The following is a 118,615-nucleotide window of genomic DNA, read 5'->3' as shown; positions in this document are numbered from 1 at the left end:
TAAAATGACAAGGGTGCCCACATTTCTGCAGCTGCCTAATTTTGTCTAAAGAATTATTACACACACAAAGTGGGCACCCCAAGATCAAAACATCAAAAGAGTCAATGCCAGAAATAAGCAAATCTTTTATGGCCACATCCCACATACTGAGCTCTCCTGCTTATCCCACAAATGCATGTTCCATACAAATTTGGAAACATATAAAAAAGAAATTAACAGGCTTTCTAACAGAATAAGATTTATTGCCAAAAAACACAGATTTCCTTCCTTTTTGCAGTGTTTATCTCAAACGTTAAATACTTTCATTAATAACATTCTACAGTTTTTTAGTTACCAGATTCAGTACAAGTTTAAAACAGAGAAACGTGGTGTGAAACAGGTTCAAGATATCTTTGATTAATCAAAACAAATGTAAAAACCTTATAATATAATCAAATTTTTACACGTTGGACTTATTTTCAGTAAGTGAGTAATCAATGGCGATCTTTGAACAGCTGTAAAAGTATAAACCTTATTCATATTCCAAGATACACTGTTCATCTATTCCACCGATGATGTGCTGAAATCACATATACAGGTTTAACTCTAAACTCCTCCTTACTGTAGTCTTATCAGAAATAATTTATAGTTGTGATTACAGTATTGCATGTGGAATCGGGTCTAGCCAGTCAGGATTTAAAATGGCAATCATAAACCTTTGATAAAGCATCTGCTCACTTTTACTCCAGGGGCCTCATGTACTAAAGGTGCGTACGCCATATTTCATGCTCACGGTCAGATTTACTAAATGTGACTTGAACGTAAGAAAGTGTGTTTCCCTCATGGCATTTTTGTTTCGGGTGTCCGCATGAAATGTGTTTTTGTCATTTGGCGACACTTAGAGGCGATGCATTGAAATTACAATTATTAAGATATCCTTTATGCACACATTGTAGTAAGCCATTATTGGGTAAAATAAAGAAAATAATTAGACAATTTCATTGGCTTACTGAAAAAAAATGTTCCAACGTGTTTCCACTTAGCCTAGATTATATAAACATGCATAAAATGTTGCGCTGGAGTTGTTGGAGATGGCATTTTGGTTTTTTGGTGGCTTCTTTGTAAGCAACTCATTTAAAGCATTTAAATGAAAGCATTGATTATCCAGCTTAAAATAATACATTTAAAACAAGGGTAATTATTAGTTATAACGCTACGCGTGTTGCGAGACTTTTCTTTCTTGACTTGCATATTATACTCTAGCATATTATTATTATTATTATTATTATAACATTATACTCTGCGTAATTGAGGGAGGAGTCATGGCAGGTGTGATGTTTTCGTGCACTTGCGCTTGATTTCAAGTTGATTGTGATGTACTAACAGAAAGTGCGTGGGATCCTGCCTATGCACGGTTTGATAAATCCAGATTTTTCTGTGCATTTTAGTAGGAAGTCCACGCAAGTCTTTGTACATGAGGCCCCAGTTCTCTATTTATACTACCGGTCGAAAAAAATTAAACATCCTTATTGTTTAGTAGTGCAGTAGCACTGCTGTATGGCCCAGACAAGCTGCTTTTTAATTTTTTTCATCTTAGCAATGACTTTATTACTACTTTCCACCTGTCAGATCTCTAATTCTTCTCTAAACTGCTGAAACTAAGACTTAGTCTAAGGGTGTACTCACACTAGGCAATCCGAACCGTGCCCGGGCACGGTTACCTCCCAAAGCACGGTTCGTTTGGGTAGTGTGATCGCTCCGAACCGTACGCTGAACCGTGCCCGGGCCCGCTTGGAGAGGTGGGCCCGAGCACGGTTCACTTGGACCCGGGCACGGTACAGATGCAGTGTGAGCGCAAACCGTGCCCAGGCACGGATCAAGATGACGTCAGTGACACATTTTATTATTACTTGAGTTTTATGTTTCGCTCCTTTGGTCACTATTTATGTATATAGCAAGTACGTCTACCTTACTGATGAACATGAATTGTAGTCCGCGAGTAAAGCTGCAAATTTCTCCCTGGACGTCTGCTGCTTGTGTAAAAACCTTCTTACACATGCAGCACGATTAGCAGTAAATCGTTGTGTTGCACAATCAATGAATCTCTGGTTCAGTTGCGTATTTGCACGCCCAAAACGACTCCAGAGAAACAAAAACAACAGTACAATCCTGAACTGTTCTTCAAAACAAAAGTCGCCTGTTGATGACGAAAGCGTGCTCGAGCACGGATCGTTTAGCGCAGTGTGAGTGCAGGCCTGTGGGGGAGTGGGGAGGGGGCCGAACCGTGCTCCGGCACGATTCAACCCAACCGGGCCTAGTGTGAGTACACCCTAATGTTTAAGCTGAAAGCATTGACACATGGGTCAGAGAGTGCAGTAACACGATCTGTTCCAGCACTGCTTTACAAAGGCTTTGTATCTTTTTTTTTTTTTTTTCAAATCCATTTACAAAGCATGGTATATTTCCATTGCTAATTGCCAGATGTAAGCTGTTACAGATGTCCCAGGATTAGACATACAGTGTTGCCATGGAAACCTATGAAGTAAAAGGTCCACAACCCAATAATAGGCACAAAGTTGAGGCCAGAGAAGATTCCTGGCACATGGTAGTTTATATGCAGACTTATAATTTCTGGATTCTTAATTTTCTTAAACTGAAGATACACTTTGTTCTTAACATACTTTATACCTTTTAACTCTTTAATGTGCAGCATTGTCAAGCATCACCCAGTTGAGCCAGCAGAGGGTGCAGTGCATACATACAGGTAAAGAATTAGACCTAGTTGTTCACTTTTCATTTTTCAAAAGTCACTCTCACTTTGCCTACATTTCCCTTCAACAACAGTGATCAGAACTGTTGTTTTAGCTGTTTAAACTGATATTAATCAGTAAACTGATATATGTCAGTATACGAGCAGTTTTATATATTCAGCAGTAAAATTAGATAAATCCCAGCATTAACTACAATAACACTTATCCATGCCACTAAACACAGGTGCGCTTTTCAGAAATAAGGCACAGGTAATGGAATCACTGTCAGGTGAAATATATTACATTGATCTTATATAAGTGGCCCCTTTCAATGTGTCAGTACACTATGCAGCAAGTGAACAGATTTTGATGTTAAAAAAATGGAGTGTAAGAATCTGAGACATACTGACCAAACTGTGGTTTTCACAATGACAGAGTCAGAATATCTCCAGAACATCCGGTAGATATTCTGTGTTAGTGTGCAGTGGGTAATACTTATCAAAAGGAAATGTAGTCCATGGAAGGTCAGCTGCTGAACATGTAACTAACTGGCTATATTTAGCTCCTACTTCATAACTTTGTGAGACACAGCTCTGATTTTTAAATCGGTAAGTATTTAAAAAATCCTGTAGTGTGTACCAGGCAACAGATCTGCATTCTTCCAGATTTTAGCAGGTGCCTGATCAAAATTGTCAGTTCAGCAACAGCTAACAGTCTAAAGTCAGGACAGAAAAGCCAGTGGGAAAAAGTTAAACAATCACCACTGGGAGAATATGCCCCCAGGACTGAGGAGGAAGGACTTGATAGAAACTAGGAGAAGATAAACAACAAAGCTGTGCCTCTTGCAAAAACTGTCCCCTGTGTTGCTACCAAACCTAAACATGGTACTCTAAATTACATCAAATTGATGGTGGGACTCACCATGTCCTTTTCATGGATTCCTCTATTTTTCTGCTTTGGAAGCTCTTGTCTTTTTCATATTGTAACCCTCAAAGTTTGTGTGTAATTCCTGATAACTCCAAGTATCTTTTTCTGAGGGGTGGAAAAAAATAGTCGGGTTATAAAGTTGAAGAAGAACTCTGTTTATTTCACACCGTACGGGTCTGGACAGTAACTTTAGCAACAGCCAGCTAACACACTCTTTCTCCCTCTCCCTCCGTGTGTGTCTGCAGGTCTCGCTCTGAAGGTGCTTACACACTGCACGCGGTAGGTGCGGCGCGGTACGCTGACCCCCATAGGATTCAATAGTGTCTAGAGCGGTAGTGCGGTGCGTCGCTGCCGCGGAGCAGAGCGGGGCTGCGTCCAGAAACTTTTGTTACTCCTCCTCTCCTACTCCTCCTTTCCTACTCCTCCTCTCCTACCCCGGAAGAAGGTGGAGGAATCGAGGAGAGGAGAGGAGGAATGGAGGGAAGGAGCTGTAATTGGGGAAATGGGACAGCTGATCCCTTTTAGATAGGATGTTGACTACCGATGAACTGAGCCAATCACAACGCTCACTTTTAGCACATGCCGGATACTGCCCAGCCAATCACAGCTTCTGAATAAAGCTCCACATACAAAAATAAAAACGAGAGATCAATAAACACAATTCCAAATTCTAGAGATCAAGCTTCAAAGTGCAGCCTGATTAGCCATTGATGAAGGTTGCATATGTAAATATTAAATTATTTTAATAGTAAAATATGATTTCATTGAATGTAATAAAACAAATAACAAATCTTAATAAATATAATAATACATATTATATTTTCCATACATATAAATATTAGTCTCTAGTATGAATGAATGACATGTGAGCCGTTTTTGTAAAAAAAAGTGCTCAGGTGTCTCTGTATAGCTCTTTTTTAATGGACTGTTTTAGGCGTGTGTCCAAAATGACCGGATTCCAGCTTTAATCATGAATATTTATACATGCAAACAGCATGCAAATATCTCTCCTCTGATTGGCTAGGAGCACTGCGACGCCCCTCCACCGCTCTGCCGCTCACTGCCTCCCACCTCCTAACTGATGAGCGGTGATGTTGCGTCGCTTCAGCTCCGCCTCTGGGAGTTTCTCGAGCCAAGGTGGGCTGGTCTGTGAGTTTCTGCCTACGTAGGCAGAAAGATAATTCAAAATTCACCCGTTTTTCGGAGGGGGGGAGGGGGATTTCTTTGCTTAGCTCCTGCAGACAATGGGGGCTGCAAAACAGTTTAATGTGCAGGTGTACACATTCAACTCGGAGAGACCTACTGTATTCCACAAAAAACAAGAAAAATCGGATTTTCGCGGGAGGTGAGCTTTAAAACATTTTCCCTGTAAAATGCTTTTAATTTATTTAAAATGGTTATAAATGGAGTTGAAAATGATAAAAAAGATTTCATTGGTATGAAACATTTGATATGGTTCTGTATTGAGGACATACGATCATATTTCGGTATAAAAGAGACATTTATAAACTCTGTTTTTACTCAGTTGAACCCATTCATGTTGGACTCATTGCAAGTGCATATTCTACTCTATAGAGGTTATTTGGTTTGGCATCACAAACGTGTTTTTAGAGAGCTGTTAGGTCAGTCAGCAATTTCCCATGGTGAAAAAAAACGTGTAATTTGTGACCCTGTGTTGTCAATGTCATGAAGTGTGAAAATCCCAGCAACTGAAGGACTCGTGATTATAGCACAACCTGTAATGTAGTGTGAACAGCACAACAACCAGCAACACAAAAAGTCATGTAGTGTGAACCTGGCATAAATGAGTGGATGCAGCTCTCCTTTCCCTATGGCTCTGTGCAAAAGTTAACCACAATTAAGTGCAGCAAGTAACTGTAGAACCCCTGTGTTTTTTTATTGGAGTACTGTTGCAGTTCTATTCACTCCCCTGTCCAGGCTTCATTCCTGTCCCCTGCCCAGTCTCAGTTCCCTGTCCAGTCCTTGGTCTCGTTCCTTGTTTTTCCTGGCCCCTCTCTTCTGCCTGCCCTGGGGTTGACATTAATGACAGCAGTGAGCAGTGTGGGTGAATTCTAATTGGGTGAAAATCACCCGGTGTTAGCGTTCTAGGGTTGAATACAACTTCCAGACCAACTAGGTTACATTCCACAGACTGAGATGTTTATGTGCTTTCATGGGTACTTAGTAAGATGCAAAGGATTTAAGTCCTGATTTTTTTTTTTGCATTCAAATATGCTGTTATTTAGAGTTTTTTTTCCCCTCAGCTTGTTATACCTGACAGAGTGTGCAGGTCTGAAGTAAATTTGTTTCGATTACATTTCAATTTATCGTAGCTGACTACTATTGTAGTACTCAGGTCCAGTCTTTGTCTCGAGACAATATCATGTCTCGGAGGTATTGTTGACACCAGATGAATCTGATGCATCTGTCCGAAGTAAAATCTATTAGAAACTGAAACTCTATTTTAAATCAGCATTATTAACAGCTCACTGCTCTACTGCTTTCTTTTAAGGCCACCGGATGCACTGCAGAGCAGCGTTTAGCATCAGTTGACATAACATAAAAGCTGATTGTAGATGCAGTTTTCAAATTACAATAAACAACAAACTAAAACTAAACTCAACCTCTGTGCTTCTAAGCTTTAACTTTTATCTGATTTATATTCACAGATAAAGGCACAATAAACCACACACACTTCTATCTTCAGCAGCAAGTAATGAATTCATCTATTTTACTTTTTTGACTTTAAGATGTATATGTGCATGTCTTTTGTTTAACTGTTGGTTTGACCTCTATAACTTTCTGTCTGAAGGCCTTAGAGAGCTCTTTGGATCTGGCCATGATCATTCCCTCATCTCAACCATTAAGATCAAACCAGACAGTTTGTAAAACTCTGGGCCCTCTTTAACACATTTCCCTTTTTGTTTTATGTGTTTAGTTATATTACACATAATATCTCAACACTGTTAAAATAAAGATGAATTTCTTTATTTTAACATATATAAAAAAAACAAAGTTGTCCTAATACGTTTATGAGTGTTTTACTATTTTAAGCACACTTGTACAGTAAATGGTAAGATTAATGTAATGTAATGTTTAAGAGGTCTGTCACAATGTTTTTCAGCAACCTGCACACACGTCATGTGATTAACAAGAAAATGCGTATAAGGAAACACATACTGAGCATTCTACCTGCAGTCTAAATGGCACCTGGGGGTTGATAGTTGCATTCCAACTACTAACTGACCAGACCAGTTCTTCTCCTTTCATGTGCACCAAGTTGCTTTATCATTTTCTACATGAACTTAACAGTAGCATGCAAAAGTATTAATATCTCTTGAACAATTTTACCTTTTGTCACCTTACATTAACTTTTTAATTTTACTGAGGTTTTAAGTGATAGACCAAAACAAAGCAGAACAATATTGTGTAGATAAACGAAGTGGTTTTTAAAATGTTTATCAAATAAAAATCTGAAATGTATGACATGCAAAATAATTTATCCCCATTTATTCCAAAATCCCTAATTAAAATCAAGTGCAGTCAATTGCCTTCAGAAGTCACCTAATTACTTAATAGAGTCCATCTGTGTGTAATTTATTCTCAGTATGAAAACAGCTGTCCTGTGAAGGCCTCAATGGTTTGTTAGAAAACACTAGTCAACAAACAGCATCAATAAGACCAAGGAACTCTCCAGACAGGTCAGAGATAAAGTTGTTTTTAGATTAGATAACATTCATGTGTTAGAATGTCCTGACCTAAATTTCATTGAGCTTCTGGGGCAAGACATAAAAACTGCTGTTTAAAGACACTCTCCATCCAACCTGACTGAGCTTGAGCTATTTTGTAAATAAGTATGGGCAAAAATCTTGGTCTCTAGATGTGTAATGCTGGAGGCGACATACTCCAAAACACAGCTGTAATTGCAGCGAAAGGTAACTCTACTAAGTATTGATATAAATACTTTTGCACATCACCCTTTTCAGATTTTTATTGATTAAAATTGTGAAAATCATATAATGTAATGTGATTCATGTATACTTCATGTATAATTAAAAATTATGCGCTACTTTGTGATGGTCACTTATCACTTAAAATCTCAATAAAATACATAAAATACAATTTAAATATAGTTTGTAAGGTGACAAAATGTGGAATTTTTTTGCAAGCCACTGTATATATATAGAAATTGTATACGTATAGACGCCCCCAACAAAAACTTTAAAACCTTTGTCTTTATAAACATATTTAATCAAAAAGATATCTGAGCTGTATTTGAACAGGATTGAGAGATGACACTAACTAATCTAAACACATACAATTGTAGAAATCACTTTTTGAAAAGTTGTAAAATGTACTGAAATATAAAAATATAAATGTTTTGTGTCACGTACTTCTTTTCCTAGATTATGTCTAGCAATGTGTTAGTTGATTCAGATGAGTCATACTATATACTTTCTAAAGAATAGTTCAGATTGTCTTCTACAGGCAAACTATATTTCTGCACCTTTATTATAAAACTAGTGACTCCAGCACTTTGCACTGGGCAATTTGTGACAAACATTACAATAGAAGTAATGTGGTAAGAGTCGCGAACTCTGACGCTGATGAGAAACCGCATGAACTGGGATTCGAACTGGCGATCCTCAGATTATAAAGTCTTATATATTGGCAATTTTAAAGATCAAAGATCAATTTTCATGTTACACAGATCAAATATATCAATTTGTGAAACTATTGTAAGGGTGTTATGGTACAATATTCAGACACAGCCAGTCAGGGGTGGTTCCAGTAGCCTAACCTAAACACTGAGCTACACAATACCCAATACATACAAGTTCATGTGCTTTAATTCACATACCAGACCCCAATAAATGAAAAACTGTCTGCTAAAACAATTATTAATCCAAAAACACAACTGTATTCTCAGATTTTAGCATTTAAGGTTAGGTTGTATGTACCTTAAATAATTCTAAGGGATTAAACCATTAAGGGACTAGGAAACTATATACTTTAAGGAACATTTAAGGTTTTATGATAATTTCCTTTAAAGGAGAACTCTAAACAACACTAACTATTGTTGAATAGCCCACCACTGTTCTCCCGCAGCTTTCCAAGATCCAGCTATTTTGTTCCGTGTCCAATGTTCTTAATGCCTTGTTTTAAATGTGAGGGCTCTCCGGATTCTACCAATGAGGTTTAGAGCTACTTTGAGCTGGATAACAATGTAAAAAGCGATTTATCTGTAGTAAAGGTTAGTACACTTTATCATGTGTATATCAGTATACATCAGAGGTCAGACAAAATCAGGGTCTGTAAATACAAGAGTAAAACAAGCAGGGAAAACCATCAATACTCAGCAAAAAGTGTCAGAATTGAGATTGTATATATAGTAAGTGTAACAGGTGAATCAAGACTCAGGTGATTTCCTGAAAGTGCCATGTGCAGTATCATGTGATCATGAATGGGAGTGACGCAGTGTGTGGTGCATCGTGGGTGATGTAGTCCGGTGACTGGAGAAGCAGGTGGGGCTGAGTGCGGGAGAGACAGGAGCACCTTCTGCACCGGGCGTGACAATCTACCTGCTTTCACATCAGTATGGGTGTGCATGCAATTTTTACTTTCAGTTCTGTGTGTATTTAAAATTTGTTTCCTCTTACCTGCAGATTCATTTTTGACTCCATGGCCATGGAGAACACTGGGGAACCTCCATGCCTTGGTAAGAAATTGCTTTCAATATAATATACAATAATATAATATAATACATTAGTATATTCACTTTGTGATATGTAAAGGCTTTTGACATAATGCAGGACTGTACAGCCCAATTAAACTATGAATTGATACAAAATAAAATAATGACCACAATTTATAATAATTTTAAATACAAACCAAAAGCAGGTGTTTCGCTGGTTATGATTTGCTTTCACTAAAACACATAACAGGTTAATTTTAATTGTATTATGGTATCATATTAATTATCCATTAATCATGCGGTTTTATTTAACTGTGTGGGCAGTTTCTCAGACAGGGTTTAAGTCTGGTCATTGACTATTTTTGAATGGGGATTTTGAATTCCTTTCCATTGAAAATCCCCTTTTAAAAAGCTGTGAGGTGCCAGATTAGGCTTAATAGATTTAACAAAAAATCCTGTCAATTCTGTGATTGCTGTCTTGTTGCTGCCATAAAATGTTTTTTAAATTATAATTATTTGAATTTTTTTCAAATAATGGAGACGACATTGGAAGTGAGCTTTGTTTAATTGAGATTTAATGCTGTGCTACCTTACCCACACAGAAAATAATGTCTAGCTTTTCCTTGTGACACAGGTCCCAAACCACAAATTAGGAAAAATAACATAATAAAAGGTAAGTTTTATTACATTTATATTAAGAACAATGTAAATTGACTACTAAATATAGTAAGACAAGGTAAGCAAGGAGGAAGTGTAAATTTAAAGTTTTAAAATATCAGTGCTTATAAACTTTTGTTATAATGTGTTCAGTCTAACATGTGATATGATTTTGCTGTTAGTCACAATGTACATAGCGTCTACGCATTTTTTAAATTAAAGTGAAATTAAAGTTACTAAATTACTGGGCAATGTAACAAGGCTGTAACAGACCAAACCTGAGAAGAATGTGATCATGCAGGGCAAATTTATTATAAGGACCTCAGGCAAAAATATCAGGCAAACAAAACAAAAGCAGGCAAAAGTTCAGAAACCAAAATAGACTATAATACAAGAATAACACTCAGAAAAGTTGAAAAACAAGACCTTGCATTGATTTAACAGATGAGCAGACTTAAATACACTAACTAATGAGCAGATAAGAAACAGGTGTGCCTCAAAACTGAGGCAAGTGCGACCTCTCAAGACGGGGAGGGGTATTGCATGGGTCGCTCCTGACAAAGGCACATTCTTTGGTTAATCAAAAGATAAAAAAAATAAAAGAAACCATTGACGTGCCACTTTGCTTCATTATGATTGTAGCTATTAAAGAATTTGTCTTCTACATATTCTTACACAGTGCAGAGATCACAGTGTTCTCAGTCAGGACACAGAGACTCACACACAGGAAAATACATCTGAGAAAACATTCAACACATTCTACAAAAGTTTAGATTAAGGATTATTATATATTAAATAATATAATAAGATAATATAATTATTATTCTTTTAGAGTGTATGGATAGAGTAAAATTAAACGTAAAATTAGGCATGAAAAGTTGGGATGATTTTGTTCAGGACTGTAAGACACATTGAAGGGAAGTCAAGTGAAGAGTAAAAATAGTCAGTGGAGCAATATTACCTTCCACCAGGACTAACACATGGAATATGGAGCAACAATACAATAAAGACTACAGAAATGGCAAACATAGAATGTGGAAAATGAACTAGTAATTAAATACTACAATAAAAACACAGCAGATATTAGACATTTAAAAGACAGGACAGTGCAGTGATAAGGTGCAGAGATACAGTGTGTAAGATGCTATGACATATACAGCAGATATGTGCAATGTCAACTTATAACATACGTGAACACAGCAGTTACTGCAGTTGAAAATATACAGTACTTAAGTAGAAGACAGTGTTACAGGAGCAATTATTCCTGTTAGAAGGAGAGTAGGTAAAAACCAGGAGCATCAACAGAGATAACGTGAGAGAATACTGACCTACTTTTAACTCACTACAGCTCCTTTTTAAAAATCAAAGAGATGCTGATATGTGTAGAGCAAAAGCTGCTTAGAAAGGTTTTAAAATGTACAATTCAGTTATTTTTTAGCTGCTTATTTATTCACCTAAATGTAATTAACTATTATAATACTGTATATCTCTTACAACACTAGACCAGTTTATTATAGCTGCTCCTTTATTCACTCTATACATTATAAACTATTATAATACTGTATATCTCTTACAACAATAAACCAGTTTATTATAGCTGCTCCTTTATTCACTCTAAACATTATAAACTATTATAATACTGTATATCTCTTACAACACTAGACCAGTTTATTGTAGCTGCTCCTTTATTAACTCTAAACATTATAGACTATTATAATACTGTATATCTCTTACAACACTAGACCAGTTTATTATAGCTGCTCCTTTATTCACTCTAAACATTATAAATTATTATAAAACTGTATATCTCTTACAACACTAGAGCAGTTTATTATAACTGCTCCTTTATTCACTATAAACATTATAAACTATTATCTTACTATATTATATATAAGATGTAAATTTTAGCAGACTTTGATCATATTCTGATCAAGGGTTTACTTAGTAAAGTCCAAGTAAAAAACTGGATGTTCTTTATTGTTTTAGGAAACATCTTTAATAATAATAATAGTTATGACTTGGGGACTTTTATTATGAAGCCCAAAATGGCAGATTAGCCATAGTGGTGATGCTCACTGTTTTCCAATGTAAAAATAATCACTAATGTTCGATATTAGAATGATGTTTCTGTCCTGGCTAGATAAGGTGAGTTTTGATGTTGAATATGATTAGTGTCTGATGTCTGTACTTTAATTTGGTCTTCAGTTATTAAAGTCAGAACAACATGGTATCAGCAGTGTTGGGAGTAACGGCGTTAAAATAAACGGCGTTACTAACGCCGTTACTTTTATCAGTAACGAGTAATCTAACTAATTACTCTGACTGTAACTATAACGCCGTTACCATTTTCGACACTCCGTTACTGCACGTTACTTTAGCAGCTGAATGAACTTTTTTTTAACTTTGCGCATTCAGACAAAGAGCCCTATCATACACCCCGCACAAGGCGTGTAGCGTGGCGCTTTGCCACCCGTCAACAGTCTATTTTTAGGCCTTGCACGCGTCCTTAAAATAGCGTTGGACTTTGGAATATATTAACACCGATGGGCGTGGTGGTCTGGAAATGATGTGTGTTGAGGTAAATTTCTGGCGTGTTTTTATCTTGGCGGCGGAAAAAAGCTTAGCGCGTTTGCTCACCCTGCGCTCCAAAATACTCCATACCATCACATCTTTACCACATAAAAATAAACCACACCCAGAGCCTTCAGCAATCAACTATGAAAAAATATATATACTTAAAAATCTGCACTGTAACTATAAATTATTATTAGTTATATTTATTTCTGTCAGTTATAAGGATTTATATTTATGTTTAGTACACAGACTAAATAACTGTAACTAGGCATTCTGCTGTTTAAACATTTCAACAGATGCTTATTCTCACTCAAATGCTGGAGTTTTGAAATGGAAAATTAAAAGAGAAAATAACTTTGACTGAACATAAATTTATTTTAGTTAACTTTGCTATTATTTAACTGAATTTCACTTTTATATCTGAAAAACAAAGCACATTGTCAATCTGGCACGTGGTGCTGCCCGTCAATTATATAAAACTTAAAACATTTGAAATACACAGAAATATAACGCTATATGTTAGCATTCGTTTCTTATCACCAGGGCAAATTTATTAAAATATTAAATATATTAATTCATGAATTAAAATCTCGTCCAGCGCTCTGAAATGTCAGGCACGCAAAGTGGTGCTTGGCGCAGCGGCGCGGCATTGCGCGAGGAATAACCTCTGTCTTCTAAAAAAAGTTTTTATAAATAAGATCTGACAAGTATACTAAAATTAATGTTATTAAACTTACTAAAGCCAACAAATGTACTGTTAATTAATAAAGAGAAATCAGGCAAAATGCGCTGCGCCTCTCTCTCTCTCTCTCTTTCGCAGCGCGGAGCTGAATTCAGCGCGAGGCTATAAATAATTTACAACTCAGTTCAGTTAAATAAAAATAAGTAAGTGAGTTTTTTAATGGATTTAAATGAGTTTTTTTTAACGGATTGTTGTTTTTGTCCATTCTTTTGTTTTGTTTATATATACATTTATTTCTTTGAGTGTGGTTTGGTTTGTTTAATTTTTATCCCCAGACGTGTATTTGTTTTTTCCGTTTTTTTTTTTCAGTATTACATGTCTTAGTAATTTTCTTTGGTCATGTGGAGTTTTTCGTTTCTTATTTTTTTTATTCGTTAGACTATATTTTTGTCAACATTTTGGGTTTATTTTTGTTTGTTATTTTTCTAATAATAATAGTAATTACATCATTTATTTTCTTTATTTATTTATTTTTACAGGGCGAAGTAACGCAATAGTTACTTTTACTGGTAACTAGTTACTTTTATAGTGGAGTAACTCCGTTAGTAACGCAGTTACTTTTTTGGAGAAGTAACTAGTAACTATAACTAATTACTTTTTCAAAGTAACGTGCCCAACACTGGGTATCAGGTGGTCAAACAGAGCTTTTCTGTTTGCCCCAGTGTACTATTAATCAGCATAATCAGTAGTTATTTTTTTGCCATTAATGAATCAAAATGAACGCATTAATGTGACAGCTCTAATTTTTACGATGCCGTTTCAGGGCCAGTCTTAAAAGATAAACACTCAAGACTAAATGAGATTAAAATCAGATTATTACGTGAACAATACTGAAATATTACAAGAATAAAGTCATAATATTTTGAGAATAGAGTTGTAATATGACATGAATAAAGTCATAATATTACGAGATTAAAATCAGCGTAATAGTAAAGACGTAATATTATGAAAATAAAGTTATAATGGGAGCATCTACTCTGGCCCATATTCAATCTTGGCACTCTGAAGCACTTGCACATGTGAGTGTCACCACAGGGTTCAGGGCACTATTTGTTCTAGGCTGAAAATAAATGGTATATGTGGAATGAAATATTTGTACCTTGTTCAACAGAGAAATAATGATAGAAATCGTACAATGGTAAATTAGGATATTTAAATAAATCATAGGGATAAGGTTAATGTGTTGTTGTATTCATTGTACAATAATTTTTTTTTTCTTCATTGTCCAGTGTGTAAGAATCTAAGAATTGTCCTGCTGGGGAAGAACAGATCAGAGATCAGCAGGGTGGGGAACTTCATCCTGGGCGAAAATGCCTTTGATACTAAAGCTCCACCTCCATCAGTAGAGCAGCACAGTGAGAAAGCTGAAGGAACGGTGGAGGGAAGAAACATCACCCTCATTAACACGCCTTACCTGTTCCATCCTCAGCTCTCTGAAGAAGAGCTGAATCAGAGATTGAGAGAGTGTGCAGCTCTGTGTTCTCCTGGACCTCATGTTCTAGTGCTGATTCTACATCCAGGTGACTTTACAAAGCAAGATTGTGACAAAATTAGAAAAATATGGAACGCTTACAGCACAGTCTCCATGAAATACACTGTAGTGGTGACTACAGGCGAAGGCCATAGTTCAAGTGTCCTCTGGTCTCGATTCATTAATGGGAATAATTTGAAACAGTACAGATATGAAGACATATCTAAATTTGAAAAAGATCAAGTTTCTCAGCTTTTGAGGAGCATAGATGAGGTGGTTAGAGAGAATGGAGGAGATCACTTGACCTGCAAAATGAATGAATTAATGGCAGAGAGGGAGAAGCGCCCTGCATTATTGCGGAGAGGCCAAGCTCACTTCACCAAAACAGCAAAAATATCCAACGATGAAGATGCTGGAATGAAGAGCCAAAGGGACAACCCTAAACCAAAAGGTAAACTTTAAATGTCTCGTTTTTAAAAGCTTGAATGGAAGAAATCGGATTCTAGGAAACTGTCTAAATAAATGTTTATTGAAAAGGTGCAGAACTATACCAAATGTACTATTTCTAATGATCATTTTTTTTCTAATAAGAAAAAAAATAAAATGCAAAGTTATGCAAACAGGGATGTGCACCAGATAGATTGTGAAGAACTAATGTAATAAAATCTTGACACTCTTGTCTGTAAATAGCACAAATACATATACATTTTAGTGCATTCAAATTTTAATATTTCCCTAATTTTTACAGTATCTGAGTTGAGGATTGTTCTGCTGGGGAAGAGCAGCTCAAAGATCAGCACAGTGGGGAACTTCATCCTGGGCGAAGATGTATTTGATACCAAAGCTCCGCCTCCTTCAGTAGAGCAGCACAGTAAGAGAGCTGCAGGAATGGTGGAGGGAAGAAACATCACCCTCATCAACACGCCTCACCTGTTCGATCCTCAGCTCTCCCTGACTACACTGAATCAGAGAGTGAGAGAGTGCATTACTCTGTGTTCTCCTGGACCTCATGTTCTACTGCTGATTCTACATCCAGACAACTTCCCTGAGGCAGACAGACACAGACTGGATCACATCCTCCGCTCCCTGTCTAAAGACCCGAAAAAACACATGCTAGTAGTAACAACACAAAGGCGGCAGGCAGTCTTCAGTGAATATATAGTTGATGAGAACATCAAACAGATCATCACTGCATGCAACAAAAGGCATTTCAAGTTTAGCAGCGAGTGTAGCCGTTCTGATCTACTGAAAATGATTGAGATGATGGTTGAAGAGAACAGGGAAGGGCAGAGTAAACAGGAAGTTCCACCAACAAGAGAACTGCAACATCTCAAACAAAAACCCCAAAGAGTGTATGAACAGCCTGTGAGAGAGAAGAAAACTTCTTCACCTGCAACTGAACTTAAAAGCATTGAGAAATGTAAGTAGAGTTGTTTAAATGTGTGAAATTGTGTCAGAGTAGTGTCAGAGTAGTAGAGTTTGTTGTTGTTCTTCTTCTTTGTCTTCTTATTATTATTCATTATCATTGTTACTTCCAATAGTATCCCAATATAAGTACAAGCAGTATCAATGAACAAGCAGTAATAGTTGTTCACCCTCATATTACTACCCCATAAACAGCAGGATTACACAGTTGGTTCCAGCGACTAACACATGGTGGCAAAAACCCTTATGGTGAGTATTATATTTCATTTTATTCAAAAAACAACAATGCTCATTTTACTCAAACATATACCTATACATAGCAAAATCTGAAACTGATTCAGAAACTGAAGCAGTATTTTATTGTTTTCCACACACACATACAATATGTTGTCATTTAAAGAATTTATTTGCAGAAAATTAAAAATAATCAACATAATGAAAAATATACAGTGCTTTTAAACCTTAAGTATGCAAAGAAAACAAGTTCATATAAATTTAGAATCAACAATGCTAATGCCTTAAGAATTCAGAAATCAATATTTGGTGGAATTGCTCTGATTTTTAATCACAGCTTTCATGGATATTGGCATGTTCTCCACATGTCTTTCATATTGCTTTTTGAGTGACCTTATTCCACTGCTGGCACAAATATTCAATTGGAATGTCAGTCAGCAACCGCAGGATGTGAAGTGGGGTGAAGTGCATGGACAAAACAGTACAGAACAATCTCTTAGAGGTAGGAATCGCTAGAACAAAGACCTTTAATGAAAAGTAAAGAAGAGTCAGGCTGAAGTCTGCAAAAGACCATAAAAATTGTAGAGGACTGGAGTAAGATCATCTTCTCTGATGAGTCCAATTTTCAGCTTTTCTCAACACCTGGCTGGCTAATATTTAGATGGAGACCTGCAGAGGTGTACTTGCACCCACTGTGAAATTTGGTGCAGGATCGCTGCTGATCTGGGGATGCTTCAGCATGGCTGGAATTGGGCAGTTTTTCTTTGTGAATGATGCATGAATCAAGATGCATACAAGGTTTCCTGTGGGGACTGTTTTTCTCCATTCCACACAGCTAGATCAATTAAGATGTGGATGTGGATGAAAGACCACCAGATCAAGACATGTCATAGCCAGCACAATCTCGAGACCTGAACCCCATTGAAAACCTATGGAATGCAATAAAGAGGAAGATAGATGGTTACAAGCCATCAAACAAAGCTGGGGTGGGTTTCCCGAAAGCTTCGTAATGCTAAGAACTTCGTTAACTCGTACTTAAGATTGATCGTTAATTAACGTAACGTAAACTCGCTCACAGATTAACGAGTGCCCTGACCCAGTCGTTATTTTTAAGAGCTTCTTAAGGGGATCTCGACTTGCAGTTCAGCACCTTAAACACCAGGGACCACCAATTTTGAGGGAGAAAAAATATAATTTCCGTGGTTGAAGCAATTATATTATGTTACTATTAATTATAATCAATTCTATAATTATTATATTATATTATATTATTTCCCGTGTCTGCGGGTGCTCCGGTTTCCTCCCACAGTCCAAAGACTTCAGGCTAATTCGATGTCGGATAAAAATTGCCCCTTAGGTGTGAGTGTGTGAGTGGATGTGCCTGTGTGTCTGTCTGCCCTGCGGCGGATTGGCGGCCTGTCCAGGGTGTATCCTGCCTTCCGCCGATGCCGGCTGGTATAGACTCCAGCCACCCCCCGCGACCTTTAACGGATAAAGCGGTTGACGATGAGTGAGTAAGTGAGTGAATGAGTTATATTATATTATATTATATTATATTATAATGCCAACTCTGTCTGTGGCTTGTAGTCTAACTGGGCACATTGGAATTGACCAATCAAACCCACGAATAAATAATTAAAATCCAGTTTCCTGCAGATGATGTTCACGGTCTAAGCAAAGCTGCAAAGTCACCAAGTCTGTGGATTCTGTAATAGGCTTTTACTGTGGAATACACGCAAATATACACACTTCCAACCAGGGAATTACAGCACAACACAATATATTTCCATGATATTGGTAAAATTCCTGGTATTGTAGGTCTGGTGCAGGGGACGCCTGCGGTGTCTTTAATCACACCTACACGTATTGGAAAGGGTATCAGTGAATGTGCAGGTAATATTTAATATTATTCCTTAAGCAAGTGCTTCTAACCATCGTTGTGGCCGTTCATCTGGGCAAACTCTGGGGTGTGTCAGCTCATAAATACCAATCAAAATTTGGACACGTCTCATTCAATGTATTATTATATTATTTTTATATTATTGTAACCTGTAATGGGGTTATGGTGAGTGAAGCTGGCAGTGTACTCTTGAGGCTCTCCAGTAGAGGGAGGTAGTGCACTACAAATGTCTTAAGGCTTGCAGGCTTTGGTTTAAGTCTCGTGAGACTTTGTTTAACTCTCGTTTGGTTAGAAGCGTGCAGCCGCCATTTTTAAAAGGCTCATGGGATCTTGCCCAGCGATCTTTTTGGCTCACTGCCAGGGATATGTGCAGGTAGCACGGAGGGCTGAAACTTCAGAGCAGCGTTTTTGGTACTTCATTCGGTTGGTTTGGAGTGTGGTAGGGCTGGAGAAGTCAGCCGTTGTGCACCAGTGAATCCGGTACACATTGTGGGAGTCCAGATACAGTGTGGAATAAGAGCCTATTTTGTAGTGAACTGCAGCCCTGTGTATGCCGGTGAGCCAGTGTGCATTGTGGAAGTCCAGATACAGCAGTAACATCCAGTAGTGGACAGCAGTAACAAGGGAAGTGGAGCCCTTCCAAGGCAGATATATAGAATGTTTAGAATATAGGAGTATCCCTGGCCAGTGAAAATTAATTATTGTTCTTTCCTTCCCCTTGAAACTTTTAATAGTAAAATATATTAAAGATTGGGTTTTAAAGGTAGTAAACGTTAATTGACTTGAGTGCCAATTCTGTTTTAAATTAAAATTGCATCACATTCAATTGAACCAGTTGGACAGTGTGGGGCCTGGTGGGAGGTGGTATTATTATAATCTCGTGTTAACTAAGCTGAGGTACAAGTCGTGAGGGTTCTCTTTTGGGGTGGAGTGTGTTTTCTTTAAGGCAAGGCAAGGCAAGGCAAGTTTATTTATATAGCACCTTTCATACACAACGGTCATTCAAAGTGCTTTACAAATTAGAAAATACACAGAGAAATCAAATAAAAAAATAAAAATAAAGATAAGTCAAATTAAAAATATGTAAAAGAACAAAAAGAATTTGAAATAAAAATAAAATAAGAATAAAGCATGAATAAAACATACATGATTAAAACAAAGAGAAGTAAAATTAAAAACATGTAAAAGAACAACAAGGAATTGGAAATAAAATTAAAATAAGAAAAAACATAATATAAAAGTGCCGTTACAGAATAAAAGTGGGCGGAGCTGCAGTGTTTTAAACTGAGCTGAAAGCCTGATCAAACATGTAGGTTTTCAGTCTGGATTTAAACATGTTTAGTGTTGGAGCTCTTCTAATGCTCTCTGTTAACTGGTTCCATTTAAGAGCAGCGTAGTAACTAAACGCTGCCTCTCCGTGTTTAGTTTTTACTTTAGGCAGCTCTAGCTGACCAGTTCCTGATGATCTGAGAGTTCTGCTCGGCTCATACTGCTGGAGCACATCAGATAAATATGCTGGTCCTGCACCATTAACACATTTATACACCAGTAACAGTACCTTAAAGTCTATTCTGTAACATACTGGTATCCAGTGTAGGGATTTAAGGATGGGGGTGATGTGCTCCCTTCTTTTACTTCTAGTCAGAACTCTGGCTGCTGAATTCTGAATCAGCTGAAGCTGTTTGATGGTCTTTTTTGGGAGTCCAGTTAGGAGTCCATTACAGTAATCAATCCTACTAGAAATAAAGGCGTGGATGAGTTTCTCCAGATCTGCTTTAGACAGAAAATCTCTGATCTTATTTATGTTCTTGAGGTGATAAAATGCTGATTTGGTGACGGCTTTGACGTGACTGTTAAAAGTGAGATCAGAGTCCATTTGTACACCAAGATTACGCACTAGTTCTTTAGATTTTAGACTTTTTGAATCCAGATAGGTAGCTAGTCTGTGCCTCTCATTACTATTCCCAAATAAAATAACCTCTGTTTTATCTTTATTTAACTGCAGAAAGTTCTGTCCCATCCATTTATTTATCTGCTCAAGGCATTTACACAGTGAGTCAATGGGACCATAGTTGTTTGGGCAGAGGGCCATGTAGATCTGAGTGTCATCTGCATAGCTGTGGTAAGATATCCCATAGTCACGCATGATTTCACCCAGAGGAATCATATATAAATTAAATAAGAGTGGCCCAAGAATTGAACCCTGGGGTACACCACAGGTCACTGGCACAGTCTCAGACACATTATTTTCCATTTCCACAAAGTATTTCCTTCCTTGAAGGTATGAACTAAACCATTTTAGGACAGTTCCAGAAAGTCCAACCCGGTTCTCAAGTCTATCTATGAGAATGTTGTGGTCAATGGTGTCAAAAGCAGCACTGAGATCCAGCAGTAGTAGAATAGACATTTTTCCTGAGTCTGTGTTTAAGCGAATGTCATTGATAACCTTAATAAGCGCAGTCTCAGTACTATGATTGGGCCGGAAACCTGACTGAAATTGGTCTAGACAGTTATTTATGGACAGAAAGTGCATAACTTGCTTGAAGACAATTTTTTCAATTATTTTTCCAATGAATGGTAGATTAGAAATTGGTCTGTAATTGTTTAATAAGTTTGTATCTAAATTTTTCTTTTTTAAGAGAGGCTTCACAACGGCTGTTTTTAATGAATTTGGAAATTCACCCGACATGAGTGAGGTATTTACTATTTGAAGAATGTCTGCTGATATTGAGTAAAACACATTCTTTAAAAACTTGGTTGGTAATGTATCAAGACTGCAGGTGGATGATTTGAGATGTCTCACTGTATCAATTAAAACTTCTTCATTAATAGTATTAAACTGGGACATGTTGACTATGATGCATGGTTTTGGAGAGCACATGGGCTCCTTGGTGGATAGAGATGTACTGATGTCTTGCCTGATATTGTGGATTTTAGTATTAAAAAATTTAGCAAACTCATTACATCTCTCAGTTGAAACTAGTTCAGAGGTCATATATGTAGGTGAGTTAGTTAGTCTGTCAACCACAGTGAAAAGAACTTTGCTATTGTTAATATTATTGTTAATAATGCTGGAGAAGTAGGTTTGTCTACATGTGCACATTATTTTATTGTAATCACGCAATCTATCTTTAAAAATTTCTTTGTGAATGTGAAGCTTGGTTTTACGCCATCTGCGCTCAGCCTTTCTGCATTCTCTCTTTTGGAGCTGAACTGCAGCATCATTTCTCCATGGAGCTTTCTGCTTGCATGGCATGGTTTTAACTCTAACTGGTGCAATCTCATCTAAAACTCTAGCAGTTTTTGATTTAAAACTATCCAGCAGAGTATCTACAGAGTCTGATGGTTTGCATGGTGCAGAGCACACTTTGCTCACAAAAAGTTCAGCTGTCATGTCATTTATCTGCCTTTTCTTGTACCTAATCTGTCTGGTTTCACTGTGTATTGAAGTCCACATTTCAAAGAATACACAGTAGTGATCTGATAGTGCAACATCCTTAATAGAGGCTGATATGTTGAGACCCTTTGAAATAACCAAATCCAGGGTGTGACCATGACAGTGTGTGCTTCCAGTCACATGCTGAGAGAGTTCAAAAGAGTCAAATACATCATAGAGTTCTCTGGCATAATTATCCTTGGAATTATCAATATGAATGTTAAAATCACCAGCAATAATAAAATGATCAAATTCAGTAGAAATAAAAGACAGCATATCTGTAAAATCATCAATAAAATCAGCATTGTACCTTGGAGGCCTGTAGACAATTATTAGTAATATTCTTGATGTCCCTTTTAAAACTGCACCTAAATATTCAAAAGATGTGAAGTCACCAAGTGATAACTGCTTGCATTGGAAAGTATCATCAAACAGCATAGCTACACCTCCACCTTTCTTGCCGGTACGTGAGACATTTAAAAAGTTAAAGTTTGGTGGAGCCGACTCAATTAATACACTTTCAGCACTACATGAATTTAACCATGTCTCTGTTAAAAACAGAAAATCAAGCCCATAATTTGTAATAAAATCATTAATTAGATAGGACTTGTTTGTAAGAGATCTGATATTTAGCAGAGCTAACTTAATAACCTGTGTGTTTTGTTCCAAAGCCTGTGGGTTACAATTTACATACTGCAAGTTGGATATATTCACATTATGTGACCTATACTCTCTGTTCTTTCTGCTTCTGATAAGAACTGGAATGGGGGAGATAATTGGCACACAGGGTCCGTACTTGTTTTGAAAACATGTACTGCTGACTTCACCACTGTAGCAGCACGGACCCAAAATATATCAGTTTGCTGGATTACTTGTGGCGGCCTCTTCCCTTATGGTGGAGGGAGGTGGGAGGGGCTCCTGCTGGTGAAGAAGTCGAGAGCGGAGCAGTCTGTCCGGTGGTTTAGGAGCTTGTCTCTTCTTTTTGGGTTGTGGGGGGAGTTTGTTTAATTTTGAATTTGTTTGATTTTGAGTTTGTTGTGTTATCTATTTTATTTATATTATTTTTTTGAAGTATTTGGTTATAATTGAGCCCTTAAACTCTTGTAAACTCTCGTTTATTTTCTTTTGGGGTATTATACTACCAGTTTTCCCACGTTCATGCTACCAGGCAATTAATTCCTTTATTAACACTGCCAATTGTGGATTTTGGGTCAATTCATGTGAGCAAATGAGTGGTTGTTTTTATTTTTATTTTTATTTTAGATTTTCTAATAAAGACACATTGTGAAACGTCATCATCTCTCTCTTATTTCACCTTGGGTAATCCACCACTATTTATCCAAACCTGAGTGGGGACCGAGTCAGTTGGTACTACCTACTACCCCTAGGCAGTAGTGTTGTTTGTTTAATTGCTTTGGGAATTATTAGAGGGTGGTATTGTATGGGCCTAGTGGTTTGGGGGCTTACATTATTAATAATTATAATAATAAATTAATTTTACTATCAATATTACTATTAATAATATTAGTATAATATCTATTAATATAATATATATTATTTATATATAACAATATATAATAATAATATTTTTAAAAAAGTAAAAAAAGTTTAATGTTTTAAAATAGATTAGATTTTCGAGTATTTATTTAGTCATATGTGTTTTTAGAAGTATTTTATTAATGCCAAAGTACATCCTTTTGTTATTTAAATATTATAATTTGTATAATGTTGTTGATTACAACACATTTCTACATTTTTAGGGTGTAGTAGTGAATAAATACTGCATATTGGCAGAATCGATATTTGTGGATCGATTGAGTGCGCTGTTTCGGGGGAGGAGTCAACAAAGACGTTCTTTAACCTCGTTCGTTAATTTTCGCTTTGCGCAGCTGTTTGGGAAACACTCGCAGAACTGGCTCGTTCTTTACTCACGTCATTCGTTAGTTCGTTCATTATTCGCTGAGGTTGAACGTTTTCAGGAAACCCACCCCTGAACTGTTTTAATTTTTTTTTGAGCCAGGAGTGGCATAATTTTACCCAAAAACAATGTGAAAGACTGGTGGAGAGCATGCCGAGACATATGGAAGCTGTGATAAAAAATCTGGGTTATTCTACCAATTATTGATTTTGAACTCTTCCTTAGATAAAATTTTAGTATTGTTGTTGTTTCTAAATGAATATGAACTTGTTTTCTTGGCATTATTTGAGGTTTGATAGATCTACAGCTATATGTTTATTTGACCATTTCTCATTTTCTGCAAATAAATGCTCGAAATTACAATATTTTTATTTGGAATTTGGGAGAAATGTCGTAAGTAGTTTATAAAATATAAAACCACAATGTTCATTTCACCTAAATATATACCTATAAATAGTTAAAGGTATAAAAAATGATCAGTTTTAATGTCCTCATAAAACTCTATAAAACTCCTAAGTTCCTACAGTGCCAACTGTGTTCTCTCTCAGGGTCTCAGAGGCTGAACCTGGTTCTGTGTGGGAGTAACAGAGAGCTGAAATCCTCCATATCAGATCTGATACTGGGTCAGAGAGAGCTTAGATCAGAGTCCAGATCAGTGTGTGTGAGGAGAGAGTCAGAAGTATGTGGACGTCTGATCTCCCTGGTGGAGCTTCCAGCTCTCTACAGGTCTCAGCTCTCAGAGGAGGAAGTGATGCGGGAGACTCTCCGCTGTGTCTCTCTCTGTGATCCTGGAGTTCATGCTTTTCTCCTCGTTCTCCCTGAGGGACGCCTCACTGATGAAGATAAGAGAGAAATGGAGAAGATCCAGAATATCTTTTGCTCTAAAGTTGATAATCATTTAATGGTTCTTTTCACCACGGAGCATGCTGTTAGTGGGAACACAACAAATTTTATAAGACATAACAAAACCGCCAAAAAACCTGCTGACAGTTCTGGACAAAGGTACAGAATATTGGAAACAAAAGTGGGGAAAAACTCCAAACAGGTTCCAGAGCTATTGGATGAAATTGAAAAAACAGACAACAAAGCCATATTCTCTATACATGTATGTACAAGCTCAAGAGGAAAGAGTTCAACAACATCTTCAAGAAAGCCACAAAGAAGAACTGAGCTTAATGCAAATGAAAGTCCAGGAATTAAAGGAAAAGCTCCAGACAGAAGGTAGGCCCTTTCATTTATAAAATAAGCAAGATTATCATTATTATTATACATTTTAATAACAACTAAAATATATAAAGAAAGGTCTTAAAATATATTTGATTGGTAATAAGCTCAACCTCATATAAACTACAAGAATATAATATATATATATATATATATATATATATATATATATATATATATATATATATATATATATATAATATATATTTAAGTAGTTTAATACTATCCAAAAAAAAACTTCATTTAATTGAATAGACATATCAGTCTTTGGATTTTAACTGCTAATGGTAATTCAAAAAACACAATATATATAAAAAAAAATATTGCACGATTTAGTACAATAACACTTAATATTTTATGTCATTTTCAGGTTATGAAGATGAACCACTGGATTCAACTTGCTTGAGGATTGTACTCATTGGAAAAACAGGAAGTGGGAAGAGTGCAACAGGAAACACCATCCTGGGAAAAGATGTTTTTGTGAGTGAAGCTAGTATGGTTTCTGTAACAAATGTTTGTAAGAAAGTAGTTGGAAAAATTCAGGGAAGGACAGTTGCAGTTGTCGACACTCCAGGACTCTTTGATACCACACTGTCAAATGAGGACGTCACAGAAGAAATTCAGAAGTGCATCTCACTGTCAGCACCCGGACCCCACGCTTTCATCATTGTGCTGAGTGTGGGAAGATTCACCAAAGAAGAATGGGAAACTTTAGATCTAATTAAAAAGATATTTGGTCCAAAGGCTGCAAACTTCAGCATAGTGCTGTTCACCAGAGAAGACGATCTCAAAAATCAGCCCATAGAGCAATACATAGAAAATGGTGACGGTAGAATGAAGAAGCTGATCCGAGATTGTGGAGGTCGGGTCCTGGCCTTCGATAACAAAAACAAAGACAGCAATCAAGTTTCTAAACTGCTAAAACAAATCGAAAATTTGATCAAATCAAACAAAGGCCAACACTTCACAAATGAAATGTTCCAAAAGGCAGAAATGTCCATCAAAAAGAAAATGGAGGAAGTTCTAAAAGAGAGAGAAAAAGAGATTGAAGCTGAAAAGGAGAAACTTTCAGCTAAATACAACACTGAAATGGAAAAAATTAAGAAGACACTGCAGGAAGAAAAAATAAAATCTGAAGAGGAAAAATGGAAAATGGAGAAAAAATTCAGCGAAAAGGTTGAAGCTTTTCAAAAAAAGTTTGAGGAAAAAGATGAAACAGAGAGGAAGAAGCGGGAAATGGAAGACAAAACAAGATCGACGGAAGAACAAAAGCAAATGCAGAAACTGCAGCAGAGAATTGAAGAGCTGGAAAAAGAAAATACAAAACAGAGGGATCAATTTGAGAAACAGCTGAGGGACAGAGATGAAGAGGATAAAAAGAGAGAAGAGAGGTACAAACAAGAAAAAGAGAAACTGAGAGCTGAACAAAATCAAACCCTAGAGGATCTGAAAAAGAGACAGGATGAAGAACTTAAAAGGAGAGATCTGGAGGAGCACAAAAGAAAAAAAGTTGAAGAAAATGAGAGACAGACCTGGGAGAAAAAAATAAAAGAAGCTGAAAATGAAAGAAAAGAGATACAAGAGGATCTTAAACGACAACAGAAGGAGTGGGAGGAAGAAAAGAAACGACAGATGAAAGAACGAGAGGAAAAAGACCGGCAAAGAAAACTGGACCATGCAAAAGAACTTAGAGTAATACAAGAAGAACAAGAAAGAATGAGAGAGAAATTTGAAAAGGAGAGAGAACAAGAAAGATGCAGGAAAGAGCAAGAGAAAAAACAGTGGAGGGAAGCAGAGAAAAAAGAGAATGAGCAAAAAGTGAGAGAGTACGAAGAAAAGAAACGAGCAGCAGAAGCTGAGATGTTAAAAAAGAAGGAAGAACTGGAGCAAATGAAGATGGAAGAATGCGAAAAACGAAAACAGGAGGATGAAAAAAGAAAAGAAGAAGAAAATGAAAGACTGCAGAAACTCAGAGAGGAAATAGAGAAAGAACTGCAGGAGGAGATAAAGAAGAGAGAGAGTGAAGACAAAGCTATTAAAGAGAATGAGATGAAAAAGGAGAAAATGAAAAAGGAATTTGAAAAGAAAATGAATGAAATTAAGCGTAAATATGAGGAGGATGCCAGAAAGACAGCTGAGCAGTTCACTGATTACAAAGACAGGAAAGACAGATACATCCAAGAACTGATTGAGGAACATCGAAAAGAGTATGAAGTTTTGCAGAGGCTGCTTGAAATCGCTGAGCAAAAGAAATCTGTTGAAATCAAAGACCTACATGCAGAACTCGACAAGTTAAAAGGTCAAAAGAAGTGTGCGATTCAGTAAGACTAAGTTCAAGTTCTGGCTCTGATTCTATAGACCTTTTACTTGTTCTTTTTTCTTTTCTCTAACGCCAAAGACAAGAAACTGTTTTATGCTTGATCCTCCAAATCTGTATATGCTAACTAAATTCTGTTTATCAAAATATTTTTCTTCATTTATGATTTTTTTTTTTTATCGTAGTAGTGCCTCAAATGAGACCATTGTTAATTATTTTGTAACACTTGGTGGTTGTTTAGCATGTTCCAGTGTGCAGAATCTATTTTCGATTACTTCTGAAATGATTTGTACTATGTAATAGTTTAGCATGTTTGATTCAGAATAGAAAGTGATTTTTGTCTTTGCATCTAATTTTATAAACTGTTTATTTAGTTTATCTAACGTTGTAACCCTCATGTATGGTCAAGCAAATTTTAAATAAAATAATTTCATAATCTGCTTGGGTGTTTTAATTGTGTGCACATATTTAGAACATTCAGAATAAGGTCTTTTTAAATAAAAGTATTATATTCAGTTGTAAATTTATGATTACATTTAAATAGTATTGCCAGACCACTCCTCTTCACCAAAATAAGGATACAAATTAACCGGCTATATTGTAAGGTATGTTTCTGTATGGTGTTTCAAATTTGTGCTCAATGTGCCCCCTTTTGACTTTGAGCACCTGCTCCTCCAAAGGTCTCTGCACGGCCCTGAGATGGAGGAACTGGAGAGCGTGGGGAAGAGCGCTGAGGAGAAATTTAAAGAGAAGGATCTTCAGCTGATAAAAAAGATGGGGAAGATAGAGGAACTTCGCTTTGGACAAAAGCGTCTGCCAAATGTAATGTAATGTAAAGGAACTGGGAGAATCTCAGGGAGAAACAGAAAGCTCAAAAGCACACTGTAAAAAAATGCTGTGAAATCCACAGTAGTATACTGTGTTCCTGCACAATTAACTACTGTAAATACTTTTTTACTGTAAATACAGTTTTATACTCAGAATGCAGCCAAAACCACAGTAATTAACTTGAAAATGTCAAAAATCACAGTAATAATCCTACTACTGTAGACAATCACAGTAATACACTGTAATAATGCACTAATGGACAATCAAAAGGGGGCACTAGTCATTTGGATTTATTTTAGATTCAACCCACCTACAACCTGAAGAAGCAGAAGAAGAAAAAGAAGAAAAGGAAGAAGTTTGAAAAGTGGAGCAGCACTAAAGCCACCATTCCATGTAAGTATCACAATACTGAACAATACTATCTCTGACTACCTTTATAAAAACTTTGGCTTGCCCTGAGATCCTCTTATTAACATGATTTGCTAAACAAACCAGTTTGGTGATTGTGTATATTAACCTTAATTTTCATTTCTGTTTGGTTTCTTGTCAAAATGAATCCTGACTCCAGCAAGTGCAGTGAAAAGTTCATGTTGTTCTTCACTTACTGAAGAAAAAAAAAAGAGTATTGTTTGCTGTGTCTCTGCAGATTTTGTTTAACAATAAAACGTCATGCAGTACATGGCATTAAAGAAATGCTTATATTTAACAGTGATTTAACACTGACTGCAAAATAAAGCAGTAAGGCAAGGGTGTCAAACTCATTTTGGCCGAGGGCCACATTGGCATATTGGCTGTCCTCTGAGGGCCAGATGTAACTTATAAATGTAAGAAAATGTAACCAAATGTAATATAAAATGAATGTAATTACTCCTTAATGTTAAATAGGTTAGACTGTTGAAGGCTACTAAAGACTATTAAAGGCGGTTGGAGGTTATTGGGGGAAGAAATCAGTAAAGGCTGGTTAGATAAGTGATTCACGTCCTCGTCCTTTACTGAGGTGAAACTGCGACTAGCGCTGTCACAGTGATGTTTATTAACATCATTAAAACAGATTTTGTCAGCTATTGTCTTATAAATATTTACACATAACTTATATCTCTCCTAAAAAGTGTTTATTTTGGTCAGTAACACTCTTCGTAACACAAAAGGCATACCGGTCTTTCGCCTTGAAGCACAGCCGTCCGTCTGCATCAGCTTCTCTTTTTCTGGACATTATGGGATAAACATTTGTATGTCTCAATTCCACCCGCAAAGTTACGCCTTCCCTCCGGCAGGGTTTCCACATCAATGACTACACTGCCATGTAGTGGCAGTAAGCCGTAACTTTGCGGGTAATACAATCGACAAGCATTGTGGGAAACGCTTCTGACCTATTTATTATAGACACTAAGATTTTACAAGCTCTCGCGGGCCACATAAAAGGACGTGGCTGGCCACATTTGGCCCGCGGGCCTTGTGTTTGACACATGTGCAGTAAGGTATCATTCTGTTGTGAAAACACTACACTGTAAATAAAAACACAATACATATAATTATGTTTTGTTAAGTCTAGTCACTTTTCAGTCTTTTTCACTTGATTCTTCTACCTGAACCTGCTCTTTACTTTAGAAAAACAACCCAAAATCCATGGCTGACTGAGTGGCCACACACAACCTGTCATGTTCTATTATTCTGTACCATTAATTATCTGATACACATACAGACAGTACTAGTCTAGCATCTTACCTTTAAAATTAACACACAGGGCAGCCAACAGGACCACAGATATATTATCTCAGTCCACGTTTAGCTTAACCGAGACAAACGTCTGTTTAAAAAACAAAAACAAAAAAAAATTTACTTTCACTTTTAGGAGTGCTGAAACTCATTTTAGGGGTACTTGAGGGGTACCACCCACCCTCTTTAAACATGGTCTTGTTTCATTCGTTCTTACCTCTAGCCAGACAAACAGAGAGCTTTGGTGTGCTGTCAGTCAATGCAAAAACACTAAACCAACCACTGTAGCCTGAGCTAGTTAACTAGACCTAAGCTAGCTAAGCTAGTTACTTGACATTTTCTAGCAATTTTGCTTCACACACTGGCTTTCAGCACTAATAGTTTAAATTCAAGAACACAAAAATAAGTCTGTACTGTTTGTTTTAGGATTGGATTAGATCTATTTTCATCTTCAAAAAGCTGGTGATGCCCCCCTCAGCAAACGTAAAATCCTAAAATCACGCAAGCAGCAGTCTTGGTACTAGGATGCAGAACAATTAGGCCAGCTAGCTAGCTAAACAATTTAAAAAAGTGAAGACTAACAGAGTAAGCAGTAAATCTATCTAATGAGCTATCTAACTAAGTAACATTAGCTAAGCTAGTTAGCTAGTTAACACAGCACAGATATTCTCCTCCCTCTAGGGACAGCAGCAGCAGACAGTTGACTTCATATTCCACATTGCACTGCGATAAGAACGCTGAGGCTGAACATTTGTATTATACACAGAAAGCCAGTTAAACAAGCAAGAATTGACTAGAACTGCAGGCAAGTTTTACTTTCCATACAGAGCTTCGTAGGTGAGGAGAGGCTGCAAAATGAAAAATACATAATAAAAACACATACAAGAACATTCCCATATCAGCTACTAAAGAATTAAAACTTAGATTGGCAAGGTGAAGGGTCCTGAGTAATAACGAGCAGGTTGTGGGGTTGAGGAAGGAAATGGTGAAGGCTATTAATAGCACTACAATATTCTTTCTACAAGATAAATAAAAATTATGGATTCTCTGTTAGGTTTGTTTGCTTTGGGTAAAGTGGCCATTGCCGATTCATGAAGTGTACATCGGCGCCGGAAGTGAAAAAAAAAATCACTTTTGAGGTGGGTGCAAGCCATAGGTTTACTTTAAAATTATTATTTTTTTTTATATATATTCATATTTTTTTTTATTGGTTTCGTTTTGGGGTAGCAAGCTAATAAATAGCTTTCAGTTTATTATATTAATTTATTTAACAGTTAGTTCCAAACTCACAATCTGATTGGTTTAGAAATATGGCGCCCCTGAAGAGACATGGGCTGTGACCGAAATGGCTCCCTACTCCCTCATTAGTGTGACGTCTCAATGTGGATGAGTTCTCATCACCTAAAACTCAACCCCAGCAAGACTGACCTTCTGTTCATCCCAGGAACTACGAGCCTTCACAACAATCTCTCCATCTCTTTCGAGAAGTCACTGGTCACTCCATCAGCAGAAGCACAAAGCGGCACGCGGCAGCACGACTCGTCTTCAATCTTCCGAAGTTCAGTCATGTGACTCCCTTGCTGCGTTCCCTCCACTGACTCCCTGTTGCCGCCCGCATCCGATTCAAAACCCTAACTCTGGCCTACAAAGCAAAAAACGGACCAGCTCCTTCATACTTGATGGCGATGGTCAAAGCCAGATCTGCACCAAGAGCTCTTAGAGCTTCCAGTACAGCTCGGCTCGAACCTCCATCACTCAAAACCCACAGAAAACAGACATCCAGACTCTTCTCTGTGCTGGCACCAAGGTGGTGGAATGAACTTCCACTGGATGTCAGAACAGCAGAATCACTCGCCGTCTTCAAACGTCGACTGAAGACACATCTTTTTAAAGAGTTCCTAAACTAAAAAAAAAAAAAAAAGGTTCCTAGGGTTCTTAACATGATTAAGTTCTATGTATCTCTTGATCCTAGTCTACAAACTAGCTTTGGATATCTTAAGTAACTTTGAAGCACTGTTGTAAGTCGCTCTGGATAAGGGCGTCTGCTAAATACCATAAATGTAAATGTAAGTGTAGTGTTGCGCTATTTAGGGAGACACTATGTAGTTCAATAATTAGTGGTGAAACATGAGTGAATTCGGACGCTCCGTCATCATTATCATGTGCCAGCACCAGTCGCAGAAACACGCACACAGGTGAGAGAGGTGTTGAGTCGTGTTTAAAACTCCATAAACACACTGAACTGATCTCCTAAAACTAAACATTCCTCACTGAAATAAAGTAATTACTGTTAGCTAACCTAGCTACCTAAAACATTCCTCACTGAAATAAAGTAAACATTAGCTAACCTAGCTAGCTAAAACATTCTTCACTGAAATAAAGTAATTACCATTAGCTAACCTAGCTAGCTTAAACATTCCTCACTGAAATAAAGTAATTACTGTTAGCTAACCTAGCTACCTAAAACATTCCATACTGAAATAAAGTAAACATTAGCTAACCTAGCGAGCTAAAACATTCCTCACTGAAATAATTATCGTTAGCTAACCTAGCTAGCTAAAACATTCTTCACTGAAATAAAGTAATTACCGTTAGCTAACCTAGCTAGCTTAAACATTCCTCACTGAAATAAAGTAATTACCGTTAGCTAACTTAGCCACCTAAAACATTCCTCACTGAAATTAAGTAATTACCGTTAGCTAACCTAGCTACCTAAAACATCCCACAATGAAATAAAGTAATTACCATTACCTAACTTAGCTAGCAAAAAAATCCTCACTGAAATAAAGTAATTACCTTTAGCTCACCTAGCTTGCTTAAACATTCCTCACTGAAATAAAGTAATCGTTAGCTAACCTAGCTAGCTAACACATTAATCACTGAAATAATTACCATTAGCTAACTTAGCTACCTAAAACATTCCTCACTGAAATAAAGTAATTACCGTTAGCTAACCTAGCTAGCTAAAACATTGCACAATGAAATAAAGTAATTACCGTTACCTAACTTAGCTAGCAAAAACAATCCTCACTGAAATAAAGTAATTAACGTTAGCTAACCTAGCTAGCTAAAACATTCTACACTGAAATAAAGTAAACATTAGCTAACCTAGCGAGCTAAAACATTCCTCACTGAAATAATTACCATTAGCTAACCCAGCTAGCTAAAACATTCCTCACTGAAATAATTACCATTAGCTAACCCAGCTAGCTAAAACATTCCTCACTGAAATAAAGTAATTACCGTTAGCTAACCTAGCTAGCTAAAACATTCTTCACTGAAATAAAGTAATTACCATTAGCTAACCTAGCTAGCTAAAACATTCCTTACTGAAATAAAGTTTTTAATGTTAGCTAACCTAGCTAGCTAAAACATTCCACACTGAAATAAAGTAGTTAATGTTAGCTAACCTAGCTAGCTAAAACATTCCACACTGTTTTAAAGTAGTAAAAGTTAGCTAACTTTCCTAGCTAAAACATTTCACACTGAAAAAAAGTAATTACTGTTAGCTAACCTAGCTAGCTAAAACATTCCATACTGAAATAAAGTAATTAACGTTAGCTAACCTAGCTAGCTAAAACATTCCTTACTAAAATAAAGTATTTACTGTTAGCTAACCTAGCTAGCTAAAACATTCCACACTGAAATAAAGTAGTTAATGTTAGCTAACCTAGCTTGCTAAAACATTCCTCACTGAAATAAAGTAGTTACCGTTAGTTAACTTTGCTAGCAAAAACATCCCACAATGAAATAAAGTAATAACCGTTACCCAACTTAGCTAGCAAAAACAATCCTCTCTGAAATAAATGAATTACCGTTAGCTAACCTAGCTAGCTAAAACCTCCCACAATGAAATAATATAATTACCATTACCTAACTTAGCTAGCAAAATCATCCCACAATGAAATAAAGTAATAACCGTTACCCAACTTAGCTAGCAAAAACAATCCTCACTGAAATAAAGTAATTACCGTTAGCTAACCTAGCTAGCTTAAACCTCCCACAATGAAATAAAGTAATTACCGTTACCTAACTTAGCTAGCAAAAACAATCCTCACTGAAATAAAGTAATTACCGTTAGCTAACCTAGCTGCCTAAAACATTCCTCACTGAAATAAAGTAATTACCGTTAGCTAACCTAGCTACCTAAAACATCCCATAATGAAATAAAGTAATTACCATTACCTAACTTAGCAAGCAAAAACAATCCTCAGTGAAATAAAGTAATTACCGTTAGCTAACCTAGCTAGCTAAAACATTCCACACTGAAATAAAGTAGTTACCGTTAGTTAACTTAGCTAGCAAAAACAATCGTCACTGAAATAAGGTAATTACCGTTAGCTAACCTAGCTAGCTAAAACATCCCACAATGAAATAAAGTATTTACTGTTACCCAACTTAGCTAGCAAAAACAATCCTCACTGAAATAAAGTATTTACTGTTAGCTAACCTAGCTAGCTAAAACATTCCACACTAAAATAAAGTAGTTAATGTTAGCTAACCTGCCTAGCTAAAACATTCCACACTGTATTAAAGTAGTAAAAGTTAGCTAACTTTCCTAGCTAAAACATTCCTCACTGAAATAAAGTAGTTACCGTTAGCTAACATAGCTAGCTAAAACATTCCTCACTGAAATAAAGTAGATACCGTTAGTTAACCTAGCTAGCTAAAACTTTCCTCACTGAAATAAAGTAGTTACCGTTAGCTAACATAGCTAGCTAAAACATTCCTCACTGAAATAAAGTAGATACCGTTAGCTAACATAGCTAGCTAAAACATTCCTCACTGAAATAAAGTAGATACCGTTAGCTAACCTAGCTAGCTAAAACATTCCTCACTGAAATAAAGTAGTTACCGTTAGCTAACATAGCTAGCTAAAACATTCCTCACTGAAATAAAGTAGATACCGTTAGCTAACCTAGCTAGCTAAAACTTTCCTCACTGAAATAAAGTAGATACCGTTAGCTAACCTAGCTAGTTAAAACATTCCTCACTGAAATAAAGTAGTTAGTTACCGTTAGCTAACCTAGCTAGCTAAAACATTCCTCACTGAAATAAAGTATTTACTGTTAGTTAACCTATCTAGCTACAACATTCCACACTGAAGTTAAGTAGTTAATATTAGCTAACCTAGCTGGCAAGCTAACCACTTTATTTCACTGTGGAACATCTGTCAGTTTAAACTACAGCTTGTTAGCTACCGTTATCTGGTGATCATCAGTTAATAAGTGGTGCTCACTACTTATTATCTGGTGCTCACCATTTTTTTAACGTAAAAAACAAAAACACCATGTCATTTCAGGCCAGGGGCTCCACAAAGAAGTGTTTTAATCGTGCTGATATTTGTGATAACAGCACAGCATTCTCACACTAAATCTGTATCGCTCCATAAACACATTGCCAAGAAGAAGAGTGTGACTTTACACATACAAATTCTAAATCTACCATTACCCCAAAAACTGTAAGGTCGACAGCAGTGACAGCAGAGCAACTGAATGAGCTGGAACTGGCTCGAAATGAGCAAAATACAATTCGACAAAAATAATGAGCTACAAAGTGCTTTAGGGCTGGCTCTAACAAAATGACTTTAGGGTCAATATGGGAACAGATGAAAAGGCTGAGCTGAATACTTAATAGTTCTATCCGCACCAGAAAAGGTGAGCTTTACAGTATCAGCAGCAGTGATGGTATAGTTACTTTGAAAAAGTAATCCGATTACTGATTACTCCTTTAACTTAGTTACTTTATGGATTACTTGATTTTAAAAGTAACTAAGTTACTGTACAAGTTACTTTATTAGTTACTTTCAGCAGCTGCAGACACCACCTCCCGCCGCGGCGCCGCCTTAACATAAAAACTATAACCAGTTTTGCCAATACTCCCTTTATTGGAAAATGCATTTTTAACAGCAACAATGTATCTCTAGACATTTAAAGTTAAACTATTTCCTGCAAAAATACGTTTTTTTTAATAAAAATAAAAGACAATTTCTCTTGAATTAACTTAACATAAATTCATTTTTTTTATATAAAAAATAAAATATGGTCTTTCTTGATTTCACTTAACATAAATACTTGTTTTTATAAAAAAGAAAAATAAAGAAAGTCTTTCTTGACCTGAAATATTTAACACTGTAAATCTTAACATTGAACCTGTTGTTCTCTGCAGGGCAGCAAAGAGTGGTTTTATAAAACAAAACCGTGTATATGATCTAGGCCAGGGATTACATATATGCGGACTGCGGTCCGGGTCCGGACCCAGACGTTGTCCAGTGCGGACCCAAACCAGTAAACTACTGAAAAGTATTTAATTTTGACAGCGTTCATTTAAAGCGTCAGAACTGTTCTTGTCTTTACGGTATACGCGCTCTGCGGCTGTGCAGACCGCTGCCCTGGCTAGTGAATTGGGACGCGGCCGGGAAAAAACGCCTTTATAAAGAGATAGGGAGCCCGAGAACTGGCGGAAAAATGAGAACAGGCGGAAACTAAAGACACGCCGAGCGCGAGAGAGAGACAGGGGAGGATTGTAAAGGTGACGGGAAAGGGATCGGTGTGTGTGTGTGTCTGTGTGTGAGTGTGAGGTGGAGAGAGAGAGAGAGTAACGCACAGTGACTTGGATAAGTAACTTTAATCTGATTACTGGATTGGAAATAGTAACGCGTTAGATTACTCGTTACTGAAAAAAAGGGTCAGATTAGAGTTACTAAGTAACGCGTTACTGACATCACTGATCAGCAGCCTTCTTGGACTTGGTACAGGGCTCAACATGTTCCTTAATGAGGCTTCACTCAGCCAGTCCTGGTGTTTGAATAGTGACCCTGAGTTTAAACCTGCAAACAATGTCTTCTTTGGAAACAACCTGCCACCCATCCGTTTCACCCATAGATGAGAAAATAATCAATAATCTAACGCATGTAATCCCAACCATGCAAGAGGGCTCCTGAACAAAGTTTGGTTAAATATCCAGCTTCATTTTGGATGGCGAGGAAAAAAGGGCAACAGAGCTCTTACAAAGAAGTAATTTATTATTAAAACAGATGAAAATGGCACAAAGTCTGCATAGTGTTATTCAATGAAGAAACAAAAAACCACAAAGACATCACGTGAGACCTTGGAATATACAAGGGATTCATATTTGCCAAACCTGGAGACCCTCTATTCCCAGTTGCAACATTAGAAAAATACCTGAGCAAAATGCCACCCAGTGGGCCTGCCTTTTATTTACGTTCTAAAAAGACGGCATGTGCATCAGATGCAGTTTGGTACATTGCGAGTCCTCTTAGAGTAAACCAGCCACCAACTATGCTTTCACAGATATGCAGAGAGGCTGGCACTAACCGCATATACATCAACCACTGCTTTCAAACCACAGCAGTTCAAAGATTATCTGATGGTGAAAATACGAGTGACTTCGGTCAGTATCTCATCATTAACATGCACCGGCTCTGGTCACTTAAACTTGAACACCTGAACAGCTGAATTGTGTTTAAAACTCCATAAATACACAAACTGAGTTCTGGATTTAAGTTATATTTATAAATAGACTGTTATATTTACACTGTTTAGATACATAATCGCCACATAAATGAACTACACAGGAAAAGTCTAAAATTAACAGCATCCAGTGGCTCGCAATGTTGCCAGATTGGGTGGTTTTATGCCTCATGTGGAGTTGAGTCTGAAATTGTCTGGAGTTAACTCTGTGCTTCGACGGCTGTGCTTCGACTACCAAGTGTTAAGAATTTGTAAATTAACATTAAAATGTAACAGTGTTGTAGATATCTTGATAACCTTGCAGAGGTGAGTCCTGCATGTTTGAGTATTTACTTCTTATATTACCTGCAAGGATACCCATGTCTCCAAAAACTCCTTTTCCACTCATCACTTTATTGAAGAGGCCAGTACAAGGTGTGGGAGCCCAGCGCTTTGACAGCCATCATTCCAGGGCACGCTTCAATATAGAGCATGCCTTTGGGATGATGAAAAACAGGTTTAGGGCCATCTTCTTGCTGGAGTTGCACCACATCTTTGTTTCTCATGTAAGTAATCGCTCAACAAACGGAAGAATAACATTTTTTCAGAAGAAATTTTCTTTTTTCTAAACCCCATTTTACAATTTCAGGTCATAGCGGCATGTGCCATCCTCCACAACATTTGCCTTGGGGTTGGTGACATCATAACCCCGGATGATGAGCCTAAGGAGCATGTGTTGGAGGATGAGGGGGAGAATGGCTTGGCGGTAGTAAGTGGTGCCCCCCGGAGGGATCAGGTGTCTGCCCTGGAGGAGGTACATACGACCACGACTATATTGTGGTAAGATTTATTTTGTCAAATAAAGGTTGTGAAGTAATATTTAACATGACACATCATTACTTACTTTTGCTTCTTTCTTAGTGACATGACAGCCGTTGATTGTCTTAGCTGTTGATTGTCTCAGCCCTGAAAACCCTGCTGATACAGTGGACAGTGGAAATATGCATCCCAACACTCTGAAGTGCCGGTGAATGCCAGGGCCTTTTATTGTGGCATCCCATCCAAATCTAGCAGCACCACCTGGGACTCCATGCTCAGCTCAATAAAAAGTAAAATTATATAAATAACATAAGATAATGTAAATAGTTTTATAAGAACTACAAGGTTTATAAGTTTCAGTTATGTCCTGTAAAATGTATCATTTTTTTATTAAAATAGATGTGGTGTAAATAAAAAAATGTAATAAGCACACTTTCTTTTAATTAATCATATTTATTTTTCAACTAGTTTCTCAAGTAGTAGAACAGCCTATCCATCCTCTCCCTGCTCTCTCCTCTCCTCTGTCTCTCTGAGGAGCTGTAGGAGCTTATCTTCTCTCTTCCTGTTTCTCTCTGGCTTTCTCTCCTCCTCCTCCTCTTCCTTCTGGTCACCCATTGCTGCACTTGGTCCATGTATCCTCAGGGATGGAGGCAATTAGAACAGAAGGGTTGGTTGAATGACTCTGTCCTAACACCTCATTCATGAGGATAAACCAGGGCTAAGTTGCAGCAGTGGGTTCCACACCAACACCCTCTCCTGACCCTGGGCACTTGCAATCCTAGGACAAAGGGAATTAAGTGAGGCAGTCATAACAGCAGCACAATATATTTGAGAAAAAGTGTTTTATTGATCTGCATTGTAGAAACAAATGATAATTTACATAAACATACCTTGTATTTTTTTTTTAATTATCACATTTTTTTGGCTTGCAAAGGGGTTACCTTCCGTAGGAGACCAATTTTCTCCAGAATTGTCCTAACCACAAAGAGAAAACAAGAGAAAAGGTAAACTTAATGTTTACACAAGGATTCAAACACAGGAAGACTGGCAAAGGTAGCACTGCAGGACAGGTACATGGTCTCCTACACAGTTTAACAATATGGCCTTTTTTGGTATACAGACAACGCAAAATGTGGTAGTCACCTCTTGCTACTTGTGCTACAAAAAAAAAAAACACTATCAAAAGCAATATAACTACTAAAAAGGGCCCTATGGAGGCCCTACAAAGGAAAAGTAGGGGACATTCGTCGGCCTTCGTCGGGTACATACTTTTTCTTGCAACTGTATGTATGTATATACTGTATGTAGGTATGTATGTATGAAAGAAACACAGGAACCAAGGAATGCGGAGGCACACGCCGAACGTAAAACAGTGATTTATTTATAATAAAGACTATATACAAAGTAAACAGGGCAGCAAAAACACAAGACATACCAGAATAGTAGTGGATAATGCAGGGTTTCGGCAACAGAGAAGCAAACATGAATATAAGGGCAAGGCAAAGAGAGATGGTGTAACAAATAAAGGTGTTGATAACAAAGACAGTAGTAAGAGGGCTAGGCTAAAGAGTGGTGTAAGAAACAGAAAACAGGAACAAGGAAAACAGGAAAGCAAGAAAACAGGTTGTATAGATAGATAGATAGATAGATAGATAGATAGATAGATAGATAGATAGATAGATAGATAGATAGATAGATAGATAGATAGATAGATAGATAGATAGATAGATAGATAGATAGATAGATAGATAGATAGATAGAATAAAGTAGAGTCTTTTTTAGTGTGTGTAACAGAGGTAGTAAAACAACAATGAACACCAGCTGCTGTGCATAACGAGAAGGTGACTGATGTCAGCTATGCAGAATGTGCAAGTATGCAGTTATATAATAATTTAGCAGTGAAAATTGTAACAACGTAAATAGTTAAAAAAAACTATGCAGAATATGGTAACTATAAAAATATTATAAATAGGGCATCTCGGAGGGTGTGTTCATGGAGTAAACAAAGTGGCCGGAATGAAAAAGTGTCACAGAGTCTTTAGTTTGCTGTGCTGAGAGGAGTTGAACATGGCCAGATCTTATGGCCAGAGGGTGGTGAACATTGTCCATGATGTTCAGCAGCTTGCTGAGGGCTCTCCTCTCTGCCAGTGGTGTTTAGGACTCCAGCTCTCATCCCAGCACAGAATAACACAGCACAACACACACTCTGATTCCCTATGCTCTCAGCATAGCTACACGTAAGAGTATTCACATTACTGAATACTGGCCGGTACATATTTCACCCAGGCCATTTAAATGGTCATGCCCCCATTGTGAGCATGTGTGGGATTCCAAACACTTTTTTTATACTCAGCAAAAGTTCTAATTCCGAAATCCTTACAACCAAGCTGAGATGTTTATTATAAAGTAATATAAATATAAATCTCCCCTCAAACATACATGTATATACTAGTATTTTAATTGACAGCACTTATATAAATATAAGTGCATTCTATATTGCTTACATTCATCCTTTTATTAACATCTAAACAGCCACTATAAAAACTTGCATCTTAAGAAGAACAAGTGCGATTAATTGAAGTTAATCACAGAATAGTGTTCTGATTAATCAGATTTTTTTTATCGATTGACACCACTACTTTACATCTATTATTGTGGGAATGAAAGGAGAATATATTTGATCAACATAACAACTGTAATTCCACACTTCAGCCACAAAGTGGTGCTATTTTTCCTGTGGTACTCAGTACTGGGGATACAGTTCTGACAATCTGTGATTTTATAAGAGCTTGTCCTCAACAATCTAACACTACGGTCAATACTAATATCACAGAAGTGAATACTGAAGAAGAAAATAATATTAAAGTCTTTACTTATAGTTAACAGTCATGCTGTTACAGTTTAGTGGGTCTGGGTCTGACATTCTTAACCAAGTCATGTGATTTAAGGGAAGTTGCCCTGTTCCTCACAGAACAAAGAAACCACTTTCATTTTCTGCAGCAGACAAATCACACCAGCAGCAAAATACAGCAAGAGGAGACTGAAACCTTCCCTTAACCAGGTAAAATTTATTCATTTCATTCACATTTTTAGCTCAGGAAGATCAACATGTTTTCTGACATATCAAGTTTTAATTATATTAACAGTCACATACAGACTAAACAAAGCATTAATTTCCCTGTGAAATTTGAGGCTTGGTGAAAAGTAAGGAAGTAAAAGTAAACAAAGTATCTGTTAGATAATTAATGAGTGTAAAGAGCTTTTCACTCTCAAAATTACAATGAAAGGGATATGTTTTACACCAGCTGGCTATTTTGGGTAAATAAATCTCAAGATTTGTACACAATGATATTGCTGGATTTTGCATTTTTTCAAGTCCCAACCTAAACCCCTGGTTAATCATATTTGTTTTTTTTTTTTCTTAAATTGATGAAAACTTCTTCAAGTTTTTAAAGCAAATGTATTCTTAACGCTGAACACAACTGGCTAATGGTGGCATTTTTCAAAACAGTTTTTTACATTTTCAGATGTCTGTTGCGAAGAATAGGTGTTACTGTCTGCCAGTTTATATATATTTGCTGTCTTCTAACACCACACTGTAGGAAATAAAACAGCACTGCTGCAATTGAATCAATACATTAGAATATTAATAAATCATCTAAAAAGCACTGAATTTTCCATTTTTATCAATGGAGTTTTTTCATTAGCAATTCAGAAAACATACCAAGAGGTTCACTGTTCAGCTATGGTAATTATGGTATGGTAAACATATGGTTTTAATAACATAACATTTAATGTACTACTTTAATATCATATTTAGGATCAGTCAACCACCACATAGCTCTGGTAATTATATAAACATCTATATTCAATCTATGTAGCACAGGTAGGGTTTTCTCTTCTGCAGCAACAAAGCCTAATGGCAACTCCCATTTACCCACAAACTTTCTATATATAAAATTAAAATTGCTGCATTACTATTGGCTGTTAGAACTAATCTAATGATGTTGTTTTGTAAAGGTCACTGAGGTTCCAATAACAATATCCACAGCTGGCAGAAATGAGGCGCATTTTCAGAATGTAACTATACTGTTTAAATTCTGTTTAAATCTTTATTGTGAAACTACTTTACAGTTCAAAATGAAAACTGCAAAAAAGCCACTTTCAATATGAGTCTATGTTTCAGATGCAGTAAAATTGGCCATATTTTGTACAAAAAACTAAGGAAACATATTATTTCAGATTGTCATGTCTGGTGCTGAAAGCACGTCTGTGTCTCCCACATCCAGCTCTATCTGCGATTCTCACAGTAACAACTACAATACCCAGAACGCACCACTCCATGACACAACACACATTCCCGATCACATGACACGTCACATGACGCCACCAGGAAGTCCCGAGTACTGATTACTCAGGCTGTATTCGGAATGGCATACTACATACTACTCGCGTACTAAATCTGCCTAAAGCCAGTATGCAGTACACAGTATGTGACCAAACTGAGGATCTGTAGTGCACTACAGGTACCCGGATGGTGTACTACTCCGCTCCGATTCCGCAGTGTGCATGGAGAGCTATCTTCGCGGTATACTGCATCCCAACATGCATTGCGACTGGCTTCTCCAGCTCGCTTCAGAAAAAAACAAGATGGAGGCGAGTGCGAGAGATTTTTAAATTTTATAAATAAATATATTTTTAAATTAAGGGAATTATTTTGGAAAGTATTGGCTCACCGCTGTCGAGCCCCCTCCGCTGCCGCGGCCGAGCGCTGTCCGCCGCCGGGACTCTCCGCTGCCGCGCGTTCTCCGCGGGTGGGGACCCTCCGCTGCCACGGCCGCGCGTTCTCCGCGGGTGGGGACCCACCGCTGCCGCGACCGAGCGCTTTCCGCGGCCGGGACCCTCCGCTGCCGCGACCGAGCGCTTTCCGCGGCCGGGACAGCGGAGGGTCTCGACAGCGGTGAGCCATTACTTTCCTTGATGCAGTAAATTATTCCCTCAGTTTTAATAAATTATTCTGTTATTTTAATAAATGATTCCCTCAGTTTTAATAAATGATTCCCTCAGTTTTAATAAATTATTCTGTTATTTTAATAAATGATTCCCTCAGTTTTAATAAATGATTCCCTCAGTTTTAATAAATTATTCTGTTATTTTAATAAATCATTCTCTTTATTTAATAAATAAATACCTTTGTTTAATAAATCGTTCTGTTGATTTAATAAATAATTCCCTGTGTTTAAATACATATTTTTCTTTTAAATAAGGGAATTATTTGAATACAAATTAATAAAATTGTTTGATTTGTGTTGAGATTGTGTAAATATGAATGAGAGTTTGTTTAAATGTTTTCTTCTTGTTGGTACTTACATAGATGAAAATAGTAATCTACTAAAATAAATAGAAAAACATATTTAAATATAACTGGAACATACTTGGGTTGTGGGGGCTGCTGCTAATTGGTTGTTAGAATTGGGTTAGCTGCTAAACTCTAAAATAAAAGCAGCAATTGCTGTTCTGGACAGTATGCAGATCTTATTAGTTTTAATAATGAAAAGGTAGGACATTTTTCATGTTCTTTCTGTTTACAACTCACTCTGAGGAATTCGGAGCACTACAGAGCACTGACTGGTGTGTCACAGCAGGACCGTGTAGGGTACTACAATCAAAAGTGTTACAGTACCGAATACTACATACTGGGCAGCGTGTAGTATGCAGTACATACTAGTGCAGTATGCAGTACGCAGTATAGTAGTATGCCATTCCGAATACAGCCTCAGTGTATTTAAGGACCATGCTCACGCTCACACCTCGCCGAGTATCTGTTTGGTAATTCCTACAATACAAAGCGTTTCTCTTGCCCTTGCTATTCTCCGTGTATGATCTTGTTTTTTGTTTTCTACCGACTTTGATTTTTGCCTGCTCCCTTGTGTTGGATTACCGTGTATGACCTGGACTGTTTATCGTACTCTGGATTTTTGCCTACCCTGTGATACTGCCTAACCGTGTATGAACTCTGGACTGTCCTCCGGTTATGGTATGGTTTCTCTACACTGTGCATTTTTGGTACTGACCCTGTTTCTGTTGACTACCCCTGTCTACTCTATAACTTTAATAAAAGTTATTTTATTGTATCTGCACCAGTCTCATTCCTGTCTGGCCCTGACACAGATTGTCCCACTTCAATAAAAGGAAGCTACTAATGCTTTTGTAAAATAGTAAAATACCGCGTTTTCCGCACTATAATTTTCCCAAAAATAGTCAGTGCATCTTAAAATCCGGTGCACCTTCTGTATGAATTTTACCAGTCAGGTTGTAGGGAGCAGTAAAGCTACTCCGTTGAAGCTGCTAACCGCAGTGCTAGGTCTTCCGCTGTTCAGAGGTGAGTATATCGGACTGTAGTCTGCATATTTACCGTGTTAAAACAAGCTTCGTGGGACAAACCGCTAGCTAATATTAGAGGTCTGTGCAGGACTGCCTTTTTAAACTCGCTCCTGCGTGTTTTTGTCCCGTTACCTCCCGCTCCTGCAAAAAAATCGCTTCTTTTAATCCCGTGCCCGCCCGCCTCATACACATTTCTGCCGCTCCTGCCCTGCGGTCCTTATAGGAATTGAGTTAATTACATTTAGTGCTTCAAATTTACTTATGTATTTATTAAAATAGCAATTCAGCACTGAATAGTGCTGTACCGTTTCTTACCACAGTCCAAACACATGCTGTTCGGTGAATTGGAGATGCTAAAAATCTCTCATCTGTATGTGTGTGTGTGTGCGTGCGTGTGTGTCGGTCCATCCTACGCTTTGAGATTTTTCTTGAGGGTTTTCCCTGCATGGGAATCATTGCATGATTATTACAATTTTCTTAATGATTCATTAATTTGCGGGAGTGGGACTTCCATGGGAGTTTCCCGCGGGACTTCCGTGGGAGTGCAGGCCTCTAGCTAATACCGCTCTGACTTACCAGAACACTCATGGTTCCTCAGTGTATCACTGTGGGTTAGCGGCTAATGCTTAATTAGCGGCTAATCCTTAGTGCTGGAGAAATTCAAGAATCTAAACAGAAGCGCATTACTCACCCCCCCCCCCCCCCCCCCATCACCCCCCCACCCCCCTTTCTTTAGGGCTCTCGTTTGACTTAGCTCCACCACGGTTAGACTTAGTGAATTAGAAGGAAAACATGTGACATCACTGTTTCTTTCTAGTGTTGCATAATGCACCTTATAATTTGGTGTGCCTTATAGTACCAAAGATGCGGTAGTGGTAAAGCAAACTATTTTAGGTAGACCATTCTCACTGGAACTAATCTCTTTCCATCGCTTCCACCATGCACCAGGGTCTGAAGTAAATATATATAGCACTTGATGGGAAAATAGCACTTGATGAGAAATCAGAAAATTGTCAGTCATTTTAGGTGAAAGAAATAATTAATGGGATGACTAGCAGATTTTCCCAAACAATCCTTATCCTTTGAGCACTTTTTATGAAACAACTGTAAAGACCACACTAAGGGTAGCGATATACTTGCTGAAAATGATATGTTCGTGTACACATGATGGTTGCGTTGTGTATCCTGTGTCCATTTCATGTGTTGGTTGTGCTTGTCCACAAAAATGAATGTGATTTAGGGGCAGTGAAGCACTCAACAGAATCAAAATGATAAGCTGTTTTAAACTATACAATGCATCCTTGTCACTATGGGAGGTACTGTATGTAAACAGCATTGTTTCCAATACAGCAGTTTGTCTGTTTGAACGCATGACCAAGCAGGAAGTATATCTGTAGCCTTGATCAGGACCCCTTAATATAATACAGATTATTTAAAATGATTGCAGTGTTTACGTTAAAACATTTACACTAAATTATTTATTTAATGTAAATTAATTTACATTAAATTAATGTGTACTGTAATTTTTTTTAATGTTCATTCTTAAGGATGATAACGAAACAAAGAGAAAAGTTCTTTTCAAGCCTGAAGCACGCATAAATGAACGAGAACTGACCTGAATCATCAAATCCAATAAAATGGGTAAGAATATAAAATGATCTATACAAACAGGCATATCATTCATATGGCTCATAAATTAAGTTCTGGATTTAATACACTGTATGGGGTTTTATTCCAGATCAGAACACCCGTGATCTCACTGTGGTGCTGTTTGGGAACAGCTCTGCAGTTCACTTTGGAGATGAGAACATCCTGCTTGGGAAAGCCCCAGAAGGCAATGCTGATTTTTCACAGACTGTTCCAGAATCAAGGAAGATATCAGGACACAGAGTGAATGTAATTAACATACTGGACCTGCAGGAAAATGAACTTTACCTGGACTCAGTGGATCAGACCATTGACCGTTTGGTCAGTGAAAATGAAATCCATTCCTTCATCTTCGTACTGCAACTCGGGCAGTTAACAGACAGTGATAAGAGGGGAATAGAATGGCTTCAGAAATTGTTTGGTGAAGCTGTTCTACCATTCACGATGATCCTCTTTACTTACGAAAGAGAGGAGGGCGATGACAAAGTCATAGATGAACTGAAGAAAAACCCTTGTCTAGAGCAGCTGGTGAAGAAATGTGGAGACAGATATTACACCTGCAGCAAAAGCATGAACAACCAATCAGAGATGAAAATGCTACTAGAGAAGATTGAATTCACGGTCTCTGAGAACAGCCAGCGCTGTTACACTGCAGAGATGTACAACACAGTTTCAGACTTCAGAAAAAGCCTTCAAGATTCTGAGAGTCAACTAAGTGGTAAGTACTATTTTTGTGCTCCTTGTATTGATACAAGTACCGTAATGCAGAGCACCTACCAATGTCAATTTTAATATTTGTGTTCATGTACATGATGTAACCACACAATGGACACATCAAAGTCAGCAAGTATTCCAATTTAAACGTATTGGCATCTTCAACCACCTTGTGTTTTACTGTTGTAAAACCAAACCTGTTTTTAAATTAATTTAATTAATTTTTAATTACCTGTAATTTCTGGGAATTATAGTAACTAAATCTAATTAGTAACTAAATCTAATAGTAACTAAATCTTATTTTGCAATCTAACTGTTACTTTGCCAATTTTGTTATCAGCCGATAATTCTCAGGTGCAACCAGAGGAGACAAAATCTACAGCCAGAAAACAAAGAACAGAAAATCCAAATGTAAGTAGTTTTTTATTAATCATTACTCACATTAGTATAAACTCATGCACAGAACAACTGATAACAACATTATTTAACTATAAGCATTTTTCAGATAACAAGACAAAATAAATGTTTATTTCTAGTCATTCTAAATGTCTTTGGTTGTACATTAAGAAGTGTTATATTTATGATAGCTTGGGATTTTAAATCTTGTGGGTTTTTTTTGTTTGTTTTTGTCCTGTTCTTTTTTAATTATTTTAATTCTGCTGTCCTAAAGAGCAAATTACAAAAATAAAAATAAATGTCTTGATACCATGTCTTATAAGAAAGAAAACAGGAAATTCTCTCTTATGTCTCTCATATTCAACATATGTGGTATGATCCAAGCAGCCAGAAACTTTGACACATTATAGTTGCACATTTGCTCTACCTAGATAGCCGCAACACTGCCCCATTTCATTCAGTGAGAGCAAAAGGGGATAGCAACAGTAAGATTATTTGACTAGAAGTGGAGATTGATATTATTTTTATATATGACAACACTAATACATGAACATTTACACAATATAAAAAGCAGGACTGTTTATGGCCTACATGGATCAGCCCTGATAAAAGCTGTAAAGCTATTAATGCAACAGACATAAAATTCATTTGGGCTATTTCAGCTTCATCGACCAAATCTATACAGTCGCCCACATGCTACATTTTGTTTTTTAAGAAAATATAATTTTAGACTGATATGATTCAAGTTCCATTGTGCACACCACAAACAGCAAAAAAAATGTAGGTCTTTATTATTGGTTAAATAATCAGTTTTTATACATTTTCAGATCCCAAAAAAGCCTGGATTTCTACAGACTTTAATGTCACTGCCGCAGCAGGCCCTGGACAGAATAAAAAAACGAAACATTTCTTCAGTGAGTACCACATGAACCAAAAACTGAAACTAAAAGTGTACAGTTACAACCTGTTTACGATCTGTTACAAATGATTATTTGTTTTATTAAGGTTTAATTTCACACCTTCAGACAGGTACATTCACACTGCATTTAAGCAACAATAAATGCAATTTTGGTGGTGTACAGCACAGAAATCTAAAACTGGGTTAATATTCACTAATATGCTCATATAGTAATGAATTGGCTTCAAAATGTATCAGTGATCACCCTGCTTTATACCCGATGGTGGGAGCTTTTTGAATAGCCTAAAAACCCTGTAAATAGCTCATTTAAATGTAATTAATGAATTAAAATTATTTAGGAAGTGTTAATAGTCCATTAGTCAATAGTCCCAATAAATCATTGATTAAATCAAGTGATCAAGAAGACCTCACTGCTCCCATTCTGCCATTTACCTTGCTGCCTGCATATAATATTAAACATTTGACTGCTTTCTGTAATAACTATATTACACAATACCTAAAACTGTTACACTACTTAAGTACAAAAAATAATAAATATTTTAGTACTTTCACTTAAATGTGGAGCTTAAAGAACCCTTTAACTTCTACTAAAGTCAGTTTTTTAATAGAGCACTTGTACAGGAGACAGTTGCCAACCACAACTCTGGTTCATGCTTGCCTGGTTTCCCCTCGTGATCTACCGAATACAGAAGTGGTTCACTGTTTTGTTCCATTCCTCCCTTTCCTGCCTCTTGGGTCTACTTGCCAATGCAATGGCCCCTGCACCACACATCACATCCTCTGCCTCTCTTCACTGCCACAGCATTTTTCGATGTTTGGAGGATCTTACAAATTCTGGCATTACCAAATTTGCATACTTAGCATTTTTAAGCAGTGCAAAAAGGCTCTGCTTCACGCACTCCAGCTTCAGTTTTCCTTCCCAGTTAAGCTCTTCAGGCGGGGTCCATACTTACAAATGAAACAATAATTTGGGCATGGAGCAATTATTTAAAAACATGTAGATAAATTCAATTTCCAAGTAATTGTATCAACTATTTAAAATATTTTCTAAACCAATTAGATTTTGAATTTGAATTCAAAACAGTTTATCAGCTTCTAGAAATGTATACCATATTTAAAGGTTGTAAATATGTCACCTTTTCACTGTTTATTTTACAGTTTTTTAACTTGTTACAATTCTGAATACAGTTATAAAAAATAAATATGAAACTGTTTTACAGGTGGAGGAAGATGAGCTTAACAGAACAAAATACACTCCACAACACTATGAAGAAAATAAAAAGTATGAAAAAGAAAGAAAAGAACCACTTTTGGACAAAAAAACAGAGCAGCTCTTTACAAGACTTCAGTTAAATGGACACCAAACAGAAAAGCTGAAATCAGCAGATGTTCTTCAATTAACTGCACAGATATTATCATTCAAAGAACCTTGCAGAGAGAAAGAACTGGTTCAGGCTTTCTTACAGAGGCTGATGTTGATGGACTACAGAGCAAGATATATTCCCATTAAAGAAGCAGCCAGTGAGGAGGGTCATGTTCAGTCAGGTCCAGTGAACAAAGAGGAAGATGACACATATGACACATTCTTCAGCCTACAGTTAGTGTCTATTGATGAAGAAACACAAGAATATTCTATTCACCCCATGGATGTTCAGATGGCAGTGTTCCACTGCTCAGATAGTTTCCTAAAGCAGCTGATAGTGACTAAGCTTTCACAGTGTCAGTACGCTCTGCCTCTACTGGTGCCAAATCCCTTCACAGGAGAGATTGAGTTTCAACAGTGGGCGTTCCATCAGATCAGGAAGAGCTGGAAAAGTACTGACATGTCTGGAAAGGTGATCAGCAAAATCAAGCCGATTTGTGAAGCAGAAACGCCAATGGTAGCCTTTTTTAGAATTGGTTCTATCTCCACATCCAAATCAAAACTGATAAATGATCTGATCAATGAAAGACACAGCACGTTCTTTCACAGGGACTGTCCAGGCAGCAGCAGAAATCGTCAACTGATGGACGGAGTGGTGGAAATTGCCTGGTACTGCCCATCTGGGAAAAGTACTGATCATTTCACTGATTGTGTGGCATTCTGTAATCTACACGGTGATGCAGAAACTCATGAGAAACAGCTGGAGATTCTAACTGAAATGTCCTCAGTGAACGTGGTAGTCTTAGGTGATCAAGATGGTAATATACCAAAAAATGAAATACTAAAGAAACTCTATAAAGAGAAAAAGCCACTAATTTACTTATCCTGTGGGGATAACTCAAAAGTCACTGTGTCACAGAACTCAAAATACAAGATAGGACTTAAAGACAGGAATAAATCAGATATATCTATGGATCTGGAAAAAGTTATCAAAGATTGCTGCTCAAACTCACCCTATACATTCAGTCTTAATAAATTTGGAAAAATTAAGGAGCTGACCAATGATGAAAATGATGAGAAGTGTCAAAAGGGAAAGGAAGCTGCTATGCAGATAATAAAATGGCCGGAAGGAACAGAATTGTCCAAAGTGAAGGAATCCTCTCTCCCACATCAGGGGAAGTTTTGGAGTGAATGGTGCCAGAAAAAGAAAGAACTCCACCGACTTCAAGGGTCCAAATTAGAGAAGCAAAAGAGTGAAATACGAGCTGAAATGAAAAACATTCGTGAAGAGCAGCATAAACTTGGGCTCTCAAAACTGATGGACCTGTTTACTCACACACTGAAGACGTCAGCAGAAAATGAAAAATGCTATTTTCTGAAATGGCTTGGGATCCTGCTAGATAACTTCACCACAGATGAGCTCTCTGGTTTCCATCATGCATATGATCAAACTTGGTCAAAGGTTTTGGACCTAAAAGGACAGGCTGATAAATCAGAAGACATGAAGAATGCACAAACAAAACTTGAAGAAATATCAAAGAAATTGAGCGCTGCAGCCTTCAGCATTGAACACATTTTTAGGGAGATGGGTCAGATATATGAGGCCTGCATGGCTGTACAAGCAGGGAAAAATGACTTCTCTCTCCCCAAACTTGCAGCTGAGTCCATGCTATCTGGCCATCCACTAGAACTGATGGATGGTGATACAGGCCATGTTCCTCTTGACTGGGTTTCTGCAGTTCTAGATGAACTAATCAATATACTGGGAGACCAGAGGGTCTTTGTGTTGTCAGTTCTGGGAATTCAGAGCTCAGGGAAATCCACCATGCTCAACGCCATGTTCGGACTCCAGTTTGCAGTCAGTGCTGGAAGATGCACCAGAGGAGCCTTCATGCAGCTGGTCAAAGTGTCTGAGGAGATGAAGAAAGAACTGAACTTGGACTACATTTTTGTGGTTGATACTGAGGGATTACGAGCTCTGGAATTTACTGGAATATCAACAAGACAACTAGACAATGGACTTGCAACATTTGTGGTAGGTCTTGGAAACATGACTTTAATTAATATGTTTGGAGAGAATCCATCAGAGATGCAAGACATCCTTCAGATTGTTGTTCAGGCTTTTCTGAGGATGAAGAAGGTCAGACTAAATCCGAGATGTATGTTTGTACATCAGAATGTGGGAGAAATCACTGCTGGAGAGAAAAACATGGAGGGACGGAAGCGCTTTTTGGACAATCTGGATGAAATGACAAAATTAGCAGCTAAAGAAGAAGACTGTAATGCAAAATGTTTCAGTGATGTGATTGCATTTGATGTGCGGAGTGATGTGTCATATTTTGCCCAACTTTGGGAGGGAAGCCCACCGATGGCACCACCAAACCCTTTGTACTGTGATAGCATTCAAGAGTTAAAGGGAAATATAATCTCGAAAATGTCCTCAAACTCTGCTGTGACATTCTCACAATTCAAACAACGTTTAAGCAGTTTATGGAATGCACTTCTAGATGAAAATTTTGTTTTCAGCTTCAGAAACACTCTTGAGATTGCAGTGTACAGGAGACTGGAGCATGAGTACAGTAAATGGACATGGAGCCTCAGGAGTGCCATGCTGGCTACTGAGAACAAACTGCACAACAGAGTCACTAATGAAGATTCCATCAAGATTGATGAAGAGGACATCGTGGAATGCATAAAAGAGACAAAGACAGATGTAGAGACATCAATTAAAAAGCTCTTTGATGAAGACAGAGACAAAGAAATTTTGGTTCAATGGAGAGAAAGATTTCAGGTGAAAGTTTCAGAGTTATGTAGTGAACTTGTACAAGGAACAAAAAGAAAATTGGATGAGGTCATTCGACTGAAAAAGGCAAGAAAGAAGGTAGACTCTGAAAAGAAAATGTATGAAAACAAGCTCTTTAAACTGAGTAAAGAGCTCGCCTTTCACTTAAAAAACATAGAAACTGATGAAGATGCACTCCAGAAAGAATTTGAAGATGTCTGGTCCACGTGGGTCAATGAGCTGACTTCTGACACACCACAATTTGCTGACATTAATATATGTGGTGATGTAACACAGATCCTTTCAGAAAGCTATGAACAAACCTTTGTCACTGAGCGACAGCACCGGGAAATTTACAAAAGAATTGATGCCTTAGGGAATTATTCAGACTATGTTATTCTTAAAAACCAGGAAGACCCTGGCCAGGAAGACCTGCAGTCTAGGAACGAATGTGTTGAGGATGTGGAAGATAAAAATGCTTGTGCATCTGGCCACTTGAACCAAGGTGAGAAATGTTCCCCAGCTGAAGAGAGTTCCGGAACCTCGACTTTTACAGGAGAGGATAACAATTCACTCAGTGTTCTCATTAGAAACACTGCTGAGGATATTAAGGCAGAAATTCGGAGTAAATCAATTGCAGAACATGGATACAGTCGTAACTACATTCCAGAAATAATCAGCTTTGTAAAAGACAAAGTAACAGAACATGAATCCAACACCTCTAATTATACACTCAGAAAGGAGTTCACAGTGGACCTATGTCTCAGTGTATGTGACTTTGCAGCAGACTACTTTGCAGAGCAGCATAAAGAATTTAAAGAAGCTTATGATGTACGACTTTACCTGGAGAGACAGAAGCCACAGTACTTCAATATCTTTAAGGACTACTGCAGTGGTGCAACTTCTACAGCTGTGTTTGGTCGTGTAATTGTGGATACACTTAATCCATCAATAGTGCAAGCAGCATATGACCAAACTGCCATTGACTTGAGTGACAAAATGAAGTGTGATGTTCCTGCATTTAGTGGAAACAAGTCAAATCAGGAAAAACACATCCTGACATCACTAGCAGAGGAGGAAAACTTTGAGAATTACGTTGAGTATATTCAGAAACCCAAAGAATATTGTAGTCGTTTTATTAATAAGAAGGTTGATGATTATGTACACAAGGAAAATAAAAATGAAGTTTTAGAAATCATCAGAAGAAACATCAGTTCCAAAGGAAAACGTGTGATGGATGCTGTGAATGAAGCAACAGAAGAAGTAAAACGCAACAATGGAGATGCCAACATGTGGCTCCAACATTTATCCAGAAAGCTGCAAGATGAGCTTCAGCTGAAGGAAAAGTCATGTCCTGAGCAGAATGAAGTTTCAGACCTTGATTTTCTTCGAGAGATTGTGATCGCAGAACTAACTAGCATTATGTCAGAGTTAAACAAGAGTTTTCAAGACATTTCTGACCTCAAGTGGGAAATGTTCAGGAAGAAACCGGAAGACATTCTGATTGAACAGCTCTGCCGATGTTGCTGGGCACAGTGCCCGTTCTGTAACGCCATCTGTACCAACACACTGGAAAACCATAGTGGAGATCACAATGTTCGTTTTCATCGCAACCCTGGAATAAACGGATGGTCTTTCATGTTTACTGGTAACCTCGGAATTGATTTCTGCACAACTGCTGTTTCAAGTAAACTTCTACATTTTCGTACAAATGGTAAAGTATTATCTTTTAAGGACTACAGAGAAGCAGGTGGAGAATATGCCAGATGGAACATCATGCCTGATAATTCAGAGATGCCGTACTGGAAATGGTTTGTGTGCAGATTTCAGGAGGACCTGGAAAGGTATTACAGGAAAAAATTCATAAACAATGAAATTCCCAAAGAATGGAGGGACTACAGTAAGGAGCAAGCTATCGAAAGCTTAAATGAGTTGTAGTGTAATTCTGAAAGGCTGAAAATCACTGATGCCCTGTTTTTTTATAAACCTTTTTTTTCACAGGGCTCAATAACCAGGCCTTAACTCAGAACTATTGCGATGAGTACCATGACATTATTTAATTTTACTAAAATAAAGCAACAAGCTGAATAAACCACTGTTAGAGCTGATGTTTCAGAGTTTAATCACATACCAGATAATTTAAACTATTGCATAGGTTTATAGAAACCTAAATATTAGATGTGAGGGTGGATACTATGTAAGAAGCAACAAAGGTGACCAACAGCCGCATTTTAAGGTCACCTGCATATTTACACTGCATTATCTCTTTTCTTTCTATACATGTCTCATTTTTAGCTAATTAAAAAACAATAGATGGTTTGATGGTTGTTTTGTACAGGTATTTCACTGTTCTGAAATGTGATTTGCATCCAACAAGTGGACATATTTGTGATGGCTGTACTAGGTTTTATATAGTAGTTTTGTATAAATCCAATCTTTCACTGTGTAATACATCTAATGCATGTAATATTATTGCTATATTATGGCAGATTTTTTTGCACCTTCCATTCCTTTGCAATCAGATTGAACAGCAACGTATACATTTTGAATTAAAGTTTGATTTAAAAGACAAATTGCGGTACAAGTTTTTGATTTTGAAGTCATGCTTATATACCTATAAATATTTGAAAAGGTTTTATACATAATTATACTGACTGTACATACAGTAATTATTAACCATATTCTGCTTAGCAAAATTGTTCTGTGTGCACTGAAAAATAAAAGTCAATCCTACAAGATTTTGTTATGAATTGACATTTTAGTATACTGCACCCTGACATCTGTAGAGCTTCAACAAAGATCTACAATGTAATTTATAAATAAAACTCATTATTAAAAGACTGTATGTCACAACTGTATGTGGTTAATTACTAATTACGTAATTAAGTGGGGTTTTAGGCAGTCATTTAAAATAAAACATTTAAATGTATATTGTATGTCATTTAATACTTAAAGTTGTCCAGTTTGTCATAACTTACACTCTGAACTCTCAGGAAAGCTGCAAGAACACAAAACAGGATTAGCTACTAGCTGGCTAATGTGTGTATTAAAATATGTAACCTATCCTATCCGTACTACTCTTCTGACCTTGTTTACCTACAATAAATAAATAAACATTACCAATTTCCTCACAGACTTATTTCTAAACTGGACATTAGCACTGTTTAAAAGAAGATAAAGACGTTTTCTAACCTAGCTAACCTAGCTAGAGTTAGCTAGCTATGTTGACGTGAATTGCGTAAATGTTAGCCTGATAGCTATAGCAATGAGTACAGTTAACAACTTGAAACATCAACAAACAGCTGTTTACCAGACCATCTTCTATTTAAAACTATTAAACCAGAAATAAAAAAAATCCACACAGATGTTGTGCAGTCATATTAACTGCACGTAACTAAATAACAAGCTTTTCACAAACCCACCACAAACAGAGCCTTTAGTTAAAGAGGAGTGCTCCTATTTTAAGTTTCCCATTCCCAGAGAGAGAGAGAGAGAGAGAGAGAGAGAGAGAGAAGATTCATCATGAATCAAGAATATTCAGGAAAAACAGGTGAATTCTGAGTGAAATACTTATAATTTTCCTGTTTTCACAGGTTACACATTTTGCACATTATTACACATTCATCAGTTCAAGGTTTTGTACTTAATTACAGAGCAAACAAACATATAACTACTTTATAAACTAAAGTTAGATGTTACTGATACTAACACTTCTCAGTGAATGTTTTTTTATTTATTTATTTAATGTATTTTCAACATTGTAGATTTATATTAATGAATTAAAACTATTAAGGGACACATATGGAATTACCTAATAAATAAAAAATATTGTCTAACCTCCACAATCCCCTGACCTCAGGGATTTGGGATGAACTGGAGCTTTACAGTGTGAAGGAAAAGCAGCAACTACTGTTCAGCACCTCCAGGATCTCCTTCAAAATGCTGAGAAAACTATTCCAGGTGACTCTACCTCATGAAGACACTGAGATTAAAATACCAAGTGTGTAAATCTGTTATAAAAAGTAAATGTGGTGCTTATAACTATAACTATAACTTTATATAGCTATAACTTAGTGTTGGGTGGCAAACCGGTTCATACAGTATATCGTACGTCAGTTTAGAACCGCTATGGATTTTTCACATACCGCAATACCGCTAGAGGCGCAGCAGAGCACGGTGCAGAGCGCTCTGTAGAAGCAGAACATCACCGCCAAACAAGCATGCTGGGACAGCTCACTAGATAACGCTAGCCAGTTAGCACAACAAGCTAACGCACTGGAAGCTTAGCTCAGTGGAGCCAATTATTACTCCTGCGTGGAACCTACGACGTAGCCTATGAGTCTCTGCACAACCCTACACCCTGTCCTACGCCGTAGCTTGGCGATGAACGATGCGGAAAGTCGCGGCCTGCCGGGCCTCGCCCTTCCCCCTACCCCCACACTCATTCACACCTTCAAAGTTTAAACTGCAGAGCATGTATGTGTATGTACGTACATATACTTATATAATTTATAAATTTATACACTTATTAATATGCCATACCATATGTCTGTCTTTGTTAAAGAGCAAAGTATAAAGTATTTCAACATGAAGGCACATATTTGTAATGTGTGACAGCGTCCTGTATCATAACTACAGTAACTACATCTCTGCTGTTTGTACATATACTTGTACATTGTACATATACTTATATAATTTATAAATTTATACACTTATTAATATGCCATACCATATGTCTGTCTTTGTTAAAGAGCAAAGTATAAAGTATTTCAACATGAAGGCACATATTTGTAATGTGTGACAGCGTCCTGTATCATAACTACAGTAACTACATCTCTGCTGTTTGTAACAAACCAAACCGTGTGAAAATCTGATATAAATTGGTAGAGTTGTGATTATTATAGGTGTATTTTACACCTTCCTCAGTGTAAATTAATGCACTGGGGGCGCAGGGTTGCCTCCTCCAATATGGCGGCGACTCTCGGCTCTATGTATATTATGTCTATGCTTTTAACAGTACAGTAAGACACAGACCTATAAAAAAGCCCAATCATGCAAAAAAATATATAAATAATAATAATAATAAAAATACTGTGAAACCGTCAGGGTCTTGAAAAATAACGTGATATACATTGTTGGTCATACCGCCCAGCACTACTATAACTATATAAAGTTGCATGTACAGTTTATTTTGAATATACATTGCATATACTGGTCTCATCTATAGCTTCTGCTACTGTAATTTAAATAAAACAAGGTTAAACCTTTAAAACCTCATATTTTTATTGATATATATTTTATTTATTTATTCATTTATTTATTTGGTTGGTTTTGTTTTATATTAATCTCTGCCTCTGTGATGACTTTTATTCTGAAAAACGTAATGTCTCATATAACTGCGCTTTTAAACCTACATTTTACCCTCATTTGGCTCTGCAATGCGGTTTATTATTTAGAATTTATTTATATATATATATTTTTTATTAGCAGTTTAAGTAGCTAACTTTGTAATACATTAAATAAAACAAATAAAAACGTGCAGTGACGTGCAGGAAGTGAGGCAGGCAGTGGGTCTGTTGTGTTTGGAGATGGCCCATCTGGAAGGGTTATCGATAATATTTTGATTTATTTTGATTATTTTCTGCCCCTTTTTGTTCGTTTGGTTAAAGAAAAGGTTATCAGCTTTTTCACCGAGTTGGAAGACGGAGGCGGTAAGACTGAAAGCAGGAAATCTGCTCTTAGGGCCAATCTGAGGGATCGGTTACACCTGCCTGACTCCATTAGATAAATAATCAGTTTAATAACGTAAATGTTAAATGTGTGTTGATGCAAATAGTGTTTAAAGCAGCTGTAGGGTCTTTAAGTGGTGAAAATAGTACTACTTTACAATTAACCACGCTATAGCCAGTAGCTTGTTTCTGTGATGATCTTCCCATTCCACCTTAAATGGTTTACCTTTCCGACACGATTTAAGGCGGAACGGAAAATTCTAATGTGAAGGTGTAAGTGTGTTTTTTTTAACTTAAAAATATTTTATAAAATGTGGTTTTCTTCGTAGATGTATTATAATCTGTAGTGTCGAGAGAGTGAGAGATGTTAGTGTTTTTAAATGAACTGATATTCAGCAGAGAAGATCACCCTTACTGTGGTGAGTAGTGTTCTTGTCTGCACTAATAAACACATCAATAGGTTGTATTTATATTGATATGTCAAGGTATTGTGTTTTTTTAATACTAAATCGATCCAAAACATAGTACTGCTTTCTAATGAATAGTTTACATATAAAGATTGTATAAAATATTATCACAATATTTCATTGTATTTTTGCCATAATGATACTCTTAGCGATATGACAAAACACTGAATAAAAAAAAAATAGAATACAGTACTGCAATAAAATGAAAGTATGTTATGATATGGTACACCCATAATTGAGATATAAAAAAATACAATAATTTTATCAGATTTGTAACAGAAGTCTAATTATCCAGAATGTCATGATACTAATAATAATGCACTGCAAATATCTCCATATATCCAGGATGAAAGTGAAATAAATGATACTGGACAGATATAATCTGCCTCTAGTAGATATATAATGGAAAATGAGAACAGTGTGAATTATTCTTTTGCTAAAAACAGCAAAAAAAAATAGTACCCTGATGTGATCATTAGGGGTTGGTGATATGGCACGATATTTTACGATATAATTTCCTTCACAAAATAAAGAAATGTTGGCAGTACAATTGGTGGTATGCAGTGGTTCATTTTGGTGTTGGTTTGTGTTGGTTGATTATTGCCAGATCCCACCGTTCTGATTGGATAACAATTAAACTTTTAATTTACTCAGATTTATTTTAAATATAATGGGTTCTTTTTATGCTATAACAGTTTTTCTTAAGTTTGATTTAAAGAATAGCAAAGTATCTCTTTGTTTATAGTATCTCATTATATTGCAATATATTATATTGTATCTCCTGTATCGTAATGTGCATCATATTGCCAAGTTGTACACAGCCCTAATTGTACTAAATGATTGATTGATTTTGCTTGTAATGTAGGTTACAGATTACAGCTGTTAAGAAGATTTACCCATTCCTGACATGTTTACAGACAGCATGGACTACGAGCTGGAGGAAGATAAACTGTAAGTGTAAAAGAAGTCAGTGCACTTCTGTTCTCTTAACTGTTTATACTTAGAAATGCTTTATTTTTCATTATAATTATTCATTTATGATGTTATTTTATTGTATATTTTATATTTGTATATATTTATATTCCTGTGAGGCTTGTTATTAAGCTTATATCAGCAGAACAGTGCAGTGTGATGTCATGTTTTATTAGACTGCTTGCTAGTCTAGCATGCTGTGTAGATGGTTTGTTTATTAATGTATGAGACTGTTTGTGGTATTTGTCCTGCAGGGGGATCCCCACTGTTCCCGGCACAGTGACCCTGAAAAAAGATGCGCAGAACCTGATTGGGATCAGTATAGGAGGAGGTGCACAGTATTGTCCTTGCCTTTACATAGTACAGGTAGGTGCTAACTAATATAATTGTAATGTATGGCATTTGCTAGGTACAAGGGGTGGGCAATATGGCGCTAAAATAATGTCACAATATTTCATGTTATTTTTGTGATAATACTCTTGGTGATATGACAAAACACTGAATTAAAAATGATTTCAAGAATACACTACTGGATCAAAATGAAAAGTAAATTGCATTTTTGCATACAATATGATATGGCACTCCCCTGGGATATTAAAAAATACAAGCCTTATTTTATTATTAGTGATATTATTGTGTACAATACGATATGGCACACCCCTACTAGGTAACCTAGATGCAGTTAACATTACCTAAAACAGGCAAAACAATACTTAATGTTTGTATATAATGGTATGATTAATACATTTTTCTCCTGGGCTCTCTCTACAGTTGCAGTGTGTAAATCACATTGAAAGCTCTGTTATGAACTATAATTTGATCCTCAACCCGTCCTTTCTGGCACAAATCTGCTCTCCTGCATTTGTTCCTAATTGTATGATATGTTTTCTCAGTTTAAAATGAAATAAATATATTATTTTTATATGTGCTGACTTAGGAGGCAAACTAGCCTAGTTTATGTATCACATCAAAACATTAGTGCAACAAAATAAAATGTTACATACAAGTCCAACAAGAAGCTTTTTTGTATTTGCTTCTCCAGTAACCAAATGTTGTAGTCCTTGTAGTATTGTTAGAACTACAATGCCCTAAAGCTGTTCTTGAAAGAAATGCAGTTCTCACTCAAGAGTGTTGGTTGCACCTAGTACACAGAAATTACAGTCTGGTTTCAGATCAGTGGATACAGATCAGGCACGAGAGGGATGTTGTTCTGCCTATTACACCTTGATGTAGTAGTGATTTTTGAAGCTGTTATTTTACCGCTATAAAAATTATTAATAACCAAGAAAATCCTACCTTGTGTCCCTTTAAGTGGTTCGTAAACCTTTTAGACTACGTACCACCAATGACCAAACTAAAACTTCCAAGGACCATATACAAGCCTTTTCACAGGAATCTACACAGTAATACACAGTAATCTAGATGTGTAATCCACACATACAGACCATATCTATTGCTAATTTATATGGTAAACTATTGGATTATTTTTTTTTGGTTAATACAGTATTTCTACTGAGTTATCTCAGAAAATTTAGACAGAGGAAAACAACAAAAGTGTTAACTCAGTAAACTACAGTGTTTACTACCTTATTTAGCTATTAACTAATGCAGACACTATGATGAACCGTTGGTGACTGTTGGTTCATATAGCAAATTGTGGCTTTTTTACAGGGTTTTACTCTAGGGCCAATGAAAACTGATGTTACTAATTATAAAACTGTAGTTCTGAGAGTAAAGTACTGAAATACAGATTCTAACAGGTAAAGCACAAAAAACTGAAATACTTGTGAAAAGTTTATAGGTTTCAATCCAGAATTGTTTGTTTAGTGTACCACCTAGGCCTGGACAATAATTCGATATCGGTATTTATCGCGATAAGAAATGTTTCAATAACGGTGATATCACTTTTGTGGTATATCGATATGTATTATGTACAGAATCTGTCACGGACAGGCGTTTTTTACTGGCGTCAGCTCGCCGCAGAGCCAAACACATTCAGCCCCCATAGCTGTGCTACCTCAGTGCGTGATGACGCAATCACACAGGCACGTAGCCAGATAGGCTAGGCTAGGCTAGGTTAAAATGGCTAGGCTAGGCTAGGCTAGGTTAGGTTCAGGTCCGCTCCGCTACGCATCTAAAATGTCTCGAAACGGAGCCGGGACGAGCGGATCCAAGGCTAGGGTAGACTCGGTTCGGTCAGCCGCTGTTTCGCTCGCCCATTCGCGCGTCCGCTCGCTCGTCCGCTCGCTCGTCCGCTCGCTCATCCGCGGCTCCGCTCGCCCAGCCGCGGCTCCGCTCGCCCAGCCGCGGCTCCGCTCGCCCAGCCGCGGGTCCGCTCGCCCAGCCGCGGGTCCGCTCGCCCAGCCGCGGGTCCGCTCGCCCAGCCGCGGGTCCGCTCGCTTGCCGCTTTGCTGCAAATTGTGCCGGTGAGTGGAGCCGACAAGCAGCGTGACGTTAATACATCTAATCTGTTCCACCACCTCAAGCATCTTCACTACATACAATATTTTCCTTATACTGACTGAAGCACTTTAATAGATTATGTTGAAACTAAGTTATTTAAAGTTTATGAATCCTTTAGGTTTGTTTATTTGCCGTGGATATCATGTTGAATACCTCTTGTATTCTGGCTGAAGCACTTTAATAGATTATGTTGTCACTAAGTTATTTATAGTTGAAAAATCCTATAGGTTTGTTTATTTGACGGGAAAATCTTGTTGCTTTTATGTATATAAAGGCTTCTTGTATTATATATCCTAGTTAAAACACTTTTGTTTTAATCTGTTAAATTTGTTTACAATGAATAAGAAGCTCTGCCTCTGTTGTCATTTAAAGTTATTTTTATTTGTAATAGTTATATAGGCTTATGTTTGACAGGGATGTCATGTTATTATTTTGCTATATGCAAATAAAATTGAGCATTGATTTATTTTGACTACTTTTATTTCTAAAGTATTAAAGTTTTTGTGAAAGGAGGTTTCAAAGACTTAAAAAACATTTTCATACAGTAGTAGGTACAGATTTCCATTAGATAGATTGATACAAAAAGTGCAAATACACAGTTAAATAATAATTTAAATTTGCAGTGCAAGCTGCAGAGATTGCAGGGATTCTTTTTCTGAGGCCTTCAAAGTATTTATCGATATCGAAATTATATCGTATCGACCGAAATTTAAGGAATATATTGTGATATAAATTTTGGCCATATCGTCCAGCACTAGTACCACCTTGGAATGCTTTGAATACGACCAGTGATACCTGTACCACAGTTTGAGAACCACTTTTTTTAAATTGTACAATACTGTTTTATATTTCTTCAAACAGATGGTCTTTTTCAGTAATGCTGGAAAATTTGGGCATTTTATATAAATTATGCAGAAATTAGGAACAAAACTTTATTTTATTATGTTAAATAAATAGGGCTGCCTGATTTTATTTATTACTTTATTATTAACAAACATGGAATGGGTGATATTCACCATATTAAGACGTTTCATATACATGCAGTTATCACAATATTTTAAAATATTTTTGACCAAATGAGCTGCTGTATGTAACATAATTCTTTGGTAGTTTTTATTTCAGCTATTTATTAATAATAGGCACATTATTTTTTACCTTAAAATGTGCTGCAGAGCATCATATTAAACATGTGTGTGTATGTCTCAGGTCTTTGACAACACGCCAGCTGCACTGGACGGTACTCTTGCAGCAGGAGATGAGATCACGGGTGTAAATGGAAAACCAGTAAAGGGGAAAACCAAAGTGGAGGTGGCCAAGATGATCCAAGCTGTGCAGGTAAGTAAGAGAGAGGTGTTTGAGAGAAAAGTGTTTGAGCGTTGAAGACCTACAGACTTCTGTTTAGTAGCTGAAATAACTGCTAAAAGGTTTACTATGCTTGTAGTTGGGTATTTTGTGCTTAAGTCTAATAAATTGTTTTTGATCACTCCAGAAAATAGAGTGAGATGATTCTCCTAAATGCAGTGTTTCTGTTTTTCTGCTGCAGGGTGAAGCTGTGATTCACTATAATAAACTACAGGCTGACCCGAAGCAGGGCAAGTCCCTGGACATAGGTAAATCAATCAATCTTTATTTTCAGTCTGTAAAGGGTAGGGTAACCCCTGTTTTCAATGAAGCTGGCAGCTGATTTACAACATAAAATGACCGAAAAACAAACAAACAATTAAATCAAGTAACCAAGTTGAACTGAAATAAGGAACTTCAACTACACATGATTTAAAATATAATTAAGAAGTGGGGGGTGAGTTTTTTTTTTTTTTTTTTCCCGACTGTCTTTTTTTTTTTCTTTTTAGTGCTGAAAAAGGTGAAGCATCGTCTGGTGGAGAACCTGAGCTCAGGAACAGCAGACGCTCTCGGACTCAGCAGAGCCATTCTCTGCAATGGTGACCACTTTGCTCTCTCTTTCCAGTTTCACACACATACACACACATGCACATATACATACACAGACACAGTAAACTTTTAGTAAGTACAAACACAGTGATTACATGGCGAGCAATCTGGTAGCAGCATAACAAACCCTTGTATCAAACCCTCAACCCTTTCATTGATAACCCAGTGATTTAACCGCAGAGCCACCACTACTCCAGTGTTTTAGTGTATATGAAGGTTACAGATGTTTATTCTTTTTTTTTTCTTGTTTGTTTGTTTATTTAGATGGACTTGTGAAGAAACTGGAAGAACTGGAGAAAACGTCAGAACTGTACAAAGGTAAAACTGACCTTTCTGGGACAAGGAGCACTTTTAGATGTGTAATATGGTAAGATGTACTTTTCTAAATGAAAAGTGTTTGTCTCTCTCTGTCTCTCTCTCTCTCTGTAGGATTGATGGAGCATAGTAAGAGGCTGCTCAGAGCTTTCTTCGAACTCTCACAGACTCACAGAGGTGAGATGCTCCACCACAGACTAGAGCTGTTGTGATTCCCCAGGTTTAAATTAATTAATTGAATATAATGACACATGTCTACAATTAAGTCTTTTTATAGAAAATAGTTAGAAAAAGAGAATAGTTAGATATGTCTAAAATATAAATTTAGTTAATGTTGTACTATTTTCAGTTTCACAATCAAAATCTATCGCTCTGTTTATGAACACACTTATGAGGCATGTGCTCTAATGCATCTTTAGAGGTGAGAGTGTGTCCTCTGTGTAGGCTTATTTGATGTTTATGATACTTCATGCACTATAATCATGCTTCAGTCTGTTGATTGTATTGCTTCACAGTAGTGTGTATTGAATGGGGAGGCTTATATGGAACAATATAGTGTTGTAACACTAAAATGTGTAAGTAATTAAACACTGCTGTACTAATTGTAGCTTTTTTTTTAGCCTTTGGGGACGTGTTTTCTGTTATTGGAGTCAGAGAACCGCAGGCTGCAGCAAGTGAGGCCTTTGTGAAGTTTGCAGAAGCTCATCGCAACATCGAGAAATATGGCATTCAGCTCCTCAAAACCATTAAACCTGTGAGAAACTCATTCACACATTCAGCCCTGACTGTGCTCCTGTTTTAGACATAGAAGTTAAAAAAAAAAGAAAAAAAAAAGTGCACATTCACACCGGATATTTCTGTGTGCAATTTTTCCGCACAACCACTGAAGTTCATGAGAAAGTAGACAAACACAGTAAACAAACTGATTTGCTTTAACCTGGGAAGGTGGTGAGGTTATTAAAGCTGTGATCTTTAAATCTTTATATTTTTAAGCCCTATTCATTCAGGACTGTTTTTACCTGGGCATGTGGAGTAATGTAATTATTACCAGACTGTCCATGTCTGAATTTGTCACATCAGTCATTTTATATGGACTGTACTGATGCGGGAGTGTAAAGAGTTCAGAGCCTTTTACCTTCTCCCTCTCGTCAGATTAATCCCATGCAAATCATATATTTTACAAACATCTTGTAGTAAAATACATTACTCCACCTTCCCAGGTAAAACTAATCCTGTCTTTATAAGGCTTTTGAGTCATAATTGTGGACTGGTTTAAATACAGTTTGAATTAGCAGAAGTACTAAAGAAAGAAAATTAGTTTTCTGTCTTTTGAATTGTTTTTATCTGTGTTTCATAACTAGATGTTGCATGATTTGAACACCTATCTTCATAAAGCCATTCCTGACACCAGACTGACCATCCGCAAGTACCTAGACGTCAAGTTTGAGTACCTGGTAAGAAACTGGATGTCATGTGCAAAAGTGAATCCAGAAGACAATAATTGAATCAAAATGAATAATCTTAGAGACAGAACAGCTCCTACCTTAATTATTTTCACTTAATAATCTTAACAGGTATAAATAAGTAACCACAATGATTATAATTTATCATTCTTCAGTTATGATATGTAAACAAATGAAGGGTGCACTAGTCTATTGTCCTTGTGGATTAAAAAAATATTAATAATACTGAGTAATTTTATTAATAATGTAGTGTACACTGAGGATTTAACTGGGGTTGTGTGTATTTTGTGTGTTTTGTGTTTTAGTCTTACTGTCTGAAGGTGAAGGAGATGGATGACGAGGAGTACAGCTGCATTGTAAGTTCTTACATTTAGTCATTTAAAACTAGCATTTGTAGGGCCATATGATTTCTGTGAAGGATAAAACAAAGTGCTCTAATGTTTCTATTTAGCTCTGCTTTAGTTAAATGAATTAGAGGTCTCTGAAGAAAGACTGGTTTTGGCTCTTGTTAATGAATATTCATACAGGCAAACATCTCGCCTCTGATTGACTAACAGCACTGCAGCAGTGTTTCCCCCCCAACCACAATCAAATTTACAGCTGTAAAACTTAAAGGACAAAATGTTTTCAGAGATACAGCTTAGTTACTTAGTTATAAAGATATAGCACTGAGTGCTAGTTAAGAGTAAACCTTAAACTTCACTTAACATCAGACTCTCATCGTTGCTCGGCGAGCGGACCCACGGCTGAAAGAAATGTTATTAATTCCGTGGTGTGATGGATTTTAGCAGAATGAGACCTTTAATTGTTTTACTTTTGATATTATTTGATGTATATTGTAGGCACAATGTATTCATTAAACAAAAATGAGCTTCAGTCCTTATAATGCATGAGCTCCACCTCAGAATACACAACACATCAAATTTTCTGCTTCTGTAAGATACAGAAAGTGGAGGCTTCAATGAGCACAGGCTCACTAAATCTAGACTGTTGATGGTTTAAAAAATATGTTACAAAAATTGTTTCTGTTATAGGTGGTAAAATTTAGTGTAAACTAGGATTTTATTTTAGCAGTTGTGGCTTTAAATGTGCTCAAAAAAATATACAGCTCAGTGCATGGGCTCTAAAACTGTAAACGTGTCCTTTTCTCTTTTCTCTCGCCTCTCACATCCATTTAAAAGCCCTCACGTTGTCTTGCAATTTTTTTTTACGTTTTATAAAGTTCTAAAGCAGCAGTGGTGGTGATAATTTTGCAGATGTGGGTCTCCACTATAAAACATATTTAACAAACACTGAACCATATGTATAGATGAACTAAACCGGCCTTGTGTCAGCAGTTCAAGCTGTAAGTTAATGTTTCATTATCATACATTGATACACTGAAATCAGCTGAATACAAATCTGTTTTTAAGGTCTTTCGTGATTGAATAATGGGTGAGTGTGTATATTGAGCATTGTGTGAATGCCACAGTCAGTCTGAGTAGTTCCTGACCATGTGCATCCCTTAATGACCACACCACATGCTTTAATTACTGATAATGCATCTTGACACAATGAGCAAGTGTTCTCATACTGGTTCCATGAATGTGAACAGTCAGTTTCAAAAAGTCAGACTTACCCAGTGGCCTTCCCATCACCAGATCTAAATCCAACAGATCTACGCTAGTTAAGACTGCATCCCTTTTATCATGAATGTCAGAGCTGGGAATTACAGCCTGAGTTAGCACTGTTCCAGTTAAACATTATGATAACTGTTTACTACTTTAAAACATTTCCAAACAACAGTTTGCTAAGGACTTTGGAGTTTACAACTGGTTTGTATTGAACTTGTATTTTATGGCGAAGACATATCACAAGTTAGCACTCTTAGTGTTGTCTCAGGTTAGCCTTGTCACTAATGCCAGTTAAAAATGTTATTTAGTGTTTTGCATATAAACTGCAACTAATGATTAAGTTGGTAATCGACTAATGTCAATTACTTTACTGATTATTTCCTCCCTCTCTGTTTCATGTGGGTACGCTGCATATTTCTAACTTTCTCTATCGCTTCAAAACAATAAAAACAGCTAAACGTGGGGTTAAACACAGATTTATGCCCAGAAAACATTTAAATAAGAAATGTTCACATATTTATTGAGCTGAGTGTGAACTGAAGGAGTCATTTGAGTGTAGTGCATTCAACACGATTAGTCGATAACAATTCAACTAATTTGTATAGTCAATTTTGTCGATTAAATCAACTCAACTCACTGTTGGAGAAGCCCCCCTTTTAAAGTAGGAAATCCAAATTTGGGAGTGTTCAAGTTAAAATTTCCCACCTGGAACTAGAAAAAACTACATCCAAGTTAAAATACAATGCAGCACGAGAGATGCAGATTTGTTAATGTGGGTGAGAAACTCTTTCAGGACCTGGATGAATCCATAAAGAGAGGTCCCACCCTGTAGCCCCATTGGAACCTTTTAAATCATCCCTTGCTTGTGGTAGTTATGTGTTGCTTATTTTTTTGGTGTATTGTGTGTTGTTAGTAAAGGAACGCTGCAGTGTGATTCATGTGTTTGTGTGTCTGTGTATTTGTCTGTTGTAAGGCACTGGGTGAGCCTCTGTACCGCGTGAGCACAGGGAACTACGAGTACCGACTGATCTTGCGCTGTCGGCAGGAGGCTCGCTCTCGGTTCGCGAAGATGCGCAAAGACGTCCTGGAGAAGATCGAGCTGCTGGATCAGAAGCATGGTGAGTTCCCCACACAGGCTCTCCCGTTTCCTCTGCCTAGTTTGGTTTAACAGTGACTGAGGAAACATTACAGTAATACAGATCCTTCATAAGGATACTAAAGCTACTGATTACAGTCTGCTACAGTAGGCTGGATTTGGGAAACGTGATCTGGCCTATTTCACCTTTACTCTGAGCCCAGATATATAGAATTACAGAGTAGACATAAGGATTTCGTTTTGCTTTGAAAAGCAACTCTCTCTCTCTCTCTTCGTGTTAAGATATACTTAATGCTAAGATGCTTTTGGGAAATTAGGCCCAGTATAAATATTTTATTTACTACTACCAGTGACCCTACATGGGTGTGAGTTTTATCTGTAATGATGAAGGTAAACTGGTGTTAAACCTGATATTTACTTGGAGACTATCTTGCGTCAAGAACCCTGCATTTATCCCCATTTATGCACAGTTGTAAAGAAATATAAATTTTTAAAACACATTTTTACATTTTTTATTGGTCTAAATAAAAAATGCATTTGCCATCACTGTAGTTTCTCCAGAAAGTAGCGTTTCACACCGGATCCACATATTTATATAGTAATTGGAATAGGAGTTCATGTGTTGAACGCATCAAAAGAACTGTGATAACATTTTGAATAACAGCATCTCAAATTGCATTGCCTGTGTGCAGCTCTTGATCATGTGCCATAACAAAGCTGGAGGCAGAGTGAGGTAGAGGCCCACAGTGAACAAACACACCACACTACTTCTTATTCAAAGAAAAATGAATGCAGCCAAACCAAGTACCAAAAAAACCTTTGAGGGTCACAGTTTAGTGTGGTTTACCTGAATATTGAGTAAACAGTTTACTCATCACTGCTTCTTTTTCTTCTGTGTGCAGTATCTCAATTCACCATGTGTAGCAAAATCTATTTACTGTCCATCACAATGTGCAAGATTATCTCCTATTTACTATTTACTACTGCTCACTGCCTATCACAGCACACATATCCTGGATTAGCTTTGCCAAATTTAGCTTAAACAGTGTTTTATCTAAACCTGATTTTAGGCTGACTTTTCCTCAAACATGTTCTTTCTCCATTTCCTCTTTCCACTCCCTTCAGTTCAGGACATCGTTTTTCAGCTGCAGAGGTTTGTGTCTGGGATGTCTCGCTACTATGACGAGTGCTACGCTGTGCTGAAGGAGGCGGACGTGTTCCCCATTGAGGTGGACCTGTCTCGCACCACGATCAACTACAGCAGCCAGAGCCAGTCGTACGAGGATGAGGAGGAGGAGGAGGATGACGGAGAAAGGGGAGAGGGAGGCGGCTCCAAAGATCAGGCAGAGAATGGGGCGGAGAAGCTGATAGATGATGAATGAGTAAATGAACATGATGGTAGAAGTAAATGGAGTAGAGAGACCAATTGAATGAGTGAATGAGTCTGTGAGGGTGGAGGTAAGCAAAGTGTGCCTCAGAGTGAAGAAATGCAGTTAATGAATGGACCACTGGGGGTGTGACATTGTTTGGTTTTTGGCATAATCGTCAAATCAGGAGCTCTATGCTGGATTTCTCTGTGGGGAAAAATGAATGGGATTTTTGAAATAGCGTCTATCTCATGCTTTAGTAAATACTTTTGATCCAAACCCTATACATTTGGTCTTCTTCCCAGATTTCTCTGTCGTTCAAATTTTGAGCTTCTTAATGAGTCAAAATTTCATTTTTCCTACATTTGAGCTTAGAATCAGGTTGGCAAATCCAAACTAATCACACAGCTTTGCCTAATTAATTTCATTAAGTGTGTCTGGCAGCAGTAGGGTACAGTTTGAGAAGCTGGTGTTACTAAATGAGTTGTCATCGATGTAGGTTTTAAAGTCAGCTGCTGTACCTTAACGTTTCAGTGCTCAGGCTTAAATGAAGTATTATTTACATTTCAACTTAATTATGAGTTTGAGGTATGCAATATTACAATATTTGGTTTATTGTGAAAAGTTTTGTTACAGTAATGTGCAGTATGCTGTTATAAGTATATAATGAATATATATCATCATTGCTTTAAGAACGCTGACAACTGCATGCTTCATTAAAGAAAGTGTAATTATTCCTGTTTAAATTGAAAAAAAAATGACTAGCAAGCAGGGCTGTAAGATAAAATGTATTTTTATCAGTACCAAGGTAAACAAAACAAGTGTTGCAATAACATTAAATAACAGCAAAATCAAAATAAAAAATCAAAATCATGGGCAGCAACATATAAGGCATTTCACACCGCAGACTGTGATCATTTTACATTACAAGGCTGGAGGTAGAGCGAGGTAGCGCATCGCAGAGTGAGGTAGAGGTCCACAGTGAAAGCTTTAAGTTGACATCAGAATATCACATTTTTCCATACATTTCGTAGCAAGTTTTGACAAGTATTAAAATAGCAGTTGTAAATATTGCTATATCATGAAAATATCTATAAAAAAAATGTTATATAATGTTTTACCATAACACTCACCCCTATTACAACCTCCTGATTCAAAAGATCCAAAGATATTTAGTGTAAATATACACTTTATTAAACGTTTTGGGTTTGATATGTGTGTTTACAACAGAGTAAGATAGAGAAGAGTTTATAAAACCCTGAATTTTTCCTGTCAAAGAGAAATCCAGCATAGACATGGAGCTTTTCATATTATATATTTGTCTTCAGAATCAACAAAACTCACTCCGTCCTTAAAAGAAACGTTGCATATGGAACCTGTATCACCAGAATGGTAACTGCACAGGAGAAAACATTCATTATTTTACTTCTGTTGGTCCATTTGTCATTGAAAATATCCAACATTCAATTACAGTTTCCTGATCAAGAAGTTACAGGTGAAATAACTGAATATTATTAGTGATCTCTGACCCCAAATTCAGTCAGTGAGACGAGATATGCTTGGTATCTGTGTGTGTGTGTGCTTCTTTAGTTTATATCTTTGGAAGATGCCAGGCTAATATTGCTAACAGACTCTAGACTTCAACTGTCACAAACCTCATCCCACTTCCAAAATCTTTGTTTCTTATTCAGTCTCTCAAAACTCTTAACTTTGCTAAGTGGGTGTGGTTAAAAGCATGGTGGGACTTGTTCTAGTCTATATACACAAACCTTTCCACGTACTTAACACTGGAGAAACCGGAACCACTTTCACCTCAGCACAGTGTTTGTGTGTGTGTGTTTATATATAACTCCGCCCACTGCTCTCCAGTCTCAGTGTAGAATAGCACTACAGAGTGTTTCCAGTTTTAGCTGATATGTTAAAAGAAGGTCTGCCCATGCTGTTTTAATTCTGCGTGTTTGCATAGCTTCCAATAGATGTTTAAAGCAAAGAATTGGAGAAGAATTGATTTTGTGTGCATGTTTATAAAAATGTGATTGTACCATTTGAAGTCATTTAAGTTGTTTTCAGTAGTATTAGCCTCACATCTGCCTTGTAAACTAAAGAAGTACACTTCAGACGGAGAGCATGCCTTCTTCTAGGGGCTCATGTACTAGCTGTTGTATGTACAAAAACATTGCATAGGCCACATTTTAGGGTCAGGTATACTAAATGTCACTTGAACATGAGAATGTGTGTCCCCCTAATGCCAGTTTTATTTTGTACATATGTTTCTAATGTGCTTTAGCAACAATTGGAGGCGATTTATTGAAATTGGTACGTTTTCAGCTCTGAAAGTCAGTCTTAGTACATGATGCCCCTGATCACCTGGTTCTTTTTTTTTTAAGAACTGTTTCTTAAAATCATTTCATGCACAAATTCACTGGGTTACTGATTAATGTTTATTATTAAGAACATTTGAAAATATGTGATATTTCTGACTGAACACTGGATGATTTCATGTGGTTTTTGGTGCCTTTAGCCTGAGCTTTCCTTGCATTACACACTGGACCAGACATTTTGTGTTACATTTTTTGTTCTATTTTTGTTACATTTTTCACAGCCCTGATTTGCACGATTATCTAAAATTAAGGTTAGCAAAAATGGACAGATTTGTCCATTGTTTAGTGATCTAATGTTAAGGCACTGCATCAAGTACATAGTCCTCAATGGACCAGACCAATGGCTTTACATTTTATGAAACACTTCCTGTTTTAATAAGCTTGTGTTCTGTTTTCACTGGAATGTTTTTTTTTCCCTTCTTCTCTGGAACTGAAATGTTCTTGTTCCGTTTCTTTGTGGTTCCTCTGTTCAGTGTGGAGGAGTGGCTGTGTCCAGCCAGCTTGCACTATCTGATTGCTGGACAGGTTCTGTTCTGCCGAGTACATTTCCAAAATGTTTCCCAGTCAGCGTGTTCATGTGGGGCTCACATGGGTGGAATTTGGGCTGGGTGGGTTCCAGGTGGGTATGGGCTCTGAGTGTCTTTAAATAGATGGTGTTATCAAATGTTCTCAATCATTAAAGCCCAACTTAGTCCCAAATGGGTCTCATCTAGGCGTCATGCGCAGTGCACAGCCCAGATGACACCATGTTTAACCCTCCTGATGATGCCCCATCACTGATATCCGTTTGTTGAGCCAACGGATCTAAGTTTCTGGTTCCCTGTTGTGCTACCCATACAGGCCCCACAAGAGCATGTTTTTTGGGTTACCACTTAAAATGTTTAAATTCTGTAGGAAAGGGTTGCATTTGTAAACGCTATTGTTAGGTTTAAATTGAATGCTGTTTATTTATCTACAATCTACGTTTATTTATTTATATGATGTTTTATGCTTTTTGAAGAGGACCTGAAAAGGCTGAAGGGTTACAAAAGCATTCCTATACTGTGCTTATCTGTTTTATTGATTTGTTGGCTGAGAATGATTTTAGCTAGAATTTTAAACTCAACCAGTCAGTAAACATTGCGTTTAAAACTTTTGTCTACATTTGCTAGCTAGTATTTCTGTCTTTGGCCTTTTTTTGTTGTTGTTTTTCAGTTTTGGGTGCTTTGGGATGAAATGAAATGTGTGTGGTTGAGCCTTTATATTTTCTGTGTGACTGTCACCAAATGTTATCAGCAAAATGGGAGAAATGTACAGATGATTTATTCAGAAAATATGAAATTAAAGTATTTGTTGCAATGAACAGGTGTGAAGCTTTCACACATGCACATCACAGCATCAAAAACCCCAAACAGCCCAAAAACATTTAGCAAAATGGCAATAGAGCTAATAGAGGTGTATCCACAAACATTTAGGCTAAAGTGCAGGTTGCCAAACTTATGCCCCGAAGCTGATTAGACCAAATGCTCCTCCATACTCAGAAAGTACTTGAGAGCAATGCAAACTCAGCTGGTGTGTGGGATGAAATGTTGCGTATCTTAAAATTTCGCCAATCATTCCTATGGGTAAAATCTTTTTTATGCTTTTACAGCATAAATCACAGCTATGTGGTTAGTAGTGTGATTGTTCCAAATGGTGGTGTCCTTAGCTCAAAGAAATTAAAAAGATATACTTAAAAATTAGCTTAAACAGTTTAAATTATTTAGACACTTCCTGTAAAAATACTTTTGCACTAGTGCCATCAATACATGCAACTGATTTAGAAACTTTAAAGCATTATTTATTATAAACACAAATTAATCGCATTGCAATGTTTGGCGCCAACTTATGTACCTTCTGTAACTCACTTTTTAAAAAGCCTGGTGTGGTATTAACTCATTTATTTTGTGATGTAAACACACTTTTGATGCCTACTCCCCACATTAAAATATTTCTTTTAAAATTTTATTTTAACTGTGTCCAGGCTACCTGAAGATATTATAATAAATAAATATATATATATATATATATAATTTCAATTATAATTAATAGTGATAGTGAGATCACTAATAACATATATACAGTACCAGTAAATTGTTTGGACACACCTTCTCATTCAATGTTTATTTTTATTTTTTTATTTTTGTTCCTACATTGTTAATGAATACTGAAGTCATCCAGACTATGAAGCAACACATAAGGAATTGTAGTCAATTTAAAAGTGTTAAACAAACCAAAATACTCTGTGAAGCACTTAGGTGCTCTTATCTGGGGAGCTGTTAATGACGGATATAATTAGTGGTAATTCTGGAAATTTATCCTGTGCGTAAAGAGGTAACTCTTACTCCTCCTATCATGGGCCAGTCCTGGTGAGTGCCAGTTTCATCGTTTTGGTTACCATTTGATGATCTTTGTGACTGCACTTGGGATATTTTTAAAGTTCTTGATTTTTTTTAATTGACTGACCTTTATTTTTTAAGTCACAATATTGATTAGAACACTACTCAAATAGAGCTATTCACTGTATACCAACTCTACCTCTTAACAACTTTACAACTGATTCTATCAAACACATAAAGAGGAGAAGACATTCGCGTAATTAACTCTTGACGAGTTCAGCACAGCTGTTAACTGAAAGCTGAATTCCAGGAGACTCAACCTAAAGAGACTAAAGCTGACTGAGAAAATCCAGCCAAGAAGTGAAAAGCTGTCATCTAAATAAGAGGGCTACTTTGAAGATTCTAAAATATAAAACATAATCTGGTTTATTTAATGTTTTTGGTTAGGCTAAATAAATAATTCCATGTGTTTCATAGTGAAGACTTTAGTATTAATCGACTACGCAGAATTTAACGTGTCTGACTTTTGATTGGTAACGTCTGTATAACCGAACGCTAACGTTACATAATTTAATTTTGTCAATCCAACATAAAATAATCCCGATAATAAATGATTAGTCTTAAGAAGACGGAAATTGTGCAGTCAGTATGATTTATTTTTTAACCGAATTTAGACATATTCAGAGCACATATAAGTTAATACGTTTAAGAGTAACGTTAACTAGAACAAGAGTCAATATCTATAAAACTGCGGTGTTAGATGGAAAAACGGATTAAAAAATAATAAGTAATATAACGTTATCTTACCTTAAAAGTAACAATACTGTGATTGTGATTTACTGCTGAAATCTCACTAATGATTATGCGGAGTCAGTGAGCGCTGTGTGATTCTCACTCTGCTACAGCAGATAGGCGCTCCTCCCTCCAGCGCTCTGCAGCTCCGCCCCAGTGGCCTAATGGATAAGGCACTGGCCTCCTAAGCCAGGGATTGTGGGTTCGAGTCCCATCTGGGGTGATATACCTTTTCCTTTTCTGGTTTAAATATTAATTTTATGTGGCTGATTTCTGCTTATCTGCCATCGCTAAAACGGGACACACCGTTTACACTTTAACGAGATGATTAGCGGGAGTCATCTGACCGAGCGGCGGTGAGGAAGCGGCTCCGCAGGCTGAGGGATTTTCCTGCCCGTTTTCACTTCAGTGTAGCTGCAGCTCCACTACAGGAGAGACCTGCGGACTGCCTGCTTCGCCAAAACAACGAAAACATGAAAATATCAGTTTTAATTTTGGCCTGTGTGGTGAGAGCCATGGTCAGAGCTGAAGGTAAGTCAGCTGTTCTATATTAGTCCTGATTTCTTTATGTTAAGGTGACCTGTTGAGCAAACAGCCAGCCTTATACAACAGGTTAAGCAGTTCACGCTTAGGAAAAGTTCCCCGCGCGGGGTTTTAAAACTGTAATGAATGTGTCCCACACAACGATAAACACAGTAACACTTCCCCAGCAGAACTGTATTAATATTAACATTAAATCTGTTGAGAATGAGCAAGAAAAGCTGATCTATTTTTTCTAATTATCCAGTCAACCTTAAATGGTGCAGCGTTACACTGCGTCGCATTTCCAGGGTCTCGTTGGAATTGCTGCAGGATTTAAGGTGGAACGACAAATTCAAATAGAAAGTCAACTACACAGCACTGATACAGGGGGAAAAGGGGAGTAAACGGACCTTAAGCCACACTAGAGCAAAAGTGTTCTTAAATTAATGACCTAAATACAGGAAACACTACAAACACAGCTTCATTAAACATAAAGTAAATTTGTAAAGTCACAAAGTCTAAGTGAATAGGCTGCTGTGGAGCTTCTTAAAACATCAACAAAGGAGATAGAGTGTTACTCAATTCACTTTTTGGATTAATTTTAGTGTAAAATATAATAATAATAAAGCTTAATTATTGAAATGAAACCTGAACAAGGAATTGGAGGAGAAATCTGAAAAGTTAAAGCAGAACTGAAAAAAAAATTCAGATTCATTTCCTTATGATTATACCAAAAATGTTAAAGTATTTGTTGCAATGAGGAGGCGTGAAGCTTTCACACAAACAAATCACAGCATTAAAATCAATTGATGATTATAAATGTAATGTAAATAGACAGTAAGACAAAGAATGTCTAGAGAGTGCAGTTCCTGCAGAAACTGTGTATCTCAGCAGAAAAAAACAGATTAATTTCCAACACTGAAAAGCCTGGAATGAAAACATTGTACAGCTTTAGTTTTAAAGACATATTTTAGTTTACATATGTTTTAAATTTATTTAATATATTGATCTAGTCTTTATTGATATAGTGACTGTATTTTAACACAAGTTTAAGTATATTGATTCTGTCATGGCTGTTTTTACTATATTACTTTATGTTTGAAGTTTAAATGCACTAAATATTTTATGTTTAGTATTTAGTAGATTTTAAAAGTGCTGGTAAGTTACTGTTGGTGTTGTTACAAAATAGACAAAGTTTATTGTTTTTATTTTTGTACGAAATGTTTAACATGTATTTTGTTGCAGTGTTATATTCTTCATATTTTTCATTTAGAATATTTAGTTTTTGTTTTTTTGAGTTTTTTTCCCCCTGTATCTCAAAGAATATTTTTCTTGCAAAAATACTTTAGGGCCATATTGCCCAGCCATAATGGAGGGTTATTTACATTATGAAAATAAATTGTGTTCGAGTTTGGAGGAGAAAATGGAGAAAAAAAAAAAAAAAATTCAGGAACATTTATTTTCTGCTTTCAAAAATCACATTGTCCCAAAAAATCAGTCATCCAGGTTATTAAACAGGAATGCATCTACAGAACACAAGCCCATTTGATTGTACCAGTTAATACTTTCAGTGTCTGAGAAGAGTATTTGCTTGTATCTTTCTATCTGTTCCTTTTGTTGGTAGATGGATGGATAGTACAAAAGATCAAAAGATTTTGTACCGAATACAAACTTGCTACTAGTAGTAATTCAAAATCGAACATTTTTAATCTAAAAAAGATTTTGTAATGTGGACCTTTTTGCTGTTCTGGAACGCGTATATATTCTCGGAAATGTCCCACTTACGTGGTTGGAGGTTGTAATTACGACTTGACGTGTTTTTGGTAGTTGGAAATGGACGGCATTAGGAAAAGTTGCCCTCAAGTCTAAACTCAAGAACAACCTGTACAGCTTAAAACTGTTGCTTATGAGCTTAAAGTTTTTACCATTTACTGTAGGTGCAGGATTTATACTGGCAGCCACCATGACTTCTTGTTACTGACATGCCCTTTACTGGAAAACTCTGGGCTTACCTAAAAGTGAGTTTTCCGCTGGTAAATACGAGTTTTGGTGGCGTTCATGGGCTCTCTTCTCGTGAATACAATATTTGTATTTTCAGCATGACGTGAGGGCCGCATAAGACCCCCTAATTAAGGCTTTGCCAATCAAACAAAAAACAAGTTTTTGGTTAATATATGCAGAGAAATGAACTACCAGGGTACTAACTTTAAAATTTGTACCCTGTAATTTGTAATTTTAAATATGTTCTATTTATGGGTCTTCTTGAGCAACTTTTAAATATCAGTGTGTCATTCTACATCCTTCCTCTCTCAGCATCGATATTAAATGACTTGTTTAGCATGAATCTTGCATTTTTGACCCAAAAGGGGAACCAAAACATCTCTGTTGAGAATGTGATAAAGCAGAACACTACCGGGCATAGTCCAGGATTGAGAAGGGAAATATGATTAGATTTTATTGTATGGTGATAACTGGGTCCAGGATATCAGTGCACAAAGCACAGACCTCTGCTATGATCCCTACATTTTATTACAGAGAGTGTAATTATTCCTGTTTAACTGAATGGTGTGCAGCAAAAACGGCATTTAAATCACTATTCAAATATTCTCCAGTATAGTATAGCCATTTTTAGATTCTGTTGCTACTGATGCATTTTGTCTGCATGTTAAAACACTATGATTAATACCGTGTATTGTTAAAATGTCTTTAAATATTACAATACAGTTTTTTTTTTTTTTTTACAATATTCCCCAGCTCTAGTCCAGGACTAGAGTCAATGTGAATTCAGTGTCTCTACAGGAAGGTATTGGCAGCGCATGGTTAGATTTAATCCCTGTCCTGAAGGCAGCACTTTAACTGTGAGAGAAGATTGAGTAGATGTTAGTAATGACAGTGGAAGATTGTTGCTCATTGTTAAAACAGAAGCTCACAGTCAGCTGTAGAACTCTGTTCTGTTCTGCAGAGGTGAGGGTGATTCCTATTATAAACCATTACTCAGACATGTGGTCAGCCATGTGACCAGCAGGAAGTCTGTTATAGGCACTCAACAGATCATTGCCTTTTGGAGGAGCAAAAAAACACTCAGTGGAAGTCAGTGTAGAAGGTTCCTAAAGCAATGCTGTAGAATAGCTTTGCTCTCTCTCACACAGCTCTATTACAAACAAAAAGCAATTTAAAAACATGTTAACATACAAACGATGCACAATGCAGTGTTTCAACTTTACACTATTTTTAGTACAAGAATTGTATTTATTTATATATAATTAACAATATAACATAAAAGCCCCACATCTATGCACAGACTCTGGGCACTGTTTAGATTTATCAGTGTGCCACAATGCCTCATGCAGGTTTCTGACAGAACTACATTAAATTAAAGCAGGATCAAGGCACACAAACCCACAGTATATCAGACAGTCTTTTGATGAATAAACAAATGCTAAGACCTTTTTCACACCTACCTTGTTTGGTCTGGACTTTTGTCACTTTTCAGTTTGGTCTGAACCAAAGCAGGTATAACACCAAAATATGTACTGACCAAAAAAGATGTTCTCTCTCCACGGTTGAACCATGGTCTGGCTCAACACAGTTGAGGCAGACTTTCCTCACCCATTCAACACCAGAACACAAAAAAAAACAACAACCGAAAAGTAGCAAAAGAGTATTTTTATTCGTATCTGTCAACAAACGTATTCTTATTATTAAGATTATCAGATTAACAAATTTAATCTGTTCGTTCATTTTATCTGGAAGAAACTTTTCATCGAATTAACCACCCACCGCACAGGATACACCCCTCATAAATAATGATGACAGGAGGTAGACATCTAATGGAACATTACCATCCTAATCCTGTACAGCTCATATAAATCAGAGGTTCTCCTCATTGGTTCTAAATCCGTCCTTGCAAAAGTGTCCTTGCAAATAGTTTTTCCATCCCCATTGACAATGTTTTGGTTTCTCCCTCCCCTCAGGTAAAAAGTCTTGGTGTCGTCCTTGATAGCACTCTGTCTTTCCAAACCCATATAAATAACATCACTCGGTCGGCATACTTTTATCTCTGTCACATTAACCGCCTCCGTTCCTCTCTCACTTCTGACAATGCTGCCATTTTGGTTCACTCTCTGGTCACTTCCCGCCTGGACTATTGTAATTTTCTTCTGTTTGGACTCCCCCTCAAGTCCCTCCATAAGCTACTTCTGGTGTAGAATGCTGCTGCCCCTGTCTTCTCTAGAACCCCATCCTTTCATCATTTCACTCCCGTTTTACAGCAGCTTCACTGGCTTCCTGTTAAATCCCGTATTGACTCTAAACTTATACTTCTCACATTTAAGGCTATCCATCACCTCGCCCCTCCATATCTCACCGACCACCTTCACATAAACAGACCTAGTCGAACTCTCAGATCTTCCTCATCCGTTAGTCTCACTGTTTTCCCAGCCCGATTGACCACCATGGGATAAAGAGCTTTCAGCCGGTCGTACCCCCTTCTTTGGAACTCTCTCCCATCAGACATCCGTAATATTGACTCTCTCGACATTTTCAAATCACGCCTCAAAACACACCTGTTTAGGACAGCAAACAATCTTAAGTCTGCTCCGTCAATTTTATGATATTTTAAAATTGCTTCCCTATTCTTACTGTTGTTTTAATGATGTTTGTATGTTTTCTGCTTTGTTTTCATTCTGTTATGTATGGTGACCTTGAGAGTCCTGAAAGGCACCTTTAAATAAAATGTATTATTATTATTATTATTATTATTATTATTATTATTATTATTATTATTATTATTATCATTATTATCATTATCATTATTCTTATATCTTAACTGATGTTGTGCTTAATAGGTGATGCTGAAAGCTGAATTTGGCTTACTTTATTCAAGTAAAACCTAGCATTTGTTGGATCCTTTACAAACTAACATACTAACACTTATATACTGTAGCGCTCTGGCATGCAGCTTAAAATAAATGTCATTTGTTTTGTTTTCTTAGTTATTCATCAAAAGCGCTTTTTTCAATAGCTAAACACTGCTTTGATAATGTGAACAAAATATTGACAATTATTGGGACTAATCATTTTTATTTTTTTTCAGAAATCAAGTGTATTAATACAGCTTATCCTACTTCTGTTGGAGTAATCTATCTATCTATCTATCTATCTATCTATCTATCTATCTATCTATCTATCTATCTAAAGATTGTTACTAGAATTTGGAGCATTGCTGTAAGGATTTGATTTGGATGTTTTATGATCGGTAACTTATCTCCTCCCCAACTCCCCAATCATCCCGTCTAAAAGTACTGTATAGAGCTGTTGCATGCCTCTAGCCACTGGCATTAGGCATGGTGCCACTAAGTGTATATGTATCTGCTCATGAGAGTTATTGTATTGTATAGTGAGTGTTTTTTTTTGCATTGATTAGACAAGCTGTGCTTGTGCATTTGCAAATCTGTGTCAGCAATGGGTGCATTTTACATAGAGTATCTCTGGACTCTGGACTGTTCAGCAGTTAGAGATGTTTTCTGAATTGACAATGAAGCATGAATAATTGCCGTTAATGTAAGTATGTTCTGATGTGCTCCTCTCTCAGGGGTGCAGAAGGCCACAGTCTACTGGGACCCGACCCATAAAGCCGTGCTGCTGAAGGAGGGAGTGCTGGACAAGGCGGGTGATGCTTATGGTTACTATAACGACTCCTTCTCCTCGACGGGCTGGGGAGTGCTGGAGATTAGAGCAGGTTATGGAGAGACCCCAGAGCCGGATGAGGTCACCTACTTCCTTGCTGGGTATCTGGAGGGATTCCTGACTGCCCGGTGAGCGGACATACAGTTTGTAAATCTGTCTTCAGATTCAAAACCACTGTGGAATTAAATATAGTGCTTGCAAAGCAAAAACTTAAAAACTCTTTAACATAGAAACTTTGTTAAATTTCTGTTTGATAGATCTTTTAAATGGCATATCAGCTAGGATTTTTACATTTCTACATGTAGTAAAAAAAAAAGACTCCACTGAAGTTCAGAGTTATAAAAGAGTTTCAGCTTAGTTCAGTGCTAGCTCTTTTGCCATTCAGAGGTGAGTATTATCGGCCTGTAGCCTGCTGCTAACCCTGGCTAGCACTGCTGGAGCAGCATTAGCATTAGCTGTTAATCTGTGTAGATTAACAGCCAATCTCAGGAAGTGTTTGGTATTGCACACATGCTCACAATGGAGGGATGAGCATTTAAATGGCCTGGAAGAAATATATAACGGCCAGTATTCAGTAATGTCCCTTTAAGAGCCTCTTAGGCTAAGTGCGTGGGCACTATTCTGAGAGTGTAGAGTGTGTGCATGCTGTAACTCTACCACGGAGACCGGTGGACACAGTTCCTTTCTTTTATTTACTTTATTTCTTTAAGTAAGTACATAAATTTGCTTTAGTCCTTCATTAGCCCATATATAAAATAATAAATAAGCATGTGGATTACCACCATAGCTTGTTGTGGTGTCCTATCTGCTCCATTGTGCTTCGTGTCTGCCGCAAAGCTCTCTATAGGTATTCAGCGGTGCAGATTACGATGGAAGTTGGGGTCAAACTTGGTGGCATAGTTAACTTGCGTTAAAAAATAATAACACATTACTGATTTCACATTAGTCGCATGTGTTAACGCTTTAATGTTGACAGTACTAAACTATAACTGTAGCTGTTAGTTAACTGTTTGCCTCACCTATTATATACTAGTTTTACTGAATGACTGGTTGATAAATGTACCAAAAGATCTAAAAAGCGTGTGCTCCATCAGTATTTACCTCTTTGACATTGTAACTGTGTTTGTGTCTGCAGGCAAATGTATGACCACTACACCAACATGTATCCACAGCTGATAACAGAGCCAGAAGTTCTGGTGGCAGTGAAGAACTTCATGGTGTGAGTGTGGTTTTTCTTTTTAGATATCTCTACTATTATATATACACACACCATTCTCATAGTTAGAATCATAGTCAGAAGGGATGTCTTGTATCTAATGGTCTTAGTTTATGACAGTGTTTCATATGTTTGTCAGTAAACAGGATGCATGGTCCCGTGAGCAGGTGAAGCTGAATAAGAGCAGTGACCCCCTGTGGAGCCACACCGGCTTCATCCTCTCTCAGCTGGATGGGCTGCAGGCGGGCGTGGCTGACTGGGCCAAGCGCATGGGGAAGAAGGTAAGCAGAAAGGATGAGTCTTAAAGGAAAGACCAGTTTAGCCGTTTAAACTGTTTCTCTCTCTTCAATAAAATATAAACAGCAGACCTTAATTCTGAGAGGTCTACTGATATTTTAATCCAACATTGTGGCCCACATTTAATGTGTTTAGCATCACCTGAGCATTAGAGAGAAGTGGGCAGAATGGGTTTGAAGAATAATTGGTAATTGGAACTTTCCAATTAGGACAGTCAGTTAAAGAGCTTGTAAAGCTGGTTTGGTCTGGTGTGGTCTGATTTGATTTGGTTTGTCTTAGTTTGGTTTCACTTGTGGAGAACCCCAAGCTCACCAAAATGTGTCTAAACAAACCACATTTGAACATTCTCTCTACTAGGTTAGACCTAGATTAGACCTGTACAGTATACCAGGTTCAACTGCACCTGCAGAATACAGCAAAAAAAAAAAGTTAAGATGTTTTATTTATAAAGAGTAATTTGAAATGTATTGCACACATTATTAATTATTAAATTAAAAGCTAGTACATATAAAAATAAATATTAAATATATTAAGTAAATTTTAAGGAAATATTATTAATATTTAATGAAAATCATTAGCATTTAAAAATCTGTTAAACCTGTCCTTGTTAAACCTGGTTATCCCTTCTCTCTCTCTCTCTCTCTCTCTCTCTCTCTCACTCTCTCTCTCTTTCTGCCTCTCTCCAGCCGCTGTCTCTGTTCCAGGTACAGTTTTTGAATGCTGTTGGTGATCTGCTGGACCTGATCCCAGTTCTGGTGCCTGGAGCTAAAGCTAATATGAAACTTTATAAAGAGCCTCCCATGGGCCACTGCTCCGCCCTCATTAAGGTACATCTGACCTGTATTTTTTTCTCTCACTTAGTCAGCTAGTCATTCACTCAGCCAGAGTGAACATTAGTACCCAGAGTATCATTCTCTCACAAAAATCTCAAAAACCACTCTGTATACTAAATCCATCCTAATATTTACAGTCTTAGTTAACAAAGCCAGTGTTCATTAGCAATGTTATCCTAGCTTTTCGCATTCTAAATTGAAGTAGTGCACGTCAATATAGAAGATCTGTCTAAGGTCATTGACTAAACCTGACTAGTTGATGGATCATTATATTGATTATTTTCCAAACTGTCCCTGCTGTGATTTGCAATTAATCAGTTTAGATATGTGTTTGTGTCTGCATGGGTCACTATGGTAGCGAGGCCAGTGTCCATAACTAACCTTTGGCTTCTTATTTGGAATATGCTGATATCAGTTTCCAGAGCGTCTAAAATGAGAAACATTCGTACAGATTTGGTTGTAATATCATTACATCAGTGTGATTTTATGATTTAATTTTTGTCATAGTCTTGTGACGAAAATGGCATTTAGTTTTAGTCATAATTTAGTCATCTGAAATGTTTTTTAGTTTTGGTCGATTAAATATCATAAGAATATAGTCGACTAAAATTACAGTCAATTTAGTCGACTAAAATGTAAAAGGTGTGAATGTTCCTCAGTTCCCTTGAATTATTATATACACACTTATAAAAATTAAACATTTATTAACCAGTTGTGTAATATTGTTAATGTTTGAATGTAAAATATATTTACATTTATATATGATTTTAATGTATATTATTATTATTGTAGGTATGTGACTATAAATATTTTATATTTACAACTTGTTTTAGAAATCAGGTCATAAAACATTTGAATGGTTAAATTATAGTTTGAACAGAGCTGTAGACACAAAAACAGCTTTTAAAGGATCTAGTTTTATCTCCAACACTAAGTTAACCCAGCACACCTACTGGAGCTACAGTCTATAAATGAGATCAAAAACATACATTCACACACTGTGCTGTAGAGATGCTCTCAGGATGTATTGAGAGACTTCATGAGTTAAAGTTGGAAACTTATGAGAAAGCGCTGTAAGGAACTTTTTTACACAGACTTTTGGGTTCATAGATTCACTTATTTTATTGTTATATTCGCTACATCTTTTTCCTTTCTGAACTGTTCCTGCTGTAACACTAGCTATATGTTTCCCACTGTGGGATTAAACAGATGAACTTATCTTAATGAGTTAATCTGAATCAGTGACATTAATTTTAAAGAACAGCAGTGGTGTGTTTAGTTAAACAGAACATCAGATCATGAAATAACATTAGCATTAAAACGCTGATCTCTGCAGGGAGATCTGTGTGACTCTTGTCTGCAGAAGCTGAAAGGTTTTGGTGTTATGGTGTCACTCCACATGATTTACACATTGGCATGTTTTTCGCGACATCAAAGGAGAAATACATAGTCTCTCCTCTCTCTCTCTGCTCACACTGTTAACTTCCAGTTGAGCTTTATAAGTAATGAGAGTTTGTCCTCCCGGGTTTGTATCGCTAAAGTATTAGTGATTGGATCTCTTCCTAACTGGTCCCTACCTTTCACAAAACTAAATCAGTTCTAAATGAATGTCTTCCTGCCAAACATTTTCATCTCTTTTATTTGTTGATGAAAATGTCAGGTAATTTTGTTTTTATTTTTTTTATGCTGTTTTTATTTAGTTATTGTCTTATTTATTTCTTTATTTCTTGTGGTTTCTGGCTGGCCATATGATCAAAACTTAATTTGAATCCAAAAATCTGACTTTTGCTGGCAGTCAAAATCAAGATTTTTATGTTTTGGACCAGGTTTTTCCATTTCTAGTATTTATGTTTGTGTGTGTGTTTGTTGCAGATGTTACCAGGCTATGAGAATCTGCTGTTTGCTCACTCCAGCTGGTACACCTACGCCGCCACTATGCGCATCTTCAAACACTGGGACTTCAGAGTGAGTGAACCTCACACTGCTACAGGGAAGCTCTCTTTCAGCAGTTATCCAGGTGAGTGTTCTGATGTACATTTATTAAATGGATAAACAGCCTGGTTACAGTTTCATTTTCCATTTGCTGTGTTGCCTATCCTGGACCAGGACTTGTACAGTGTCTTGTCAGGTTTATTCGACATTATTAATGTCCCATTAACATGCTGACGACCAGGCTCATCCAACACTACTACCGTGGCTTTAGCATGCCCACAACCAGGTTTGTCCCAAATTGCTAACACGGCATTAGCATGCCCTGGTACCTCTTTTTTTTAACACAGAGTTAGCATCGTGGCTACAGGCCTTGTCCCTTATCCTAGATTAGCATGGCCTGGTCAGCCAAAAGGAAGATCCCTTAGTCTTTAAACCTACTCATTTAATGTGTCTGTGGCCCAAATTATGGTTAACCAACTCTGCTGAGAAAACCAAGTCTCACCTCATTGTAAGTGTTCCATGACTTAATGTGTCCATGTAAAAAAGCCACTGGAACCTTTACACTCTGTGCATTGAGTCTTGCAAACCTTCTGGAAACATGAAGCTTGAAATTTGTTGACTGATGTTTTTACTGTCCTGCAGGTTTCCTGGTGTCCCTGGATGATTTTTATCTGTTGGGTAGTGGATTAATGATGACCCAGACCACCAACAATGTCTTCAACTCCTCTCTCTTCTCTGTCATCACATCCTCCAGTCTGTTCTCCTGGCAAAGGGTTCGTCTAGCCCATGCACTCGCCCACACTGGCCAGGAGTGGGCTCAGACCTTCGCCAAGTTCAACTCCGGTGAGAGAACCCTGTTCTGTTGGGAGATTTACTGAGGAAATTTCACTGACCTTATTCTCTACTTTACAGTAGATAGTCAGTCCTTGTATAGTGTGTGTGAACAAACGTTTTATAGAATGTATTCGGCTATGTTATTAACCTGCTTTAAGTTGATAAATATGTGTGCATTTGCATATGTTACCTTAAAGTAGCCTAATTCATTTATTAGAAGGGATTCAAACATTTGGACATATACAGTTGCAAGAAACAGTGTGTTAACCCTTTGGGTTTAAAAAAAAACAACAATAGACATATACAGTCTGCTTGAACTAACACCACACAAAAAATTATATGTTTGCATGGTTTCATTAAACACATGTTAACATTCACAGTGAGGGGGGGAAAAGTATATGAATCTTTGGATTTAAATTTTGGATTTAATAACTGGTTGACCCTGGTTGAGGTCATGCCACAGCATCTCAATTAGGTTGAGGTCAGGCTTATTTTCTTCTGTTGAATCCATTCGGTTGTTGATTTACTTCTATGTTTTGGGTCGTTGTTCTGTTGCATCATCCATCCTCTGTTGCGCTTCAGTTGTTGGACAGATGTTCTTAAGTTTTCCTGCAAAATATCTTGTTTAAATAGGGAATTAATTTTTCCATTGATTGTAATCCGTCCAGGCCCTGAAGCAGCAAAGCAGCCCCACACCATGATGCCCCTCCACCATATTTCACAGTTGGGATGAGGTTTTGATGATGGTGCACTGTGCCTTTTTTTCTCCACACATAGCATTGTGTGTTCCTTCCAAACAATTTTTCATCTGTTCACAGTATATGTAGCCAGTACTGCTGTGGAACATCCGGGTGCTTCTTTGTAAATTTCAAACATGCAGCAATGTTTTTTTTGGACTGCAGTGGCTTCCTCCGTGGTGTCCTCCCATGAACTCCATTCTTGTTTAATTTTTACCTTATTGTAGATTTATCAACAAAAATGTTAGCATGTGCCAGAGATTTCTGTAAGTATTTAGCTGAGGATTCTATAGGATTCTTCTTCACCTCATTGATCATCCTGCACTGTGCTCTTACAGTCATCTTTACAGGACGACCACACATAGAGAGAGTAACGACAGTGCTGATCTTTCTCCATTTGTAGACTGACTTACCGTGCACACATGAACGTCAAAGCTTTTAGAGATACTTTTGTAGCCCTTCCAGCTTCATGCAAGTCAACAATTTTTGAACGTAGGTCTTCTGAGAGCTCTTTTGTGCGAGGCATGATCCACATCAAGCAATGCTTCTTAAGAACAGCAAACTCAAAACTGGTGTGTGTTTTTTACAGAGCAGGGCAGCTTTAGCTAACACATCCAAACACATCACATCTTGGCTCCTATTAGCTCTTAGAAAAGTCATTAGCTTAGAGGTTCACATACTTTCTCCCCCCCTTACTGTGAATGTAAACATTTGTAAACACTGTTCAATAAAAAATATTTTTTTGTGTGATATTAGTTTAAGCAGACTGTGTTTATCCATTGTTGGGACTTAGATGAAGATCAAAACAAATTTAATGACCAATTCATGTAGTAATCCAAGTAATCCCAAAGGGTTTACATACTTTCTCTTGCAACTGTGTAGTAGTAGTAGTAGTAGTAGTAGTAGTAGTAGTAGTAGTAGTAGTAGTAGTAGTAGTAGTAGTAGTAGTAGTAACAAACATTTTTTTTTTTTTACACTTTTACTTACAGGCACATATAATAACCAGTACATGGTTCTTGACACAAGTAAGGTTTCCCTGGGCTCCAGTATTGACGATGGAGCTTTGGTTATCGTGGAGCAGATCCCAGGCCTGGTGGAGTATTCGGACCAGACGCAGACACTGCGCAGGGGTAAGGCTTACACACTGACATGATAAATTTCTGTTTGGTCAGATGTCTCACATTTGGTAAATGTTTAATTTTGTAGCTGTGATGACCCATTCATGAAAACCTTTATCCCACACTTCTATCTATCAATTCCCATAGTTTTATGGCTATGGTCAGTCTTCCAGATGATCTAGATTTGATAAATAAGATTTTTTGATAGTCTGGACAACCAGAAACCGAATTAAATAAGTTGAATTGGATTTTTTTTGCAAATTGCATTTAAACCACATTTAGAAGTGGTTTGAAATGCAGATACAGTCAGATTTGTTTAAGTCTGACAATTAAATTGGCTGCAATTCAACATGTCTTTAGTGTCACTTGCAACACGACAATCAACAACGGCTCTAATTCTTGATGGATGATGGCTGTGTGAGTATTTAAGAAGATAATAGATTATAATGTGGACCTTGAAATCACAGCAACCCACACAGACACATTTGTGATGTCCGACACATAAATCCAGCCTGATCAGTTGCAAATAACAGTGCGGACAGACATCTTAATAGATCTGATTTAAACAAACAAATACGATTTTAAAGATTTTAGATTAAACATGTTATTTAGCTACATGAGCACGGCATCACTACTGTTGAGTAGATTACTCTTTTTATGCTGAAATATGGCTTAAATGTAGATTTACAAGTTGTTGAAGGTGGAATATGGAGCATCTATTTCCTCCATTAAAGCTTCATTGTGTTTGAAACCTAAAGCTCTCTGATAAACATTTACACAGCAAAATTAAATATTCCTATTTTAAAAAGCATTAAAACTACCCTAAGATAGTAGTCTGTAGTTTGATTTACCAGACCTAAACCACACTACACTATTTTTTTACGCCTTTTTTAATAATGATTAATCACTGAATATCGTTGTGATTATTACAATAAATGTTTGTAAGCAACTGACACCACTAATATATAATTATAAATCCAATTTTCTAATCTTACATTCTTTTTCATTTACATTTACATACCTGTTATTAAAAGCTTAATCTTTAGAAGGAAAATTTGATTAATCCTAATAAATCAGTCACTAGTTTTTCATAAATCCATCTTTGTTAATTGTTCATTTTAAATGCTAAAATCCATTCATCTTCAGGTTACTGGCCATCCTACAACGTGCCGTTCCATAAGAAGATCTACTCTCTGAGTGGCTATGAGCAGATGTGGGTGGAACATGGGGATGATTTCTCCTATGACCTTTGCCCCCGTGCTAAGATCTTCCGCAGGGATCAGGGGGGTGTGACCGACCTGGTCTCCCTCAAACACATCATGAGGTACAATGGTAAGGGATGATTTATGGAATTGATTGGATCTTGAAGATAGAATATTCTGTACATTATCAGGTGTAGGGTTGATTTGTTGTTGTATTTTACGAGGAAAAAGATATTCCAAATGATTGTAAAGTTATTTCTGTTTAATTACATGTTCTTAAAGAGTTACATAGATGGGCATTCTGCAGTTCTAAACTGACACAGTGGTATGATGTTGGTTCTGTTCTATAGACTATAAGAATGACCCGTATTCAAAGGGTGACCCCTGTAAATCCATCTGCTGCCGTAATGACCTGCAGAAGCACAGAGCGAGTCCCGGCGGCTGCTACGACACCAAGGTAAAATCTGTCCTTTAGCTGAGCTTCTGTACTGTCCTTGCACTTGCATTCTGTGAGAGTTAAAATGTGGCAGGGTGAGAGTAAAGGTGAGTAAGTATTAGTGGCAGGGTGAGAGCCACCTTCTTACTCACCTTTCCTCTCACCCTGACTCTCACTTATCCACCCTAATTGTTATCTTAACTCTCACCCAGCCATACGTTCACATTACCAGGCTAAAGTGACTCTCATCCGATTGTTTCAAATCGGATTTGAGTCACTTTCATGTGACCTGTGGTCTTAAATCGGATACCTTGGTCAAATCCGTTTTTTTTGCATCTTTTTGCCTTTACTCATGCTCTACGCGCTTCTCTCTTGTACCCACACATCTCTTGGTGCTGCAAAAAAAGCAAAAGCAAACCGCCTGGCCTTTTTTCTCCCCCTCGACCTGATCATGAACTTCAGAGCAGCTGTTTACTCTCCACTCCAGCAAAAGATGCTGCACATATGAGCCGCTAACTCATTAATTTCCCTTTATAAAGCTAAGAGTCGTCTCTCAAATATAAAGTTTTTTGCTGTTGGTGAAGAAGGCAACATTTATACACGTATCTTCGTGCGCATGTGAGACGTTTCAGACACGAATTCATTCTCATTAAACGCAGATACAGATCACTTACATTTGTGAATGTATACCGTCAAGGCAGCCAAATCCGATATGAGCAAAAAATCTGATTTTTGCAATGTGGCTTGTAATGTAAACTTAGCCTATGACTTTCAATCAGCCACTTTAATTAATTCTTTTTCACCTAAACTCTCACCCTGGCACCTTAATTCTTACACACCTTCAGCCTTTACCAAACCATTCCATCCTTCCTGACATTCCACCAGAAAGTGACACTCCATAACACTACATGCTGTGACAAGAGGCTTCTAATTAGGGATGGGTATAAATTCAGGAGGGTCCCCCCTGTTTGTTTTGAGGCAGAAGAAAGAATCTGATGTCGCCATGTCTACAGACAGATGCCTTTCTCGCCTGGTGTAAAAATTGGTCACTTTTGAAGTTTCAGTTCATCAATCACACATTCCATTTATTTCACTAAAACACTTTCTCTCTGTATCTCTGTAGGTGACAGATTTTCACATGGCTCAGAGGTTTGTGTCTGAGGCTCTGAATGGTCCGACTACGGAGGGTGGTCTTCCTCCATTCTCGTGGGATTTGTTTAACAGTACGGAGCACCAGGGCCTGCCCCGTGTCTACAACTACACCTTCATCACTATGCAGCCGGTGCTGTTTGCTCCCTGAGCTGCTACTGGATGCCTGATTTCACCCCAGGGGGATTCTGTTGGTTAAATCAGTCATACTTCTCTAAGTAGCTGCAAAATGTTTGTGTGTGTGGGGGTGTGAGCCTGCTGTTTGTAGGTACATGTGGTTTGTACCAGTCAGGGGCATGGATCATGTGCCTGGGAACATCCCTTGCTTTACAGCAGCTCTTCAGTGCCTTGATTGTTAGTGTGTTATATGTGTGTATATTGTGTGTTTTTGAATGTTAATGCTCAATGCAGGTTTTTTTGTTTGTTTGTTTTTTCTTGCTTTTGACAATCAGTGAATAATTGAGACTTAATGCTGCAACAGTCCAGACTCCTCCTTACTCTCAGGGCTACAGTTTAGACCAAAGTCCTCTTGGTTCACACTCTATGAACAAATTCTAGTACGAAATGCTGCTTATAAATCTGTTTACATGTCTTTTATATACAGTTGATCAATAAAGCCAGACTATTCCTTTGTGTTGGGTTCTTTGTTCTTTTCAGTGAATTATAGAAAGTTAAAAAAAAACATTATTTTAATTTTTTTTTAATCAGTGTAATTCAGGAACAGTCAGTATTTCAAGTCATAAAGTCAGCTATTTTGTTGGAATCAGATATTACAAGAAAACAAGTTGTTAGATTACGACTCAATGATATGACTGAAAATGTTAATTATGACATTGCTTTAACAAGAAGTAAAAATGAAATATAATTCAAATAATATTTTTCAAATAAATTGATCATGATTGTCAAACGGTGTGGAACACATGACACCTTCATGCTGTCAATAGTTTCTTCTACTTTCTATGGTCATATGATTCTGGATGCTTCTGATTGTGTGCTTAAACCTCAATAGTTTAAGGTTTAATCCAGGACCAGTAATCTAGAGTTGCACGATCATATATTTATTAAAGTGGCAGTCTGTATTATTTTGTTTCTAAATTGAAAGCAGAAGCATTTCTGAGTGGAGAAGGGATAAATTATTGTGATTAAAGGTACCAGTGAGCTGGAACAACCATCCCTAATCCCTAAGCCTAATATTTTCATTCTGAAAACTGGGGTGTCAGGCTGCTCTTCGCTGGAGTTCTTTCGGCCACGTCACTCGTCTTTACGTACTTTACGCCACATGTACAGCCTCTAAAAGAGGATCCGGCTCAGTTTTACTGCGAGCACACTCTTGCTGCTTATCAACTCTTTGGCTCGTTGTCTGCGCTACAAGTGCACACTCTTGCCACTTTTCAACTCTTTGGCTAGTTTTCTTCGATTTAACTGTACACTCTCGCAGCTTATAAACCCTTTGGCCCGTTTATTCCGTCACAACTGTACACCCTCACAGCTTCTAAACCCTTTGGCCCGTTTGTTCCGCCACAACTGTACACCCTCGCAGCTTATGAACTCTTTGTCTAGTTTATTCTGCCACAACTGTACACTCTCTCCACTTATGAACTCTTTTTCGCTCATTCACCCATAGTAAGTTTCTGACTGAGCGCGCTCTCTCTGATTGAACATAACCTGGAATCGGATTCATCCGCTCTAAAAGGAGACCGTCATCAACAACCCTCCTGCAATAATGATACCCCATTTAGAAAGGTCTTTATTTTGATTACACGCTTTATTCACCTACATCACCGTTGTCTACCAAAACAAGGCTGTAAGGGACAGAAGTAGCGGTGGACCACTGGGTACTAGCAATGCTGCCTCACTGTTGCGTTACCAAATGCACTTCTTCTTCAAAAAAAGAAATCTATTATAAAGGTCAAACAATCCATAGTTTCCCCAAAGGTCCCGTACTTCACTGTAAAAGGATTCACTAAATCAGTAGATATCACTATTTCAATTTTGTTACTTTGCTAGCTAGCTAGCTAAGGTTAGCCATACCAATATTACCCAGCCAGCCAATCCAACCAGATGAACTATAGCAGAGAGACAGCAAGCAAGCTAAACCCGGTTCTCTGGCTGTGACTTGATTAACTCTGAACTGGTTATTTTCTGGGGAGGTTAACGTTTGACAAGTCATAGCTCTTTAGAGTAGCCTGCTTGGCTAATTATATCCTTAGTTAGTAATATCCTACAGTGGGTAGCCTGGTCTTACAAGAGTGTTCAACTTACATGTTCAGCTGGATTGTATATGGCATTTATTGGTCATGTTAACATTAATTTTATGTCTAAATTGATATTACAGATTAACGTGGACACAAAAGTAAATTCAGAACACTTAATTCATGAGTGTTTCTTTAAGACACTGGTTGGCATGCAAAAGTTGAAGAAGGATGATGTCCTACGTTATTTGACTGGACAGTGAAGCCTGTAATGAGGACTGTAGTTGGACGAACTACAAAGAATTTTAGCGTGTTGGAAAAATGACTGAGAAAGATGTTTAAAAGTCGCTTTATTGCTGAACTAGGAACAATGGTTGCTGGTGGCAGCAATCACACGCCAAAGTAACAAAAAGCTAGTTCTAACAAGCTAACCTAGCAATCAGGCTGAACACACACCTTACAGCAAGCCCCCTCTATTTATCATCTCCACCCTTGTGAAAAAGAAGTATACTTAAGTTATATTATTTTGGAACCAATAATTAGTATTTAATTACTACTTATTCGTAATTAAAATGATATAAATTTGCACTAAATTCATATTGAGTATACTAGTTGTATGTTATTTTCGCCACTATTTAATATAATTTAAGTATATTTGTGTGAGCTGTCCGACTGAACAGTAAAAATGTATATATAAACATAATAATAGTGTACTTGAAACATATGTGCAATAATTCAAGTATACTTATTCTACTTATACTTATATTTTTACCTACTTAATCTGTAATTCAGTCTACTTTGAAAAAGTATACTTTATTTGGCTGTGCTAATTTTATACTGGTGATGTACTTGTAAAAATATATGCTTAGTATTATTTTATTAAACTTTTTATGATAAAACTATACTTTTACTAAATGAGTCTAAAGGAGTCGATATTTCTGCAATAAAACTACTTCAGTCAAATTTGCTTCAAAACAATAATTTTGTGTTGACAAATTAAAAACTGTGATAATGAACGTGATAATGTGTTAAATTAATACCTAAAAAATTTACTTCAGTTACTTTAGTGTCGGTAAAAGAACTTAAAAAAAAAAAGTATACTTAATATGAATTTAGTGCAAATTTATATAATTTTAATTACAAATAAGTAGTAATTAAGTACAAATTATTGGTTCCAAAACAACATAACTTAAGTATACTTCTTTTTCACAAGGGCACACATACACACACACAGAGACCCCGCTCTCCCCAATCACTTGCCTGACCTATAACCCAAACACAAGTGCATTTAACAGTCAGTAAAAACAGAACATAACTGCAGATTTGCAACAGAATTTTTTTCTACAGTCACTAAGGTAGTTAGTAACTAACTAGCTAGCAAGCTAGCTAACACGTTTTCAATACAGCAAAGAAAGGCAATTACCTAGCTACCTTCCGCGTCCTGCACATAACCCTCAATCCAGTTGCTGTAGTCTTTTAGTAAAACATCCCAGGGAATCCTGCACTTATTTTCTGCCTGTTTTTGACTGTTTTCACTTTTCATTTAGGGAGGTGTTAGAGGTTAGTTGTCCACAGAGGTGCTGCCATTTAAACTGGTGGATCTTCTGCTGGCTGCTTCATAGTTCATAGAACACCCACTAGAGAGATAAAACTCTATAGTTGAATGATATTTTCTATTAGTAGCTAATGTTTTGTCCCTAATGTACTACCATAGTTCTCTTGTGCAGTAAACAGAGCTGGAAGCAGATGCTCTGTTTGTTTGGTGGAAAATGCCCTAAAATCCACAGCTTGTGTGCGTCAATTTGACCAAAATAAGTTAGTTGGTAACTTTAACTCTCTAATGAGTCGTATTTTTTGTAGTTGGGGTCATATGTTTATGCTAGGTTAGATATTTCATAAATTTTCTCTATGCTATATGCTAGTACTAAACACAAGTAATTAGCAGAGCGAACTGCAGAAGTTTAAGTGAATGATATTGTGTGTTTGTTAATCCTATGTTGATATTTTATGCTATTTGACTACTTGTAAATGTGTGTTTACTAGTAGAGTACCTGCTTTATGTGAGTAGTTTGCACTACCTATAGTCAATGTAAGAAATTCTCAGATGCTGTTCATATGTATTAGGCAGACACAGTATATACATTGTCATTTATTTTTTCACATACACACTCACCCATTCAATCACATGCCCATACTAGGTACATTACCAAGCTAAAATGTCTTGTACTCAACCCCAAATTGACTATTAAAGATCTGTTGGATGAACACCTCTTTGAGCCATGCTCTTATCCCAAAGCCTCCTGTTTTTAAGACCTACCAACCAGCACCCCCAGAGTACGCACTCTACTTCACCCCAAGTGACTTCTCTAAACTCCTTCTCTTGTTGGGAAAACCGCACTACCCTCTGCGCCGTCTCCAGTGCGTTCCCCTGGATTCTTTTGATGGAAGCCCGAAGTAGAGATAAGTTATATAGAGACAGGATACTTGATCTTCAGCAAAATAACAATTTATTAAAACAGAGCTCTGGCAACGACTTCCACTCACACAGAGTTCAAGAAAAGAAGTTCAAAGATTATTTCACAGACATGAGCATTTATAGACAAATCCCACCTCAAGCTCACGAAGGAAGGCACCTTGGTCAGTTCCCCAAAAACTGGTTCTGGCTGGTCTTGATCAGAAGTTTGTCTGTCAAAATCCTTTTTACGCGTACAGTAGGACTCAATCCTCTTTGTCTCCCAACGGTTTGGGACCTACAAGCTCTAAAAGCCAGATCTTGCAAGTAACTGATATTTACGACAGAGAGGTATTTTAGAGAACTGTCTCAGCTGCCTTCCTCTGCTCTGCCAGTAACATGTCAACACCTTCCCTTTAGCTGGCCTCTAGGTCAGTGGGGAAAGCTTTATGTCAAGTCATGTTGCCTACCATAGTATCACACCTTTATTCATAATGCATTTATTTATACTTCATTAACTTGATTAGTATTAATTATAGTAAAGTTATTGATTATAGTAGAAATTTCAAAGCATATTTGTAACACTCTCTAAACCTCCTGTATGTATGTAAGGTTCTCCTGAAATATTCCTAGTCAGTCAGACAGACAGACAGACCAAGAGAAAGTAAAGGGGGCCTGGACCCAACAGACTGTTGACACTGTTGACTAAGCTGTGCCTCTGTATGAGTTCCTGCATGCACTTGAATAAAGCAGCAATCTAAACATCCAGCCTCCTCACTCCTGAATTTCAGTGGGAATCACAGGGCATCCCTCGACCCAATATTATCACAATACTGTGATTCTGTGATATCACAATACAATTCTCAATCATACTTCATAGCATCTTTGTTAATAAAGAGGATAAACTACTCGTAAATGAGTAAAAATCAGGAATTATGGATTTATTGGTGTCAGTTTCACAAAAATTCAAAATCAATATTTTTTATCGCATGTTTACCATATTCATTTGATTAGCATCACCATGTGGAGTAATAAAGGAGTAAGTCACGTTGGGGGTGAGCGTTAGGGAGTTTAGAGCCCCTACGTTTTAAGAAAAATAAAAAAGATAACGTATTGCAAACAAAAACATGATTTATTGATATATCCCGCAGTCTAAAGTGACTCATAAGGCCACAGAGTGACAGTGCAGCAGGTTGGGGTGTATTTATGGCTCAGTGTGTTTCGCTGCAAAAGCGTCCATGTCTATTTTTTAGCCCCAACTGTTACTGCCTTCCTGTTCACATGTTCAGTCCTCTCTCTCTCTCTCGTTTTCTCTCTCTCTCTCTCTCTCTCTCTCTCTCTCTCTTTCTCTCTCTCCCTCTCTTGTTCTCTCTCTCTCTCTCTCTCTCTCTCTCCCTCTTTCTCTCTGTCAACCCTCTCTGGGGAGAAACTCAGTGATTCATTCTTTCCTAACTTGAAAAGAAGAAGTGAAATATTTAACCATCATTGCTCACTCTCTTCACATCTCTCTCTCTCTCCCTCTCTCTGTCTCTCTCGTATCAGTGGTGGTAGTACTTGACAGTTTAACAGTGTTAGCAGAGTGTGTTTCTGCAGATCTTACTGGAGATGGAGAAGCAGGAATGTGGTCCTGGGTTCAGTTGGGATCTTCTGGTGAAAGAGTGCATTATGGAGGAATCACACCAGCCCGTGACTGGTAAGTCCACTTAATTCGTTCATCACCCTGTGATTGCTCAGCAGTTCCCTAAGAACTCTCCTCAGCATCACGAGTTTAAGAGAAATTGCTATTTGCCATTTGCACCAATAAGCCCACCAAGTAAACACAGTAAGACACCGGAACACCAGTCAGAATGGGCATATAATATGTATGTTAACAAATAAATAATAGCTTAAAATAAAAATGGAATCTTACACTGCTTTTATAAGTGTTTGAATCTGTTTAGTATAAGTGAAAAATCTTTTTTTTTAGTTAAAATGAATGTTTTGAACAGTTATGTCACATATATCAGTAAACTGTAAAATTGGGTGTAGAAATATCAAATAAACTGTATGAAACAGTCTGATAAACATTGGCATCTGGACGAAATTGGGTTCTCCTGTTTTTTCAATTGCAGTCCAGATGCAAGAGTTTTAGCACTCAGTAGAAATGTGAAATATTTTTCACAGACGTCCCCCTGAGAAACCAATCCTGTCCGGATTGGGCTAAAGACGCCTATTCAAATGCAGATAGACATTTGATAGATGAGATGTTTCTCTTAATTTTATATATATTTCACAGTTCCCCCATGAGTATATTTACACACTGCAGTCTGATGTTACTATAGAGAGAACCCTCAATTCAATATCAAATTATTCTTGATTTTACCTTAAATTCTTCAGTTTACCAGTCCATTTTCATTAGTAAAATAAAGGATAAAGACATACACTGTCTGTACTGCTCAGGGAAATCCTACAGAATTTTTAAGTATTGCTGTCAGAATTTGATTGCATTTGATAGCAACAAGAGTGCTAGTGATGGATGAAGTGCCATATTGTAGGAAACTCAGTTTCACTTCTTCACAGCACAATGCTGGGTGGTTTATACCCTTTTATCCCACGAGAGTGCTATTTTACTGGCAGTACTTCTCTAAAGGAACTAGACAAGCTGTGTGTGTGCTTTTATACTTTTGTTTGCTTTCTGAAGAAATTCTAGAACAGATGAGAAAACAAAGTCATTGACATCTATCAGTCTGGAAAAGGTTTCAAAGTAATTTCTAAGGCTTTGGGACTCCAGTGAGAGCTATTATTTACAAACGGAGAAAATATGAAACAGTGGTGAACCTTCTTAGGAGTGAAGTCTACCAAAATTACTCCAAAAGCACATGGACAACTCATCTAGGGGGTCCGAAACAACAACATAGAACAACATAAAAAACTACAGGTCTTGCTTGCCATAGTTAAGATCAATTTTAACTGATGAAGGTTTTGGAGTGGTCTAGTCAAGGTCTGATTGAGATGCTGTGGCATGACCTTAAACAGACTGTTCATGCTTAAAAGAATAACCGCAATGTGTCTGAATTAAAACAATTCTGGCCAAAATTCTTCTGCAGCGTTGTGAAAGACTCATTGCAGTTGTTGCTGCTTAGGGTGGCACCACCAAGTTATTAGGTTTAGGGGGCTTTTTCACACAGGACCAGCTTAGATTTAATAGATTATTTCCTTAGTTCAATTATCATTTGAAAATTCTTTTTTCATTTACTCAAGTTATCTTTGACATTAAAATGTGTGTTTGTTAATCTGAAAAATGTAAGTATGGTAAAAAGCAAAAACAAAAGAAATTTGAGGGGGGGGGGGAAGGGGCAAATACTTTCACAACACTTATTTAATTTATTTAATTTGTTGAAGATGTTTGACTGATTTATTAAAACTTACAACATACAACCACCCCTTCCCATCCCAGTGGTAGTATCCCTGCCACTGTTCTCATTGTTTGTGCATTGTGTGCGTGCATACCAGTGATAAGCCACTTAGGTGAGGCATAAACTGGGAGACCTTTAATAATACCTGCTACCTCAGTGCTTAAAGATTGAATCGCAGTATTGTGGGTTCTAACCTTTTCCTAAATTTCACGGAAATAAGACGATAATTATGGTTTATTTGTTACATCATACCTTAGAACTGGGTAACAACCACAAGATGTCCTGATGTTTGGTCTGGCAGTGGGCCTGGGGAGACAGGCCACACTCACTCACATTCTATGAACCTGCCCCTGGATGAGAGTGGCTTGCAGAGATTTTAACACTAGAAATCTCACAAAGGCGAAGTCACACTCCTGGGCCAACCTATAAAATGAAAGCAAAATCATTAAGACCTGAGTGTTTTTTTGGGTTTTTTTTTAAGTGGAGATTAATAGAAATAATACCAAACCATTGCTGACAGTAGCACCAGAAAAACTGTTTTTACAAGTTAAAGCAACTCATAAGAAGTTCTAAGTTCTAGAAGTTCTAACTACTAAAATAAAATAAAAAAAACTTTACTTTTGTTTGTGTGCAGATAACTTTAAACAATTTCAGTGGCTTGCAAAAGTATTCATACTAATTGCACTTTTTACCATTTTGTCACCTTACATCCACTAACTTAAAATATGATTTATTGAGATTTTAAGTAATAGACCAACACAAAGTAGCACATAACTGTGAAGTGGAATGAAAATGATACGTGTTTTTTTTTTATTTATACAAATAAAAATCTAAAAAGTGTGATGTGCAAAGGTATTCAGCCCCCTTTACTCTGAACCCCCTAAATAAAATCCAGTGCGATCAATTTCCTTAGTTTCCTCAACTTCATTAGTTGATAGAGTCCAGCTGTATGTAATTTAGTCTCAGCATAAATACAGCTGTTCTGTGAAGGCCTCAGTGGTTTGTTAGAGAACACTAGTGAACAAACAACTCACAAAAAAAATAATATCCGAAGGAGCACTGTTCAATCCATCATCCAAAAATAAAAAAAGTATTCTATGACCTACCAAGACATGGCCATCCCCCCAAACAGATCGAGCAAGGAGAACACTGGTCAGAGAAGAGGCTCATGGTCACACTGGAGGAGCTGCAGATATCCACAGCTCAGGTGGGAAAATCTGTCCACAGTGATAAGTTGTGCTCTCCACAAATCAGTGGCAAGAAAAGAACCATTGTTAAAAAAAGACATACGTGACTCTGCTCATCACCCTGAACACACCATCCCCACTGAGAAACTTTGTGGAGGCAGCCTCATACTGTGGGGATGCTTTCTTTAGGAGGGACAGGGAAGCTGGTCAGAGTTGACAGGACGATGGATGGAGCTTGAAGGACAGCAAGACAGTGACTCTAAACATACAGCCAGAGCTACAGTGGAACGGTTTAGATCAAAGAATATTCATGTGTTAGAATGGCCCAGTCAGCCATCAAGCTGCCGGCGTCAGAAGGAGCAAAATTGGCCCTGCTCCCTCTGGGTGGGTAGATGGCGCTCTCTCCCCACATCACTTCTAGGGTAATGTCTGCAGCACAGGGCGTCTGTGAGCTGATGTGAGCCGAGCCGCTGTGCTTTCCTCCAAGCGCGCTGGCTGCTCGGTAATGCTGCATCAGCAGCAGCTCGAAAAGAAGCGGTGGCTGGCTTCACATGTATCGGAGGAAGCATGTGCTAGTCTTCACCCTCCTGGTGTGTTGTGGCATTGCTAGTGATAGGGGGAGTCCTAATGAGTGGGTTGGGTAATTGGCCGTGTAAATTGGGGAGAAAAATGGGAAAAAAAAAAAAAAAAGAATGGCCCAGTCAAAATCCTGACCTAAATCCTGTTGAGCTTCTGTGACAAGACATGAACATTGCTGTTCACAGAAGCATTTCCATTCCACTTCATAATTATTTTCTACTTTGTGTTGGCCTATCACTTAAAATATTAATAAAATTAATATTTTAATTAATTAATACAATTAAAAATTAATAAAAGTTACTCTGAATTGTGAATTTGAATAATAACTTACACAGCATGCTTTTCCAGTAAAATGCTGATTCTGTGCTGTGAAGGGGTTTAAAACCAGACTGATTAAAGCGTAACTCAAAAATTGCTGTTGACAGGACCCCCTTCACTGCCATTACTGTGTTTGTTTGTGTGTGTGTGTGTGTGAGTAGCAGACACCCTGGCAGTGCGGAACACAAGAGCTCCAGCTCAGTCTTGGGTGGAGGTGGCCCCCAGTGTGTGGATCTGTGTGGGGGTTGTCCTGAGCAGCTCGATACTAGCACTCCTACTCTGGTTTATCATCTACAGGAGACACAAACACAATGCAGGTATTACATACACACACACACCCTCCATGTTGTGCATAGGTTGGGGTGTCCTGGTTTTTGTTGATAGAGGGGTAGGATGTGCAGATTTTTGTTGGGATAGAGGGGTAAGGTGCCCTGATTCTTGTTGGGATAGGGGGCATAGGGTTCCCTGATTCTTCTTGGGATAAAGGGGAAGTGTGTGCAGATTTTTGTTTGGATAGAGGGGTAGGATGTGTGGATTTATGTTGGGACAGAAGAGTAGGACGTTCAGATTTTTATTAGGATGGAGGTGTAGGGTGCCCTGTTTTTCTTGGGATAGAGGGGAAGGATGTGTAGGTTTCTGTTGGGATAGAGGGGAAAGATGAACAGATTTCTGTTGGGATAGAGGGGTAGGATGTGTAGATTTGTATTAGGTTAGAGGGGAAGGGGAAGGACGTGCTGATTTTTGTTGGGATAATTGGAAGGATGTACATATTTTTGTTGGGATAGAGGGAAAGGATTTACAGATTTATGTTGGGATTGAGGGGTAGGGTTTGCTGATTATTTTTGTGATAGAAGTGTAGGATGCCTTGACTCTTATTGGGATAGAGGTGTAGGATGCCTCAATTCCTGTTGGGATAGAGGGGTAGGGTGCCCTGATTTCTGTTGGGATAGAGGGGTAGGGTGCCCTGATTTCTGTTGGGATAGAGGTGTAGGATGCCTCAATTCCTGTTGGGATAGAGGGGTAGGGTGCCCTGATTCTTGTTGGGATAGAGGTGTATGGTGCCTTGATTCTTGATGGGATCGAAGTGAAGGGTGCCCTGATTCTTGTTGGGATAGAGGTGTATGGTGCCTTGATTCTTGTTGGTATAGAGGTGTAGGGTGCCCTGATTTCTGTTGGGATAGAGGTGTATGGTGCCCTGATTCTTGTTGGGATAGAGGTGTAGGGTGCCCTGATTCTTGTTGGGATAGAGGTGTAGGGCACCTCAATTCTTGTTGGTATAGAGGTGTAGGGTGCCTCGATTCTTGTTGGGATAGAGGTGTAGGGCACCTCAATTCTTGTTGGTATAGAGGTGTAGGGCACCTCGATTCTTGTTGGTATAGAGGTGTAGGGTGCCCTGATTCTTGTTGGTATAGAGGTGTAGGGCGCCTCGATTCTTGTTGGGATAGAGGTGTAGGGCACCTCAATTCTTGTTGGTATAGAGGTGTAGGGTGCCTCGATTCTTGTTGGGATAGAGGTGTAGGGCACCTCAATTCTTGTTGGTATAGAGGTGTAGGGTGCCTCGATTCTTGTTGTTATAGAGGTGTAGGGCACCTCAATTCTTGTTGGTATAGAGGTGTAGGGTGCCTCGATTCTTGTTGGTATAGAGGTGTAGGGTGCCCTGATTCTTGTTGGGATAGAGGTGTAGGGCACCTCGATTCTTGTTGGTATAGAGGTGTAGGGTGCCTCGATTCTTGTTGGGATAGAGGTGTAGGGCACCTCAATTCTTGTTGGTATAGAGGTGTAGGGCACCTCGATTCTTGTTGGTATAGAGGTGTAGGGTGCCCTGATTCTTGTTGGTATAGAGGTGTAGGGCGCTTCGATTCTTGTTGGGATAGAGGTGTAGGGCACCGCAATTCTTGTTGGGATAGAGGTGTAGGGTGCCTCGATTCTTGTTGGTATAGAGGTGTAGGGTGCCTCGATTCTTGTTGGGATAGAGGTGTAGTGCACCCCAATTCTTGTTGGAATAGAGGTGTAGGGTGCCTCGATTCTTGTTGGTATAGAGGTGTAGGGTGCCTCAATTCTTGTTGGTATAGAGGTGTAGGGTGCCCTGATTCTTGTTGGGATAGAGAGGTAGGATGTTCTTGTTTGGAGGCATTGCCCACACAGAGGATTATGAAAAGTTACTTGCAAGACAGCGGCCCAAGTCACCAAAACAAATCTACAAATGTGATTTTCTTTGTTAAACATCTCAATAACCATTGCATTACCTTAGTTTAATATGGTTTCAAAGTATTATGGTCCTTGTCTTCATAACAAACTTAAAAAAATCACTATTCAGTATGTGACTGTTGCAAGTTAGCTACCACCTTAAATAGTGCAGCACAATCACTGAGGTTGTTGCTTATAAGAAAGAACAGGACAATTTAAACAATTATCTAGCAAATAGAAAATTTTGCATGTAAGAAATGTAATTGGGCCTTAAGGGCAGGGCACACACCCTGAGCAGCAGGGCAGGTGGGTAGTGAGTGTAAGAGCTGTGTTAGAGTGGAAAATCCACAGATCTAAATCTGGAGCTCAACAATACAGCTCACACTCACCGGCACCACCCACCCCACCTTTTCTGCCCTGTACTTTCTCTAATATTATAAGTTACGGGCCGGCCATGGTGGTCCTGGGCTGTAACACACACATAAATATCTATATATTTAGATATGTTTCTGTTCCTCTTTCAGGGAGGTCCTGAGGGACGTCTCTTTAACAAAACCATTGTATATTTATTTTACGCACACACACCAACTGTAGAGAAGGAAGGAGCAAACCTGTTGACCCTACCCAAAGGAAACACACAACACATTCTGTTCCTCACTATATTTAACCGTTTCCATTTTCTCAGACAGACCAGAGATCAGCCACATCTGCACCCCATCAAAAATTATTTGAATGTGTAGATCTATCTCTACATTAATCCAAATGAAAATGAAAACACTTATCATTATTAGATCTGTAGATCTGAATAACACTACACTGGTTGGTTGTCCATAGAATCAACTTTTACCCCTTGAGTGGAAAGAAAAAATTATTTGAATAAAGAAAGTTATTTCCAGCTCTGAATCCATCATCTGACCTTGCTTGGTTTTTCTGATTATGATTATGAATCACTGCAGCAGTGTAGATGAGAGCTTGGCCAGGCTGAGGACAACAGCAGATGAGTAGAGAGATACAGATTAAAGTTTTTATGTTTGTTCTGCAGGTAAGAGAAGTTCTGAGCCTCCAGCATCTGTTCCACAAAATGGCAGTGCAGTCAGCCCGATGTTACCAGAACAGAAGGAAGATTCTCCTCTTTCCTGTACGCACTGGAATGATAGGACGCAGGACCTGTCCGTGTGTGAACTGGGTTGGGGGCAAAGCATCTGTAAAGGAAAGGTGCAGCACGGAGTTCCCGTACCTGCAACCGAACTCGGAGACTCTGCCCTGGTGACCACCAAAACTGTGCAGCCCATCGAGGACTGAAACAAAGAGTGTACTTAAGAGGAGACTAATACACCAATCCCATTTTCTCCTAGTGTATCCCATGTACTACACTGTCTGCATTTACTCCCAATGTTGCCCATTTACTCCTATAATCTCCCTTCTACCCCCAATGTCTCCCATTCACTTTAGCAGTTTTATACAGGCACATCTTAAAAATTAGAATATAATTGAAAAGTAACTTTATTTCAGTAATTCAGTTTAATATGTAAAACTTATTTATTATATAGAGAGTGATCTAATTTAAGCGTTTGTTTTCGTTTATAGTCTCAGAACATTTTAATAATATACAAGACCAATTGGTACTTTTGCCAGTGTGGGCCGTGTGCCAAGTCCTGCTCGAAAATGAAATCTGCATCTCCATTGTCAGCAGAGAAAAGTGCTGACCAACACCAGCAGATGACATGGCTCTCCAAACCATTATAACTTTTATGGAGATGTGGATTTTATTTTTGCCACACTGCCCACACTGCCAAAAGTACCAATTTATATAATATTCAAATTTTCTGAGATACTGACTTTTTCATTTCAAGCCATATTCATCAATAATACATACTTATGTGTAATACATCTATATAATATATGAATTTCACAGTTTGAACTGAATTACTAAAATAATAAATTAATTCAATGATATTCAATATTTTTGAGATGCACCTGTATATTCACCCACTGTTCCATTTACTTCTACTGTCTCCCATTTTTAATTCTACTGTCCCCATTCACTCTCACCATCTCCAGTTGTTTCCGATTTACTTTCACTTTCTCATATTTCTAGTGTTTCAACTATTGCCATCTGTTCACTCCCACTTTCTCTAGTTTTCTCAATTTCTCCATTGTCTCCCATTTACACGCACAGTCTATGGTTAACTTTCACTCTCCACCTTTTTCGTCTGCTGTTTTCCATTTTTAATCCCACTGTCCCCCATTCACTGTTACTGTCTTTCACTGTCTCCTATTTACTCCAACTGTGTTCTATTTATTCCCAAAATTTTCCATTCAGTTCTGTTGTCTCTCACGTCCCTTTACTATTGTCCCCATAAGCAGTGGTTCTACTGGTGATAAAAAAACTCTCTAAACAATGTTAGAGATGGTAATATTTCTTTAAATTAAAGAAACTCTTAAGCATGCTTTTGTATTATCTGTAGAATAGTAGAGTTTGTGTTAGGACCTTTTCTGATGTGACTGAACACTGATGATGCTTGTTCCTGACTGTGTTATTAAATGCTGTTTCTGCAGAGCCAATACTCTCTCCTTGTTTTCTGGATTGCTTTACTATAACTAAAAAAACATTTATTTGGTTGAGCAACAAGTTGGATATTGTTAATAGAAAAGGGTGTGGTACAACAGGAAAACAGTAAAGCAAAGTGTTACTCCAGAACCAGGCTTTAAACGCTGTAGGTAGAGTGGTATTAGTGTGTTTAGTTCCAGAAAAAATGGTTGTTCAACGCACAAATATATCGGTCTGAATGGTCAAACATTCTGGTTATTCTGGCAGACCAGCTAGAAAATAATGGCAGCTTAAGCTGTGCTGGTCAAGAGCTAAGCTATCCCAATGCAGCTTCCCAGCCACGTTGAAAATCATTAACCAGCTTAAATAAAATCATAACAACCTTGTGTTTTTCTGGATTTTACAGCATAAATTTATAGCAAAGTTGTTTATTTTATGAAAATTCTAATAAATTTTCTTTTCAAATAAAATGAATGAGAGAAGTTTAGTGTTTCTAACTCATTGTTTTTTATACACAAAGCCACATTAAACTTGCTTATACTACATATATTATTATACTAGTTTTCAGTGGAAAGGAAACCCATATTAAGCCTTTTTATGTTAAGCATTTTAGACTCCTCCCTTATTGGTTCCTTAGCTCTGTGTTTTCGCTTGGTTCTGAAGTAGCACTGTTCTGCTTGTTGTTGTGTTGAAATGTTTTTCTGTAATGTTTCTGGCTCAAAGTAAGTAATGCTTAAAATTTTATATGAAATGCAAACAATAACATTTCTTTAATGTTGTTTCTTAAATATTTGTATGTTTATTGAACATATAGTTTGCATTATAAACTGAACTAAACAAGCTTGTCAATATCTATCTTTTTTAAGGTTTAGAGCAATACTGATAGACACAACTGTGAGTTGACACGACTTAATGAATAAAGATTTGGTTCAAATCTAGACATGCAGCAAAACATGCACCATGTGATTGGCAAGTAAGTAACGTTAAATTTTCACCTAAAACTTATATCATAACCTAGTTTTTACATGCCAAATAATTTTGTAAGAGTGTAATTATAGACATACATGAAAGTAGTTAGATAACTAGTTACTAATTACTTTTGGTTTATGTTTGAGTTTCTGGTGAGCTGGAAGGTTGTTAGCAGGCTAAACAGCTAAATGCTAGCGTAAAGGCTCGGCCTGTGGATGAGGGCTGGGGGTGATTTAGCTTTAGCTAACCTATCTACCTAACTAACTATCTAGTCTGGAAAGACATTTTAGCAGGCTAAATACTAGCACTAGACTCAGTTTGTGGATGAGGGCTTGGGATGATTTAGATTAGCTAACCGAACTAGCTATCTAGTCTGGAAAGGCATTTTTAGTGGGCTAAATGCTAACATAGAGACTTGATGTGTGGATGAGGGCTGAGGCAGTTTGTTAGCAGGCTAAATGCTAGCGTGGAGGCTCGATGTGTGGATAAGTAATATGTGTTAATAAATGGTAAACTGAATATATTAAAACTAATAAGTATAACCAGGCAGGCATTTTTGGTTAATTATCACATAACAATTGTTGAGAACTGTGACTTTTTTTACCTCAATAGTAAGTTGGCTTATATATTTTTTATAACAGTTTGCATCGATCTTTCTATTGGTAGAACTTAAAATTAACTAGTTAGAACAACTTAAATTTATAGACCTTTATTTTGATTTAATTTAGTTGTTTATTTAAAAAGTACTTACTACATTCAAATTTATATAATATTTTGAGTTAAATGAAAGTGAAAAAATAAGTTTGTGCATAACATTGTGTTTTTAGTTACACTGTAATAATTTATATATAAAATAAATATATTTTAAGTCGCTTAGATAAGTGAATTAAACTCAGAAAGATCCATGCAAACTGTTGCCTTCATTTTTGTTTAAGTTCTTTCAACGCCTCATTTTGTAGTGTGTAATACACCCAGTTAACTTCAGCAAAGTTCAGTGTAGCATTAGCTTACAGGATCCAGTGCTGTTCAGGTGAAACATGTAAACAATCAAATGTACAGGATTCTAAACATATTTATTTACGACTGAATGTGATAGAAGCATTTTTTAAAAAAGCAAATATAACCAAATATATACATGGTCCAAGTCCAGGCCTGGGGCTTGGTTAAAATACCTATTGGTGTTTGGGTGTCCCTTGAGTAAATTTTGTAATGGTGACTTCTTAAGATGAATATTAGCTCTATCAGTTCTAAAATAAAAGCAAAGTTCAGTAAAATATAAGCTAAGGTTAATAACATAAAAGCAAAGTGCAGTAAAATAATCTGGTGAGCTGGAAGGTTGTTAGCAAGCTAAACAGCTAAATGCTAGCGTAAAGACTCGGTGTGTGGATGAGTGCTGGGGATGATTTAGCATTAGCTAACCTATCTACCTAACTAACGATCTAGTCTGGAAAGGCATTTTTAGCGGGCTAAATACAAGCATGAAGACTCGATGTGTGGATGAGGGCTGGGGATGATTTAGCATTAGCTAACCTAACTAGCTAACTAGTCTGGAAAGACATTTTTAGCGTTGGTTATACATTCTGAAATAAAAACAAAGTTCATCAAAATAAAAGCTAAGGTTAGTAAAATAAAAGCTAAGTTTAAAAGAAAAGCTAAGTTCTGTAAAATTTAAGTTAAGGTTATTGAAATAAAAGCAAAGTTCAGTAACATAAAAGCTAAGGTTAATAAAATAAAAGCTTAGATTAAAAGAAAAGCTAAGTTTAATAAAAGGTAAGGATAATAAAATAAAATTTAAGTTCAGAAAAATAAAATTTAAGTTCAGTACAATAAAAGCGAAGTTTAGTTAAATAACAGTGACGTTCAGTGAAGACTGCAGTTGTAGTTTGTTGTTGTTTTCCATTATGTGCATTGCACTGACACTTTAAGACAACTTCAATAATTGTCAGAATCTCTGCTGCTACAGATCGTTGGGTTTGTGTTGTAACTGGTGTCAATGTGAATGTCATTTTGACATTCATCATTATCATTAAGAAGTAGATTATTTCAGAACACTTTAATCAAATATTTGTCAAAGATTATCAGTATCAGTAATTCTCAATCTGTACTGTAGGTGGCAGTAATACACCATCCATGCAGTTTTGTTCACTCCAGCTCAGTCTTTCTGTGATTTATATGGATTAAAACAGCCACTAAATAAGGTCCCCACAACACATATGATGTAGCCTTTTACACTTACCTTTTTAAAGTTTTCCTTTAAAGTGATGCCTGTTAATGGAAGCTAACAGATATTGCTGCCTTCTACAGTGCACAATGGATGTACAGTGGCTTGCACAAGTATTCATACCTCTTAAACTTTTTCACATTTTGTCACCTTACAACCACAAAGGTAAATGTATTTTATTGATATATTAGGTGATAGACCAACACAGAGCTCATAATTGTGAAATGGATTAAAAATAATACATGGTTTTAAATGTTTTGATCAAATCTAAAAACTGCGCCATGCAAAACTATTCAGGCCCCTTTAATCTGGAACCACTAAATAAATTTCAATGCAATCAATTGCTTTCAGAAGGTAACAGAGTCCAGTGGCCTCATGTACTAAAGGTACGTGCGCACAAAAACATTGCGTACGCTATATTTCACGCTCACGGTCAGATGTACTAAATGTGACTTGAACGTGAGAAAGTGCGTTTCCCCACGGCACTTTCGTTTCGGGCGCACGCATGTTTATTTGTACGTATATATTGTGTTTTTGTCATTTGGCAACACTTACAGGCGATGCATTGACATTACAACTATTACGATATCCTTTATGCACACATTGTAGTAAGCCATTATTAGTAAGCCACAATTTCATTGGCTTACTGAAATAATCGTTTAGCGTGTTTCCACTTAGCCTAGATTATATAAGCATGTATAAAATGTTGCGCTGGAGTTGTTGGAGATGGCAGCGTTGGCATTATTGGAAAATATTGCTAATGGCCAAATTCATTGAGAGCTCATTTTCTGTGACCATTATGTTTTTTGGCCCATGATGATGACTGGCTTATAAGCCGTTTTAGATTTCCAAGAGCATAAGAGGATACGATTACAAACTGAGTGCGTGACGTGTGGCTTCTTGGTAAGCAGCTCATTTAAAGCATTTAAATGAAAGCAATTATTATCCAGCTTAAAATAATACATTTAAAACATGGGTAATTTTTAGTTATTACGCTACGCGTCTTGCGACACTTTTCTTTCTTGACTTGCATATTATACTCTAGCATATTATTATTATTGTTATTATTATTATAACATTATACTCTGCGTAATTGAGGGAGGAGTCGTGGCAGGTGTGATGTTTTCCTGCACTTGTGCTTGATTTCAAGTTGATTGTGATGTACTGAGAAAAAGTACGTGGGATTCTGCCTACGCACAGTTTGATACATCCGGATTTTTTTGTGCGTACGGAACTTTTTGGGTCTGAGCGTACGGAACATTTTAGTAGGAAGTCCACGCAAGTCTTAGTACATGAGGCCCCAGCTGTGTGTAATTTAGTCTCAGCATGAATACACCTGTTCTCTGAACGCCTCAGTAGTTTGTTAGACACTAATGAACAAATAGCATCATGAAGATCCAGAAACTTGACAGACAGATAAAGCTGTGAAAAAAAGATAAAGACAAAGCTGTGAAAAAGTTTAAAGCTGGATTAGGTTAAAAAACATATCCCAAACTTCAAACATCCCAAGAAGCACAGTTCAATCCATCATCCAAAAAAAAAAGTATTCTACAACCTACCAAGACATTGCAGTCATTTTGAGCAAGGAGAGGAAAAAGGAAACACCAACAATCCAGAGTTAAAGCTGTTCTGTACGGAGTAATGGGTTAATAGAAATGTTTAGTTGCAGTTATTGCTGCATTAGATACTGAAAGCAAAGGTTCACATACTTTTGCCACTCACAAATATGTAATATAAGATAATTTCCTCAATAAATGAATAAGCAAGTGATGGTTTAGGTCACATTTATGCAGAAATATAGACATTTACGGGGTACACAAACTTTCAAGCAGCACTGTAACACAACTAGTATAAGTCCAATCCTTAAACAGCCTAAATAAAAGTTCAGTCTGTTGTAGATAATGATGTATTATTGTGGTGACCTAGAATGAACTGGAATGTTGTTTGACATCTTCAGTATTAAGTACATTGCATTCATGTCAAACTTGAAATTGAAACTAAAATAGTATGTTTCAGAGTAATTCAAATATACAAGTACTAGTATGCATTGTATCACACAGTCCCACACCAAATGCAAGACAGACAATGTTTTGTCTGATTTTTTTTTATTTTTTTATCAGAAACCTGACACACCTACAGGGACTCTTTGTTCCCACTGCTTGAGCTGGATAAATAAGTGTAATGGAGTATGCATCTAAAGCACCCAGACCAGTTTAATCTGAACAATCGCTATGTTTAGTGTGTGTGTGTGTACAGAAAAAGTGTTTTACATTTAATATGACTAACCCAAGGCATTAATGTTGCCTTGGAGGCAGCACATATTGCAAAAAGATCTAAATGTACCATAACAAACCCTTGACTTGTTTCTGATAATAGACTGGACTGCCTTTTTCAATTTTGTTCCAGAGCTCACAGCATCTGTTTCATCAGAAAAAAACAGGAAAACTGACATATCTGACCACAATACACTGTTTCCACTGTGTGACTGCCCATCTTTGCTCTCGACATAGTGAACATAAGGCTTGTGTTGTGTACAGTAAAATTGTGTTTGTAACTCTGTATTGTAGAGCTTGTTGTTGATGGTGTAAGGTAATCTCTTGTTCATGTGATTCTATCAGCTGTTGTCGAATGATTTTTTGATACAGTGGGTCAGAGGGATTGGAGAAATGTGTGTTCAGAATTGGTTTGTGTTCTTACCCTTTAAACACTGAAATTCCTCCTGATTCCATGATATTATGCACTATAGTGGGAGAAATATTTTAAGTTCTTTTTCAATATTTCTTTGAGGAACCTTGTTTTAAAACAATCCAATAATTATGCATTTGTTACAAACTAAAGATCCTCTGCTCCTTAAAGATCTTTGCTGTTTAATGACTTCCTGGGTACTGCTTTCAAACTAAATCATAATTATGGTTATCTGTTGAAGTTACCCGTTCATCATGTAATTATTTTTTTCTCCTCCTTACTAGCCATAAATTGTCCCTGTGCCAGTTTATTTTCTTACTTGGTGTTACTTGATGTACAGACCGACAGACAGACAGACAGATAAAATTAGACAGGTGGGGGCCGTAAAATGCTGGAGTTTCCTTGTGCTTTAAGCTGGAATGCAGTACTGCAAACGTTTGACCTTTGTTCTTTAACATGAACTTTAAAAAGTATTTATTTTACGGTATTAAATATGTAAAGCTTTAATGTTTGCAAGATCTAACGTCTCACATGACTGACTACAGTTTAACCATGTCTAAAGATCTGTTCTCGTGTGAACGAGATCAACCTGATCAACCTGTTTTAAAAAAGAAAGTCCAGCATGTAAGGTGTGTTTTACTGACATTATACTTAATATACTATTATACAATTATAAAAAAAATTGAAATTTGAATTTCACCGGCTAACTTTTTTTTTGTAGGATACTTGTAATTCTTTTCATATTAAATAGAAAGTGCAAAATCAGCCATGCTGAAAAGTGTCAATTTAGTGGACCAGAAAGTTAAGCTCTCAACCCTATTATCATCTAATTCAATACTCAGTACGTAGCCTCTGTTTAGGTTAATGCACTTTACATAGGCTACTCAGTGTTTTAAATTATAGTCGTGTTAGTAAAATGTATAAATCATTATTTTAAATAATTTCATAAGATTTGTAATAATTCTTGTAATTATAAAAGTAACTCTTTGTTAGTGTTCTCCGTGGTTTAACTTATTGTGCAGGAAACACTTTATTTCAAGACATTATTTAAATATGCAGAATTACAGTGAAAAGATGCAGTGGTATGAAAAAGTCACCCCTGATAATTTCCATGATTTTCCTTATAAATCATTGGTTGTTCGAATCATCAAATTCAGTTAAATATATCATATAGCAGATGAATAAGTGGAATAATTTCATAATATTTAACTGAAATTACTGATCTAAACACCCAATGATTTATAAAGAGAAATCTGGAAAATTATCAGTAATGCTCAAACTTTTACATACTACTGTTTGACCAGCTGTGTAAAGATTTATTGTCATTATTCCTGAAATCAAATTGAAAAAATAAGACAAGATAAAATAGGCAGATAACTTTTTAGCACTTGTGGAATGCATGTTTCTTATCTCTTCACCTGCATAACTCATAACACTTCTGTGCATTGAGATGATATCCATTTCATCAACAATTACCATAACGTCATGATTACTGAGCTTCCTGATTGACCTGTTTTCAAAAATGAATGCAAAATCAGCACATGTTAAGCCTCATTGTAGAGGTCTGCACTCCCGCGGGAGTCCCGCGGGACCCGCGGGACCCGTCAGAATATGTTGCGGCGCGGGACAAAACTGCATTGTTATTGGCGGGAGCGGTAATTTAATCAATACAGGCCATGCGGGAGCGGGACCACATTAACATGTGGTCCCGCTCCCGCAAATTGATAAATAGTTAAGAAAATTATAATAATCACGCTATGATTCCCATGCAAGCAACAAAAAAACACAAGAAAAATCTCTCGGAGGATGGACACACACACACACATTTTCAGCATCTCCAGCAGGCGTGTGCAGAGGAGGGGGGGGGGGGGGGGGAGGGGGGTGTGTAATTTAAAGGACGACATTTACTATACTGGTGCAAAATAATAATAATAATAATAATAATAATAACAATAATAATAATAACAATAACAATAACATTGTTATTGTTATTATTATTATTGTTATTATTATTATTATTATTATTATTATTAATAATAATACAAATATTAATTAAACTAATTGAATTTAATTTTATATATTTTTACATTTATTATTTTATATAATATAGATCCACTTCTAATCCACTTCTAGGATTCTTGATGCACCTGATGGCATGTGTTTGGACTGCGAACTGAATTGCTGTTTTAATAAATACATATGTAAATTTGAAGCACTAAATGTAATTAATTCAATTCATATTAGGACTGCGGGACGGGAGCGGCGGGAATGTGTATGTGGCGGGCGGGAGCGGGATTAAAAGAAGTGATTTTTTTGCGGGAGCGGGCGGGAGCGGGACAAAAAGACGCGGGAGCGGGCGGGAGCGGGTTTAAAAAAACAGTCCCGCGCAGACCTCTACCTCATTGCACTGCTGGAATGCAGCTTTGCATGTATAAAGACAATCTAAACCTATAAAATAAAATCACATTTCACAGCTTACCAGTAGCTCTTATGAAGCATATTACAGTTTTTCACAACTGCAAAGAAGCGTTTACCTTTATTTCTGAACTCGAAATATAGCAAAACATCTACCTTATGCAGTTAACCAAATACTTCATTTTCTGCACAAAAAAAAAAAAAACAAAGAAACTGGATCCACATCAATTAATTCTTTTAAAACAAAGAACGCATGTTCTCTGTTCCAGAGCTACGTATAGTGCATCACAGAGCCACCATTCTCAAAATAATGAAAGTTGGTGACATTAAAAAAAAACATCATCACTGCTGTACTCTTTCCCAGCAAACTATGTACCTTATGACAGCAAGTTTTTTTTATTCAGTTTATTTTTTATTGTAAACTATTAAAGTGTTTGTACTTGAGTGTCAATATTTTTTTCTGACTGTTGACAAGTGAAAACAAGATAAGACAAGTCAAAAAACTAATCCCTAAACTGAGTGGTCTCGTTAGTCTATATTATGATCTTTCTTTGGCCACATGTTCTCATACACATCAAATCAAATCTTCTCACCTGCCATGCACTTCGGAAAACTCTTTTTATGTCTTATCCAGCCCTGCCATTTTTCTGCAGACATGTCCGTGGAGCCAGCATACAATGCATTCTGGAGGGACATTTGGTTCTGTGGCAGATAATTAAATACCTTCTACCTCCAGGCCAAAAACGATTCCTCAATGGGGTTGAAGAAAGGGGAGGAAATTTCTTTCATTCTTGCATTTTGTGACCGCATATGAATGGTGGAAGGCTACATTGTCCCAGGTGACCATGAAAGTCCTCAGATTTACTCCCCCCTGATCCATTCAACATCTTGTACCAGTCATTGATAGAGTTTATTTAAAATCAATAGAAGGAGATCAGTGTTGTAGGCACCATTTTTATATTTGTTGAAGGACCAAACTGACATTTGAGACAGCAGCATACATTGTGATATCAGCAGAGGTGGAAAGTAATGAATTACATTTACTGAACTTACTGTTATTGAGTAGATTTTATGAGTAATTTGTCATTTTTAAAGTAGTTTTTAAAATAGGTCATTTTACTTTTACTCAAGTACATTTTGACACAAGTTATTTACATTGCTACATTGGAAAACTCCCAATTATTGAGTAAAAAATAAAATGCTGGGGGAAAAAAAAACAATTGGCTGAATTAAAAAATATATAATAATTGGCGCAAATGCTCACGCGTGGAATAACAAGGCAATAACGGCCTCACGCAATGCAAAATGGGCCCCGCCTGGCAGAGCTGTCAGCTTTCAAAACCTGAGAAAGCATGTGATGGTAAGTACTTTTATCATTAAACAATCTGCTTAAATATAAAAAAACATGTAAATAGCAGTTAAAGCATAGCAATGGCAAGTTAAAAAATAATAATGAACTGTAAATCTATAAAATTACAGTTTATAGTCACCTATATGACCATAATTTTTAATAGTAAAGAAAAAAATGGATCATAGAAACCTAGGCCACTTGAAAATGTTTTATGGGCTGATCTGAACAAATACTGCCTGAAAGGTCCAAATTATTTTGTGAAATAATAGTTCATTAAAAACAATTTAATTTATTATTTGTTTTTAACATTTTTACATCAAATAATTAAAAGTAACTATGTAACTTTTACTCAAAGTACATTTTAAATTGAGTACTTTTTTACTTTTACTTGAGTACACCGCACACTTCTTAGTCATTGTGTTGTCCATGATGGAGCTTTTCAGTCATTTAGCCAGAAAAAAATCTGTGTGTTGGGCGGTGTAATTAATTTGCATCAAAACACTAAAATCAGGTTACTGATTCCAAACTAATTGTGTGCCTTAAGGCTTTGATGTTAACAGCCCTGAATAATAATGATTATATTTTCTGAAAAGTTCTACTATGTTATTAAATAAAGAATATTTATGATACTTAAACTACAGTGAAATCTACAACGAAATTGTTTGCAACCCCATCAGCACAAACATCTTTTTTCAGTTTTTCAGTGTCAACTTACTGATCCAATGTATTTTGAGTCTTGTGAATAAGTTTATAATTGCTACCATCAACAGATATTTTTAAGTTAACGTAAAAACATAAGTTTCTTTTTATATAAACAAACATACTAATATTATGTTTGTTTATATAAAAAGTAGTGGTTTCAATCGAAAAAAAAAATAATTTGATCAATCACAAAAAAATTCTGTGATTAACTGCGATGAATCGCAATTGTTTTTCTTCAGACGTAAATTATTATAGTGGATATTTGAATGTACTTAAAAGAATGAATGTAAGAAATGTAAAATGCAATTATATGTATATTAGTGGTGTCAATTAAAAAATGCTATATACTTGTATGTTTGAGGGGAGATAAAAATCAACGCAGGGTGCTGGAGAATGCATGATAAATTGGACTGTAAAATTGGTTGTGTGGATTTCTGAATTCGAACTTAATATTTAAAAAATATCAGAGATGAGGAGCAGTGCAGTTCAGGAGTGTGTGTGTGTGGTGCGTGTGTGGGTGTGTGCGCGCGCGTGGGTGCAAGTATAAGTAAGAGAGAGAGAGAAAACTCTAAACGGGTCTGAGCTGGAGGTCTGAACCAGAGTGTTACTGCTGGACACCGTATGAGCGTGCTGTTCAGTCCTTTAGCCAGAAAATAGATCAGTGCGTTGGACGGGGGCGGGGCAGATTAAGGCAGAAGTAGGGGGTCAAACTTGGTGCCTTAATTAACTGGCGTTAAAAAAATAGTAACGCGTTACTGATTCAAAATTAACAGCGTGTGTTAACGTTTTAATGTTAACAGCCCTAATAAAATGATTTAGATAAAAATAAGAGACCACTTAAAATTATATGTTTCTTTGATTTACCAAATATCACAAGCCATCAAACCAAACTGAATTGCTTTTTTTTGCACCAAGAGTTGCATAAAGTTATCCAAAAGCAGTGTGTAAGACTGGTGGAGGAGAACATGCCAAGACCAAATATTGATTTCTAAACTTGTTTTCTTTGCATTATTTGAGGTCTGAAAGCTATGCATCTTTTTTTTGCAAATCAATGCTTTAAATGACAATATTTTTATTTGGAATTTGTAAGAATTGTTGTCCGTAGTTTTTATAATATTATTATATATAAATAAATATAATTATGTCGAGTATTATTACATTTATTTATATAAAAAAACTTTATATAAATAAGAGACCACTTAAAAATGATGAATTTTTTTTTTATTTTACCAAATTGAAAACCTATGGAATATAATTAAGAGGAAGATGGATGATCATAAGCAATCAAACCAAATTGAACTGCTTCAATTTTTGCTCCAGGAGTTAAATAGCTTTAACAGCTATTGCTTGCAATGAGATATCTTGCTTTAGTTTTTTTTTTTTTTAAATGTTATGTTAAACCAATACTATAATCACACTTGTGTGATTATAATTTTGAATACGTTTTTAATGTTCAGTTGGACAGCTCACACAAATATACTTACATTATATTAGTATACTCAGTATAAATGTAGAGCAAATTTAGTTTAAATTCTGATCAAATTTATATCATTTTAATTACAAACAAGTAGTAATTAAGTACAAATTAGTTGTTCCAAAATAACATAACTTAAGTACAGACCTATTTCAGCGTAATTTATATAAACTTTTTTTTCACAAGGGTACAAACTGGAGATCTTCTACTAATCTTTGCTCCTCATAGATTCAGCCCTATGTGGATACTGGTTTTCTGTGATGATTAAAATAATATTTTTAAAATCACATTATTATTTATGGAATGTTTTGCAGGCCTAAAATGCAGGGATGTATGTACCATAATAAATTAAATTATGATGACAAGACAAAATAGAAATTAAATATATATATATTTTTGAGAAAAGGTGTTTTTATTTAAAAGGATATTATTGATAAAAACCCAAGAATTTGGGTTAATATTGTCTGCAGTGAAATAAATGTCTTGAAAAATACAAAAACACTAGGATTTTCAACAACATCCTACCATTTTTTTTATATTTGTTTGTATTTAAATGTTTTTTACTGGATTAAATGATTTTTGGGGATGATTTTCTCTCATTAGTCTAGTTATAACCAGCAATACAAGGGCCCAGGTGAAGGTGCATGGGTTTCATTTCTTTTATTGTTGTTGTTGTGATAGAATAATGTTTATGAGTTTGTTTGTCTACATGTATCTCC

General features: G+C 37.0%; 4 protein-coding genes, 1 non-coding gene and 1 pseudogene across 6 annotated transcripts; all 6 read left to right on the top strand.

Annotated features, from left to right (window-relative positions):
• The first annotated feature begins 9,338 nt into the window (after nucleotides 1-9,338).
• On the top strand, nucleotides 9,339-16,223 carry LOC111192038 (GTPase IMAP family member 7-like). Its single transcript, XM_049473919.1, has 3 exons — nucleotides 9,339-9,375; nucleotides 14,554-14,844; nucleotides 15,544-16,223. Exons 1-3 carry the CDS (start codon nucleotides 9,339-9,341, stop codon nucleotides 16,221-16,223), a joined length of 1,008 nt encoding a protein of 335 aa, XP_049329876.1.
• Nucleotides 16,224-24,165: 7,942 nt separating this feature from the next.
• On the top strand, nucleotides 24,166-54,887 carry LOC111197399 (interferon-induced very large GTPase 1-like; annotated as a pseudogene).
• A 2,992-nt stretch (nucleotides 54,888-57,879) lies between these two features.
• Nucleotides 57,880-73,447, top strand: LOC125780402 (PRKCA-binding protein-like). The gene is made up of 13 exons (XM_049473968.1): nucleotides 57,880-58,000; nucleotides 59,351-59,436; nucleotides 59,712-59,823; nucleotides 63,127-63,255; nucleotides 63,464-63,530; nucleotides 63,771-63,860; nucleotides 64,135-64,188; nucleotides 64,300-64,362; nucleotides 64,806-64,939; nucleotides 65,547-65,639; nucleotides 65,954-66,004; nucleotides 68,235-68,379; nucleotides 69,483-73,447. Exons 2-13 carry the CDS (start codon nucleotides 59,393-59,395, stop codon nucleotides 69,737-69,739), a joined length of 1,239 nt encoding a protein of 412 aa, XP_049329925.1. The 5' UTR covers nucleotides 57,880-58,000; nucleotides 59,351-59,392; the 3' UTR covers nucleotides 69,740-73,447.
• A 1,957-nt stretch (nucleotides 73,448-75,404) lies between these two features.
• Nucleotides 75,405-75,477, top strand: trnar-ccu (transfer RNA arginine (anticodon CCU)). The gene has a single exon. It is a non-coding gene; the product is annotated as a tRNA-Arg (tRNA).
• LOC103045113 (phospholipase B-like 1) lies at nucleotides 75,422-91,851 on the top strand. The gene is made up of 11 exons (XM_049473964.1): nucleotides 75,422-75,785; nucleotides 81,370-81,592; nucleotides 82,600-82,683; nucleotides 82,820-82,961; nucleotides 83,664-83,804; nucleotides 85,683-85,827; nucleotides 86,385-86,585; nucleotides 88,303-88,443; nucleotides 89,578-89,763; nucleotides 89,984-90,090; nucleotides 91,193-91,851. Exons 1-11 carry the CDS (start codon nucleotides 75,728-75,730, stop codon nucleotides 91,367-91,369), a joined length of 1,605 nt encoding a protein of 534 aa, XP_049329921.1. The 5' UTR covers nucleotides 75,422-75,727; the 3' UTR covers nucleotides 91,370-91,851.
• A 5,155-nt stretch (nucleotides 91,852-97,006) lies between these two features.
• On the top strand, nucleotides 97,007-104,954 carry LOC125797537 (tumor necrosis factor receptor superfamily member 13C-like). Of its 2 annotated transcripts, none has more exons than XM_049473974.1 (3): nucleotides 97,007-97,555; nucleotides 101,506-101,658; nucleotides 104,571-104,954. In XM_049473974.1, the coding sequence occupies exons 1-3, from the start codon at nucleotides 97,468-97,470 to the stop codon at nucleotides 104,828-104,830; spliced, it is 501 nt and encodes a 166-aa protein (XP_049329931.1). In that variant the 5' UTR covers nucleotides 97,007-97,467; the 3' UTR covers nucleotides 104,831-104,954. The 2 variants fall into 2 exon arrangements, with proteins under 2 accessions (XP_049329931.1, XP_049329930.1); XM_049473973.1 differs by having other exon boundaries at nucleotides 101,503-101,658.
• Nucleotides 104,955-118,615: the final 13,661 nt, after the last annotated feature.

Source organism: Astyanax mexicanus, unplaced genomic scaffold (genome assembly GCF_023375975.1).
Source record: "Astyanax mexicanus isolate ESR-SI-001 unplaced genomic scaffold, AstMex3_surface scaffold_48, whole genome shotgun sequence".
Taxonomy (NCBI): Eukaryota; Metazoa; Chordata; class Actinopteri; order Characiformes; family Acestrorhamphidae; genus Astyanax; species Astyanax mexicanus.
This window is presented reverse-complemented; position numbering and strand designations above follow the sequence as displayed.

Excerpts from the sequence above, each read along its gene's own strand:
- LOC111192038 (XM_049473919.1), top strand. The coding sequence starts at position 9,339 with ATGGCCATGGAGAACACTGGGGAACCTCCATGCCTTG. Across the intron at positions 9,376-14,553 it reads TGGGGAACCTCCATGCCTTG|TGTGTAAGAATCTAAGAATT; the intron begins GTAAGAAATTGC and ends TTCATTGTCCAG. Across the intron at positions 14,845-15,543 it reads AGTGCTGATTCTACATCCAG|TATCTGAGTTGAGGATTGTT; the intron begins GTGACTTTACAA and ends TAATTTTTACAG.
- LOC125780402 (XM_049473968.1), top strand. The coding sequence starts at position 59,393 with ATGTTTACAGACAGCATGGACTACGAGCTGGAGGAAGATAAACT. Across the intron at positions 64,363-64,805 it reads ACTCTCACAGACTCACAGAG|CCTTTGGGGACGTGTTTTCT; the intron begins GTGAGATGCTCC and ends CTTTTTTTTTAG. Across the intron at positions 64,940-65,546 it reads TCCTCAAAACCATTAAACCT|ATGTTGCATGATTTGAACAC; the intron begins GTGAGAAACTCA and ends TTTCATAACTAG.
- LOC103045113 (XM_049473964.1), top strand. The coding sequence starts at position 75,728 with ATGAAAATATCAGTTTTAATTTTGGCCTGTGTGGTGAGAGCCATGGTC. Across the intron at positions 75,786-81,369 it reads AGCCATGGTCAGAGCTGAAG|GGGTGCAGAAGGCCACAGTC; the intron begins GTAAGTCAGCTG and ends CTCCTCTCTCAG. Across the intron at positions 89,764-89,983 it reads ACACATCATGAGGTACAATG|ACTATAAGAATGACCCGTAT; the intron begins GTAAGGGATGAT and ends TCTGTTCTATAG.
- LOC125797537 (XM_049473973.1), top strand. The coding sequence starts at position 97,468 with ATGGAGAAGCAGGAATGTGGTCCTGGGTTCAGTTGGGATCTTCTGGTG. Across the intron at positions 97,556-101,502 it reads ATCACACCAGCCCGTGACTG|CAGACACCCTGGCAGTGCGG; the intron begins GTAAGTCCACTT and ends GTGTGTGAGTAG. Across the intron at positions 101,659-104,570 it reads GAGACACAAACACAATGCAG|GTAAGAGAAGTTCTGAGCCT; the intron begins GTATTACATACA and ends TTTGTTCTGCAG.